The 144,179-nt window shown below is 43.0% G+C and overlaps 2 protein-coding genes across 6 annotated transcripts; one reads left to right on the top strand and one right to left on the bottom strand.

The window, feature by feature from the left end:
* Positions 1–37,967: 37,967 nt before the first annotated feature.
* On the top strand, positions 37,968–51,985 carry pwwp2a (PWWP domain containing 2A). Of its 3 annotated transcripts, none has more exons than XM_038795462.1 (4): positions 37,968–38,231; positions 42,970–44,649; positions 47,896–47,959; positions 51,244–51,365. In XM_038795462.1, exons 1-2 carry the CDS (start codon positions 38,077–38,079, stop codon positions 44,633–44,635), a joined length of 1,821 nt encoding a protein of 606 aa, XP_038651390.1. In that variant the 5' UTR covers positions 37,968–38,076; the 3' UTR covers positions 44,636–44,649; positions 47,896–47,959; positions 51,244–51,365. The 3 variants fall into 3 exon arrangements, with proteins under 3 accessions (XP_038651390.1, XP_038651389.1, XP_038651391.1); XM_038795461.1 differs by having other exon boundaries at positions 47,896–47,979; positions 51,244–51,329; XM_038795463.1 differs by lacking the exon at positions 47,896–47,959 and adding an exon at positions 39,114–39,228 and having other exon boundaries at positions 38,094–38,231; positions 51,244–51,985.
* Positions 51,986–67,772: 15,787 nt separating this feature from the next.
* Positions 67,773–120,205, bottom strand: ttc1 (tetratricopeptide repeat domain 1). Of its 3 annotated transcripts, none has more exons than XM_038795458.1 (8): positions 120,117–120,205; positions 116,928–117,327; positions 110,479–110,539; positions 107,904–108,016; positions 105,771–105,807; positions 105,432–105,580; positions 80,744–80,798; positions 67,773–68,425 (listed from the first exon to the last, which is right to left on the bottom strand). In XM_038795458.1, exons 2-8 carry the CDS (start codon positions 117,312–117,314, stop codon positions 68,289–68,291), a joined length of 939 nt encoding a protein of 312 aa, XP_038651386.1. In that variant the 5' UTR covers positions 117,315–117,327; positions 120,117–120,205; the 3' UTR covers positions 67,773–68,288. The 3 variants fall into 3 exon arrangements, with proteins under 3 accessions (XP_038651386.1, XP_038651388.1, XP_038651387.1); XM_038795460.1 differs by lacking the exon at positions 120,117–120,205 and adding an exon at positions 119,477–120,092; XM_038795459.1 differs by lacking the exon at positions 120,117–120,205 and adding an exon at positions 119,562–120,092.
* Positions 120,206–144,179: the final 23,974 nt, after the last annotated feature.

Here is a 144,179-nt window from a genome sequence, read left to right as displayed (position 1 = left end):
AAGCCTAGGTGGAGTGGACATGGAGAAGATGTAGGAGAGACTAGAACCCGAGGGCACAGCCTCAAACTGAAGGGAGAATCCTTTAAAATTGAGATGAGGAATAAATTATTCAGCCAAAAGTGTTGAATCAGTAGAACTCATTGCCGGAAGGTAGCACAGTGGTTAGGACTTTTGCTTCACAGCACCAGGGTCCCAGGTTTGATTCCTGGCTTAGGTCACTGTCTGTGCGGAGTCTGCACATTCTCCCCTTGTCTGCGTGGGTTTCCTCCTGGTGCTCCGGTTTCCTGCCATAAGACCCAAAAGATGTGCTGATAGGTAGTTTAGATATTCTGAATTTTCCCTCAGTGTGTCCGAACAGGCACCGGAGTGTGGCGACTAGAGGACTGTCACAGTAACTACATTGCAGTGTTGATATAAGCCTAATTGTGACAATAATAAAGATTGTGGAGGTCAAGTCACTGAGTGTCTTTAAGACAGAGATAGATAGGTTCTTGATTAATAAGGGGATCAGGGGTTACAGGAAGAAGGCAGGAAATGGGGATGAGAAACATATCAGACATGATCAAATGGCAGAGTAGACTCGGTGAGCCAAGGCCCGGTCCCGGGCTGAGAGAATTCCGCCCCTGATGACGGCCAGTCTACAATCGCAAATTTAAATCAGCACAGCTTTCTGGATCCTTCTGTTTGAGTTAAAGATACAGGCTGTCTTAAAGACACATGCCCACAAATCTTCCATGGATCAAAGATGTAACGACAAAAATAAAGGGTAAATAATGGTATAAACAGGAACAAACTGAAAGAACCCTTATTGTCCAAGGTCAGACATGATCATGTTAAATAGCAGAGACAATCAGCAGGCCATATGTACTTCTCTTTTCCTTAATTCTTACGTTATATACCATTGAACTATTATAGACTCTTCCACTTGCTCATGACGCTGATACTAAGTATAGAAGAAGCACAGCATGCAAAACAGCTCCAGCAACCAGAGTACTGTGAAGACTGAGTTGTCTCATCCAATTCCAAAGTCCTGCCAAGATTGAACTGTCATACTTTCCTTCTATCTGGAGTGCCACTAACAATTTGTTTGTGAAATACAGATTCAATTACATGTTCTGTTACGCACATTTTCTATTTTTTTATATGTAAGAAAAATCTGGTTTGATAATTTTAGAGTAATTGTTGTCGTGAATATTCCTAATTGCATAAAGATCTTTAAAAAAACAGCAATCTATTATCTTGATTTCCCTCTCTGGTAATTTTCCTGCAGTATTCCTCAGCTGAGACAGCAGTTCTGTAGTTTGGTGACTTACTTCCAGGCCTGTGGGATAGTTGGGAGTTCAGAAATGGGTGGAAGGTTGGGATGGGTAGAAAGTGCAGTGTGGAGGTAATAATGTCCAGTAGGAAAGGTCTACATTACCCTAATTGGGATTCAGAGGAGCACTTATGTTTCGCGTGGTCTGACAGCAGAACGTTTTAAACGTGCCTTACAGGAAAAACTCACTGCCATTAATGTAGCCTTCACTCAAACCTTTTCGTATTTTTGTACAAAAGAATATCTACCACAGTAGGCTGATGAAATCTATTGTATCCTGTACTTTGCTTATCTGCTTAATCTTTGCTCACAAAACAATTTTCTGAGCGAAGACATAAAGCTGGTATCTGTGCCTTGAATCACTGACACACTACATATTCGACAGCAATCAGTAGCCCCAACAAAACAGCCTTATTTTGGCATTTGAGCAATAGGCGTGGAGCAGATCTCCAAAATACTGCAATTTGCTCTTGGAGGTAAAATGTTTTCAAATTAAGATTACAGAGTATTTCTCATTTAACTCAGAATTTTCTCACCTTTGGGTATGTCGACAGATTTTTGTCACAGAGTACGGAATATGGTGCTAGATTATACATTTATACTTTCTGCACAGAACTGTGCCCACAGCAACCATAATAACAGCTGATGTGGGAAATGAGATTCTCATATTAGCACAGTATGGGTTCCCTTCTAGTTCTAGAGCTAGGACACATAAATAATGGAAGAGCAATTGTTAATTCTGCACAGATGGATAAAACTTGATTTGAAAATGCTGGATGCTGACGTTGAACATCTGAAATAATGAAATTACCCCACAACTGATACCAGCCATCTTGGTGATATATGATTACAATGCTGTCAAAAAGTAACAAAACCATGTATAAACAGAAGAAGCCTCTTGGTTCATATTGTTTACTTTGATTGTGGCACAGGAAGTTTGAACATGACCACCTCAGCAATTCATTGGCCACCAATTCTTCCTTTACAAGGACTATCCATTGGAGTAGAATTTGCCTTTGTGCCAAAGTGTAAAATGGGTGATTACGAATCAGCAGCCTATTTTACATCTCTCTCGATCATTGACTTCAATGGGTACATCCATTTTGGTCTCGGCAAAACAATTTTAAGATCGATTATTGTTTGAACCACTTGTTGTTTTCCCCATTGACATCTTTTTTTATAGCAGACAGATTCTGTGAGCAGTACATTTGACAAAAACAAAAAAAAAATGCAAAGTTATACAACTTTAATTACCATTTGCAGAAAGCACATCAGGATGCTGAGAAAATCTCTTTAATTGTAGGACTGCTTGTGAAGTGATTAAAATAGATTCTTGCTTTACGAGGTACCGTGGTATAATGTGTTGTTTGGCACACTCCCAACACTGCGTTATTGTGAAGCCCACCAGTTCTTATTTATCAGTATTTCTTCCACATTCTATTTTCCAAGGTCAGTATAATTTTATTGAGGTCCAGTGCCCAAAACAGAATGGAGGACTCCAAATGAGGGCTATTATATAAGTCTACTTTTTTTCCCCCTGTGACAGCATCCCTTACTTCGATATGCCCACAAATTCACCCAAACCTAAAACAAAGAGTGGCTTCTGTGTGGGAGGTATCTTCAATAGCATGAGTCATTTTTCTCATTTGTGACATGATTAAGAATGTGCTTTCTCGATCACAGTATCCATTTATATGGAAACCAGTGCTCGGTTCAGGTTGAGATCTGGAACTGGATGTGTCTAAACGGAGCAAAGTTTATGCCAGTTGAATAACCAGCAGCAATGATCTATTTGCAGCTTTCTCGGGTTCAGGGCCTTCAAAGCAGTATCCATGTGGTCCAAAACACTAATCTTTGTAGACTGAATGATAATGGTCCAAGAAATCTGCAAATCAGCCCTTTGATCCAAACCACTGAAGCGAGCCTGAGGTCAAAATGCAGAACCAACTCAATGGGAAGAATAATGAAACAAAGTGAATCATCAGATTAAAGTTGTTCCCTGCAGGGCAAGAGATATTTTTTGTGCTATTTTTAAATAACCTGTCTATATGCATTGAAAATGCCCTGATTGGAGTTTCCTAATTCTAATAATGTAAATAGAAGCTAAAACAAAAATCAGCTGATGCTAAATAGTTCAAAATGTAGTATCAGGCTCTGTATCTTCCCCTTTCCCTCCCTCCCTCATAGTCACACAAGGATGAATTTTATGTGGATGCGACATCAACCCGCTGGCTTCCCATAATACAGAAGTTGGGCAAGCGCCGAAATCAGCTGCCTTCCTGCCATTTGTAAAAAAAAATCATTAAAGGGCAATTGAGTTTGTTAACAAGGCAATTGATCCGAATAATACATTGCTCATGGGAAATATGCTGGGTGGGAAAGTGCTGTAGAGGCAGTTAGAAAGGTTGCAAGCAGGACTGTGGATGACTTTACCCGAGCAAGTCAAGTGTACTTCGGTATTGCAGTTAAATTAATTTCTCTTTCAATTTAAAACTCCATCAGGCCTTTCTTGAGGAAATGGGGAACAACCAGGAAATATTGCAGGCAAAAATTGGGGACTGCAACATTTTTGGTGAACATTGCACCACCCAATGGAATAGTCCATTTTGTGGGAGGTTCCTTCTCCAGTGAGGAGAGGAGAGCAGCTGCCCAAGGACAGGTGCACCCTGTGGTCCAGCAAGCTGGCTTACCTGATGCTAAGCAAGGGCCTGCAGAGAGGAGGCCACAGCAGATACCAGGTGGACTGAGGATAAGGCAATATCCAGTCACTAGTCTACCGGCCAAAGTTCATCATGTACTTGCAAATGGCAGGGCTGCAGCACCAAGAAACATCTCACTATCTGTTTTTTCTGAGCTCCGCCGTGAATGCACTAGCCAGGAGGAAAGGCTGCTCGCAGATCCGGGCACCATTTTGCCTAGCAGCCCCAATCTCTCCCCCCCCCCCCCACTTTATTGAGCCTTCCTCACCCCTCCATCCCAATCCCCTTCAACTGGCAATGCCCCCCCCCCTCCCCCGGGCCTGACCCCTGGCAGTACCAACCTGACACCGGTGCACACTAGCACTTCCATCCTGGCTCCCTGGCAATGCCAGACACACGGACAGTGCCAGGGTGACACTGCCAGGGTGCTCTGGTGGTGCTATCAGGGTGCCTGGGTGGCACTGCCAAGGTGCCAGGCTGACAGTGCCAAGTTGCCAGGGGGAGTGCCAGGGTACTACCCAGAGGTCTCCAATGGCCTAGGAGACTCACCCAACGTGCCTTTGCGCCTGGTTCCCGTTTGCGTGGACAAGTACTAAGTGGTGCTCAGTGAGGTCTCCCAGGCGTGGCCGTTGAGTGCCAGGCACTGGGTGAATCTGGCGGCGGGTATTTAAATGAGGCATTAAGCTCTTTTAAATATTCAGATATGGATCATGTCCAGCGAAGTTGAGATCTAGATTGCCCTGGGCACAGCGAGTCGGGCCCTGTGGCTGGCGCGGAGCTTGATTTGGGTTCTCGCGCGATTCACCCATTTCACAGATGCTGCCAGACTCGCTGCGTTTTCCATTAAGAACAATGTCAGCGTGATTCCTCTGCTTCCCTCACCCACTCGAAACTGTCTCCCTTTGAACTTGTTGAACTCTGTTCTCTCACATCCAACCCTGACTTTGTTATCAAATCCGCTGACAAGGATGGTCCTGTTGTTGTCTGAAGTACTGACCTCTACTTCACAGAGACTGAGAGCCATTACCCAGTTACTTCTTCATACCTCCCCCTGGACCATGAACCCACCACCGAACATCAAGCTACCTACTTCCGCCTTAGAAATATTCCGTGATACCACCTCCATTGCCTTTGGAAGCAGTGAGTTCCAGATTCACAAATTCTGGGGAGAAAAAAAATTCTCATCTCTGTCCTATAAGGGTGACCCCTAATTTTAAAACAGTGCCCTTAATTCTGGGCTCACCCATGAGAGGTAACATCTTTACCATGTTTACGTCGTCAATATTGTTCAGGATCTTATACACTTCAATCCCTCACTCTTCTAAACTAATGGAAACAAGCTCAGCCTTTCCAACCTATCCTCATTCCAGGTATCAATCTAGTAAACCTCCTCCGAACCATCTCCAATGAATTTCCACCGTTCTTTAAATAAGGAGACCAAGTTGCACACAGTATTAGAAATGTAGTCTCACCGGTGCCCTCTATAACTGAAGCATAACATCCTTACCTTAATATTACATTCCTCTTGCAATAATGAGTAGGATTACATTGCTATTCTTGATTACATACAGAGTTGGTGGCTTGGGAACGGAGTTTGAGGTGGGGTCAAAAGAGAATGAGGTAATAAAGTATGTGCATGGTTCCATTTCAAAGCATACTCATAGACTTTGTGATTCCCCATGGATGGACACAGTCCATTTACTACACAGTGTTTCTCAGCAATAAAATTGCAGAACCTTAAGTCTGAGTCTGGGCAATTGACGTAGTCGATGCAGGACTATTTTGAAGTAGCACTACCTGATCAAATTTTTAGCCCAATAGCTGCTTTTCCAAACATTTAATTGGAGTACATTTCTGCTTATTTAGGACGGAATGTCAGACAATCAGAGTGGAAGGACCGAGAAAGGTGATGGTGAAGTCGAGACATCAGCATTAGACAATACCCAAATTACAGTGTATTTCGGTGACACTGGGGTTCAGCTGGCATTATGTGCAAACAGTTCATTGGATTCGATTACATTAAAACACGATCAGGGCTATTATTCTTTATAGCAAAAGAAATTTGGAACAAGTGAGGAAAGAAGAATCATTACATTTTCAATTATGGTTGTTTGATTCCTGCCATCTTTCCTGATGGACCGACAGCAAACTGACTATTTGGGCTGAAGTGCTCTTGTTATCATTGTCAGACTAAGGGATATCAACTTACTGTTTTGCTGTGCATACAGCATATCCTGTATATATTGGTAAAATAATAGCTACATTCTTCTGTATAAATTGATCCTATCATCTTGCAACGTGACTACTGGCACTGAGAGATCGATTGTTGGGTTGCATTTACACACAACGGCTAAAAGTTTTTATTAATTATTATTTGTATTGCATTATATTTGGCAGTAAATGTGTGCTAAAATAGGATAGCACAGAATCTTCTTGAATTGTCATGTTAATTGGCATACTATAAATATACTATAGAGCCCAAGGACAATTCCTTAAAATAATTCCAACAATTTACACTGCATTCATTGTACAAGGCACCACACAAACAGAATTAGTACAATTATTAGTTTGACTAATATGAATGCGTGGTTCACTTGACAAATGAATATTAACACACTGATTATTTGGGGCTATTCAACCATTGATTTAAGGGCACTAGTAAGCAGGATCAGAATGATATCCTTTGAACAGGCTATTCAGAGTTCTTGAAGTCACGGACCCAGTACTTTCCATCAATACATTTTCCAGTGTTTTAGATTGATTTTGGAAGAGTGCCTGTTGCACAGTCCTAATATGATCATTATTACGCATTAGAAATAATCAACGGAATTTGAGGATTATATCAGTCACACAGGGAAACAATTTTGTCAGATCAATATCCATAGAAATCCATGGAATCCCAGCAGTGAAGAAGGAGGTCATTTGGCCCATTGAATCCGCACCGACCCTCCAAAACAGCATTCCATCTAGGCCACTTCCCCGTAACCCCACCTAACCTGCACATCTTTGGACTGAGAGGGGAAACCGGGGCACCTGGAGGAAACCCACGCAGACATGGGAAGAATGTGTAAACTCCACACAGTCACCCAAGGCTGGAATTGAAAGCACGCCCCTGGCACTGTGAGACAGCAGTGCTAACCACTGTGCCACCATGCATTTAATTCTTTTTAACCGCTCTTTGCCAAATCAGCTCCAAAAGCTTGGAGTTCCAGCACAATTGGCAGCGCACTCACTCATTGTGTCGTCCAGAAATAATTTTATGTTAATAAAGCCATCTCATAATTTTAACAGGTTATAATCACAGGAAAAGCTTTCCCAACAAGCTTAGCCATTGGTTGTTTTGCTGGAGATGGAAGATCCAGTGAGACAACAACTTTAAAGGCCTACAGCTTTTCATTAAAGAGAGCATTGTGATGATGGCAGGAAAATGGACTAATTGTTCGCAGTGGCACAGTGGATATTGGCCAGTTGCTGCAGGAAATGGACCAACTTAGCACAACTTCACTGTAGTTCCAAATAGTCCAGGCCATAAAAGCAAAGGTGTCAGATGAATGCAGGGAAGTCACCATCGGAGTCAGTGTAGACACCCAGTTGATTTTTTAAAAATTCATCATGGGATGTGGGTGTCACTGGCTAGGCCAAAAATTTTTAAAGAAACGTTTTAATTGGGTTTTTTGCTTTTAAAACAAAAAATGTTTTTCATTGGGTCTTTGCACGGGGCCAGAAATTATTGCCTATCCCTAATTGCTCTTGAACTGAGTGGCCCACGAGAGCAAGGAATGGAGTTTGTAGCAGAGATCAAAGACAATGGCCAGGATTATCCGGCCCCGCCATGGTGGGACCGTTGTAGGGGGATGCGGCGGGACAGCCAAAGGTCCATTGACTTTTGGCGGGTCTGCAAGATCCCAGCAGTGGGTAGGGTTGAAAAATCCCAGCCAATGACTTTGATCTTCCCAATATTATGCTGGAGGAAATTTCTCCAAACGGCAGAAAATCAGCAAGATAAATCAGAGACAACGATGGGGCTGTGAGGTGGTAGTAAGATAGAGCTCTGCGTTGTCAGCATAGGGCAACATCCAGATTACAGTGTGTCTTATTAGTGGCCGTAAATGCAGATGACATGCTGATATCAAAAGCTAAGTTAAGGTTAGTGTGCACATTTCCTGTAAGGGCAACAAGTAAGGTTCAATTGCTAGTTAGCGCTACTGCATTCTCTGCAAGATGGTGGGCTTCATTTTTCCAGGCCCGGAGAGGTGGCTTTGGAGGAGGGATATGAAGAAATTTGGGAAGATGTGAATCAGGTCGGTTCTGTGATGTGTTTTCACCTCCTAGAACTTTTTCCAAAGACGGATTTGTGGGTTGACAGTAACCCACATGGCATGATGGAAATCTAATTAAGGATGGGAATGAGTCGCTTACTTTCAATTTTCCAGGCTGCAAGAAATTTTCCTGATGGTGCCCAGAACCCACACCCCGTGGTGTCAATGGCTCAAAAAAGGATCGAAAGTGCCTTTGGACCAGAAGGCCTCAGCTGTGACTCATTTTAATTTATTTGCCGAGAGCAATTAGAGACTGATGTCTCTGCTAATGCTTGCCTCGGAGGCAGTTTCTACCCTCTCACAGAAGATGCCTTTATGGTGCAGCTACTGCTCCTTGTGATAACCCACACTGCGAAGCAGGCTGGTCTTAAAGGGCACGCTGATTGGACCTCCCAATTCAAGGAACCAGGCCATTGTCTCTAATTTGACTGGGTTCCTGGAGATGGCTTCCTGAACACTGCTACCAGGAACATTATGTCCATCAACTCACCTAGTAACTGCTGGGTTCCCATCCTAGAATTCGCCCTGATGTTAGAATCACAACCCGCCCAGCAAAATTCAGCCCACCATGTTATACATTATGCACAATCTGTGCCCCTTCACAAGGATAGCCTAGCTCTCATAAGATTCATTTTCCCAATACTTTTTTTTCCATCAAATAGTAGAAGCAGCATTGAATGCAGCACAATGGAGGTATCATGGCTACTTCCTTGTTAAGAATCACTGACATTCAATCTTTGGTGAGATAGCGCATACACATTATTTTCACAAGGGTCTTGGGGTTGTTATGAAGTGACCTGATGCCCATATGGACACTATGTTATTCTTTACACTCAGTGGATGGATGCCACCCGATGATAAATATATTTTCCTGCCGGGTTGATGCTACCTTCCCATAGGATAAGCGATTAGAGAGCAAACATGTTGATCTCATTTCCACAATACGTGCATCCATACTGACATGCCAGATATATCCTGGGGATGTGTTCAGTAGCATTGAAGCTTCATGCTATGGTGAATTTACCCCAGTGCAAGACTCCAGTTCCAGTTCCGGATGCTGCGTGCAAATGGCACAATTCTTCTTGTATTTTTGAAGTTGAGGCAGCAAAAACAGAATTCTTCTGATATATGTCCAGTTCCCAGGATTCCACATAAAATCCCAACAGTGCATAAGGAGGCCATTCGAGTCTGCACCGACCCTTCAAATGAACACTCCACCCATGTCCTGCAACCCCATAACGTACCCTACACATCCCTGGACACTAAAGGGCAATTTAGCATGTCCAATCCACCTACCCCATACATAAGAACATAAGAACATAAGAACTAGGAGCAGGAGTAGGCCATCTGGCCCCTTGAGCCTGCTCCGCCATTCAATGAGATCATGGCTGATCTTTTGTGGACTCAGCTCCACTTTCTGGCCCGAACACCATAACCCTTAATCCCTTTATTCTTCAAAAAACTATCTATCGTTATCTTAAAAACATTTAATGAAGGAGCCTCTATTGCTTCACTGGGCAAGGAATTCCATAGATTCACAACCCTTTGGGTGAAGAAGTTCCTTCTAAACTCAGTCCTAAATCTACTTCCCCTTATTTTGAGGCTATGTCCCCTAGTTCTGCTTTCACCCGCCAGTGGAAACAACCTGCCCGCATCTATCCTATCTATTCCCTTCATAATTTTAAATGTTTCTACAAGATCCACCCTCATCCTTCTAAATTCCAATGAGTACAGACCCAGTCTACTCAACCTCTCCTCGTAATCCAATCCCTTCAGCTCTGGCATTAACCTAGTGAATCTCCTCTGCCCACCCTCCAGTGCCAGTACGTCCTTTCTCAAGTAAGGAGACCAAAACTAAACACAATACTCCAGGTGTGGCCTCACTAACACCTTATACAATTGCAGCATAACCTCCCTAGTCTTAAACTTCATCCCTCTAGCAATGAAGGACAAAATTCCATTTGCCTTCTTTGTTTTTTAAATATAATTTTTATTGGAATTTTTTACAGAAAATATAAAACATAACGACAAACAATGAAATGCAACAAAATAACCCATAATAACCGTACCACCCCCAGACCGTATCGACGCATGTATCCCATCCCCCACCCCCCCAACCCCAATGAACAACAAAAGAACTTCAAAATAAATTTAAATTAAATAAACAAACATAGTCATCGTCCGCCCCCCCCACCTTTTCCCTCCCCCTCCCCCCTCCCCCCCCCCCCCCGGGTTGCTGCTGCTACTGTCCCCGTACCCTATCGTTGAGCCAGAAAGTCGAGAAAAGGTTGCCACCGCCTAAAGAACCCTTGTACCGACCCTCTCAGGGCGAATTTGACCTTCTCTAGCGTAATGAAACCCGCCATGTCATTGATCCAGGTCTCCACGCTTGGGGGCCTCGCATCCTTCCATTGTAGCAAGATCCTTCGCCGGGCTACTAGGGACGCAAAGGCCAGCACACCGGCCTCTTTCGCCTCCTGCACTCCCGGCTCCACCCCAACCCCAAAAATCGCGAGTCCCCATCCTGGCTTAACCCTGGATCCCACCACCCTCGACACTGTCCTCGCCACCCCCTTCCAGAACTCCTCCAGCGCAGGGCATGCCCAGAACATATGGGCATGGTTCGCTGGACTCCCCGAACACCTGACACACCTGTCTTCACCCCCAAAGAACCTACTCATCCTTGTCCCAGTCATGTGGGCCCGGTGCAGCACCTTGAATTGGATGAGGCTAAGCCGCGCACACGAGGAGGAAGAATTAACCCTCTCCAGGGCATCAGCGCATATCCCGTCTTCGATCTGTTCCCCCAGTTCCCCCTCCCACTTAGCTTTCAGCTCCTCTACTGACGCCTCCTCCGCCTCCTGCATAACCTTGTAGATATCAGATATCTTCCCCTCTCCGACCCAGACCCCCGAAAGCACCCTGTCGCTCACCCCCCTCGCGGGAAGCAAAGGGAATCCCTCCACCTGCCGCCTAGACAATGCCTTTACCTGCAGATACCTGAACATGTTCCCCGGGGGGAGCCCAAATTTCTCCTCCAACTCCCCCAGGCTCGCAAACCTCCCATCAATAAACAGGTCCCTCAGCTGTCTGATGCCCGCTCTGTACCAACCCTGAAATCCCCCATCAATGTTCCCGGGGACGAACCTATGGTTCCCCCTCAACGGAGCCTCCATCGAGCCCCCCACTTCTCCCCTATGTCGCCTCCACTGCCCCCAAATCTTGAGGGTAGCCGCCACCACCGGACTCGTGGTATACCTCGTAGGAGGTAGCGGCCACGGCGCCGTTACCAGGGCCCCCAGGCTTGTATCTCCACAGGACGCCCTCTCCATCCGTTTCCATGCTGCCCCCTCCCCCTCCATTACCCACTTGCGCACCATCGACACATTGGCCGCCCAATAATACCCCGAGAGATTGGGTAACGCCAGCACCCCCCCATCTCTACCCCGCTCCAAGAAGACCCTCTTCACCCTCGGGGTCCCATGCGCCCAAACAAAGCTCATGATGCTGCTCGTAACCCTTCTAAAAAAGGCCCTAGGGATAAAGATGGGCAAACACTGAAAAAGGAACAAGAACCTCGGGAGAACCGTCATTTTGATGGACTGCACTCTACCCGCCAACGATAGCGGCACCATGTCCCACCTTTTAAATTCCTCTTCCATCTGCTCCACCAGCCTGGTAAAATTAAGCTTATGGACAGTCCCCCAACTCCTGGCCACCTGCACCCCCAGGTATCTGAAACTCTTCACTGCCCTCTTAAATGGGAGTCTCCCAATTCCCTCCTCCTGATCACCCGGGTGTACTACAAATACCTCACTCTTGCCTAAATTTAACTTATAGCCCGAGAAGCCCCCAAATTCCGCTAACAGCTCCATCACCCCCGGCATTCCCCCTTCTGGATCCGCCACATACAACAGCAGGTCGTCCGCATACAGCGATACACGATGTTCCTCCCCACCCCGCACCAGACCCCTCCATCTCCCTGACTCCCTCAACGCCATAGCCAAAGGTTCAATCGCCAGTGCAAAGAGCAAGGGGGACAGGGGGCACCCCTGCCTGGTCCCACGGTAGAGCCTAAAGTACTCCGATCTCCTTCCATTTGTAACTACACTTGCCATCGGAGCCGCGTAGAGCAGCCTCACCCATTTGATGAATCCCTCCCCGAATCCGAACCGCTCCAGCACCTCCCACAGGTACCCCACTCAACTCTATCAAACGCTTTCTCCGCATCCAGCGCCACCACTATCTCCGCCTCCCCCGCCACTGCTGGTATCATAATAACATTTAGCAGTCTCCGCACATTCGTGTTGAGCTGCCGTCCCTTGACAAATCCTGTCTGATCCTCGTGTATCACCCCTGGCACACAGTCCTCTATCCTGGTGGCCAGGATCTTCGCCAGCAACTTAGCGTCAACATTGAGGAGCGAGATAGGCCTGTATGATCCACACTGCAAGGGGTCCTTATCCCGCTTTAGGATCAGAGAGATCAGTGCCCACGACATCATCGGGGGCAAAGCCCCCCCCCTCCCATGCCTCATTGAAAGCTCGCACCAACAGGGGGCCCACCAGATCCGCATACTTTTTATAAAATTCCACCGGGAACCCGTCCGGCCCCGGCGCCTTACCTGACTGCATTTGTCCAATCCCCCTGACTAGCTCCTCCAACTCTATCGGCGCCCCCAGACCCTCTACCAGCTCCTCTTGAACCCTTGGGAACCGTAGCCTGTTCATGAAGCTCTCCATCCCCCCTCTCCCCATCGGAGGTTCTGACCGGTACAGTTCCTCGTAGAAGTCCCTAAAGACCCCATTTACTTCTGTCCCCTTCTGCACTACATTCCCACCCCTATCTGTCACTCCACCAATTTCCCTAGCCGCATCTCGCCTGCGGAGCTGATGCGCCAACATCCTGCTCGCCTTCTCCCCATACTCATATACCGTGCCCTGCGACCTCCTCCACTGTGTCTCCGCCTTTCTGGTGGTCAACAAGTCAAATTTGGCCTGCAAACTGCGCCGTTCCCCCAGCAACCCCTCCTCCGGTGCCTCCGCGTATCTCCTGTCCACATCCAGGAGCTCCCCCACCAGTCTCTCCCTCTCCTTCCTCTCCCTCCTTTCCCTATGGGCCCGGATGGAGATCAGCTCCCCCCGGATCACTGCTTTCAGAGCCTCCCAGACCATCCCCACCCGGACCTCCCCCGTATCATTGGTATCAAGATACCCCTCAATACTTCCCCGGACCCTCCTACACACCTCCTCATCAGCCAGCAGCCCCACATCCAGGCGCCAGAGCGGGCGCTGGTCCCGCGCCTCCCCCATCTCCAGATCAACCCAGTGCGGAGCATGGTCTGAGATCGCTATGGCCGAATACTCTGCATCCTGCACCTTCGGGATCAATCCCCTGCTCAGGATGAAAAAATCTATTCGGGAATAGACCCTATGGACATGGGAGAAAAAGGAATACTCCCGCGCTCTCGGCCTCCCAAACCTCCAGGGATCCACCCCTCCCATCTGGTCCATAAACCCCCTCAGCACTCTGGCCGCCGCCGGTCTCCTACCCGTCCTTGAACTGGACCGGTCCAGTGGGGGATCCAGCACTGTGTTAAAGTCTCCCACCATGATCAGGCCCCCTGCCTCCAGGTCCGGAATGCGCCCCAACAAGCGCCTCATGAAGCCGGCATCATCCCAATTCGGGGCATATACATTAACCAGCACCACCTTCTCTCCCTGCAGCCTACCCTTCACCATAATATATCTGCCCTCCTTGTCCGACACCACCTCAGCCGCCTCGAACGCCACCCTCTTCCCCACCAAGATCGCCACCCCCCAGTTCTTTGCGTCCAATCCTGAGTGAAAAACCTGCCCCACCCACCCCTTCCTCAGACGAACCTGGTCCGCCACCTTCAAGTGGGTCTCCTGGAGCATAGCCACGTCCGCCTTCAGCCCCTTCAGATGAGAAAATACCCTGGTTCTCTTAACCGGCCCATTCAGCCCCCTCACGTTCCAGGTAATCAGCAGAATCAGAGAGCAACCTGCCCCTCTCCCCCGCCGGTTAGCCATAGCTTATCGACTGCTCGCCCCAGGCCAGCTCGCCCCGCCTGACCCGTTCCCCATGGCGATAACGCCTCTCCTCTACCCCCCCGGCCCACGCCAGCTCCTTCCTGGCCATTCCAGCAGCAACCCGGTATCCCCCCCACCCCCCCAGGCTAGGACCCCACCTAGCCGCGACGCACCCTCCATGGTACTTCCGTGAGTCAGCTGACTTCTGCTGACCCGGCAGCTCCTGCCAAAACCCATCTCCTCCCGGCATGGGGTCATCCCCCTCTTGCCACACCTCCTTGGCACCGCTTCAGCGCGGGAAAGAAAACCAGTAGAGGCCACGCCCCCACCTCCTGCTCTGCCCCCCCCCATGCCCCGCAGCGCGGACAACCAGAGGAAAGCCCGCACTTTCACACTGCCACACCCCACCCTTCCGACGCAGCTCCTCAAAATCCAGTTTCACCCCAACCCCCGGCCCCGTACAGAAGAGAACATATAAAGCACATACCCCCAACGTTCCCCACATACCCCACACCCATACCCAACAGACAAACCCACCCGGAAACAGAGCAAAAAGAAAAGCAGCATAAAAAAACACGTGTCAAAATTGAAGAACAGCAACAGCGAAAACAACAACGGCCATAGTGTGTCCCCAGATCCTAGTTCGAGTCCAGTTTCTCCGCCTGTACAAAGGCCCACGCCTCCTCCGGGGACTCGAAGTAGTGGTGCCGGCCCTTATATGTCACCCACAGACGCGCAGGCTGCAGCATTCCAAATCTGACCTGCTTGGCATGCAGCACCGCCTTCGTCCGGTTGAACCCGGCCCTCCGCTTTGCCACCTCCGCACTCCAGTCCTGGTAGATTCGTACTACCGAATTCTCCCACTTGCTGCTCCTCGCTTTCTTGGCCCAGCGCAGCACACACTCCCGGTCACTAAATCGATGGAACCGCACCAGCACCGCCCGCGGGGGTTCATTTGCCTTAGGCCTCCTGGCCAGCACTCTGTGAGCTCCCTCAAGCTCCAGGGGCAAATGGAAGGACTCCGCTCCCATCAACGAGCTCAACATTGTGGTCACGTACCACGGGAGATCCGACCCCTCCAGCCCCTCCGTCATGCCCAGGATCCTCAAATTATTTCGCCTCGTGCGAACGTCCAGCTCCTCCAAGCGGTCTTGCCACTTTTTGTGAAGTGCCTCGTGCAACTCCACTTTCCCCACGAGGACCACGGCCTCCTCCTCCCTCTCAGCGGCCTGCTGCTGCAACTCCCGGATAGACACCTCCTGGGCCGCCTGAGCTCCAAGCAGCTTGTTGGTAGTCGCATTCAGTGAGTCCAGCAACTCAGCCTTCAGCTCTGCAAAACAGCGCAAAAGAGCAGCTTGCTGCTCCTGCGCCCACTTCCACCAGTCCTCGGGTGTTCCGCCAGCCGCCATTTTGTCCTTCTTCCCCCGCTTTACTTGTGGAGCTGCTGCAGCCTTTTCCTTTGCCCCACTCCGGATGTGCACCATAAATTATGGGGAATGCTCTTCTAGACACCTTCCCCCGGGATTCGTCGAGACAGCGCCGTTTGGGGCCCTCAAATCGGCCCAAAAGTCCTTAAGTAGCGGGAGCTGCGGTGCGGCTTAGCTGCAACTGCAAAGCCGGTTTTCTGACCGCTCCACTCCTAGTCCAGGCCATCCACCAGTGGAGAATCTGAGAAGGAGTGTTCCCACACGGGGAAAAGTCCAAACAGCACCACTACGAGCCCTTAAAAGAGCCCCAAAGTCCGAAAATAGTGGGAGCCACTGAACGTGCGGCTTAGCTCCGCATCACCGCTACCGGAAGTCCGTCTCCGCTTCTTCAATGGCCTTGGTGAGATATTTTCACAGTTCTTCCCTCTGCTGCTAGAATTCAGCTTTCATAAAGGCCCTCAGGTCAGCTTGAGACCTATAAGCTGGCCCTTCCCCCGCTAGCATGCTTGCAGAGGCATTTGTTTGTTGCTGCTCAGACAAATCTTGCACTGTTTCTGAGGGTCTGATAACCAAGAAACATCCTATTCCTGGGGGAAAATACTCCTTGAACATTCACCCACGCCTTTTCATCGAAATTCCAACCCGTGCTGCCCAAAAATGAGCTCTTTTCTGCAACCTTAGGCAGGAGCTGCCTTGTGTGCTCACTCACTTCATGATGCACACCGGAAGTCTCTCCATTTGCCTTCTTGATCACCTTTTGCACCTGTAAACCAACTTTTTGCGACTCATGCACTAGCACACCCAGCTCGCTGCACAGCGGCATGTTTTAATATTTTATCATTTAAATAATAATCCCGTTTGCTGATATTCCTACCAAAATGGATAACCTCACATTTGTCAACATTGTATTCCATCTGCCAGACCCTAGCCAATTCACTTAACCTATCCAAATACCTCTGTAGACTTCCAGTATCCTCTGCACTTTTTGCTTTACCACTCATCTTAGTGTCGTCTGCAAACTTGGACACATTGCCCTTGGTCCCCAACTCCAAATCATCTATGTAAATTGTGAGCAATTGTGGGCCCAACACTGATTCCTGAGGGACACCACTAGCTACTGATTGCCAACCAGAGAAACACCCATCCCCACTCTTTGCTTTCTATTAATTAACCAATCCTCCATCTATGCTACTACTTTACCCTTTATGCCATGCATCTTTATCTTATGCAGCAACCTTTTGTGTGGCACCTTGTCAAAGGCTTTCTGGAAATCCAGATATACCACATCCATTGGCTCCCCGTTATCTACTGCACTGGTAATGTCCTCAAAAAATTCCACTAAATTAGTTAGGCACGACCTGCCCTTTATGAACCCATGCTGCGTCTGCCCAATGTGACAATTTATATCCAGATGCCTCGCTATTTCTTCCTTGATGATAGATTCCAGCATCTTCCCTACTACCGAAGTTAAGCTCACTGGCCTATAATTACCCGCGCTCTGCGTACCTCCTTTTTTAAACAGTGTTGTCACGTTTGCTAATTTCCAATTCGCCGGGACCACCCCAGAGTCTAGTGAATTTTGGTAAATTATCATTAGTGCATCTGCAATTTCCTTAGCTATCTCTTTTAACACTCTGGGATGCATTCCATCAGGGCCAGGAGACTTGTCTACCTTTAGCCTCATTAGCTTACCCATCACGACCTCCTTAATGATAACAATCCTCTCAAGGTCGTCACCTGTCATAGCCTCATTTCTATCAGTCACTGGCATGTTATTTGTGTCTTCCACTGTGAAGACCGACCCAAAAAACCTGTTCAGTTCCTCAGCCATTTCCTCATCTCCCATTATTAAAACTCCCTTCTCATCCTCTAAAGGACCAATATTTACCTTAGCCACTCTTTTTTGTTTTATTTATTTGTAGAAACCTTTACTATCTGTTTTTATATTCTGAGCAAGTTTACTATCATACTCTATCTTACTCTTCTTTATAGCTTTTTTAGTAGCTTTCTGTTGCCCCCTAAAATTTCCCAGTCCTCTAGTCTCCCACTAATCTTTGCCACTTTGTATGCTTTTTCCTTCAATTTGATATTCTCCCTTATTTCCTTTGATATCCACGGTCGATTTTCCCTCTTTCTACCCTCCTTCCTATTTGTTGGTATAAACCTTTGCTGAGCACTGTGAAAAATTGCTTGGAAGGTTCTCCGCTGTTCCTCAACTGTTCCACCATAAAGTCTTTGCTCCCAGTTTACCTTAGCTGGTTCTTCTCTCGTCCCATTGTAATCTCCTTTGTTTAAGCACAAAACATGAGTATTTGATTTTACCTTCTCCACCTCCATCTGTATTTTAAATTCCACCATATTGTGATTGCTCCTTCCGAGAGGATCCCTAACTATGAGATCATGAATCAATCCTGTCTCATTACACAGGACAAGATCTAGGACCGCTTGTTCCCTCGTAGGTTCCATTACATGCTGTTCTAGGAAACTATCACGGATACATTCTATAAACTCCTCCTCAAGGCTGTCTTGACCGACCTGGTTAAACCAATCGACATGTAGATTCAAATCCCCCATGATAACTGCTGTACCATTTCTACATGCATCAGTTATTTCTTTGTTTATTGCCTGTCCCACCATAATGTTACTATTGCGTGGCTTACTGACTACTTACTATGTCCACATGCAACATAACCTGGACAATATTCAGCCTTCAGCTAAACAGTGGCAAGTAATATTTGTGCTATATAAATGCAAGATAATGACCATCTCCAACAAGAGAGAAACTAACCACATGCCCTTGACATTCAATGGCATTGCCATCACTGAATCCCCCATCATCAACATTCTGGGAGTTATCATTGACCAGACACCTAACTGGACGAGCCAAATAATTTCTGTGGCAAGTAGAGCAGGTCAGATGTTGGAAAGTCTACAGCAGGTAATTCACCTCCTGGCTCACCAAAATTTGTGTTCCATCTACAAGGCACAAGTGTGATGGAATGTTTCCCAATTGTCTGGATGACTGCAGCTCCAATAACACTCAAGACAGTTGATGACATCCAGGATGAAGCTTGATCAACACTTAATTTTACCACCAATGTACAGTGGCAGCAGTGTGTGCCATCAACAATATGCACTGCAACTATTTGCCAAGCCTCCTTCGTCAACACCTTCCAAACCCACAGCCTCTACTACCTAGAAGGGGAAGAGCAGCAAACATGTGTCAATACCATAACCTGCAAGTTCCCTTCCAAGTCACAGATCACCTTGATTGGAACTATACTGTTTCTTCACTGTCGCTGGATCAAAATCCTGGAACTCATTCTCTAAAGGGACGATGGGTGTACCTTCATTACATGGACCTCAGCGGTTCAAGAACCACCACCAACTTCCCAATGGCAATTAGGAATGTAAGCTGTCTTTGCCAATGATGCTCATATTCAATGAGCATATAAAAAAGCCAGTTAATGAGGTGTAGGACCTCATTAACTGGCTTCTAATTGTGTCTTGTAAAATGAGGTACGTAGTGACTTCAAACTGCAGAATGCAAAACTCCTCCAACAACTAAGGTCCTTGTAAAATCCATGGCAGAGACTTGGCGTGAGATCATCCCATAAGGGAACAAAGTCCCCGAGTGAGCGTGTTTAGCCATGTGTTTCCCGGCACTTGCAGTGCTGAGAAACAAATGGCTATTCAACGCAATGTGCGAGGCTCACAAAAACAAATCCCTGACCTCCCCCCTGCCTGAACACAAGGTAGGAGGGTCCCCCATATGGATTGAATCCCAAAGCCTCAGGTAGCTTGGGAATCTGCACGTTAGAGTACAGCTTACTGCCTCGCTCGAATATGCCGATTTGCAAAAACCCAATCCCGCCCATTGTGGGCGGGATTCTCCTTGCAATGTCTCATGAGATTGTGTTGAATCTCGGGAGGTATTGCAAGCCTGGTGGATCCCGGGAGCGGGATCTCCTGGCTTTCACCAGCCAAGCTGCACCGCAGCGAGCTGCTTTTCCAGCGCAGCAATGCTGGAAGATCGCGCCCTTAGTATTTTGCTTTCTAACGCTGTCACTTGTAAATTTATGTTTTTTAAACTAAAAAGAGCTTTACTGATAAATTCAAAGGTTGAACCATTGGTAAAATATGCTCCAGGTACTTTTGTATTTCTGACACAATGTAGGTATCAACTTCAATGCCGTGGTTACGTGGCAGTTTTTGTTTAGTCTTGCTCCTTAAACCAATCATATTCTCCATGAAATTCAGAGCAAGTACATTAGTGAAACAGGGCAAAGTAAGAATTGCAAAATGAATTTAAAAATTTAGTAAAAGGGAAATTAAGATTAAAATGGTGCAATTATTTGTTCAAGAAGCTTCTACAAAAGGTCGAAAAAGATTAGGGGTGCCAAGAGACATGGAAAGTGACACAAGAGCAGATGCAAAACATCATCAATACTTTTGGTATGGGCAGCACGGTGGTGCAGTGGGTTAGCCCTGTTGCCTCATGGCGCTAAAGTCCCAGGTTCGATCCCGGCTCTGGGTCACTGTCCGTGTGGAGTTTGCACATTCTCTCCATGTTTACGTGGGTTTCGCCCCCACAACCCAAAAGATGTGCAGAGTAGGTGAATTGGCCACGCTAAATAGCCCCTGAATTGGAAAAAATGAATTGGGTACTCTTAATTTAAAAAAAAATACTTTTGGTAATATAATAGCAAGAATATTATCATTGTAGGAAGCTAAAACCTTAAGAGACTTTAAAAGATTGTAAATGAGGATGAACAAGAGACACCAAACAAGCTTCTTGGGAGATTTTTGAGCAACAGAGACATTAATATTCTGGCCAACCTCAAATACATATTGCGTTTGCTCTGAAGCTTTGGCTCAGGTGAAGCAGTGGTTTTAGATTGCTTCAAGAGACTGAAAACAATAAACTTCACTGAATGGATTAACCAAAATCTCAGAGCGTAAAGAGAGAACATTGCACCGTCCAAAAATGTGCAGGTTAGGTGGATTGGCCATGATCAATGCTAAGGTTTACAGGGATAGGGCAGGGGAGTGGGCCTGGGTAGAGTGCTCTTTTGGAAGGTCAGTGCAGATTGATGGACTGAATGGCGTCCTTCTGCACTGTAGGGTTCTATGGATTCAATGACAACCATTTTGGGTGAGCTAATGAGGACTCGTTGGCAGACTGGAAATAGGCACACAGATTGGAATTCTCCGGCCACTGAGATTTCCTGTTCCCGCTGACAGTTCACATCCGCCCATGGGTTTCCCGGTGGCGTGCCGTAGGGTGGCTTCAATGGGAAGTTACATTGACAAGTGATGAAAGTGGAGAATCCCGTCGCTAGCGAACGGTGTACTTCTGTGAAATAAACGGCTGGGGGACCGGAGAATCCCACCCACAGTTTCCATACGCAGGAAGCACATTAAAGCCGTATCTGACAAGAGACCCATTCATTTGATCTTTATCATGATAAAACTAATGAAATCAATAGTCAGAAGCAAACTGGAAGAGTATTTGAATGAATGCAGCAAAATAAATGATAGCCAATATGGTTTCAGAAAGGATGGATCTTAACTCAACAGCTTTGCATGCTTTTTAAGATGACATCTTAAATGACGAAATGGGAAATGCTTTAGGTTTGCGAAATTTGTTCATTACAGTGAATATGGTTCCTTCGTATTGATGCACGATTAATTACACAAAAGACTCAGATTGGTACAACTGTGGCTTTATTACAGTCAGATGCGTGGCCTCCTACTGCAGCTGGCGAAATGGCTGATCAGAAGGAGGACAGGCATATTTATACGGCTCCTTGTGGGCAGAGCTAGCCGGCAGGGGCTACCGGCGAACCTGTAGTGCAGGTCCTACCTTATATCCCCTAATACAGGTGCACACAGTGGTTCACCACACGTATGTTCTAAATTTTCATAACAAGCAACAGTGAAAACCTTCCCTCAATGTGTGTAGGGCGAGGAGCCTGGGGAGAGTGGGTGTGGGGGAAAGAGATGGGTGAAATGGCACAAAGCCATATAATGACTTCCAACATTCTTAAATGAAATACTGCTTTACAAATTAAAATTGATATGTAAAATCTGCATATTGGTCTTAACTGACTATGGAGGTGGGAGGCATAGTTGTATTGTCACTGGAATAGTAATCCAGAGACCCAAGGTAATGCTCCGGGGACCCGGGTTCAAATCCCGCCACTGCAGATGGTGAAAGTTTAATTCAATAAAAATCTGGAATTAAAGGTACAACGATGACCATAAAACCATTGTTGATTGTTATTAAAGTCTATCTGGTTCACTAATGTCCTTTATGGAAGGAAATCTGCAATCCTTACCTGGTTTGGCCTACATGTGAGTCCAGACCCACAGCAATGTGGTTGACTCTTAACTGCCCTCTCAAAGGAAATTAGGGATGGGCAATAAATGCTGGTCCAGCCAGTGGTACCCACATCCCATGAACGAATAAAAAAGAGAAGCAGTGGGTAGTTGGAGCAGATGCCAAGTTGAATTAGTAGACTCTAAATACTGGAACGTCAGGACTGCAACAACTTCAAGAGAAATGCCAGGAGCAACATCAACCACTCTACATGGCTTTCATCGATCCGACTAAGACCTTTGACTCAGTCAATCGGGATGTGCTAAGGAAGACCATGTCAAAGACTCGCTGTCCAGAGAAATTCATCAACATCCTCCGATTCCTCCACTACAAGATGTTGGCGACACTCCTCACCATTGGAAATAGGACACAAACTTTTGAGGTCAAGAGTGGAGTCAAACAGGAAAGTGTCATCGCCACGCTCCTTCTCCACCTTCATCACCACCATACTTCACCTTGTCAAGAACAAGCTTCCAAGTGGAGTGGATATTGTCTAGAGGATGGACAGAAAGCTTTCCAGCCTCAACCAGTTGAAATGCATGAAGAAAACAACACTGCCATAATTCTTTGTACTTATGCAGATGACAACACCATCTCCACTCTCTCAGAAGAGAATCTCCAAGCCATGCTGGACATGATAAGCATACAGAAGAATCAGTCTCAGCCTCAGCCCCAAGAAGACTCAGTCCTTTCCCAACTGGCCCCAACGTTGGTAAGATCAATGGAGAAACCCTCACAAACATAGAGCCTTTCCCCTACCTGGGGAGCCACCTCTCCTCTAGGGCTGACATTGATGCAGAGATCCAACAATGTATCGAATCTGTGAGTGCCATCTTCAGATGCCTGAGGATCAGTGTCTTCGACAACCGCGCTGAGAGCAAGATCCTCATGTACAAGGCAGTCGTCCTCCCAACTCTTCTTTCTGTATCAGAAACTTTGACTACGTACAGACGCCACCTTAAGGCCCTGGAGGTGTACCATCAATGCTGTCTGTGACGGAGTCTCTGCATCAGCTGGGAGGACAGGCATATCAACATCAGTGTCCTTGAAGGAGACAAGAACACCAGCATTGAGGCCATGATCTTCCAAAACCAACTATGTTGAGTCAGCCACATGCTTAGGATGCCAGACTCCTGACTGCCAAAGCAAATTTTCTTCGGCCAGCTCAAAGAAGGCTTCTGAACAAGAAGAGGAAAAGGGAAGCACTTCAGAGACACCCTGATGGCTCACCTCAAGAAATGCAACACAGATGTCAACACCTGGCGAAGAGTAGTATTCAGTTGTTCTGTAAAGGTTAATGAGGGACTAAGCAAACAGTACCACTCAAATCATGATGTAGAGAGTTACATGGGAGTAGTAGCATGTAGGAGAGAATCTGGTAGAAGTCAGCATGAAGTTAGTTCTTAGTCAGGTCTGTAAGGTCTGTACCCTATATATATACATACTTACATGTTATTAATAAACAGTTACTGTTCGACCATACAAGTCTAGCCATCTAAGATGGCCACCTGCAAAGGACCATGGGAATTATGGCCAACCCAGCACTCAGACAGATACACACCCGATGTGTATCCAAAACACAGGTAACCAGACCTGACCGAAACCCCCACTCGTTTACATTTCAGTGGCCCATTTTCCCAGGACAATAGAACTCCAATCTAGCAACCGGTACAGCCACAGACTAATCGGCGCCACTCCCCTTACTCAGAAAGCACAACTGCCAAGGTCAATGATCACTAAGAGCCCGCCCAGCCACCAAGACACCCGCCCATTTATTGGCCAAAATTGAAGAGAGTCATCAGAGTCCTGTCGAACTATTGGGTCCAAGGTTAAGGACGGCCCCAAAGAGCACAAAATCCCAGAATGATAAAAGAGAGCACAGCCATGTGTTCTGTCTCTTTTGGATCCGGCTTGTGCCAATCGAATTGCAGCAGGAACAGCCAGCTAAGTTCAAGACCATCGATCGCTACTTGACGGATGAGCCCAGCAGAGACAGAGCCACTTTCTTCGACCCAGCCAAGTGAAATCCAGATAAAGGCCTTATCCATTTGCACAGTGCCGATCGCCCTGAAGTTAAGTATAGGTTATTGTAGCTGATAATATTATGATTATTATATACCCACAGTATTGGCGACACTGTTGGGACCGAAACAGAGCAACATTATTGCCGACCTCTGATGGGACTCGATTAGTAGTGACTTTGGCACTCCGAGAGAACCCACAAACTTTGAATCCAATTGCGAGAAGGAGAAAGAACCACAAGAGCACGTCCCATATCGACCAAATAACCGAATTTGGGAAGGGTGTACTAACCCGCATGCACACCGAACAGGAAGAGTAAGGTCAACTCGTTAGAATTGTGTACAACTATCGAGGGATTGTGAGCCGGAAAATAGCTTAAGCCATACCCGCTGTTCAAATCGCCGCCTTATTCCCCTCTCCCAAATTAAAAGTAGAGATAAGAGAAGTAATGGCCACTAAAGCAATGGAAAGATTGATGAATCCACAGGAACCCGAGGTCACAACGACCAACAGAGCAGAGCAATGCCCCGTATGGGAGGAAGAGTTAAGGAAATACTTAAAGGGGAAAGGATTTTTGCGCTAATGGTGAGTCAGGTCCAGGAAAAATAGGACAGACTTGGTGGGAGAACCTAAGCGAGGTCCACAAGAAAAATGTAGGGAAAGAACAGAAAGCTGATGGCAATAGTGTCCTGTTTGGCACAGTTGCGAGGCACAGAGGAGGTCGTGAAGACGCTCCTAGGCAGTTAATTGAGAAGGAAGAAAAGAACGAGGGAAACAGTCACGAAAGCGAGAAGATAATTGAGCAACTCCGGGAACAGTTAGCAGCTAAGGATAAGGAAATGGCCGATGTAAAACGCACGCATCAATCTTGTCTAGTTCACCTTAGTAGCTTCCAGACCCAGTACGATTTATGTAGACGGTTCTTCCACAATCGAAAATGGAGTTAGAATTACTGGTTGTGGAATTTACGTGGAAGACACGCAGGGACGCCCACTAGAAGAGATCTCTTTAAAATTGCCCGGCCACCTAGGTTCACAAGCAGCAGAACTCACAGCCATAGCTGATGTAATTCAGAACTCCGACACTTTTCCAACCCCTGTAGACATACATTCCGGCTGCCTGTATGTGTGTTTAACAGAATTCCTGCCCCTCTGGGAATCTCGACGTTTTGTTTCAGCCGATGGAAAACCCCTACCCTCTGCCCCGTTATTAAAGCACATTCTCAAGACAGCCTCAGATCGCACATACTGTATAGTTAAAGTAAGAAGCCATCATCGCTCCTCCCCACCCCGATAATGTAAAGTCAGACGCCTTAGCCAAAGCAGGATCACGCCATGGTCACTTCTGGCAGTCACCTGAAAGCGAACCGATACACTCAGTCCAGGTTTCCCAGACCAATATTGAGGATCTATCTCAATCCCAAAAAGCAGACGACACCCTCAAACAGGTTTTAGACGGCAACTTCCCAGCCACCTATGATAAATGGAACGACGCACTGACTGTACAGGGCAGCATAGTTTTAAAAAACAGAATTTATGTGGTCCCCACCCAGGACAGAAACCAGCTCATTTACCAATTTCATGATGGACATGGACATCAGGGGATAGACAATACCATTGCCCATTTAAGACCTTTGTATCGGTAGCCCAATTTAAAAAGCGATGTAACCCATTATGTTGAGAATCGCCTTATCTGTGCACAGAACAATCCTGAACGTTACTCAAAGAAAGGGCAATTACGTCACACCCGACCTGTGACTGGCCCTTGGACAAATTTGCAAATCGATTACATTGGCCCCCTTCCCCCTTGCAGAAATGGTTTTGTGTACGTGCTGGTTGTAATCGACACCTTTACTAAATGGGCAGAAGCATTTCCCTGATGGACAAACACAGCCAAGGCTACCGCTAAAATTTTGACCCAACAGATATTCACACGCTGGGGTCTGCCCCGTAGCATTGAGTCAGACCAAGGTTCCCACTTCACCGGCAGAGTCATGCAAAATGTTTTAACAAATTTTGGGATCAGGCAGAAATTCCAGATAGCATATCATCCCTAATCCAGTAGCATTGTCAAGAGAATGAATCGAACTTTAAAAGCGACCATTAGGAAGATGGTGCACCAGTACAATACCATGTGGGACACAGTCCTCCCATTTGCTCTCATGTTTATTCGGAACACCGTTTCCAGTTCCACAGGTTTCACCCCCCACACTCTCATGACCGGACGGCCCATGAAGGGTATTGAATATTTATTAGGCCTTGGTCTGGCAAGCCCTATAGTAACCGCCCTCATCCACGAAAAAGCAGTCCAACAGGTTACAGATAACATTAAAGCGGCACAACTCGCTGCAGCCATCCGATTAGGCGCTAGAAAAAAGCAGAGTAAAACCTGCTTTGACAAAACCGTCCACCCTGAGGAGTACACAGTTGGTCAGCAAGCAATGGTTTCACTTTACAACCCTAGTTATTTCCTCTCCCCCAAATTTGTGGGACCCTACTCCATTTCCGACAAAGTGAGCCCCTCCGTGTACAAGATAATGTACCCCAACGGCAAAACTGGTTGGCTCCGCATCAACCAACTCAAAGTCGATGGATCACAATGTAGCCACTCCACCACATCTCGCTGGCAATAGGAGACGATTACACCACGCCCACCGCTAACCCAGTTCACCCCCTACGCCAACCCTCCACCAGCCATGCCGGCATTTATCCCCTGTCTACGCCCACAGACTTGGACTTCTCTCCGCCCACAGGTACGGATTTGCACCTTGAATTTGACTCCGACGATAGCGAGAGCCCCCCGGATTTGATTACTATCCCTGAACACTGGCACGATCTCTCTGCCTCCAGTAACCCCAACCCCCGGAACCACGACTTAGATATCTTTGACCCCCTATATGCCCTCCCCCAGCCACCGCCACATCCACCGCCCGACTACAGTAACTTGCCCTTCAGTCCCACCGATGCTACGCCTCACAATAAACAAGCCCCTCTTTGGCACCGCAACAACTCTTGCAGACTGGTAAGGCACGACGATTCGGACCATCCGGCAGCCCACACGGCCAAGGCACAGAAACGGCAGACACAAGTCTACAACCGGGAGATGGTGATGATTCAGATACTGAGTCTCGTTTTGGTAACGCTTTTACAACACTGTTTGGTGCAGAACCCTGAGGTGTCCAGGTGATGAGAAAGAGACACCGCCTAAGTATTCAGGTGTCCAAAGTTCTATGGAGCCTGCCCGCCTTTTTCCTTCTTCTTCTACCACATGGTTTTAATCCATGTCGCTCGACACAAAATTACTCTTCTGATTCGAAGGTAAGATGCCCAATGTCAGTAAAAGGCACACATTTGTCGGGAAATAGATCACTGTTCTCCCAGTCTTTATGACAGGTTTCCACACGAATACAAACTCTTCCCGTTCACCCAGGACACCCAGGTAGTGAATTACGGCACTTATCCCGCCCTACCTGAGGACCCTAAATTCATCCGGTCAGTTAAGCTCAGGTAGTGGAGTAACGGCACTAATGCCCGCCCTACCCGGGGATTCCACCCATTCTTCTCCCGCAGCGGCCCACACGCACCTCATGTTCCCGTCACTTCATACGCTCTGGAATGGTTCTCTACACTCTGCATTGCCTTTGGCAGGCATTAATTTCACCTTCTCTACTCTCTCTTTGGTTGTGGTATAAAGAATGTATTTTGCCACGTTCCGTACACTCACCCCTTCTTTCCTTTACCTCCTGCAACCCGCTGGTCGTTCCCCACATGCTATTTACTCATATGACACAATTGGTTGCTGCTCACTGCTGCTATATACACTGCTACACGTGAACTACCTCTGAGCCCTGGGACAAAACTCTATAAAACTGACCGCCCTGAAATTCGGCTGGTTAAGGTAAGCCTCAACCACCACTGGTTGCAAGTAAAGAAAAGACTGGTCGAAGAAATTGTTCAACCCCTCCCCGCATTGACCACTAGCTGCGAGAGTCTCTGTACTTTAAAAATTTGCATTTCTTGTCTCTCCAAAATGGTATTTTTAAAAAATGAGGGAGTCACACATGGTGACAATCATAACGGGTAATTAGAATAAGGAGAGAAAGACTAATAAAACGAGATATTAACCAAAGATAATAACAGATACTACGCTTGCACCTCCAGGATTAGACGGAAAAGAGAAGACACAGGATGAAGCAAGGACTGCTGACATGCGTTTGGATCATCGCTGGACTTCTGCAACTGTGCCGCAACGGACTTTTGTAACAACACTACCACACAACAGGCCACCACCAGCCCAGACACTACACCACACATAAAGACAGACATCGAAACCCTTACCTGGTGCGAAAACATGGCCAAATGGAACCCCCTTTCATACATAGGAGAGGCCCTTCTAGTAATTGCCATAATCTGCAGTGCCATTCAGACACTTCGACTCCGTAAATGGCGAGCAAAAGCCTCCTGCTCCCCGATATATACAGTCCGATCCCCCTTCTTTGGAATTCAACAAAATTGAACTCATGTAACAATCGCTGCTAAAAATAAACCATGTACCTCTTTAACTTTATTAGGATTAAATAGAAATGTGATGCTGCTGTTTTAAATTTTGCACTGTATATAAGTTATTTGATATTGACCAGCAACATGAGAATAGCTTAGATAGTGTTAGCTAGAGATCAACTGTGTGGAAAAATTCAATGTTTTATAGTGACCTGAATTAGAGTAACCATTAGAGATGAATTAATTTCTGAATGTGTTAATGGAATATTAGGTAAATTCCCCAAACCATAAGATACAGTAGAGTAGAACCTTGCCTTGACCAAGGGTGACCGGTCCACCAAGGATGAATATGGATCAATAGTGTGATCCACCACGCTTCGCGTCCAGGATCAAACGGACGGAATGTAGCCATCTAAGATGGCCACCTGCTAAAAACCATGGGAATTATGGCCAACCCAGGACTCAGACAGATACACAGCCTATGTGTATCAAAAACACAGGTAACCAAACCTGACCGAAACCCCCGCTCGTTTACATTTCAATGGCCCATTTTCCCAGGACAAAAGAACTCCAATCAAGCAACCAGTACAGCCACATTCTGATCGGCGCCACTCCCCTTACTCAGAAAGCACAACTGCCAAGGTCATTGATCACTAAGGGCCCTCCCAGCTACCAAGACACCCGCCCCTTTATTGGCCGAAATCAAAGAGTGTGATCAGAGCCCTGTCGTACTATTGGGTCCAAGGTTAAGGACCGCCCCAAAGAGCGTGAAATCCCAGAGGGACAAAAGAGAGCACAGCCATGTGTTCTGTCTCTTTTGGATCCGGCCTGTGCCAACCCAGTTGCAGCAGGAACAGCCAGCTAAGTTAAAGACCAACGATCACTACCTGACGGATGAGCCCAGCAGAGACAGAGCCACTTTCTTTGAACCAGCCAAGTGAAATCCAGATAAAAGCTTTATCCATTTGCATAGCGCTGGTTGCCCTGAAGTTATGTATAGGTTATTGTAGCTGATAGGTGTAGTTTAATTCGTAGCAGATATCGTAGTAGATGTTGAGATAACTCTTGTGTATGTAAATAAACCATCTTTTGAACTAACTAACTGGTTGTGTGGTCATTTATCGTGTGATCGATATAAGGGAAGGCTTGTGGTTCACTAAGTTAAATAGAAATACCCACAGTATTGGCAACACTGTTGGGAACGAAACAGAGTAACACATGCCTCGAGACCTCTTCATGAGGTAACATATAACCTTATATCAGTAAGGGTGTCTGATAACATCATTTCTCTTCCTAGCTGTTTTTTGGAGTGAAGTCAAAGCTTTGAAGCCTCAAGAGTAACCAGTCCTGGTGCTGTGTTTAGATGTTTCTTCTGGACCTGTCCTAGTGGCCAATAATCACTAATGAACATTCTCCACTCTAAATCTTCTCCCATAGAGTTGTCTATGGAGTTTCTCACATCTGTACACAACTGCTAAATGTTATTTTTCTATGTTGCTTTGGTTGCAAATGCTGATTTTCCTTCATTTACCAAGACATCTCCCAAACCTTTTGTAGAACTTGCAGAGTGACAAGTTTCTTTTTGTTGTTGTATGACAGACTGGTCTCCTGGCATACTACTTCTTTGTCTTTATTGAAACACCTCTCATGGGATTCTAATCATTGGGATTCACCATTTTCTATCATCAGCTCTCTAGATATGTATTTGTGCTGACATGTGAAGTATACTGGATCAAGCCCAAGAAACTTCTCAACTCTTGACTTTTGGAGCTTTCATTTCAAAGATGGATGTGGCTTTTTTAGTACAGGTCTATTCAGGGTGGATCACCAATGGCAGAGCACACTTCGCTTGATTAGTGATCAGGTTTGTTTCGAATCACTAGCTTTCCGAGAGCAGCTCCTTCCTCGAGTGAGGAAGGAGCTGCGCTCTGAAAGCTAGTGATTTGAAACAAACCTGTTGGACTTTAACCTGGTGTTGTAAGACTTCTTACTGAGTACACTCCAGTTCAATGCCGGCATCTCCACATCTTGATTAGTGATGACATTGTACAACGTTTTGTTGTCCACGTTAAGCAGTGAAATAGGTCACCAATTTCTGATTTCCTCCCCCTTGCACTTGTAGATGAAGACAATAATGTCTTTCCTTGTGGATTCTGGAGTTAGAAGCACACTCTTGCACATATCCAGCATGTCTGGACTGATCCAATCCCTCCGAGATGAATGGAATTCCACTGGTAAGTCGAGCGTCCCAGGGTTTTACTGTTTTTGAAGGACCTGCCAGTCCTTTTTCAGCTTGTTTAGAGTTAGAGATTTGTACAGACTCTCCCACATACTGTTATTGAAGACCTCTATGATAGAGGACAGGAAGTTCAGGGATGCTGTCTGTGAACTTCATGTCATATTGTCCGGCATAGAAAGATTTACTGATCCTTAGTATGTCAAGCTACAGTGATGTTATTGAGCCTTCTTCTCCCTTTAGGCTAATGATTACAGGCCTCTCTGGATGTACCTTTTGGACGGAGAAATGTGGTCATGTAACTTCCCGCTCCAGCGAATTGACTCGAAGTCTAGAATGATCTTGAGGCCTCCATGTCAAAGAGTGATGCTTACTGACACTTCATCTCTTGAGATCCTCCTCTACATTGACCCCTGTCAACTGCAGTAGGTGTAGATTCTGCATGCATTTCTGGATTCAGGACATTTCCCTCAGTCTCTCTTTCATCTTATGAGCACCTTTGAGGATGAGAAACCTTTTGATTTTTGTTTTGAATGCTTCTCATCAGCCATTCAGGGACTCAATGAGGATTTTTCACAGTTCTCTAACCTTTGTAATCCCCTTTGTCATGTTTTCTGGATCAACAATTTCCAGTTCAGTTTTCATGGCTCCTGACCAACCCTATAGTCTTGCTGTAGGTGACAGGCAGCCAGTAAGAGGCAGTGGTCAGAGAAAAGTGCCAGTTTGATGTTAGTGGATCATGAATGCTTGGGACACAAACAGGAAGTGTCTTCAAGAATAGAAGGGCCCACCTGACTTCAACTAGGTGTATCTGTGCAATGATCCATCTGCAGGGTTGCTGAAGATGTCATGCATCTTCAGGTCTTTTACCAGTTTCATTAGGAATCTGGTCATGGTATCCAGTTTGCTTTCTACTCTGCCGATCGTCCAGCTGCATCGATAGTGTGGTTGAAATCACTGGCTGGAATTAACAACCTGGGTGTTACCGGCAGCAGTGGAAGCTGCTGAAGGATGGTCGCTGTTTTGAACCAAGTGCATAGATTAATTAACCAGAACGGAGGGTTTTTATGCATTACATCTGCTGTGAGGAAGTGCCCAACTGCAACCTCCTTGCCTTCAGAGATGGTGATGTTTTCTCCCACAGTAGCACACCAGGGCTGGAGGAATGGGAATAATTTCCCACTAACCAGATTAATAGTCGATGGGAGCAGCATCAGGATTTGTATCTTTCAGAGCTGAGGTGTGATATGCTGCACTCTTGTAGAAACAACAGGTCAGCTTTGATCTTGGCAAGATATCCAAGGCTGAAACACATTGTGCTGTAGTCTTAAGGCTGTGCATGTTAATGGATGCAATTCTTAGACTTAATTTGAAGCTGTTTTTTTGCTTCCCAAACCTATTGTCTTTGATAGTGCTGAACCTTGGGTAAGTTCCTGCAACAAAGGAGGCCGAAACCACCCTAAAACTCAACTAAGAAAGCCCACAAACGTACACTTGGAATCTTCATAATCACGTCTCTCCCCTGTCAGAGAGTAGAATATAGCCGGTGTGAAAAGACTTTGTTAAAGGGTTACTCATGGGCCAACTTTCAGACCAATATCAAAATATCAATACAATCATTCACAACGTGATTAAACATGGTCAGAGGTTTGTTTGCAAGTTTGTGGCAAGCATTCTGGAGGGAAATGTAGAGAGGGTTGGTGATGGTTGATCTGTGGGTACAGTCCAATGTGATGATGGTGTTGGGCAGTGTAAGTGAAACTGATAGAAAATGTGAATATTGCGGCAAGGCGAGACATGGTACCAATGCTTTTCACCTTGCACTTATCAGGACATATGCAAGAATGACAAATCTCAAATGATCATGATAATTTTTGCTTCTGGTGAAAAGGGTGCTGATTGGTTAGCAAATTAACTTTAATTAGGTGAGGTAATGCCATGGGGAAAACAATGGAAAACTGTAGGCTCCCAAAAATTGAAAAAAGTTGCAAGGCTTGAACATATTCCTCTTCTTTGCAGAGAATGAGTCCCTGCATCTGAATGTATGGTGCTTTTAGCAAGTGTAAATGAGCCATATTACGAGCTCGACTGATCATCTTAAATTGGTTATTAGTTTCACTATTAGCACACTCGGGACTGTTCAGCAGGTGCTGCCCAATCACAGAATCAGTTCTAACAGTCGATGGGCTGGATGAGTATAGTCTGTACTTTGCCTATTATGAACAACTGTAGGAACATGCTTTTTAATTTGATCAACCAATTATTGGGACATGCAACCTATGTACCTGGCATTGCACTGGCACTAAAATTCATGCATGACGTTGCTCAGTTATGTGGTAGACAGAGCTACATGAGTGGCATTTTCCACTAACAGGATGATGTTATCAGTCCAGAAATTTAAGGCTGGAGTGCAAAGCCAGAGGAGCTTTCACATCCAAGTTAAAGCAAAGAAATGTGTCTGTAGACAGGAGGGTGGCTGTAGGAGGAGACATGGGTAGTGCTTACATCATAAACAAGAAGATTTTGCAATGGCAGGATACCAGAAGAAGTCAATGGGGACATGTGCAAAAGGTAAGCAGTCAAGTGCAGAATAGGGTTTAGATGGCTGAGTTCTGAATGAATGGGGAGCTTGTGTGGAATACAGCTCAAACTACATAAGTGAGCACAGCAGTCAATTTTCAGGGAGAGACTCATTTTTCCTCGCTGAAAAACACATTTTTTCCTGTGAGTAAGAAGCAATAGCCAAGACTAAAAGCAGGACAAATTCTCCAAAGGTGGGATAGGAAGAGGCCAAGAGGGAATTCAAAAGACTGAAGGTGTTGGTTAATTAAATAATGTGAGATGTCAAGCAACACATGATTAGACTTCCATATTACATCACCCAATGAGTTAAATCCCAAACCTCAGAGATTAAGTTGAGATTATACAGGACTCGGGTCAAGATGTACCTGAAGCCTGTATAGAGTTCTGGACAATGTGATTGATGCGACCATCAATTCACACGAGACGAAGAGTAGAAGTGATCAGTGGTTTTAATACACTAGATCTGCGCCTGCCTGCGACTGCTCTGTACTGAGTGCTGCCTACAGGCGTACAGGTTTATATAACACCCCTGAGGGGGCGGAGCCCACAAGAGCATCAACATAATACAACAGAGTACAGTGGTGAATTGTAATGGCATACGTTCACCACAGTGATCTATATAGTCTATTCAGGGGCTGATTCTATGATTGAGCTATTAAAAAGTGTTAGATAATCTAGGGATGCTCTGTCTCAAAGAAATACACGAGTGAGAACTTTATTATTAAAATTCACAACAAAACAACTTGCATTTGTAGAATGCCTTTAATGTAGTAAAAAATGTTGCAAGAGACACATGAAGACATAGGTGACTATTGGTCTAAGTAGCCAATTTTAAATACTAACGTAAAGGAAATAAGAGCGATGTGGAGATCTATAGAGAGGGAATTGCAGACTTCAGGCCTTAAGCAGGCGGAGTAATAAAAAAAAGAACAAAGAAAGTTACAGCACAGGAACAGGCCCTTCGGCCCTCCCAGCCTGCGCCGATCCAGATCCTTCATCTAAACCTGTTGCCTATTTTCCAAGGATCTATTTCCCTCTGTTCCCTGCCCGTTCATATATCTGCCCAGATGCATCTTAAATGATGCTATCGTGCCCGCCTCTACCACCTCCGCTGGCAAAATGTTCCAGGCACCCACCACGCTCTGCGTAAAACACTTTCCACGCACATCTCCCTTAAACTTTCCCCCTTTCACCTTGAAATCGTGACCCCTTGTAATTGATACCCCCACTCTTGGATAAAGCTTGTTGCTATCCACCCTGTCCATACCTCTCATAATTTTGTAGACCTCAATCAGGTCCCCCTCAACCTCCGTCTTTCCAACAAAAACAATCCTAATCTACTCAACCTTTCTTCATAGCTAGCACCCTCCACACCAGGCAACATCTGGTGAACCTCCTCTGCACCCTCTCTAAAGCATCCACATCCTTCTGGTAATGTGGCGACCAGAACTGCACGCAGTACTTCAAATGTGGCCTAACCAAAGTCCTATACCACTGTAACATGACCTGCCGACTTTTGTTCTCAATACCCCATCCGATGAAGGCAAGCATGCTGTATGCCTTCTTGACCACTCTATTGACCTGCGTTGCCACCTTCAAGGTACAATGGACCTGAACTCCCAGATTTCTCTGCACATCAATTCTCCCCATTGACCGTATATGACCAAAATGCATCACCTCGCAATTTCCTGGATTGAACTCCATCTGCCATTTCTCTGCCCAACTCTCCAATCTATCAATATTTTGCTGTATTCTCTGAGAGTCCCCCTCACTATCTGCATCTCCACCAATCTTAGTATCACCTGCAAACTTGCTAATCAGACCACCTATACCATCGTCCAGATCATTTATGAATATCACAAACAACAGTGGTCAGAGCACGGATCCCTGTGGAATACCACTAGTCACTTCTCCATTTTGAGACACTCCCTTCCACCACTACTCTCTGTCTCCTGTTGCCCAGCCAGTTCTTTATCCATCTAGCTAGTACACCCTGAGCCCCATGCGACTTGACTTTTTCCATCAACCTGGCATGGAAAACTTTATCAAACGCCTTACTGAAGTCCATATATACGACATCTACAGCCCTTCCCTCATCAATTAACTTTGTCACTTCCTCAAAGAATTCTATTAGGTTTGTAAGACATGACCTTCCCTGCACAAAACCATGCTGCCTATCACTATTTTCGTCCAAATGTAAATAGATCCTATCCCTCAGTCTCTTCTCCAACAGTTTGCCTACCACTGACGTCAAGATCACTGGTCTATAATTCCCTGGATTATCCCTGCTACCCTTCTTAAACAAAGGGACAACATTAGCAATTCTCCAGTCTTCCGGGACATCACCTGTGCTCAAGGAAGCTGCAAAGATATCTGTTAAGGCCCCAGCTATTTTGTCCTCGCTTCCCTCAGTAACTTGGGATAGATCCCATCCGGACCTGGGGACTTGTCCATCTTAATGCCTTTTAGAATACCCAAAACGTCCCCATTCCTTATGCCGACTTGACCTAGAGTATTTAAACATCCATCCCTAACCTCAACATCAGTCATGTCCCTCTCCTTGGTGATAATGGTCAATAGTGGTGGAACAATGGAACTTGGGATGTACAACAAGCCAGAATTGGAGTTGGAGAAGGAAAGGAATGTGGCCATGAAAGGATTAGGACACAATGAAAGAGGGAAAAAACACAGAACAATACTATTGAGTTATCATAGTAAGCCTAGAAAGAAGTTTTGGGACTGTGTAGCTTAGTACAGATGTCAGGAAGTATTTATTTTAAAAGAGGGCGATCAACAGGAATAGGTTGCCAGGAATAGGTTGGGTAGCACAGTTGCTTCACAGCTCCAGGGTCCCTGGTTCGATTCCTGGCTTGGGTCACTTTGTGTGTGGAGTCTGCACGCTCTCCCCTTGTCTGCGTGGGTTTCCTCTGGGAGCTCCAGTTTCCTCCCGCAGTCAAAAATGTGCAGTTTCGGTGGATTGGCTATGCTAAATTGCCCTTAGTGTCCAAAAATGTTGGGTGGGGTTACGGGGATGGGGTGGAGGCATGGTTTTAAGTAAGCTCTTTCCATGGGCTGGTGCAGACTTGCTGGGCCAAATGGCTTCCTTCTGCACGGTAAATTCTATGATTCTAGGATGAGGATTGAATTGCAGACACAATTATGAATGTTATATGGGGGGGTGAACCAAATCAAATGGACTGGATTGTTCAATTGAATTTGTCTAACAAAAAATGCAATATCACTGTATGAATATCATCCAAGAAACAAATAGAGTAATTTTAACATCTGGCAACTTTTTAATGGGTGTGGGAAGAATGATTTCTTTACCTGATACCTAATTAGTTCACCGAATGTAATTACTATAATTTAACAGCTCTGACATAGTAAAAGTTTCATAATTTTATTGGGTCAATCTTATGCTGAGTGTTTACGCATATGCAAATGTTAATGAATGGAAACCCAGATCAATCTGCTTAAAGAGAATAGGCATTTGCATTCCTAAATATCTACAGACACCAGAGCCTGGCCTTATTTCCACATTAAATACCAGTTTTAAAGCAGTTGGTACACTCCCCACCCCTGCTCTGAACTGGAAATATTGCTGCTCAGTAAATCACGTGCTCGGATTCCTGATTGCAGCTTAGATGTTTTCTCCCCCTCTCATTTAACCCATGATAACAGTTTCTAAATCAATAATTGAAAGGCGGTAATAAGTTTCCCCCACTGTTTAAAGAAACACAGCAATGCATTGAAACAAGGGGCCGGTTGCAAAGGAGAGAAGAAAAGGATATTCAACAGCCCATCTGACCCTGGATTTTTTGGAGATCAAAGCACCGTATCCTGCGAAACTCAATTTCTCACAAGTATAAACTTTGTATCCTGAAGCTCACGCACTGCGCCATCTATTGCATTTAGCTCAAGACCATTCGAACTTTACTTAAAATAGTTCACATGGGAAAAGAGGTCAAAGCTTTGTTCACACACGTGGGAGTAAGGCAAAGGAGTGCTATTAATAGTTATTGCTTGTAAAACCCTTGGTTTCAGTAATACATTTAATGAATAAATCGCTATAGATTCCAATCAGTTAAACAGCACATATCGCCTTATTTGCAACACGGTGCACGTTAATTGCGAATAGTCTAACGAGTTAGCAGCTGCTGAGTTTCAAGGCTGAGGTTAGTGATTGACAGTCTGTCCACCCATTCACAAATCTTCCGCCGTATCTGAGTGGTGTGGGTTCTCATGGCAACACCACGGGAAATGCATGATAGACAGTTTCCCCAGCCAATCGCCGCCACCCATTCCATCACCAGACTGACAGCCCAACCGACCAATCAGCGTATCGACAGGACAATAGAGGCCCCAGTATGGCTGATTGACAGCTCGAAGAGACGAATAGAAGAAAGCAGATGTCGGGCACCGACCAATAGAGGCGCAACAAAGAGGCGGGTGGTAGGCCGCCGCCCGCCCCGGAGCCAGGCCGGGGAGCAGTGGAGCGGGTGCAGAAGAGAAACGGCGCTCAGGAGCGGGGAGGAAGCAAAATGGCGGCCGCGGGTGTTGGCGTCGCCGCCGTGAAACTCCTGGCGGGTTCCGAAGTGAGGGTAACGGTGGATCACGTCGTCGACGATGCGTTGGTCGTATCCCTGCTCTTCGAGGAGAAGCTCTTCTCAGGGGTTCTAATGGATATTTCTAGAAGGTACAAAGAGGAACCCCCCCAAACCACAATAAATAAATTAAACGCCAGCTCCCTCCCACTCACTCCCGAGAGGCGGGTGAGGCCTGAAGCTGCACCTGGAGAGTGGGTGTGGGCCAGGTGAGGTGGGACCCGAGAAGTGGCCGGCTGTGGGCCTAGTTCGGAGAGGGGGAGGCGCTAGTGGTCCACCCTTTCTCCGCGCTCTGCTGCATCTGGAGCTCTTGTGGCAACGCAGCGGCCGCAGGACGTGCGGTGGGAGAGAGGGGGGCACTGCCCAGCCTTACCCAGCCAAGGCTCCAGCAACCCCTGCAGCACCGAACCCCGCCGAAATTCAAAGCACCCATCCTAACTTTTAATTTAATTCTGGAACTGCGGAGAAAGCACACAAATATTCCCCTTTGGATGACCACCTCCTTTCATTACTTTAAAAAAAATGTAGGGCTCATCACCATCTCTTAAACAAATACTTAAAAAAAAAGCCAAACGTACCAAATGAAAGGTCGCAACATGGTTTTACGGACGAACCAATTTATATCTCCAAATATAAATGGGTTGAATAGTTGACGTAGGTCTAACTGGTCACATTATCATTTGGAATAATTACATGTCAATTTCCAGTGAAGATGAAATTGAGCAACTTTATTTTTGTGTGGCAAGAAAAGTGATACATAAGACATTAGGCAGGATTTGTGTCTACATCAAAATAGTGTATTCCAGATAAATAATTAACCATTCGGATGAACTTGGCAATGTACATCTCTTAAAAACAAACTGTTCTTTTGTAACAAACAACTTTTAAGAGAAATATATTTTAGCTGTAGTGTTTTGAGCTATTCATTCAGGTAAAGGTCTTGAATGTATCTCAAGGTTTTTTCTGGCCCTCAGATTTGCGTTCGAAGCCCACCTTCCTGCGTGCCCTTCTCTCAATCTGGTGAGAGTCCAAGAAGCCCCAACATAGTAATATGTGCAGTGTTTGGATCAAGAATTGGAAATTCTTCTGGTAGGTGGGGCAGCTCAAGCCTCCCATGCAAAGTGAAACCAGTCTATTCCCAGATAAAAGAACACATTTTCATAAGGTTCCTGATGCATTTAATTCACAGGGTATCGTCTTTGTATTTTTTGAGATATGTTTTTAAAATAAATTAGATAATTTACCCAATTTTTTTTTTAATTAAGGGGCAATTTAGTGTTGCCAATTCACCTGCACATCTTTTTGGGTTAGGGTGAGACCTGCGCAGACACGGGAGAATGTGCAAACTCTACACGGACAGTGACCTAGGACTAGGGTAGAACCCGGGTCCTCAGTACCACTCAACACTGTGCTGCCCCCGAGGAGATACATTTTAAAGTGTGCTACCGTACCTTTTTTGGGGGACATTTTGTGCTTATGAACACACAAAATGTAGATGTTAGTTGTTTTTATTCACTATAATATTTAATATTCTTACATCAGATACACCATAGTTTGACAAGACAGTAAGGTCCCAGCCTCAAAAGAATAACCACCTATCTAATTCTACCAATGTGACATTTGTCCATTTGCAACAGCAGCCATCCTGTGGCTTGAGTGAAGTTGATTAATGTAAAATTAAGATATGAGAAAACTAGATTCAGACTGCTCAGATTTAACTGGCATAAAACAGAGGACGGCACAGTGGTTAGCACTGCTGGCTCAACACCAAGGACCTGGGTTCAATTCTGAACTTTGGTGACTCTGGAGATTGCACTTTCTCACCATGTCTGTGTGGGTTACCTCTGGGTGCTCCAGTTTCCTCCCAGTCAAAAGATGTGCAGATTAGGTGGGTTACATGGATAGGGTGGCGGAGTGAGCATAGGTAAGGTGCTCTTTCAGAGGGTCGGTGCAGATTCAATGGGCCGAATGGCCTGCAGTGTAGGAATTCTATGATTATATGGAGACCTTACAACCAGCAGACAGAGCATATCTAGGGTATATTGCAGAGATAGCTGTAAAATGAAGGACCATTTGTCCCTCCCAAGTATATTTTAGTTTTAATAATACATGTTGAAAGGACATAAGTATCTATCTGCTCAAATTATTGAAACTATATATGAAATTTAGAATTTATTTTTGTCACAGCTTAGAAATTGATTTTACTGGCCATGTCACTCCCCATCATTGCCAGGATTGGTATTTTGGGAGTAGAACTAGCTACAATTCTGAGAGCCAGGATGCAGTTGCTGCAGTGTTACAGAAACCTATATTTATTTATAGAAGAAAATTAAATAGCTACAGGTAAGCATTTCACTAACTCCAAGTCAAAAGTCTTTAGATTGCATCTATAGTATACAAAGTTAAGAAATTTACGTAGGTACACCGTAATCTGTACCAGCCCACCCCGTGGCATTGAGGCCACAATCAGATCAGCCATGATCTTATTGAATGGTAGAGCAGAATTGGGGCATACTGCTCCTAATGTGCGTGTTCATAAAACATTAGTTGGTCTAATGTCAAAATATTTACCCTCATAATGGTAATGGCAAAAGTGAAAAATTGCAATTAAAATTCACTGGGAATGGAGAAAGTGAACCAAATTATACATGGTTTTATAAAATAGGTGAATTTGTGCTGTAAATGTTCAAGTGCTTGAGTAACATTTGAACTTACAAGCATATTACAATCTTTCTCTTGGCTTTGGTTTTTCCTTTAATTTTTCTTTTAATTATGTTAGATAATGAAGGCTTGATCTTATGTCAGGCAATGTTTCACACCCAATTTATAGTATTGAGCTCTTTTTTTCATATTAGAGATTGTTCTTTTGACAGAACCTACCCATTTATAGTTGGTGTTTCATCAGCAATAAGATGGAAGTTTTCCCTTCTGCAATTGCCACTGATGGCATTTATCATGTAGGAAAGGTGAATGTTTGAAATACTCAACTTTTGGAAGATTACCTAAAAGATGGGATTCTGAAAAGTAATTTCTTCTGCCATTTCTAATGGTAGATGAGAACTGAAATATTCATTTGGCTTGTACTAAATGGTAAATATATAGTTTCTCTATCATTTATGGAGGAACTTGGAAATTGAAAGAAACTTCAGTGGATGCATTTATTTATTAGCCAACCAATGTAGTTGAGAGTTCCATTAAATAGCGTAGCGTGGGAAATGAAATAAGTTTATTTAACTCATTCCATTCACTATACTGCAACTTTGTACAGCTTTGTCACTGCTGAGATGTGTGATATATAAAAAAGTTTGTGAATGAGAAATGAATTGCAAATACTGTTTTAACGGTATTAGTCCAGAAAAATCATAAGTGAGTGAGTTAAAAGACCATCTTTGAGTGGGAATGAGTTATGTGCTTGGAATTTTCTTCTATTGGTCATTATCAGGAAGGATTCTTTCCATATTATTCACAATGCATTATTGTGTTGCACAAGTTTGAAACATTAATGCAAGGACAGTAAGAGTACTTCTGGGGATAAATGCCAGCAGAAACATTCAAAGCTCTGCTTTACTTTGGATCTGATCATTCTACTCAGCAGTTGGCTACCAGCATTGTAATATTTTACTACTAGTGGTCTCAGTTTCAAACAATCTAACGTGGTATAAATTAATCCTGTCCTCTAATTGTGGACAGATATATGCTGAAATGTAAAAATCAAAAGTAGATGTTTAATAGCCATCACGTGGGAGAGGATGCATGTGAGCTGAAGTATGACATTTTTGTGGGAGTGGGAGGGGCAGACACATCTGTACTCGAGCCTGCAACCACAATGTTGCAATATTCACAATATTTATGAATGATTTTAAGATGGAGAGACTAGAATTCCACGTGCATAACATCCCAAAGTGGGAATAAACAATTTTTTGAATAAAACATCATTTCTAAGAATTTGCAAGGAGGACAATTGGTTCCTTGATGTTCTGAATTAATTCTTCTGATTGCAAGTTATTAATTTATAACTAAAATTGGACTAGGAAGTCCATATTTAAAAATCATTTGATGGATGAGATGCTTAAAGCATTGTACCAACAATCCGTTTATTGCTGCATCTCCATTTTGGACTTTCTAGCGAGGGCTCAAATGAAAGCTGCTTTACTTGATTTTATAAACCAGTGTAAATGACGGTAAACTTGACAGCTGCAGTTCCGCTACAATCACACCTGCTTGTTAAACAGGAGGGTCATTTACCAGGTAAGCAAACACCCAGAAAGGCCATTAACTGCAACTCTCAACAAATGGAAATAAATTGTGCAAATCTTTTTTTCTAGATAATATTGAGAATGAACGGAACTGAACTTTACTTTGATAGACATCTTTTTAGGTCTGTTTGGTATAGGACCTTGAATTAGAATGACCGTTTAATTTTAAAAGCCATATTCTTGAGCTGCAACAGTTTCCTAGGACGTCTGACCATGAAATGTTTTTTTTTGGCGAGTTACATTGTAATCCATCTATACATGGCAAAGAAGATTTGAATCCAGTTAAATTCTGCAGAAAAACTAGTCTTTCCTGTCTTTTAAAAAAAAGTGTAGCTCTAAACTCTTATTTTGAATGTGGGTTGTATATTACTAATAATAGTTTAAGGTCACTTATTACTAGGCAAAAATTTAGTATTTTTAAGCTTATTTGGTAGAGTTGAAAGAGATCCAAATAATTCAGGAATAAAACAGTGTCTTGCTTGGAGATGAGTGCTTTTTATTTTGGCAGTAAGGTTGGGGCAAAATGTGAAAACCTGATTTTGGGACTGAACACATTTGTGCTATACCTTCTCAGGTTTGGGCCCTATGGAATTCCTGTGACTGTGCTTCCAAAAAGGGAATACAAGGATAAAGCTGACTTAATGCAACTTCAGTGTGAACCATTCCAGCAACAGACCCAGCAAAATTCAAAATCTACAGGTACTTGTGAAACAGCATCTTTGGTACCTTCTGCACAACCTAGTGTAACTGAAAACCTATGGACTGCAAAACCTGCACCATTATTTTACGAAGGAGCATCTTATCCTCCTCCATTGTTTATTAGACATACGTATAACCAGTCTATACCTCAACCTCCTCCTAGAAGGATTAAGCGGCCTAAAAGGAAAATGTTTAGAGAAGAGTCTACTTCCATAATGAACTCTATTAAACTCAGACCAAGACAGGTTCTGTGTGATCGATGCAAAAACAGTATTTCTGCAGATAAAAAAGAGTTGAGAAGGGGTGGCAGCACAAATGATCCTTCTCGAAATGAGGACAAGAAACGAAAAAATGATGCTATGCCTGCAATGTCAAAGAGACTGAAAACCGACCACAAAGTGCTAGCGAAAACTCAGTATGACAGTCAGAAGCGAAATACTGTTATTAAAATTTCAAATCTAACTACAGGCAAGGGCAAAGTAGTCAAAATTTCTTCTCAAGTACACAATTCTAAAATGCAGTTAAATCCCAAGAAAGTGCTACAGAACAAGAATGTAGACCACACTAAAGCCAGGGAAGTGTTGAAAATGGCCAAAGAGAAAGTTCAAAAAAAACAGCAGAGGGAAGTTTCATCTTCTGGTAATACCATTCCGAAAGTTCATTTTACACGGCGCTTTCAAACCTCCAACTCTGTCCCTCTCCCTCCACGGATTCGTTTAAAACCACAGCGGTACAGGAATGAAGAAAATGACTCTGCTTACAAAGCTAAACTTGAGAGACTACGCAGCTGCAAGACAGCCTCCAAAGCGCCGCCTCGCTGCACTTCTTCCCGCTCAGCAGGTGAGCAGCCTTCTGAAAAAGATAGTCCCACAAAAGAGTTGGAACAGTCAACTGATGAGAATAAAGACACCAGGGAAATAAAATGGCCTTGTGAACAGGATGAAAAGCAATTGGGGAAAAGGGGCAGAGGAGGCAATATAACTGTTTATATGACCTACAGTCAAAATAAATCTGACTCTTCTGCCTTTTCAGTTTGTAGTAGTGATAGCACAGATGATATAAAATCCTCGAACTCAGAATGTAGTTCTACTGAAACATTTGACTTTCCTCCAGGCAGCATACATGTACCTTGCTCCTCCTCCTCAAAAGAAGAAACGCTCACTAATTCCTTGAAAGTGAAAATCTTTACCAAAAATGTCTCTAAATGTGTGACTCCAGATGGCAAGACCATATGTATAGGGGACATTGTTTGGGCCAAGATTTACGGCTTCCCCTGGTGGCCTGCCCGCATACTTACTATAACTGTAAGCCGGAAAGATAATGGCTTTTTAGTAAGACAGGAGGCCAGAATTTCATGGTTTGGGTCCCCAACAACATCTTTCCTGGCTCTTTCACAAGTTTCCCCGTTTTTAGAAAACTTCCAGTCACGCTTTAACAAGAAGAGAAAGGGCCTTTACCGTAAGGCCATCACAGAGGCAGCCAAGGCTGCAAAGCAGCTGACACCTGAAGTACGAGCCCTGCTGACACAGTTTGAAACATGAAAACATCAAAGAAGGTAGGCAAGTCAAGCGGTTGGGGTTCCACTAAACTGATGCCCAAATTTAAATATGTATGACTATTTGAAAAACATCAAATTAGGCTCATTGGTTTAATGAGTGCAATTCAATAGAAGTTAGTTTTAGAATGAGGATGGCTTACTGACCATTAAAAGTGTTAAGGGAAAAAAAGCGTTAAAATATATTAATTTTCATTAGTCCAGCATCAAGGGCAGGAATTTGGTAGACAGTAAAAATAAATCAAACTTAAATCCAAGAACAACCCCAATTTCTTTAGGCCCAGTTGCATTGGAAATCTTTCCTACATTGGGTGTGTAGGAGCTGTAGCCTTGATGGACTGTAAGCTAACAGTAGAAGTTCCTGCCCTGTTGATGTACAATTTGGATGTTTTAAGATGGAATTTCTGTTTCAAGGTCCACCAGGGAAAAGCATATTTAAATTGGTTCTATAACTGCCAACATGTTGAGATGGCCCTTGTATTTGCTTCTATATAATTTCTAGTGCTAACGATCAAAATAAACCATGGAATTGATTGATAGATATACTTCGGGCACTTATTGTCAAATCCTGTTATTTTGAATAATGGTCCTGTTAAACTGGCGTAAGCATATTGGTTCATGGATAATCTCTATTGTATGGATACTTTATATTAATTTTCCTAATTATGTTTCTTTAAATACAAATCCTACAACTGGTGTGTAAATCAACGATTCATGGTGGGTGGCTTATACCTGAACTGAGCCACTGCCTAAATATAGGTGGGTAGGAAAGACATCTCTAACTATGGACCGTCTATTTTATCCAATCAACGGCTGAGCCATGCAGCACAAATTCAAGGGCTAGGTGATTGGATGAGATAGGTAGGGGGTTTGCCCAAAGTCCAAGTCAACATTTCTGAAGCAACATAAATGAAAATGGTTTGCTGATTGTGGAACTAGAGAGATAAATGTTGCTACCTGAATAATGTTTTGAAGAGAGACATGTTGCTGAAACATTGAAAGCCCTATCAGGACCACTAAGAGTGCTAAATTTCAAACCATCACAACAATTTATATGACATGAGGTGCTGACTGGCAAATTGGATCTAGCTGAGATGTTGCCATGGAGAAAGCAATGGAGAAGTATTGGCTCTCTGAGCTTCTGGCTAATTCAAAAAAGGTGCAATGCTTGGACATCCATTCATACACATGGTATGTCACTTCTAGCAAATGTAAATAAGCTACAGGGTATCTTAAATTGGTTGTTAGTGTAGTTATTATTGCATTCAGGATTGTTTAATTCCTGCCCAATCGCAGAATCTCATCTGATCTTTTATTTTGGGTTTTGCAAGTGAAGTGATCGAGTACAATCTGCGCTCAGCATGTTCCATTGATTTGTTTATTATAGGCAGTTTGATTTAATCAGTCAATTGGGAGGAGTGTCCAATGTATCTGCATTTCACTGGTACTGAAATGCATCTATAACATTGCACATTGTGGGGTAGGTAGCAAGTCTTTTTAGACTGATGGCAAGATACTGTCGGTGGAAAACAATTTGCTTAACCTGTTCAAACTTTTGAGATACTTTGGCTTTCCAGGTTAATTTAAGGTACACTGGGCATTTCTCAGGCTCAGCTCTGAAAATTGTGTCCTTTGGCTTATTTGAAAGCTTGTGCAATATATCATGAATAATAATCTGATTGGGATAGCTTTGCACTCTATTTCTACATCAAGCTTGCAACATGAGCAAATGGATCGGGGCCCTAAATGCAAGAATGCTGGTAAGACCAATCTTAGTGAGTGTATGGAGCTTTATGAATCCCAACATGTATACTGACTGGTAAAATTAAGCATGCAGTAAACAGTGGAGAACATGAGCAGATTTCTCAGCTAGCATGTAGAGCAAAGGGAGCTCCATTTCAAAATCCTGAGTGCACTAATAGCTACACTAGTCAAGCGTGTAACTCCTTGCTTGCTAGATGTACTGTAAATTCACATGCAAGGACCTTGCTCCTTTTTTGAATTACCTGGGTGCTTGGTGAGCCTATAGTTGCCTGTTGTATTCTCTATGACAATACTTTGGCCAACCAGAGTACTCTTATCAATCAACCCTTTTCTCCCATTGTATAAATTGCGATCATTTAAAATTTGGCATTGTATGTTGTTCTGACGAGCACAGGATGGACAGCTTCAGCAACATGCTTCTCATCGGCAAAATTGAAGTCCTGCACTACCAAGCAACTGATTGTGGACCCTTGCTACGTGTGAAATTGATCGACGGATCTGTCTTTCTACCATTGACTGCACTTTACTTCCATTGTCATGTTCTGAAGTCCTAAAGGACACTACATCAATAAAAAATGTTTTACTTCCATTCTGTTCCTGTATAAACAGTGGTTCCAGGTGCAAATCCTCTGGAAATATAACAGGGATATCTGAAGTTTTCAAAAACTGAACCCAAAGTGTTTGTCTTTCGACAGTGGTCACTTTAGAGATGACAATGGAAACAGACAATCAATGCAGTTGTTACCTAAATTCATTTGTGAAAAATTGGGAGCCACCATGGTTCCTGCCACCATCTTTGTTTGCTGGTGTCTCATGCTCATCATGAAACTCTCAAATTCAGGAACCCAATGTCAGAATCAAGCACTTCCAAATATATAATCAGGGTATGGGCAACATTAGTATGGCTATGTTAATTGCCCATTCCTAGTTGTCCTAAACACACAGCACGGTCAGTCATATGTTGAATTAGAAATGTATGTTGATCAGACAGGATTGTGGTGGTAGTTCTTTTCACCTGAAAAGACACTAAGCAGCTGGGAGCTTTACAGCAATCCAGATTAAAGCTCCCATTTATCATAACATATCACAGCCTTAACCTCAGAAAAGCACTTTTACTGTGCCAGCATGATAATTGTCTGTGCCAGCTAGAGGCTTCTGAGGTAAATTGTCAATTAAGGACAACTTTGTGCTCCAGGCCCAAGCTTGCTAGTCACTGGGTTCACACTGTCCAAAACCATTTCACACAGGGCACTTGTCAGCAAACCAAGAATAACTTCGATTTGAGATGAATTTGAACACAACTGTACCATCTAGTTCCCTCACCACACATGTTGTATTTTATCTTGCTACACGTTACATTGTGCAAACCAAGCTTGAAAGTGTGTACAATGAATGGACCAGACCTTCACTTGCAATGTAGAAGAAAATGTTATTTATGTTTCCCATGCAAAATATTGACAATTAACTGATTAAACTTGACAGATCTCATGTGCCGTGAAACAACTACCTTTCTGAATATTTTTTGCACAAAACATGCCTTCCTAAGTTAAGTATCAACATTACCTTGTAAGCAGTTTTATTTTACTTGCATTTTAAAGGTTTTGAATTATAAATAATTTCAATTGTTTTGGAGAGCAATATCTTTCATCTGCCTACTTCTATGCTTTCTTTTCTCTGGGCTGATGGCGAACCTATTCCATCTGCCGCAGTTCCACATGCAGCCAGGAGATTAGGGCTAGGTTGCAGAACATGTAGACTTGCATATATAATCCTAACATGGAAGTGAAGTACTACTTAATTTTCTTCCTCTTGACAAGCTGCAGTATTATGAGCTGCATTTCTAACAAAAAGTGGCAAAATTTGATCTACTTTTAATAGCAAGCATTCTTAATCTGACTATTTTAAGAGTGAAGGAATTTGTTGCATAACAGGGAAACTTGCCATGGGGATTATAGGGTCGATTTTATTGAATCCCCGTTTGTACAACTTTCATGTCAGGAAAAGAAATTGACCAGCAAAAATATTCCTGAAAAATGCTTGTTCAATTGATTATATATTCATAAAGTTATGCCCAAGTAATAAAGGGCAGCATCATAATTGCCCAAGATAAAAAAAATCAATGTTTCCTTTGGCAAGACATGCATTACTTTGGAGGGGAATGCTGAGTTACTCTTACAAATGTTGGATAATCACACTTGCTGATTCATTGATAATTGATTATACCCTGCTGTTTCAATAGCTTTGAATATATTACTACTGCACATGCTTACCAGTTCTAAATCTTGATAGGGAGAGGAATTAATATTTGTACATCAGCACTGTTGTCTTCCAAATGAAAACTAGCTGAACAAGCCATCAAAGCAGCAGTGTTCGAAAGCAGTGCATTGAGACCTAAAGGCTTCCACATCATAGAATGCACAGCTGTAACAATAATAAATGGATAAAAGCAAGATAAGGACTGAAATACATAGGATGTTCAACAAGTAATGGAGAAAGTAGGACAACACTACAGCCTGGACACCAAGATGTCTTTCTTTCCACTTCCTTTAGCTTTATGTACAGTTCCCCACCTCATTTAATATTTAAATATAAAATACATTTTTAATTATACAATTGAATAAGATTATCAAAACACAATCTGAAATTCGGTACTCTTAATCTACCACTGGTTGTTTGGCAAATTACTTTTTCTCGTAGTATGTAGGTATTGTACTATGTGGGTTGTGCAAAGCTTAACACTATTGTGAAAAATAAAATACGCTGCAAAAAAACGTTTCCTTAGATATAACAATTTAGTCACTACAGCAGGATGCTCAACCCAATGAACTGCTGCTATCTAGCTTGCATGGAGCTAAAGACCTGCTTCAATTAGTCTCAAAGATGCAATAATGCATCTCTTGTAGTAAGAATGTATGTCTCCAAGGTCTGAGAAGGTGAGTATATCACAACAGAAATAGAAGAGAAAGTTGTGGCACAGTAATATTGTCACAGGGTGATACTCGAGATCTGGATTCAAATCCCACCGCTGTCGATGGTGACATTTGAATTCAATAAAAATCTGGAATTGATGACCATGAAACCATTGTTGATTGTCCTGAAAGCCCAACTTGGTCCCTGGTCTGACCTACATGTGACCCCAGATCCACAATAATCTTAAATGCCCCCTGAAATGACCTAGCAAGCCACCCAGTTCAAGGGTAATTAGGGATGGTGGCCTGGCCAGCGATGCTCACATCCCATGAATGTATGAAAAAAAAAAGGTTCACTGTTTGATTTGCGATCTATCTGCCAAACTATAAGCAATGGGCTTTTAAGTTTGACTTGTACTATCAAGTGGATAAATGTAGACATTGGAGTTGTGAGAATACTGTACGGTCATCAAATAGCACACCCCTGCATGCATTGTCTGGGTTCACGAATCACATTTGTATTACCAGAACAAGTCACTATCGTCACTTGAAAAATGGAACTTAAAAAGGACAGAAAGTAAACTGATTGTATTTATGGTGTGAAATGCCTGGCAAATCACATTTGTCATCTTGAAAGTTATATAATCTGCTGTAATTTTATATAAAAACATAAGGTTCTGTCTTGTGTGGGGTGGTTATCAGCTCAACCGCAAATTGTATAACTATTCTTGAAACTCTAGTATTCTTTACATTAGGGGACAGATGCTCAGTTTCTTGCATTCCATTCTTTCTGGGTTCCCTTCGCCACCCACTGTCGACAGAATATTTTTTAAAAATAAATTTAGATTACCCAATTATTTTTTCTATTAAGGGGCAATTTAGCGTGGCCAATCCACCTACTCTGCACATTTTTGGGTTGTGGGGGTGAAACCCACACAGACACGGGGAGAATGTGCAAACTCCACACGGACAGTGACCCAGAGCCGGGATCGAACCTGGGACCTCAGCGCCGTGAGGCGGTTGTGCTAACCACTAGGCCACCGTGCTGCCCTCGACAGAATATTTTTACTGAGAGCAGCCAGTGATGCACTTTTACAATGCTTACCGAGCAGGGCACATGGTTTTCATCACTGGTGCTCGAAAACCAATTAGCACTAAGGACAGTTGTACTTATTGTTTAATAATAGTCTTCTGTCCAATACAGCCTGTAAATTTTTTGGCTGGGGGGGGGGGGGGGGAGATTCGGATTTGCATTCTTGGAGCAGCAACTTCTCATGGTTGGTAGGTTACGATGCCTGTATTTGTACTTGCAGTCAGTCATTTTCAACTTCAGCTTGTGACGATGTTATGACCTAATCAATTTAACTATTTGTATACAATTTCTTACAGTGCTGTCAAAACTTCAGTTAAGGTTTCTTTCCAGTTTCCTTCCTTAATGTCAAATGTTGAATAACTTTGGAAGAGACGGTCAACCACTGATTTTTGTCCCCTCAAATCAGAGGTGCAATTTTCAGCTTCTATTGCAACTTTTTCTGTGCCCTAGGTTGGAAATCTTGGAATTTGCTTTGTCAGCTTGTCCTTTGATTAGAGGATGCCTCTTTTGCTATTAAAGTATAAAGTATATATCTCAAAGAAAATTAACCATGGGTTAACATTTACATTATTAGCTACAAAAATACTATTACCATTATCTCAAACTGTCCCTTTTTACTTGTGTGCACAGATTAGGTGACTTCAGTTTCAAGTAGTGATCAAAGGGAAAAGAATCTTAAACATAAACCAAAATAAGTGCTGTGTATTTAAAATGCAGTGTGACAATAATGTAATTTTGTAACATGACATGTATAATCCTGTTTTGCTACTTTACTTGAATTATACTTATTGTGACTCTAATTTGTTTATTTTCCCTTTTACCTTTTAGCCCAACGACACTAAGACTGCTGTTTCCTAAGATGTCCACTACACTGCCATTTGTTGGCTGCGACATGCAGACACCCAATATGCCATCTTATCTGGGGGTAGGGGAGGGGGGTGCTGGAGAAAGAAATTTAAAAACCAGACTGGTTATTCATAATTAAAGTAAACCTGACACTTGTACTTACTGAACATTGCTTTCTCACGTGGAAGATGGAAGATATTTTTTAACAAAGATTTTGCAATTCTTAATGCATGTTGAGATTTTTCTGACATATATATATATATTGAGTATATAATGACCCACTTGAAATGGCGAACTCTTTCTTAGAAATTCTTTTCATGTGATGTGCCCTGTTTAAAATGTGGTCACTGGATGAGTCCACAGTTAATGAATTCAGACATTTCTTAAGTACAGTAGTCCTTTTTTATTTTTTATATAAATCCTGAGAGTTGGATTTTAATTATGAATTCAGTTTTAGAAATTGAACCATTTGTGTCAGGGATTTTTTTTTACATGTAGTACTGTATTTGCTCTCCACTGGTTTTTGCTTAGTTGCTTAATATTTAAGCTATGGTCCACATTTTAGTTTTGTCTTCGTATCAAAAGGAGCCCAGTGTCAATTATTTTGTGGACTTGAATACATTTAATTATGTGATTCAGCTTTAAGGTTTGCATAAAATTGAATGTTTTAAGAATGTGGTGTAAAACAATTATTCAAGAGATTAAAATTTAGATTGTATTATGATTGATGTTGGTCTTTAAATCACTTCATGCCATTGTTTTCATAATATTTCACCGCCATAAATGGGTGTCTGAGATTCACGTGGCCCAAATTACACAAAGAAATATTTCAAAGAACTTGCCTGCAGCTAATGTCTAGATACTGCTGGGATCAGTTAAGTATTACTAGCCTTTACTCTGACCATAGGTTAAGTTTAAATTGTGTAGCATATTAAATTGAGTAGCATGCAGAAGGACTCAAATCTGAGCTTGGGACCACAATGTAGCATTGTAATCTATTTAGTTTTTGATGGTTTGAATTATAGTCCTAATCAGAACTAGAAAATCTGAAAATAAGAATTAGGAGGAGTAGGGCATCTTGTCCCTCGAGCCTGCTCCACCATTCAATAATATGACCGATCGAATTGTAACCTCAATTCCACATTCTGCCTACTTGCCGATAACCTTACACCCCTTGCTTATGTAAAATACTGACACTCTGGAGTTCTCTTCCTCAAAAGGTGGTGGAAGCAGACTCGTACGCCCGAGAGAAAAAAAAAAATCTGTCTTAAATGGGTGACCCCCTTGTTCTAGATTCAAGATTCTAGACACAAGAGAAAACATCCTTTCCGCATAGACCTTGCATGTTTTAATTAAGTCACGTCTTACTGTTCTAAATTCCAGCAGATTCAAGCCCAGCCTGTCCTCAATGGCAAACTGCCCATTCCAGGTATTAATCCAATAAATCTTGAATTGTTTCCAATACATTTACATCCTTCCTTGAATAAGGAGACCAGGACTGTATATAGTGCTCCAAATGTGATCTCACCAATGCCCTGTATTAACTGAAACATAACCTCCCTATTTTTGTATTCACAATAAATGATAATATTCTATTAGCTTTCCTAATTACTTGCTGTACCTGCATACTAGTCTTTTGTGATTAATGCACAAGAACACCGAAATCCCTCTGCATGTCAGAACTCTGCAATCTGACTATTTAGATAAAAACGTTTCATTCTTCCTGCCAAAATAAACAATTTTGCGTTTTCCCACATTATACTCCTAGTGCTAGATCTTTGCCCACTATCAACATCCTTATGCCCTCTTCAAAACTTACTCTGTCCTATCTGTCATTCAAAAATGTAGTCACCATACCTTCTGTCCCTTCATCCAAGTCATCTGAGACCCCAGCACTGATCCCTGCGGTATACATTTGTTGCTTCTTCCCAACCAGAAAGTGATGCATTTTACCTACTGTGTACAGTTGATCCACAATATTCAAGTTTTACTGATTAAAATATCCGTACTCATTTACACATGGTACAATAACTAGGAACTATTGTCGCTCAGAATACCAGTATTGTTACTACCCTCACCTCGACTGCGGGAGAATGGTGTTTTAGTGCCTGCAGCCTATTTGGCTATTCAATTAAATAGTAGCTGTAAAGCAGTCTCACACTATATACATCATGGACCATCACTTAGCTCCTTGCCCACATTGTCAAGGCATATAATTTCTCATGCTCGTTAGTGACCTTGGGCCCATGTTTGCAAGTCATTTATGGGGAAGCTAGCAGATGTTGCTTGTGCTGAGTGACATGCACAATCTAACCTAAAGGAACAGTTACCAGATTGAGAGAACTTTGCAAATGCCTTAACTATAATGTTTCAATGTTCCCACCTACTTCATTTAAATCTCTGGCCTTGGGGATTTGCCACTCTTTCATAGCATCATTTCCTTAATTGCTGTTATTTTGGTGAGTCCTCGACCAAGATTCAATATTAGTTTCTTAGGGATGTCTGGCATGCTGACCACTTCCTCCATTTTAAATACTGTCACAGTAATTAGCATGTCCATTTCCTTACTTTCATTGATAATATTACCATCATCAGTCTAATTTGCCTTCATAACTAAAAATATTTGGTTGATTTTGGTATTCCTTGCATGTTGGGATGGGTGGGTGGAGGGAGTGAGCAGATTGCTGGTGCAGGGCCAAGGACAGGAATAGATGAGAGATACTGGGTGTGGCAGAAGGGTGTGAAGCTAGAGTTGAAAGTAAAATGAAGGAAACATTTAAAATACTTATCTGTTATTGAGCTAAAACCAGACCTCAAGTGCCATGTTTTCAGCTTATGACATAAGAGATGTGGCGTAGCTGGAATTGTGCATTGCCACTAGGCTCACTACTCACTTCACAGACTGTTTCACCCTGCAGCCAGGAGAGCACGCTGCTGTCTATAAAAAGAAAAAATATATAATTTTGTCAGCGTCCTCTGCTTCGCCACAGACCACAAGATCCAGGCCATTGTATGTAACAATAGGAAGGTGAATTAAATATTGCTAATTATTTGATATTTCTTTGATAGTCCAGTATAATTTCTTAAGGCTTTCATAGAATCCCTACAGTGCAGAAGTTGGCCATATGGCCCATCGGGTCTGCACAGACCCTCTGAGAGAGCACCCTACCGTTGGACACCAAGGGGCAATTTAACATGCCCAATCCATCTAACCTGCACATCTTTGGACTTTGTTCTCCTCGTATCTGCCATTGTAGCCTTTGACTGCTGTATCTTAAATGGGATGGAACAACATGATGAATGGACACATGAATTCCATTGATCAGTTACATCAATTGTTCGCGCTGGATTCTGGTTGGTAAAGAAACACACAAGAACAAAAAGAATTGGTAATAACGGGTGTTTTTAAGAATACTCCTCTTAAAGTGAATATTTGAAATAAATTCTAGCTGAAAGGCCGATTTGGAACTCAAACATTATCAGTGTACAGGAAATGAACCAGGGACTGTATCAATAGACAAAGGAAAATGCAATTTTGTACATAAGATAAAGAAATGCCGTGAATTCTAAATTAACATTAAATAAAAGGATAACCATGAATGACCCACAGCAGACATCGAAAATTAACAGCTGGGAGTTAAGTTTGTAGTGTAAAGGTATTTTGGGAAATTGCACGCATTAAACTGAGTTAGGCTGATGAACTAATAAGAGTATGGAATGAAGCATCAGTATGATATATGCCATTCAGAACAGGTAATTCTGAACATGGAAGACATTTTGCCTGGAATTCAACAAATACCACAAAACATTCCTGATTTCCTGAAAGTTCAAATTCAGAATGGGGTTGCCTTTTAGGTACCTTGTTTAATGCTCCACAAAGGACAGGTGTACCATGCAGGCTTGATTTATATATACTTCCTTAATATTAAAATTATGCTGCCCAACTCATTTCCCATAAATGGGCCTTCTAGTTCACAATCATTTAGAACACAGTGATCCAGTTGATGGGCAACCCATCCACCACCTTAAAATATTCCATTCACTCCTCCACCATCAATGCACTGTGGCAGCACTATCCACCATCTACAAGGTGCACTGAAGCAACTCACCAAAGATCCTTTGACCTCCAAGCCCGTGTTGTCTACCACCTAGGACAAAGGCACCAGATTTATTGGAACACCACCTCCTGGAGGTTTCCCCTACAAGTCACACTATCATGAATTGAACTATATTACTGTTCCTTCACTGTAACTGGGTGCAAATCCTGGAACTCCCTCCCTAACAGTACCATGGGGGTACCTATGCGACATGGATTGCAGTGGTTCAAGACATTGGCTCCTTACCTATTTCTCAAGGGGAATTGAGGATAGGCAATAAATGCTGTCATTGCTAACGACATGCAGATCCCTTGAATGACTAAAAAATCTCTATGATCTCAATAAGTTCCTCCAGAAGTGAGAAAATCATAGTGACTTCACAAAACTGATGCCTTCTGAAAATAAAATAAAAAATACAGTAGAATTATGAGTGTTGAAGGAGGCCATTCGGCGCAAATCTGCACTGACCCTCTGAAAGAGCACCCTGACTCTGTCCCCCCATCCTATCTCCACGACCCCACCTAACCTGCACATTTTTAGACATCAAGGGGAAATTGATTAGGGCCAATCCACCCAACCTGCCCATCTTTGGACTGGGAGGGAAACGGAGAGAAAGTGCAAACTCCACACAGTCATTCAAGACTGGAATTGAACCGGGGTCCCAAGTGCTGTGAGGCAGCAGTGCTAATACAAAGAGAACAAAGGTCAATGCCATAAAGTGAATGCACCTACCTGGCTGTCTGCATCCTTCATCGTTCCTCTGCCAGTTCCTCTTGGTTCTTGGTATCTAGTTTCAGTTCCAATTGTTTTGTGGGAAGCATGCTATAATGTTGCTCTTTTAGTTTAGTAGCTTAAGTAAAGGATATTGCAAACAAATCTGGTGTTTTAAAAAAATGCTCTGCAGCTTCAAGTGGGCCTTTTGTGATAACATCAATCCTTGATATTTAACTAGGGAAAAGGCTTAAAAGGCTGCCTCAGCCCATCCACTGATATTATAGCTAATTATGATTCAGAGATTGCAGCATAGTTAACCAGTCTTTCATTTACGGACATGACAAGTCAATATTTATCAATAGCAAGAATGGGTTCAAATTTGTGACTGAGCGTCAACCTAAGAGGGTGAATTTTTAAAAAATTACTGAGGCAACCCACATTATGACATTAACTGCAAATTTTCAGATCACAATGTAAATAATTTAAAATGTCAACTTGTCAAAATTATACCAATGCTTTAGATTATGTCGAATGAGAGATTGGTTTTCCTGAAGAACATATTTTGTTTAAAATACAGGTTATTTTTGGCAAGAAAATCCAATGTTCTCATCCCACAGCAAAATTAAACTTCTTCCACGGACATTTAAAATATATGAAAGGTTAACACCTCAACCTTGTGCGTGGCACTGGGGCTGATACAGCTAAAGGTTGTGCACAGGGTCCACCTGACAAAGTTGAAGTCGAGCCGGTTGTTTGAGGGGCTGGAGGACATTTGTAAGCGGTGTGGGAGGGGTCTGGCTAATCATGTACATATTTTTTCATCCTGCCCGAAGTTGGAGAAATTTGAGGGGTTTTTTTTAAGCATGTCAGCGATCTTGCACGTTGACTTGGAGCCCAGCCCCTGGGGCCATATTTGGGGAGTCGGACTTGCTGGAGCTGCACATGCAAGCGAGGGCAGATGTTTCATCCTTCGCCTTGCTGATTTCTCGCAGGTGGGTCCTGTTGGAGCGGAGGTCAGCTTCTCCGCCCTGTGCCACGGTATGGCTGGGGAATTTGATGGACTTCCTGTATTTGGAGAAGGCCAAGTTTATTTTGAGGGGTTGGAATGAGGGGTTCCACAAGAGATGGGGTTTGTTTATACTACATTTTAAAAAATGGGTTACTGTCAGCTGCTGGATGGGTCTTTTGTAGGGTGTTATCGAGGTGTTGGGGGAGGGTGGGGTCGGGGGGTTTTGTGGTTTGAACATAGAACATAGGGTTTTGCTTTGTTCGGTTTTATGTTGAAAATGTAAAAAATCAAAAAAATACATATTTTTAAATATGAAAGGTTAAATAGTTTCCTTTGATGTTAATTACTATTCACGCAAAATCCTTGCACTTTACTGGCCATTCATCCCATCAATCAGTGCTGCCTCTCCAAAATTTCTACTTCATTCCACTTCTCTGCTCCATTGTCATACACATACTAACACACTTACTTTTAGAAGTGACAATGGATTCTGTCTCCACTATGTTCCACCATTTTCTCTTCTGACTGACAAGGCTCCATGGGAAATTATACTAAAAAGACCAGAATCCATTGTAATGCAATAGTCCCAACATACAATCTGCCAACTGTGTAGTTAGTATCTATGTACACTGGTGCAATACGAAATTTGTGGAAGATGCATAGCTAGATCAACATAAAATATTACGTAGGGATACACAAGATGGTATTATAATTGAGAATGTTTAATCTTTTTGAATAAGTGCTGATTCAGTTAAATTCAAAAGCAGGTACAAATTAAACAAAAGGCCAAAATGGGGCTTTATGCAACTTCGAAGGTTGACAATGAATCTCCAACATTTTTAGATGCAAGCGTCTTGACATCAAAGTGGGGGATGTTGAAATTCTGGAACTTGCTGCTGTAGTCAGTAGTTAGGTCCAATTGTAAAATGATCTTGGATGTTTACTAAATCAGCTTGAGTGATGCATTATATTAAAGCACTATTTTAGCACAAGCAAATCTAATGAAGTTTAGAAAATTACATAATTGTTTTAATGTGGGTTGGAACAGCTGTGGTGATTTTTTAAACAAATGATTCTTTCCAAGGATGTGGGCATTGCTGCCTCAGTCAGCATCTCCTGCTTATCCCTACTTAACATCGAGAAGGTGGCGGTGAGCCTTGTTTTTGAACCGCTGCAGTCCATGTGATGTATTCCACCACAATGCTGGTGGAAGGGAATTCCAGAATTTTGACTCAGTGAGGAAATGACAATATAGTTCCTCGTTAGGATTGTGCGTGGACTTGGAGGGGAACTTGCAGTTGGTGGTTTTCCCATGGATCTACCACCCTTGTCCTAGGTGGTGAGAGGTTGTCGTTGTGGAAAGTGCTGTTGAAGGAACATTGGTGAGTTGCTGCAGTGTATTGTGTAGATGATGCACACTGCTGCCAGTATGCATCAATGGTGAAGAAAGTGAAGGTTTACGATGGTGGGTGGATAGGATGCCAGTCAAGCAGGCTACTTTGTCCTGGATGGTGTCAAGCTTAATAGACTGGTAAGCAAAACACTGCGGATGCTGGAAAAAAACTCAGCAGATCTGGTAGGATCTTACAGATGCTGCCAGACCTGCTGAGATTTTCCAGCATTCTCTGTTCTTGTTAATAAGATTGTAGATTGGCCAAAATTGTAGATAGTTCCTCTGTCAACATAAGCAAGCCCAGTTCCATCTAATGTCAATATGAAAGATTCATAAGCAAAAGTAAAAAATCCTATAATTTATTCAAATAAAATTCCATGACCTACGATAAGAGTACATCCCTTCACATACTTGTTTTCTCTAATTTCCATCCTATTCCCATCCTTATGACCATGCTGAGTTAGGCTGGCAATCAAGTGCCGATATGTGCTAAATTAAAGGTGTTTTGTGTCATAAGCCTCACCAAATAGTCATTGGATTGTGACTGATGTTCATGTTGGGGGGCAGCCTCAGCCAAAGAATGGATGAGACTTTTGTAAAGTCAAACTGAATACAGAAGTGAGGGATGGAAATCACCATTAACACACACAGTATGTTCTTGGACTACCCCTCTCCACATTAAAACAAGGTTTCAATTCATTTTGCCAAAGTAAACCAGCTTTGTAAAGCCTACTTACTCACTCTCAAAGTGAACAATTGATGAATGTGAAGGAGACAAATTCAAATCTTCGGCCAAGTTATTCCTTCTTTGCTCCCAGCCTAATTTCCACATAGAGTTTGGTTCTGAAGTCAAATGCTTGGCTCCACCACACCCACTCCCCTTATTCTTGTTTCTAGAGACTGCCGGACAATTTATTTATAATACTGATTGGCTTGTGAAGTCTTGTTTCCCTTCATGCTTAGTTTGTAAAATTCTGCAGTCCACAAAACCGTGTTTCAGTTGCATTCATATTTTCTAAAGCCTTGATTGGTGGGGAATGCTTTTAGACCCTAGCAAAGCTTAGCATCAGTTAACTGCTTAGAATTACCTAAACAATTTTGTAACCTTTTTACCCCATATCCTATCATTTCAAAGTTAAATGCTGACATATGGCGGCATTGCTCACGTTGAAATCAATGCATTAGATGAAAATAAAGTTGTCAGTAAATTCAAATGAAGTGATATGAATCCAATCTGAAATACAGTGAAGGAACAGGTAGCCCCAATTAGTTAAGATTACAGTACACATAGTTAATGTAATGAAGATTTTTCAGGGACAATAAATATTATTTTCCACCAAATGGCCTCCCTCTTCCCTTGTCTTCAACCCGCATCTTTCTTTAGTCCCTCCCCGACCTTCCATCATGCCTCGTCTCAATTCATCTTTTATGTAAGGCTCTTGCTCCCTGCAGCTTAGTTCCCTCAATTACTGGCAACCGAAATGTCCTTCCTGGCTCCACATCAGCTGATGTTAAGTTCTCCCTCCTCGGGTACTACCCAACTACCAGGGATGAGAAAGGTCAAAGACAAAAAGGTCTGAGCATATCTTGTGACAAAGAATTATGTAATTACAGCACTTTATGCAGTAAAATGCAAATGCTTCTAAGCCACTTCAAATAGGTGGAATTATTAGACTTCAAGTAGGGAAAAACATTAGTTTTCCCTTTTTTTACCATCAATACGGTGGATCAATGATTTGGTATAAAATCACCAGATTTAGTGCATGCAATACAGGATCAAGTCCATACTAACAACAGAACACTATGATGTACACTAAAGCAAAGCAAAGGACTATGGCAGTACTTCAAACTATTTTCCAATGTGATCACACTAACTCAACCACCTGATCATGGGTAATTAGAAATGTTGGCCTCGCCAGCAATGCCCATATCCCATGAACAAATTTTTAAAAATTGAAAACGAACATGGTTCCCAGGCACGAACAAAAACTAAACTGCAAGAGAAGCATAGTACATTGAGTATATTAAAGTACTCACATAAAATACAATTGCACACGCTAAAAAAAATTCAAATGTAATAATGCATTAGTACTTTGTAAAAATTTTATATTTTGTATGCTAATGTAAGCTTTAGCCAAGCTCTCTAAATTCACTGGTGACAGAAGCCCTTCCCATCCTCTTCCTCCCCATGCACATATTGTAATCAGCCCCTCTCCCCTAACACCACAGAAACATCTTCCAACAGTGGTGATGCTGTGTACATTGCTGCTGGCTGCAAAGATCTTTGCTTCCTTTTTCATGCTCTTCCAGCTGGAACTTCCAATCTGGGCTGCAGCAATGATGGATGCAGCCATCAATGTAGAACTCCAGTGTGGTCTCCATTCCCAGCCTGCCAAACCATGCGGCGACTCAGACTTCACTATCAACCCCCACTCTTACCGGGACTCTGAAACCCATTATTCCACCAAGCGCCAGCAGCAGAGCATGCCCTTCTGTTGGGATAAGTGATGTCAGCCGTGACCAGGTTGGTACAAAGCAATGGCTACCCAGGTCTTGGCCCCAGCTTCCTGCTGGCGGAGATTTTCCAGATTGACTCTCTTCTTGGCTTTGGCTGTATTGGAGGCAGCGACGGCGGAGGGCCAGCGGACATTGAGAAAAAAAGTCAGAATTCCATCATCTAAAATTTGGAATTCCACCAAACAACAGACATTTATCATCTCTGACCTATCCTTCAAATTTGCCACAATCACTTCAAAATAAAACTCACCCTTGACCACAACTGCCCCTCCCCGATTTTTGCAAGCTACTTCCCCAACTCGACTCTCCCTTTGCTTTTCAAGTACTGAACTTGCTGCTGTCACCAATTCTGCGCCCATTTTCCCTGCATTTCCATGTTTGAATTACTCAAACCAGGTATTCACAGTACTGAAACAGCTCTCATCAGCCACAAATTACATTCTGTGTGTCTGTAACCCATGGTGAACTGTTCTTCATCCTTTTCCACCTGTCTGCAATGCCTTCAATGGTCGACTACACCATCCTCTTCCAAAACCTCTTTCGGTCATCCAGCTGGATGAAATGCCGTCACCTGGTTTGTAATTGAAAATATGGAAAGATGTGTCATTTGAAACATGGAAGTCTGGCAATATCTGGTCTTGAGAGAAACATGAGAGGATACAGGGAAAGATCCCATGAAGGGTTAACAGCAGCTGCAAAGAGCAGGATTATAAAATGCAGATAGCCTTGGTCAAACAGGCTTTTTGTATGAAGCTAAAAACAATGGCTCACACCTTCATTGAAATTAACCATCTTAGTAAGCATCTGGAAAAGCATGGATGAGGGTTTCAGTTGAGTTAGGTGATAAATGTAAACTTTTCAAGTTATAACCAAGTGGATTTTAGCATACAGATAAAAACAATGTTTTCCACCTTCATTGAAATTAACTATCTTAGTAAGCAGCTGGAAAGGATGAGGTTCAGTTGAATTTGGTAACAATTCTAGGTGTGAAGTTCTGCCGATATCAGGTAAATTAAAGAAAGTTGGAGACGATCAGTCTACGAGAAACATAATTTAAAGCCAAACTCAAAGTCAAAATTATGAGCTAGGGACACAATTGGAAAATAAAACTATAGAAATGACAGGAACCAAAATTCACACCCCTATTGAAACCAAAGCATTTTTGAATATCACAAAGGAACTTTGAACATCACAAAGGAAACAATGTAATCAGAGACCTGAGAGGTGAGGTCATGTCAAAATGAATACTTAGTCTTTTTAGAAAAATTTAGATACCTTTTACATTTTAAATTTAGGTACCTTTTACAATCCAAGTGAAATAAAAGTTACTTTACAATAAAATCATAAAAACTTGACTGTTAGAAAGATATATAAACCCTGAGAAAGGGGACAGGAGATTAGGAAGTCCAGGAGAGAAGGAGAGAAGCAGAGAAGGAACACGCAGCTCAGAGTCAGCTCGGTCATGGGAAAAGGCCAAAGCAAAGTAGCCGAGCTAAAACAGCTAATACATCTAAGGAAGACCAGAATTTAAAGAGGAGGCAGAGTCAGCTGAGACAGCCAGCAGAACCAGCTCTCACAGCTCGGTACATGGGAAAGATAGGACACAGCAACCGAGCTCACCAGCGAATACATCTAAAGAAGACTGATTGTCAAGGTGGGCCTGAAGGTCCCTTCAACCAACCAGAAGGATCCAGAAGCAAGATCTTTTTACTTTTCTGTAAAGACAGTGATTGCATCTTTTAAAAGAAAAAAAATCATAATAAAATAACTTAAAAGTTTTAACCTGAAACAGTGGTTACTTACTTAGCAATGCGGGACCCAGGATCGATGCTACTAAGTGGTAAGTAGATGAAATATTCTGTGAAGGTATGGGTTATACCGGGGGATAACTTGAAAATATAGTTTGACCTGAATAGCACCCACCGAAGCCTGCATTGGAGTCAGGTAGTGAGAATCCCTGTTCACCATTTAGAATGTCGGCCCTTTTTGGTATAGGGGGAATTCTTTGAATAGTGGCGAGTTTTCAAAAACAGGTTACGTTCTTATATATCCAGTCATAACCAGCGAATCACCTGCAATGGGATATATCCTTTCTCCTGCACCGTTACCTCTGCAAATCCCCATGGAACTATCCTTGTTACATCTCATTTCTCATCTATATGCTGCCCTTTGGCAATATAATCTGCACGTCAGGTTCCACATGTATGTTTACGATGTTCAGCTGTACCTCACAACCAGCTATTTTGATATCTCTACTATCTCTGATATGTCAGACTGCTTGTCCAATATCCATTATTGGAGGAGCAGAAATTTTCTTCAATTAAATACTGGGAAGATTGCAGTCATTGCCTTCAGTTCTGCCACAAACTCTGATCTCTTAAGCACTGACCTAATTCCTCTCCCTGGCAGAATCAGACCGATCACAACCTTGTTGATATACTGGACATAGAGATGAGCCTCCAACCACATATCTGCTTACTTCACCTTTGTAACATTGCCAACTCCATACCTGACTTAACTCATAAAACCTTCTCCATGCCTTTGTTATCTTTAGACTTAACTATTTGAATGCTCTCTGCCCATCCTCCAATTGTCCACCTGTCATAAAATGGAGCTCATCCATATCCTAACTGATCACTGACCAACATTGACTCCTGATCTGGCAAAGTCTCAATTTAAAATGTGAATCCATTTTTAAAAATACTCCCAGGGCCCTGACCCTCCCTAGTTCTTGCAACGCTATAATCCTCCCAAGGCACCTGCACTCCTATAGTTCAGGCCTCTTATTCATCCAATTTTAATTCCTCCACCTACACCTGTGCCTCGAGTTGCCTTGGCCCAAACCTCTGGAACTCCCTTCCCAAGCTTTTGGTCATTTGTCCTGATATTTCAGTGTCAACTTTTGATCAATAACACCCACAAACACCTGAGGATATTTTGCTACATTGAAAGCACTACCATAAATGCAAGCTGTCACTGTTGATTAACAATAGGATTCCTTCCAGAGTTAAAAAGACAAGTCTAGAACATAAACATAGAATATACAGTGCAGGAGGCCATTTGGCCCATCGAGTCGGCACCGACCCACTTAAGCCCTTACTTTCACCCTAACCCCATAACCTAATAACCCCTCCTAACTTTTTTGGTCACTAAGGGCAATTTATCATGGCCAATCCACCTAACCTGCACGTCTTTGGACTGTGGGAGGAAACTGGAGCACCCGGAGGAAAGCCCCGCAGACACGGGGAGAACGTGCAGACTCCGCACAGACAGTGACCCAGCGGGGAATCGAACCTGGGACCCTGGCGCTGTGAAGCAACAGTGCTATCCACTTGTGCTACCGTGCTGCCCCAACCAGTCTTCATTAATTGTACAGCATTATTCTTGCCTTAATACCATTTCTGCTATTGTGAGCGTCAGTTTTAAATGGCTGCAATATTACATTGTTAGCTAGAATTAAGTACATTATGAAATAAGAGGGCAGAAATCAATAAAACTGCTTTATTTTGGATAAAATGTCATACAATAATATTCTAAAATAAAATACTAAATATTTTTAAAAGCTTTAGAAAGAGAAATCTGGCTTAAATAGTTTTGAAAAGGCTCTCACCCCTTGTGGACGTCCAATACATTGTAAGATATGAAAAAGGTTCAGCACAACAGACTCAAACATCACTTAACAGTGCTGCTTAACTCGACTTGGGAATGGAAGAGGCTGCAGATTTCCACACTACTTATATACCAACACAGTGGGTCCGGTCCACTTTACCAGTAAGCAGTGCTCTTATGATTTTTGCTTAACTTTATTATTGGCTTCATATTAACTATTTACCTCAGATTTGTATACTTTTAAATACCTGTAGATGCAACACAACTTCTGCAGCCCTTCAATCCCTTTAATAGCAATGTCAAAATACAAGCAGTAAAAATGGAAGGCAAGCTCTCCAAAATGGTTTTAAAGAGATGTTTTTTTAAATGCGCTGCAAATATTTGCTCCTGCTTTTAACAGAAACTTACTTCGATTAATGTGTTTTTATATTTTATAATTGTTTTAGTAAGAAGCAATGCCATGCTGCTTTAAAAATGTTCAGCAACCTCTGAAACGGAAAGAACATTAAGGTGTTTTATAATGTTCCCTCTCTCCCTCCCACCCCCCCACACAATTTCCAAATATCACAACAATCATATTTTCCACTTTTACTTCACTCTGTGGAACAACATCTGGCCCCTGTTTAGTACTTTCCCGATAGATGGGTACACAATGGATCCTAGGCTTGCACCAAACCTTGCTGTTTCACACACCACAGAATTTTGCAAGAGTGCATGATGACAGACATGAGTGAAGTCTAGAGTTGTTGGAAAGGATCTTTGGTATTTGCATGCATGAACTGGTATTGCACCTATGGTTGTATGGCAGAATTCAGTAAGTATCAATCAACTGAGAAACAACTCAAGCTAACACTGATGAAAACAACATTAAAAAATGCAAAACTAAGTGACAATCTTACAATTTAATTGACTTCAACTAAGTTTCTTTCTAATATGAGTTCATGAGGGGACTAAAATTTTATACAAAAAAGGCAACTTCCATAGAAACCCTACAGTGCAGAAGGAGGCCATTCAGCCCATCAAGTATGCACTGACCTCCAAAAGTTGCTTCTACCTAGGCCCATTCCCGCACTCTACCTCGCAAACCCATGCATTGATCATGGCATTGATCATGGCCAATTCACCCATTCTGTGCATCTTTGGACACTATGGGACAATTTGGTGTGGCCAATCCACCTAACATGCGCATCTTTGGACTGTGGGAGGAAACCGGAGCACCCGGAGGAAATCCATGCAGACACGGGAAGTGTGGGCAAATTCCACACGTCATCCAAGGTTGAAATCGAACCCGGGTCCCTAGCGCTGTGAGGCAGTGGTGTTCCACACACTCGGTGAGTAATACAAGAAACTTCTGTTGAAAGACAGGAAAGGGAATTGGTTGGAAAAAAAGATGCTGAGAGTTTGACCTCATACTGTTGAGCAGGAATAAGTTTAAAACACAATTTTCTTAAATAAGAAATGTCCAGTACTGATCTGTGATTAGTAAATGCTAATGAGGTTTGGAAAAGAAATCAGAGCTAAATTTCTTAGAAAAGGAACAGTGCCATAGGATTGGCAGACAGTAAATATGATTCCTATCTGATATGAAGACAGAATAGGCCCAAGGAACTATAGACTAAATAGATTACCATTGGTCTTAGCAAAGATAAATAAATCCTTACTCAAATATGTAACTCAAAACATCTGGAAACAAAATATAAAAAAAGCATGGGTTACAAAAGGAGGTTATGTTTGATTAACCTTAGTGGCGGCACGGTGGTAGGCACAGCGCTTTCACAGCACAGAGTTGATCTCAGCCCCGGGTCACTGTTCGTGTGGAGTTTGCACATTCCCCCAGTGTCTACAGGGTGGGTGGATTGGCCACGCTAAATTGCCTCTTGATTGTAAAAAAAATAACTGGGTACTCTAAATTAAAAAAAACAATGTTTGATTAACCTTAATGAATGTTTGAAGTAGTAACAGAAGGAGTAGATAAAGGTACTATAGCGGATGTAATCTATTTAGACTTCCAAAAGTCCTTTGATAAAGTATTGTATAGTAAACACATGAATGAGGTCAGAGCATGTGGAGTGAGCAGCAGAATGAATAGTAAGCTGGCTATAAAACTGAAAACAGATTAAAGATATTATTCAGATAGCAATCAGCAAGAAGTAGTGTTCCTCAAGGATTGGAGCCGAGACCAAAATTTACAGAAACAATTTGGGATAAGAATTAGGATTTCGAAATTTGTGAACAATACGGAATTGGAGTATTCAGTAAACACAGGAGGACTGAAACAAAATACAGGAAAACATTAATAAACGTACAGATTGGACATGAAATTGGTAAATGAACTACCATATAGAAAAGCGTGAGGTGGTGTATTTCGAGTAGTAAGAATAAGGTGGTCATATATTCCTGGGTTATTAAGTATTTAAGGGTGGAGTAACAGAGAGATCTGGAGATACAGATACACTAATCATGCAGGTCAATAAAACTATAAAAAGGGGGAAAAATACTGGGATCCATTTCGAGAGGGTTAGAATTGAAAAGCAGAGAAGTTAGTTAAACTTGTATATAACCGTGCTTCGATCATTCTTGATCACAGCAACCAGTTCTACTCTTCATATTATACATATTATTGAAAAAGAATTAAAAAAGGTTTACTATATTAATACCAAAACTGGAAACCAAACCTATCAGTTAAGATTGAACATGCTGGAGCTCTTTTCTCCAGAAAAAAAGACTAAGGGATGACCTAATGAGGCAGATGTAGAGAAGATCCTTCACCATTCAGTGAAGCCAGAACTATGGGCCATGAACATAAGATAATTATTAATTCCAATGGGGTATTCAGAAGAAACCTTCATCTAGAGTGGTTAGAATCTTGACCTTGCTACCTCAAAGAGCAAATAGCATAGGTGCATTTAAGAGAACTCTAAATAAACTAAAGAGGGAGAAAGCAATAGAAGCATATCTTTGAAAAGGATTGGAGGAGGCTTGTGATGAGTATAATGTCAGTATGTATCTGTTTGGCAGAATGGCAAGTTTCTGACTTGTGAACATTATGTAAGACACACTTTCAAAATCCATCTGGATGTTTCAATTTCATGCAGTTCTGTCAAAACTCCTGTTTTTATCTCGCCAAGTTAATTCCAATTACATATTGGAGCAATATATGTATCATAGAGTATAATTTTGATATTTTTATTTTCAGAAAGTTCTTAGCAATGCCGATTCATTTTCTAACTTTATTTTTTTTTAAATCCACAGAAAATAAGGCAATGGGTATTAATGATATTTTCAGCATGATCAACAGTACACAACTAGATATCAAGCATCAGTAGTTTGCAGATTTCAAATGTTCATGGTAAACAAAATGTCTCCCCAGTGGTTACCTGCAATTAGTGAAACTGATGAAGTATTTCACTTTCCAAACACTATCATACTTGGGTTAACACTTATCCAGATGTCATGACAAAATAAAGCTTACAGTTTAACTCCTGACCTTTTTTACCTTCAACAAGCAGCTCAAACCAAATGTCTTAAAACGTGTGCAGACTCTAATTGTAAACAAATATCTGCTGTAGTATAGCAAAGGTTGGAACAGATCAGTTTCTTGAGTGACGAGAAAAGCAATACTTTATAATTATATAACTAACTTTACTACAGCGATTCCTTGGGCTGAGCTGTTACCAGAAAAAAAACATTATCTGTTATTGTTATTTGGATTCTGCACAAAATTGATGGAGTATGAGCCGGAGTTTGGATCCTTGTTTAACAGGAAGTTTTCAGTGGACAGGCCAAAGGGTCGCAGAACCATGTTGCCAAGATCTTTCAGCTTGCCTACAACAAAAAAGAAAATAGACTGTAGGGCAACATTTCAAGTTAACATCAAAGGGCATGAGCTACAGTCAATTTAAAAAGGACAAGATCAGCAAGATTATTTTTTTTTTTAAATAGACAAATCCTTGCCCCAAAACATTCCGCTGACAATATTCAAATGTTAAATCGCTCTACTACAAAATCATGTTGCAACAGATACATTATTACCTCAAGATGATGCAGCACAGTTCATAAGCCAGTTCATAAGAAACCCAACAAATTGAATGAGTTTGCTGTAAAAGAATCATGACCTGCCACGGTTTAGTACAATCAATTTTCTTCACTTCACACTTGAGGGAAGACAGGCAAGAGAGAGAACTTGGATCATGAAAGATTTTGCACATAAAACCAGCAAGTTAGGTAAATGGCATTTATCATGAAATTGTATCTGTTATTTCAGTATCTTTTGGAGCAGAAGGGATTAAAAGTAAAAAGCGGAATCCATCAATACTAACAGCTGAGTAAGAGAGAGACTAGAACAAATAGGAATACAGTAATATTAAATGTCAACATCACAGCTAACAAGGAAAGGGCGACTGGAAGGAAGTGGTTAAACAAAAAAAAAATTGAGAGATTTCTACTTCTCCTTGCCCCAATCCCTCAACTCACATCGCTTCCACTAACCTACCTTTCTTTAACTCCCCGACATTTCTTCTATCCTTTCTTTCAGAGTTGACTCCTTGGTAGGATATGATCCCAAAGTATAGCGGCAGTCAGGGCTTAACTAATTCTGTGCAGAGGGCAGGAATTAAAAGTCCTGAATGCTTCGGGAATTTCTGCAAATGTTGTGTGGCTACGTGGGGAAAGGTGGTGTGAAAACCCAATTATGGTACCCAAGAGTGGGTTATATAATAGAGAGGAGCCCAGGACAGTGGGCAGGGAGATGTCCAGGGAGAGATCCAAAAGAAGGAACTCAGAAAAAGGAGACATGGAGAAGTCCCAAAGAGAGAGAACCCAGGAATGAGCCAGTAAGGAAACAAAAACTGGGTATGTGGCAGTGATGCTCCCTCTCCATTGCAGATAAGAACCTGGTTATCAGATGTGAGGCACTTGCGGCGTTGCTGTACAACAGGTCTGACCCATTCCACATTCCTGCACTGTGGCCATCACCCAAGCCATTTTCCGGTTCATCTGGGAGTCAGAAATGGACCCAGCATGAAGGGACGCAATGTACAAACCTCCAGATAAAGGAGAAAAACATGCCCAACATTGTGCTAATCCTGTTGAGCAGTGGTGTTCTGCTCGATTTGGCTGAAGAGCTGATTCTGGATTGCAGACTGCAGAATCCAGGGGAGCAAAATGCTGTAGCCCTGGGAGGTGAGCAGTCATTGAGGCAGTCGAAGTTCCAGTGACCTCTGGAGGGCACTTAGATCTTTGAGAGTGAAGACTGGAACCTTCGTGAAAGAAACAGAGTTTAAATGAGATTGGTTGATTCACAGTGTTTAACCATTTATGGGTGGGTTGCTAAGAAATCCGTGGTTGTGTCTTGGTCGAATTTGCCATTAATTGTGTGGTGCACTGTGCTCGTGCACAATTTGCCTATTAATTCACGTGTACCTCATGTTAATTCTCAATGCTAAATTACAAGATAGATATTGTGCATGCTTTTACTTTACTAACTTTGTACAGTAAAGTTTATTTTGTCTGATCAGAACTGATGGAATCTTGTGGTTTTATTCTCTTATTAAGTAACATGGATCTAAGGGCAGCACGGTGGCACAGTGGTTAGCATTGCTGCCTACGGCGCTGAGGACCCGGGTTTGAATCCCGGCCCTGGGTCACTGTCCGTGTGGAGTTTGCACGTTCTCCCCGTGTCTGCGTGGGTTTCGCCCCCACAACCCAAAGATGTGCAGGTTAGGTGAATTGGCCACGCTAAATTGCCCCTTAATTGGAAAAGATAATTAGGTACTCTAAATTATTTTTTAAAAAGTATCTTGGATCTCAAACATTGCCTGATTTAAACAAAAATTACTTGTCCCTAACTGGTTCGTATTGGAAATTTGGGATGGGTCCTGGTCTAGGATCATAACAAAGATAAAGATCCTTTACTGTCACAAGTAGGCTTACATTAGCATTACAATGAAGTTACTGTGAAAAGCCCCTAGTCGCCACATTCCGGCACATGTTCCGGTACACAGAAGGAGAATTCAGAATTCTCAGCTGGTACGGGAATTGAACCCGCGCTGCTGGCCTTGTTCTGCATCACAAACCAGCTGTCTAGTCTATTGAGCTAAATCAGCCCCTATGGTAACTCCCCAGTACAATAGCAATAAAAAATTCATGATGCTAGAAATTAGTATTAGCCAGCTCAAAAGAGAAAACCCTCATATGAGTAAACTATTTAAATTTTATTTATCAAATTGTGTTTGTTTCAATCATAATCGTAATATGTTCCCCTGCTGGCCACATTAAAAACTGTGGTGCAACAGTTGAAATTGTTTATTTCATTCTGTCATTGGACGTCTGCTTTGCTGACTATGCCTGCATTTTATTGCCTATTCCCAATTGCACTTGAGAAGGTGCTGGTGAGCCATCTTCTTGAACCTCAGCAGTCCATGTGGTGCAGGCACACCCACAGTGATGTTAGGGAGGGATTCATTTTTGTTTTAAATTCATGGATTAAAAAGTAGAATGAATATTGAATAAAAACAACTCAGAATTACATGAGGATAATTCACATGACAATTTTACTCTAGACATTTGAAGCTGGAGGCCAAAATCAGCTGACATTGATCATCTTGACTAACACATTTGACTAGGATGCTACAGTACTGCCAGCATTAATGGAACAATATTCCAGTACGCATTGGAGTGTTGGAAGATCAAAAATGGAAGACATTGGAGGAGGAACAGGAAGAAAACTGCTCTTCAGAAGCTTATCTAAATTGAGTTTAGCAGAAGATATGGTTCATGGCACTTAGTTGAAAATCTGGTTCAGCAAGTTAAAAGAATGGCTGGTGTGGAGGAGAGAACAGCATGGAAATTGCAGTCATCATTTGCTCTATTGGCTCTTTTGAAGAGTAATCCAGTTGGTCCCACTCTTCCCTCGCACCCCCCCCCCCCCCAACCCACCCATATTTTTACTATTTTTATTCTCCTTCAAGTCCTTATCCAATTATCAGTTGAAGGCTACTATTGAATCTGCATTCATCATGCTGTCAGTCAATGCATTCCAAATCCTAACCACTTGTTACACAAAACAAGTTTTCCTCATGTCAACCCTGCTTCTTTTGTCAATCACTTTAAACATGTATCCATCAATGCCACCGCTCCGCCCCCATTAAATCTCCACATGGCATTCTTTACTGAAAACAACTCCAACTTCAGTTTATCTACGCAAGCATTCCCTCTCTTACCCACGTTCTCTAAAACCTTCACATTCACCTCGAAATGTGGTGCCCAGAATTAGATACAGTGTTCCAGCCGAGATTTAACTAGTGCTTTATATACAGGTTTAACATTGCTTCCTGGCCGTTATACTATATAATAATAATCTTTATTGTCACAAGTAGGCTTACATGAACACTGCAATGAAGTTACTATGAAAAGCCCCTAGCCGCCACATTCCGGCGTCTGTTCGGGTACATGGAGGGAGAATGTCCGAATGATCTAACAGCACGTCTTTCGGGACTTGTGGGAGGAAACCGGAGCACCCGGAGGAAACCCACGCAGACACAGGGAGAACATGCAGGCTCCGCACAGACAGTGGCCCAAGTCGAGAATCAAACCTGGGACCCTGGCACTGTGAAGCAACAATGCTAGCCACTGAGTACCGTGCTGCCTCTATTTGTAAAGCCCAGGATCCCATATACTTCACTAACTACTTCCTTTATCTGTCTTGACAATTTCAAAGATTGTTGCACAAACTCGTTCCCCAGGTCCTTCGCTTTTTGCAGCCCCTTTAAAGTTGCATAATTGAGCTAGCACGGTCTCTCATCAAATATCCTACCATAAATATCCCGCAGCACGGTAGCATGGTGGTTAGCATAAATGCTTCACAGCTCCAGGGTCCCAGGTTCGGTTCCCGGCTGGGTCACTGTCTGTGTGGAGTCTGCACGTCCTCCCCGTGTGTGCGTGGGTTTCCTCCGGGTGCTCCGGTTTCCTCCCACAGTCCAAAGATGTGCGGGTTAGGTGGATTGGCCATGCTAAATTGCCCGTAGTGTCCTTAAAAAGTAAGGTTAGGGGTGGGGGTGTTGTTGGGTTACGGGTATAGGGTGGATACGTGGGTTTGAGTGGGGTGATCATTGCTCGGCACAACATCGAGGGCCGAAGGGCCTGTTCTGTGCTGTACTGTTCTATGTAATCTATAAATGCATCATCTTCCACTTTTTCACATTGAAATTCATCTAATAACAACCTTTTATTGTCACAAGTATGAAGTTACTGTGAAAAGCCTCTAGTCGCCACATTCAGGAGCCTGTTCGGGTAAGCTGGTACGGGAATTGAACCCGCTATTCAAAACCACCTGTCTAGCGCACTGAGCTAAACCAGCCCTAATAATAATCTTTTTATTGTTACAAGTAGACTTACATTAAAACTGCAATGAAGTTACTGTGAAAAGCCCCTAGTCACCACATTCCGGCGCCTGTTTGGGTACACAGAGGGAATTCAGAATTCTCAGCTGGTACGGGAATTGAACCCGTGCTGCTGGCCCACTGAGCTAAACCAGCCCTACATCTATCATGTGACCCCCATTTTACCAAACTGTCCATGTCTTCTTGAAATCTATTACTATCTCCCTCACTTACAAATTTTATGTCATCTGCAAATTTCTAAATTGTGCTCTGCATTTTAAAATCCAAGTCATTAATGTATATAAAAAGCAGCAGCAGTCCTAGTACTGAACCACAGGGAATTCTATTGTATACCTCCAAAACAATGCCAGATTTCCTATCAATGTTTTTTTTAAATTTAGAGTACCCAATTCATTTTTTCCAATTAAGGGGCAATTTAGCGTGTTCAATCCACCTACCTTGCACATCTTTGGGTTGTGGGGGCGAAACCCACGCAAACAGGGGGAGAATGTGCAAACTCCACACGGACATTGACCCAGAGCCAGGATCGAACCTGGGACCTCGGCGCCATGAGAATGCAGTGCTACAACTGCGCCACCTTGCTGCCCCTGATTTCCTATCAATTAACCAACTTTGTATCCATGTTGCCACTTTTATCAGGAGCATCAATTCTGCTGATAATCTTATCAAATGCTTTCTTAAAATTCTGTCAATATCAACTACTCTGCCTTCATCCATCTAAAAGAAATTAAATCAAATTTGTCAAACATGATTTGCTCGAAATAAACTTGCGCAGACTCTCCCTTTTTAACCCATTCTTGTCCAGGTGGCTGTTAATTATTCACGAGAAAATTCCAAAAAAATTCCTATGCAGTACGAAACTAATTGCTAGGTTTATCCTTGCCCTGTTTTATAAACAAGGGTGCAACATTTGCAATCTTCCACTCTTCTGGTGTCACCCATGTATCCTTGAAGAATTAGAAGATTATGGTCAGCAATTACACCTTTAGTTCCCTCAGTGATCTGAGATGCATTCCATTCAGACCAGATAACTTCTCATCTTTCTCTAATTCGTGGTTAGCACTGTTGCTTCACAGCACCAGGGACCCAGTTCGATACCCGACTTGGGTCACTGTCTGTGTGAAGTCTGCACGTTCTCCCCGTGTCTGCCTGAGTTTCCTCCGTGTGCTCCGGTTTTCTCAGTCCAAAGCTGTGCAGGTTAGGTGGATTGACCATGCTTAATTGCCCGTTAGTGTCCAAAAAGCTAGGTGGGGATACTGGGTTGCGGGGATAGGGTAAAGGTATGGGCTTAGGTAGGGGGTTCTTTCAGGGGCCGGTGTATACTCGACAGGTCAAATGGCCTCCTTCTGCACTGTAAATTCTATGATTCTATTCTATGAATATCCTGACAACCTCCTCATGTACCATTGCTTTGGCAAAATCCTCTTCCTTTTAAACACTGATGGCAAGTACTCATTTAGTACCTCAGCAATGCCTGATGCCTTCGCCAACAGGTCACCCCTTTTGTTGCTAATCCACACCACCACTCGTCTGACAACCCTTAGTGCAGGTGTGGGAAACCTTTAGAAATAGATTTCTTGTGGACACCTGGACAAGCATGAATTAATAAAGGAGTCTCTGCAGTTTTTTATTTTAAAAGGCAAATCATGTTTGGCAAACGGGATTTACTTTCTTGCAAATGGAGGATAACCCTTTCATTGTTAATAGACCTAAAGAGCAGCTTTGACTAGCTGTCAATCCACTTTCATTTTGTCTGTTTGCCTCTCTATTTCCTTGTCCATTTCTCCTATGTATTCCTCGAGCTGGATTCTCCGCAGCCCCGCGGCGAAATCGCGTTTGAAGCGGGGGCAGAGGATTGGGCCGGCGCTGCTCCCGCGCAATTTACGTGTCGCGGCTGTTGGGCAATTACCAGAGGCCCTCCTGGCGATGCTCTGGTCTCTACCGGCTGAATTCCCTACGGCGTGGTTCTAACCACGTCTGGCTGGTCGGGACACTTGTGCGGCAGCTGCGGACTCAGTCTACGGTCGCCCTGGTGGGGAGCGGGGGGAATCAAGTACGGAGGGGGGGGAGACTTATGGGCGGCTGGGGCGACGATCGGGCGTGTGAGATGTAGCGACGGGGGCCGATCGTTGGGACCTTCTTTCGTCGTCTAGGTCCACCAGCTGAGTCCGCCATAGTGTTCAGCCACCGCCGTGTGCATGCACGGACTTCCAACCGGACGTGCGGGGGTCTGTATCTGCAGCTGAAGCTGCGGGAAGCACTCCGGGGCCCTGCCAGTCCCTTGCAGGTAAGTGAATAGGTGCTAATATTTTTAAGAAATCTCCGGAGTAAAGCTCCACGTCTTTACGCTGGCGTGGCGAGATAGGCCCATTTTTGGAGAATCCGGCCCCTTTTATTCAGCCTGAGGCTTACTTGTATTAATCAAGCTTACATCTGCCACACACCCCCTTTTGCTACTTCATTATACCTGCAACTCCTTTCTCATCTAGGGGCTCTCGCTTCGGCTTCTCTCCCCTTCTGCAGTTTGGGGATGTACCTCAACAGTACCCAAACCATCACCTTTTTAAAGGCTGGCCATTGTACCATTATATTTCCTCCTATCAATCATTGACTCCAAACTTTTGCAGGATATGTCCCTCCTCAATCCGTTGAAATTAACCCTCCTCCAGTTTTGTACTTTTATCCTCAAAATGCTGCAGATGCTAAAAATCTGAAATAAAAATGTTGGAAAAACTCAGCAGGTCTGGCAGCATCTGTGGAGAGAAACATAATTAACATTTTGAGTCTGTATGACTCTTCTTCAAACAGATATTGCTATGATCACTATTCCAGAAATACTTCTTCATTGTGGCATTCTCCACTTGACCAAGAACTCAAGAACTAGATCCAGCAATATTTCCTCCAACATTAAGAGTTAAGAACACAGGGCAGTACCGTGGCACAGTGGTTAGCATTGTTGCCTCACGGAACCGAGGTCCCAGGTTCGATCCCAGCTGGGGGTCACTGCCCGTATGGAGTTTGCACATTCTCCCCGTGTTTGTGTGGGTTTCACCTCCACAACCAAAAGATGTGCATGGTAGGTTAACTGGCCACTTTAAATTGCCCCTTAATTGGAAAAAAAAGAATTGGGTATTCTAAATTTTTTTTTTTAAAGTTAAAAACACGTGAATTATGAAAAATCTGCTGAAAATATTTCAGAAATTCCTTCTCTCATTCACCCATAACATAATAACTGCTCCATTAATATTCAGGTAGTTGAAGTCTCTCATTATCACAACTCTAGTTCTTGCACTTCCCAGTAATTTCCAGCTCCTCTTTCTCCTTCCCACTATTTTGTGCCCTTTGAAATATACCAAGTTGCATAATAACTTGCTTATTGCTTCTCAACCCCAACCTATTAGATTTGGCTGTTGACCCCTCAAGGACATTCTTTCTTTCCAACACAGTGGATAGTAAAAGAAGGATGTACAGATATCCCTCACTTTGACCAGCACAATTTGAAAATGAAAATCGCTTATTGTCACAAGTAGGCTTCAAATGAAGTTACTGTGGAAAGCCCCTAGCCGCCACATTCCGGCGCCTGCTCGGGGAGGCTGGTATGGCAATTGAACCGTGCTGCTGGCCTGCCTTGGTCTGCTTTAAAAGCCAGCGATTTAGCCCAGTGTGCTAAACCAGCCCGTTTAAAAATATAAAATTATAAAATATATGTTCATAGTTGTGAAACTATGAAATTATCTACTCACATAATGAAAGAGGAAAAATCATGGCAGTAAAACTACTGGTTAAAAAACTGAACTAATTTTAGCCAATGCTGCAGAAAATCTCCCAAAGGCGTTCCCCTAGTAACCACACTGCCAAAGAACAGACCTAAACAAAGCAATTAAAACCGTCCCTGTATTCACAGCCATGACAACCAAAGAACCATTTTTTTCTTCTTTAAAAAGATATCACATCTTTTATAACATCACATGACTATATATATCACCTTGATGCACAACACGTTTGGATCAGTCTCATGTGCACTTAATTGAACCAATATAAACTATAATACCTGTCATATACATGGAAAGAGAACTATTCCAGTAAGAATAGTAAAGCGATGCAATTTTAAAAATAACTGCCACTTAGCAACAGAAGACGAAATGTTTCCCTGTTAACTGAAGCAATTACTTCTCTTTTCACAGAAAGTCAATGTATTTATGCATGGATTCAATGGCAAAACACATCACTTTATTACCAAGACATAATTTTAGTTAGTCAATATAATACTTAACCATCGGTAGACCTAAATCTCTGCATCCTTCATAAAACTTTGGAATAAATTCTCATTCATTTGTTCTTTCCCCCTAACTCATCTTCATAGGCTTGTCAAATGAGATGAACCCAAAGTTTCTGCCGTTGCTGTAAAATGGCTGCCAGAGAATTACAAGATCAAAGTAAAACAATTGTTTTTGGACTGTGCCAATTCAGATAGGAAAGCATTGCTTTGTTCATAATCCAGTGACTCTTCTGAGATAGGGTGCTCAAACTACCTACAGCTTTGGCTGCAAACATTTCACACATCCTTCTGCACTGTAAATTCTATGAATTCTATGTCATAACATAGTAAATATACTTGTGCTACCAAAGTCCAACTCCCAATACATATTTTCTAGCTGTTCCTCCCTCCATAGATGCTACCTGGCCTAGTGAATATTTCCAGCATTTACTGTTTATAGTTCAGACTTCCAAAATGTACAGTATTGTGCCATTACAAATTTTCTAGCAATGATCATGAGATATTGCTTAGCATTAGGAGTTTTGCTTCTCCAACTCAGGACACTGACACCGAATGCAGTGTTCCAAGACTGCCTTAGCTGCAATCAGCTCAGTCCATCCTGACCAAGGATCAAATCCAAGATGGTCTTCTTCTTATGTTTGCTTATCATCATTGTCAGTGTGTTTATCAGGGAGTCACCCAGCTCAGCCACCCTGACCAAGGGTCAAGTCCAAGATGGTCTTCTTCTTATATTTGCTTATCATCATTGTTAGTGTATTTATCAGGGAGTCAGTTAATAAAAAGCCAAGATATAAGAAATGGGAACACACTAGGCACAGAAACCTGGTGCAAAATGTGATATGGGCAGTAGTTTTCTTTTGAGCTTGAGTTGGGAGACCAACCAGGAAAGCACTGGAACGGACCAATCTTGAGCTAACAAAATCATGGATGAAGGTTTCTACAGCAGATAGGCAGAGGCATGGACAAAGGCAAGTTACAGTGATAGTGTATAAAGGGTTAGAGGGACAGCTCAGAGTCAAATAGAACACTTAAGTTGCCAATTCGTTCACCCAGACACTGACCAAGGAAGGGATTGGAATTGGTGGTGTGGGAACTGAGTTTCTGTTGGGGCCCCCAACACAATGGCTTCAGTCTTCCCAATGTTTAATTAGAGAAAATTGAGAGTCATCAAAGATTGAATTTTAAATAACAAGCCTGACACCCCAGAGGAAGTAAAGGAGTTGAAAGATGGCAAAGTAGAGCTGGATACCATTAGCATACATACTGAGCTCTTGTTCATGTCTATGGGTGATGGTACTGAGGAACAGCATACATACAAATTAGAAGGGGACCAAACGTAGACACTTGGACAATTCTACAAGCAATAGTGTAGGTAAGTAAGATAAACCACAGCAGGAGATACAAGACCAAGTAAAAGCAAGAGAGGACAGTCCCACTTAACTGGCTGGGGAAAGATATGCATTAGATAAGATGTAGACGAGCACAAAAAAGAACAGGTTCTTCGGTGGAGAACTGTGGAGATGCTGTCAACCTCAAACTAAGGAAGTTCTTTTACAAGGTCAAGATTAAAAAATTATTTCCGGTTACAAGTATGTTTTTAGCACTAGATTACAAGTATTGTAGATGAGCTCTACAGGCATACCTTGTGCATAGTCTACATGGTCAATAAACGTAAAGTGAAATACATGTTCCATTTCCCACCACTCACTCCATGACTTGAACACGTACATACTGTGATGGCCCATGTGCTTTTAGGCGAAGAAAACCCAATATTTTTATGTTGGGTGATGGTCCTTTTAAAGAATTGGGTTTTTCTGAGAGAAGAGTTTATGTAAAATCACCTTGCTTCCAGTGAATGATCTTGTGACCAAGTTACATTGGCGATAAATAATTTTAAAAACAGGTCAACATAAGGTTAATTATAAAGGTGAGTAGATTGTGTGAATGGTTCTGTTTTCAAACAGGGTTTTTTGACTTTAGAGTAATCTGGTTACAGAGTAAGGAACATGTCTTTCCAGGAGAATTAAGGTGAAATTCTGTGTATTGGTTCTAAGTATTGAAAATAGTTTAAATGAAGAACTCATAACAGTGAGTTGAAAATTTAGGTACAGCCAAGTCGAGGAAAGAGAGCGCGAGTACTTGATAAGAGTTCAGAATGAAAAAGAGTTCAGAATTAAAGAACATTAGAACCAGGAGAGTTCTGACCGGAGGTCCTTACTTAAGGTGTGAGCAACACCTGTTTTGAACCAAAGTATACACTGTGGGACAGTTGGAGATTTGCAGGGACAACCTTACTGGAAGTTAGCGCAAAGCCCAAGAAATCTCATACCGTATACAAATATTTGAACTAGTACTCAGACTAAGTGGTTAACATTCCAATTTCAGGTAAGTATCGGATTTGAGATTTTAGGGTGCAAGTCAAAAGATATAGAAGGAAATTTCAGTTAAGAAGTTTGGTTTAGTGAATAAGTAACTGTGTTCAATCGAATTTTAATATCTTTAATGGAATCACTATTAAGATAAGAGTGTAGTTAGTAATATCCATGTTTTCTGATGTAGAAAAATTATTTTGTTTTAAACCTTGAACCATGTGGCTTCATTCTTTTAGTAAATACCTGGGGCGGAATTCTCCGCAGGGGGCGAATTCGTGAAGGCCGTCGTGAACTCGGCCGAGGTTCACGACGGCCTCGGAGTCCGCTCCCCGCACCTAATTCACCCCCACCCGGGGGGCTAGGAGTGGGCCTCCGTCTTTCTCGGCAGCGACCTTGTCGCGCAGAGAATGTGAAGTCACCCGCGCATGCGCGGGTTGCCAGTTCCAACCCGCGCATGTGCGGATGACCATCGCGCAGGCGGCACGAACCCGCGCATGCGCGGTGGCCGTCTTTCTCCTCAGCTGCCCGGCAAGACGTGGCGGCTTGATCTTGCCGGGTGGCGGAGGGGAAAGAGTGCGTCCGTTTTGGACGCTGGCCTGATGAACGGTGGGCACCGATCGCGGGCCTGTCCCCTCCCGAGCACAGTCGTGGAGCTCCCGTCCCAATTGGGCCCCTAGATGCCCCAAACGGGCATCTGGCGCCCGTTTCACGAATGCAGCGACCAGGTGTGGTTGCTGCCGTGGTGAAACGAGCGTGAAGGGCCGGCCGCTCGGCCCATCGGGCTTGGAGAATCGCCGTGAAAAACGGCGAGCGGTGATTTTTCCGAGCCCGGGGGGGGGGGGGGGGGGGGGAAGAATCGCGGGGGGTGCCAGGGGGGCATAAAAAATGTCAGGAGGCCCTCCCACGATTCTCCCACGCCGCATGGGGAGCGGAGAATTCTGCCCCTGGGTTTTCAGATTTTCAAACCAAAATATAATAAAATGTTACTGGTTTCTGCCAAGATCATAATACAAAGCAAAATAGTGGCGTGCATAACACTGGCTCTTACTGAAGATGTACTTTAGGGGTATTGTGCCATTGTAAAAGTACTTACCTAGCATTTCTTCCTTCATTTTCTCATTTCTTTCTTCAATCTGTTGTGGTAATCGCTATAAAGGAAAAGAGCAAGAGTTAGTGAATTATAACGGAACGTTCTTGCCTTCCCCAATTGTCATTCAAACAGCCGCATATTTACTATCATCGTGTGGAGGAACACAAAGGAACAAAGGATCAAACTTACCTAGTCTGTAGGTTATGGAGTCACAAAATAATGGATCAAACTATTTTTATTTGTTCAAATTAAGATTTGGAGTCTGATAGAGGTCATAGCAAAACACATTACAGACTTTGCATCACAGTTGTTTTACAATCTCTGCTTAGCCTGTTCTCTGCATTTGGTTCCATTTCAAAACTCTATTTTTAACTAAAAATCTGATTTCAAAAAGTCTATTTTTCATGCCCCAGTTCCAGACTAGTTGTAAAAGGCTGTTTTTCTTCCAATTCTTTTAATTACTTAAACAAAAGCTGTAAAACGGCTGAACAAAATGCTTCACTGCTGACTCTAAACTCCATTTCTGTTTGAAGTGGTATCATTATTTATCTCGTTCAGTGCATTTCATAATTAAAATTAAATTGATTTTGCTATTTGGAGACTTTTAAGTTTGGAATATTGGTATTACAACTACTACAGTTGCAATGTTACCTCAAAACAAGCTGTCAAGTATATGGTCAGTAATTTGAGACTCATCCCATGCCACCACAATAAAGAGTAGCAATCAGCACGAACAAAAATGCATTACATTGGTCCAATTTTAAACAGTTAACAATGTTTTTACAATGAAGTAAAAAAGCAAAATACTGCAGATGCTGAAAATCTGAAAACTGAAAAAATGCTGCAAACATTATTCCCAAGCAGTACTCCCATTGCCAATTCGGGGGATTCACTTCCAATGGTATCTATTACAAGACCACAATTATCTTGATTATACCTCTTCCCTCCCAATTAACTCCCTGTAAGTATTCCATTCCTATCTTCGCACCTGCACAGACACCACCACTGTCTCTACTGGAGCTTCTGAAATGTCCTCCTTTTCCCTCAGCTGAAAATTCCCTTCTACCATTGTAAATAGTACCAATGTTTCCAGGAATTGAAGTTGTGAGCTGTACTTCTGATGGGAGTTATCCTATCGGTAGACAGCGGATGTAGTAACCTGCACTACTGGTATCACCTGCCTTTTCTGCCATTAACATTTTCCACCGAGCTTGATTTTCTATACTTTCACGGTGCTCCACTATTCTGCCATCAGTATTTATACGTCCTCTCGGTCTCAAATACATTTTGTCACGCCATCATCACTTGCATCATTCAATCATTTTTGCCCTCCAGCTATCAGTCTTTTTTGTTTTGCCTCCTTTTCACTGACTCAAATTCTTCTTCTAAGTTGCTCATTTGTGACATTTTTCGCAGTTCTGATAAAAGGTCATTAACCTGAAACGTTAACCCCAATTCCTCGCTCCGTAGATGTGGACCAAGTAGAGTGCTTCTAGCATTTTTGCTTGCATTCAATGCTGCTGCAGTAAGAGCTAAATTCATCATCACAATTCCCCATCCAGTTTTTCATCTCAACCAGGTCAAATTGTGTTAATTTTAGAATGAAAGTGAGATTGTGTTCCATAGAAAGGAGTGATGCTTCACCAACACAATTTGACCTGGTTGAGATGAAAACTGCTTTTAGTGAGACAGATGAGTTAGATTACATGAACACACTATGAAGGGCCAGAAGAAAGCTAGACACGGGATAGTAGTTGATGAAGATGCTCCAAGGATGGGCTTTATAAGTTTGGTGGGGAGAGGTTGGTTGCTGAAAAAGCTGTGTGTGTCTTTAAGGGGTTGGGGGGAGGGGCGAGAATGGTACAACATAAATTGTTACAATGTTGACAATGTGAGTTGAGAGGTAACAGAATTTGCTAAATAATTAAAATGAAAGAGTGGAGTTATGGAAGAAAAATTAGAGTGACAGGGCTAGGTTAAATAAGAGGCTTATTGGGAGCTGTGGTGGAGAAGAGGATGGAGAGATAATGTTGAGGCAGCATAAATGGCATCAGCCTTACAAAACAAAATTGTGGCTCCTTGCACTTGGGTGCTAAGAGATGAGTTGGGGAGACAGGAGAAATTGGGGAAATCCTTCCATAATAACTAAAAAGGGCTGTCCGTTGACTCTGCATTCAGGGGGATTTAGCCGAGGAGAGTGAAACACAATGGAGCTTGATTTGGTCAAGTTCATTGTGTGTCATGTGCATTCAGGTTTGTGGCCAACAAATTTAAGGGAGCAGTGGAATGCATTTCACTGGGTTATCAGGAGTGGCAGGTTAAGAACCGATAATATATTGCAACAGAGAAGGCATTAGCGAAGTCTCTGATATAAATTGCTCTTGAGAATACCGGTCGTGACTGGCTTTTAAAATCGAAACGACCGGCCATGAAATCAAGAATGCCGGCCGCAACCAACCTTTAAATGGAACGATGTTGCCTTCCGGCCAGAAGCGACAGCAGAGAACACGTCACATGCCATGTACACTCATGCTTTAGGCGCAAAATCATGGAGGAGAGATTCAATTTTCCAGCTGCAAGCAAGGCAACAGGACTGTGAAGAACTGAAGATGAATTGTTTTGTTACAAGGCAGGGAGGGTAAGAGTCACGAACAGGCCAGGATCTCACTGGGGAGAGCTGCCCAGGAGAATCCACGGCAGCACAAAGCAGTGCTAGTGTTAGCCGGAATGGGAACAAAGCAGTATAAAGATGGTTTCCCGAGGTATGGCTTTAGTTAATTGTGCCAATGCAAATCAGGATGCAAAGCCCATGTATGTTATGTGCAGGCAAGTACGGAAAATTAGAGTTTAAAAGCCGTAAAACTTCAAATCACTTGAAAACTAAGTATGTTGAGTTCGAGGACAAACCTCTTGATTTTCAATCGGGTGGTAAGCCTTATTCAATCACATCTGGCTGCGCTGATGACAAGCTTTTGTCGCTACTTCCCAGAGGAGACGTTTCAGATTTCGAAAGAGAACTGATGGGTGAAAGATCCTTTTGAGTTTGAGACCCAGAATTAATTAACTTATAGCTGACTCCAAATGATGAGACTGATCTTCAGGGCCTCCCCTGTGACAGCACATTGAAAACACACCGCAAGTCCATGAGGCGGTCAGCATTCTGGAGTGGCGTTGCTGAGGAGTAGCCAGTGCAGAGCAAAACAAGCATTTTGTTGCTAATGCTCTTCACAATGACCCACATGTGCAAGGTTGGATTTTCCATCCTCACAAAGATGAAGACAGCATAAATTAACCGGTTGAAGTCTGCACCGGATATGTGCATTGCCCTCTCCTCTTGTGAGCCTGATTGCAGTGAGATCATGAAGGCCAAGCAGGCTCACTGGTCACATTAAAGGTAAGTGAAAATTGTGTCGCCAAGGTCGGCCAATATGGGTTGCGCAGTTCGACCAGCGTTGGTCGGTCGGTTGGTAAAAATGGATCCAGGAAAAAAGGTTTGATAAACACAGTCATACTACTGTCTTGCCAAGCTCTACTTGAACATTTTTCCACTATTTACATGTTTGAAACATTTCTTTGTGTGTATCACTTGAAAAATTACAACTTCAGAATCTGATGGAACACTGAATTGCAACTGAAGAACATCATCCATACATTTTTCACCACCTCACCATCATTCACTGTAAATCATAAAATAGGCATGCTGTTCTCGTGGGAACAGTTGAAACATTTCTCTCGTAACATTACTTCTAGTTAGCTGCTCCCATCTACATCTAATGTATGAATGCTGCATCAAGCACTCTCCTTCAAATCCATACAGTCTAGATAACATATCATAACCCCAATTGACATTGAAACTAGGTTCTTTCCTAAATATGACATTTACAATTAATATCCAAGAAAATCTATTTGCCCCCCCCCCCACCCAAAGATACAGAGAGTGATGCAAGTCTGTAGTAATTTTTCCATGGTTCAAATTACTGATGTGACTGGCCAAGAGAAAAACTACCCCATGAAATTGTTAACCAATACTAGTGAAACAATGGCATGAGACACTGGCATTGGTGCATTTCTTAAACAAGAAATAGAAAAAAAAAACTAAAATTCATTAAACGAGTTGCATTACGCAAATATTTCACAAATTCAGAGTAATCAATGTTTCGTGTGAGTAAACCTTGCACCATTCACCCTATGACTTGCCACATTTCTAGGCAAACAAGACCCCACTTAACCTTTGATCACAACAGATATCCTTTGCACAATCTATTGAAAGGAATCAAGTACCACTACTTGATTCTTCTTTATTCAACAAGCCACACGGTGGCAGTGGTTAGCACTGCTGCCTCTCAGCTCCAGGGTCCCGGGTTCAATTCTGGGTGACTGTGTGGAGTTTTCACTTTCTCTCGGTGTCGACGTGGGTTTCCTCCGGGTGCTCCGGTTTCCTTCCACAGTCCAAAGATGTGCAGGTTAGGTGGATTGGCCATGCTAAACTGCCCTTGGTGTCCAAAAGGTTAAGTGGGGTTACTGGGTTATGGGGGTTTAGTGGAGGTGTGGACTTAAGCCAGGTGCTCTTTCCAAGGGTTGGTGCAGACTCGATGGGCCGAATGGCCTCCTTCTGCACTGTAAATTCTATGATTCTATAATAAACAAATGTATAAAAATATAAATACATATATATATATATTGCAGTGGTTAGCATTGCTGCCTAATGCCGCTGAGGAACCAGGTGTGATTACAGCACCGGGCCACTGTCCATATGGAGTTTGCACATTCTCCCCTGGTTTGCATGGGTCTCACCCCATAACCCAAAGATGTGCAGGGTAATAATAATAATAGCTTATTGTCACAAGTAGGCTTCAATGAAGTTACTGTGAAAAGCCCCTAGTCGTCACATCCAGCGCCTGTTCAGGGAGGCCGGTACCTGCATTGCAAACAGCTGTTTAGCCCACTGTGCTAAACCAGGCCCTGGTAGGTGAATTGGTCATGCTAAATTGCCCCTAAATTGGACAGTGTGAGAATTGTACTCTAAATTTATAAAATAAAATATACATACACACACTGTATATACATCATACTGACACAGAGAAGAGTTAGAAGTAGCCAACATGCACTTCAAAAGGCACCACTCTGCTTAACAAACCTCATAATAATTATGAGGTAAGAGTTATAGAAGAAATGGAAATTCAGAGCAAGTGGACTTTAGGAAAATCTTTGAAGGGGGTCTTTATTAGGGAAGATTAAAGGGTCTGGAATTAGGACAAGCTAGAAAACGGAGTTGAAAACTGGCCAAGAGGAAGCAATTTAGGAATAAAGACAATTCCTCCCCAGAGTGATTGGAAGATCGTATATGTGTGGAAGCTGTGTTCAACATTCGCTTGGTAGTATAGAACTTTTGATGAAAAAGGGAGATGCTGTTAAGCTTTTTTCTTGCACTCATCGGGACAGATTTGCAAGAACACCAAATCTCAAAGTGACCAACAATTTTAATGCACGAGAAGAGGCTGTTGATTGGTTGGCAAGTGGACTCTGATTGGTAGGGCCATTGTCATGGAGAATGCACCAGACAATAGTTTTTTTTTTTTAAATTTAGAATATCCAATTCATTTTTTCCAATTAAGGGGCAATTTAACGTGGCCAATCCACCTAACCTGCACATCTTTGGGTTGTGGGGGTGAAACCCACGCAGACACGGGGAGAATGTGTAAACTCCTCACAGACAGTGACCCAGGGCCGGGATTCGAACCCGGGTCCTCAGCGCCGTAGGCAGCAATGCTAACCACTGTGCCACCGTGCCGCCCTACCAGACAATAGTTAACTGCCAAGCCTTTGCTTAAATTCATATCAACTGATTGGTCAAGTCATTGGAACATTTGAGGACTATGGGTCTGTACTCGTTGGGAGTTTAGAAGGATGAGAGGGGATCTTATGGAAACTTTCAAGATACTGCGAGGCCTGGATAGAGTGGATGTGGAGAGGATGTTTCCACTTGTAGGAAAAACTAGAACCAGAGGACACCATCTCAGACTAAAACAAAGATGAGGAGGAATTTCTTAAGCCAGAGGGTGGTGAATCTGTGGAACTCTTTACCGCAGAAGGCGGTGGAGGCCAATTCACTGAGTGTCTTTAAGACAGAGATAGACAGGTTCTTGATTAATAAGGGGATCAGAGGTTATGGGGAGAAGGCAGGAGAATGGGGATGAGAAAATACCAGCCATGATTGAATGGCGGAGCAGACTCGATGGGCCAAGTGGCCTAATTCTGCTCCTACGTCTTATGGTCTTATTGCCATGGGGAATAAATCAGGGAATGCCTGTTACTTAAGCTTTTGTTTTGTTGAAAAAGTTGCAATGCAAGGATATATTCTGAATATATCCTTGTTCTTTGCAAAGAACGTATATGAACAATATATGTTGCTTCAAGAACACAATTGAGTCACACCACAAGCCTGACGGATAATTTTAAATTGGTTGTTAGTGTAATTCTTTGCACAATCAGGATTGTTTAGTAGGTATTACTCGATTGTGGAATCACATCTAACCTTGTACACTATATCATGAGTTTTGCAAGTACAGACTGGTTGGGTTCCGTTATGCCACCCTGGGCAGGTCAATTCCAGCCCCATGTACCCGGAGCCACAACACAAATGAATTAACCAATAATTCTTATTAAAATTCCTGATGCCATTGGCTACCCAAGAATTACAATCACCGAGTTTGTAAGTTAAAGCACAATTACTGTTTATCTATACCATGAACTATCATGAAATATGCAGTAAATACAACTGGATAACAAGCTAATACCTACAATCCCCTTTAATTGCCCACTCTCTACCCACACACAAGACAAACACGGGCCGGGGGGGGGGGGGTGGAAGAAAATCAAAGATGAAAGTCAAAAGACAGAGGGCTGGATTCTCTCCAGTTTCGCGCCAAAATCGCATTTGGCACGGGGGCAAAGAATCAACTTTTCCAGCGATTTTCCGGGCCCCGAATATCCGTGCATCCTCAAATTACGCCACGCTCCTGACCGGCCGAGTTCCCGACGGCGTGGAACTAACATGGTATGGCCTGTCAGTACTCTCGCGTGGCAGCTGCAGACTCAGTCCGCGCCCACCCTGGTGGGGGATGGGGGGGGAAATTCGGGAACAATGGGGAGGGCCTTGTGGATGGCTGGGGCACAGACTGGGCTGGTCCGATGCAGGGGCGCGGCCGATCGGGGGGGTCTAGTTTCTTTGTGTGGGTTCGTGGTCCGAGTCTCTGTGAAGCCACTTCTGCTACCCTTCACCAGTTGTTCAAATCTTTGAGACAGCTTACCCTTTCAGGAGAATCTGAGATAGATTGGGACCAAAAGTGGCAGCCTTAAGTATATTTGTGAGTTTGCACGATATACACAAGGCAATGATCTGAAAAAGGGTAGCCATTATCCCATAGGGTAACTGTGATACATCCTATTTTGATTCCAAATGAACACGGTGAACAAATGGCTCCAGTCTAATTCTGGGTGGCACGGCAACACAGTGGTTAGCACTGCTGCCTCAGTGCCAGGTTCAATTCCAGCCTTGGGTAACTGTCTGTGTGGAGTTTGCACTTTCTCCCCGTGTCTGCGTGAGTTTCCTCCAGCTGCTCCGGTTTCCTCCCACAGTCCAAAGATGTGCAGGTTAGGTGGATTGGCCATGATAAATTGCCCTTTGTGTACAAAAAGGTTAGATGGGGTAACTGGGATGGGGTGGAGGGACGGGCTTAGGTAGGGTGCTCTTTCCAAGGACCAGTGCCGACTCGATGGGCCGAATGGCCTCCCTCTGCGCTGTAAATTCTATGATTCTATGAGGTTAGGTGGATTGGCCATGCTAAATTGCCCCATAGTGTCCAAAGATGTGCAGGTTAGGTTAAAGGGTTATTGGGCTAGGCCTGGAGAGCAGGCTTGGGTAGAATGCTCTTTCAAAGGGCTGGTGCATGCTTGATGGGCCAAATGGCCTACCTCTGCACTGTAGAATCTATGATTCATATACTAGGTTATTGATAAGGGCATTCTTCGAGCACTTGGAACTGTAGGAATCCTAATCTACATTCTGACCAATGAAGATGATCTTGCAATAGATAGTAGTAGCAAACTAGCACGTCGAGGAAAGGGAACTTATTTGATTGCATCATTTCAAAGGTGAATTTGGTCGCAGGATCTCTAAGAAAATTCTTGCAAGCTACTGCAGATTCAATTATAGCAAACCTTGTCATCTATGTCTCAGAAACATGCAAGGGTTAGGAACCTTCCATTAAAGACATGTGTATTTTTAATTTTTCCCATTAAGGGTCAATTTAATGTAGCCAATCCACCTATCCTGCACATCTTTGGGTTGTGGGGGTTGGACCCATGCAGCCACGGGAGAATGTGCAAACTCTCCATGGACAGTGACTTGGGCTGGGATCAAACCCGGGTCCTCGGCGTCTTGAGGCAGCAGTGCTAACCACTGCGCCACCATGCTGCCCTTTAAGACATGTTTCTCGTGGAAATGAACTAGATGTTGCAGAGGGCTGGGCTTGGAGAGTGATCCATGGCAACCCCAAATATTTTGGCATACATGGTGTTGTTAGAACTAAACTCAAGTTGCTGAGTCCACAAGTTCAACAAAAACGGATTCAAATAATGTCTAGATTGCCATGATATAGTGACATGATGCAAATATCTATGGCTTGGGCAGTAAATTAGTCAATAGGCTAATAATGTTGAAATGGCAAATGGACATGCCATTGCTATTGATATGCAAGTCCTGTGTGGTTTCCCCAAGTCAAGGAATCCTACACCGTGTGTGGAAAATCTGCTCAGAACTGGCTGTAGCAACTACTCAACCATTTAGCCAATTCATGTTGTGCAGAACCAGTAACAGATAAGGCATAAAGGGACAGCATTTTGTGTCTTGTGCAGCCCATACATATATAGATACAGTGAGCCACGAGAACAAATTTTACTATATGTACACCATCAGGCAGCTCAGTACTTTACACAAGTCCAATTTGCTTTCAAGTAGGGCTGTGTAGTCATACTTAGCTGCAGTTACAATGACTGAATTTGGACTCATCATTAAGAACGGTGCACATTTTTGATATCGTCACGCTTGTTAAAGATGACTACACTAGTCCCTATTGTTGGCCTCAACGATACGTATATCTGTGTTGACTTACGGTTTGCCAGCGCTACCAGATTTCTGCGCTACTTGTGAAAAATCAGTCAAGTCATTGGGTATCGCACAATACACATGCGCTAGATTAGCTAGGCATGCTTTCAACGATTCAGCATCTTTATTGGATACTGGTTTATGGCGGGATAGGTAGGAATAGAGGAGTTTGAACTCAGCAAATACCTCTTCCAGTTTGATGTGGAACTGAAGCCATGCGTGAGAAGAAACTCCTCGCTTTCAAAGAGTACATCGTCAGGGAGATGTACCACGTGATGCCAGGTACGTAGGCTGTATGTCTGTGACTGGTGGGCCAAATAAAACAGCATGTCACACAGACAAAGTTCTGAAGATACTCAACCAGCTCATGCTTGCAAAACTCTGAACATAGTGTCCAATATTAGATGGTTCATTCACCATGGCAATGCCTTGCCCAGAGTTGACCTTAAACAAAAGCTTGGTAGTTAACCTGTTCCCTGCTGCATTCTTCATGGTAATAGCTCTACCAATCAGAGTTCTCATCCAATCTAAATTGTTGCTCTCATTGAAATTTGATATTCTTGTGAATCTCTCTCGATGGGTACGAGACAAAAAGCTTTGGCTGCATGTCTCTTTTTTCACCGTACTCTGTTCACAACATACATCAACGATTTGGGCCGGGTCCTCAGCACCATGAGGCAGCAGTGCTAACCACTGCACCATCATGCCATCCCTAAATCGAAGAAGTTGCAAAGATGGTATCAGTATTGATGGGATGATAGAATGGGCTAAAAGTTGACTAATAGTGTCCAACATCATTAAGTACGCGGTGACATTTTGTTTAAAACAAATAACAGTAGTAATTATATGCCATGCTAAGTGGAAGCAGAATCAGAGGGACCCTGAGGTACAGGTTATCATGAAATTAAAAACAGCACCTCAGATTGATCAGGCTGTAAATAATGTCAATAGAATTCTAAATTTGGTCTTGAGGGATGACATAAAAAACACATGATAATAACAAGCCTAAAAAGAACCTTAATAAACGTATTTCTGAAGCTTCATTTGTTCCTCAGAAGAATTAACTGCCCTCTTTGGTGTGAAAGACAAATTTTAATGAACTCACTTTTGGCCAAATAATTGATATACACAGTGAACAAAAACCACCAGGAACTGAACCCTGCGTACAGTATTGAAGTTTTAGAAAGGGTATAATAAAAATTCATTAGGTTGTAGAATTCACTTCCAGGGTGAGTGAATATTAGTAGAACGATTTACGATACTGGAAGGGAAATGTCAAGATGGATTGATTGTGCTAAATGGTCTGCATCCATATTGTATTTCTATGCATTACCATTGTTGGTAACTACCTAAAAAGCAGGGAAATAAACAGCGAATTGTGCCTTCCATTAAATAACAGACACCACTGACTCGCTAAATACTTCTAGAAGCATCTTTTTCTTAAAACACTGATGTCTCAAATCTAATTAGTCTGCCAATCTGCATAACCGTAAACACAAACTTAGTACAGCTGAAACAGTGTCATTGGGTGAACAACATAAACATAACTGTAATTCCTCACAACTGAACGAGAATAGCCACACGCATTTCATTAGTTATTGGGAATGATTGCTTGCTACAAATGCCAAGTGTAAAGAACAGAAACCTTTTTTCAGCCTGAATCCTTACAACCAGAGTATCCAGCTGAGCAAATTGAACAGAATAACAAGGCAACAAGATGCCACCCACTGCTCAAGAACAATACATCTCAAGTGACACCACTTGCATGACAACAATATGAATTGCCCACATCGCGTAGAAAATAAGACGTGTCTGGTTTTGAACCCAAGAGACCGATTTAAAAAAAATACCTTGCGCTGTTTCTTTCTGCAAATAAAATCTTAATGAAAAATGACATTTTCGTCACATGCTGTCATAGGACTGAAAATCAGCTGGTATATGCAATCATATTGTACATTACAAATTCCCAATATCTTCCAAGACAAAGAAACCTGAACAATTCCCAGGTGTCAAGTTTGAAAGAAAATGTACTGATTGATCGGAGGAGCACCTTCCTCTTTAAACAAAACCCAGCCCCTACAATCCTTTCATCTGTTGAGAGTGTTTTTGTGGTCGGTTTCATAAATGCACATCATTTGAGATCTCATCTATGACTTTCTCTGGTGATGTAACATACAAATGCCCAAGTTTCATGAGTTTCCATGGGAGCTTCTGATCAGTCAGGGTGTCCAAATTCTCGATGCACTAAACAGCAACGTTTCCTGGCTCAAGCAACTCTCATGGCAATTTTGAAGCATCTTTGAGAATTCAGTGAAGACATACTACATCACAGCTCTTCCTAAGTGACTTGAGTAGAACATCTCTAACATATGCCAATCTGAACTGGCAACATACACAGTGCACAAGGATATCTGGGCCTATTGCCTGGCAATATTTTCCTGCAGTACAAAAGTGACTGTACTTCAACATTTCTTCATTGACTGCCAAACATTTCAGATGTCCAGTGGTTGTGAAAGGTGCTATTATAAATGCAAGTTTTTTCTTTTCAAAATATTTATCCAAGTCTACCATATTGCATACCATATGGATTAGTTCTGGAGGTATATAGGCAAAAGTTTCAGAATATAAGGAAACAGTCAGAATGGATGCATTCCGAATTTGAAATGGTCAAGGAGAACAATTTTAATATGTGGGCTACAAGCATTGGGAGTTGGAACTACCAATGAGACTCTAACATAAACCATTCTCTTGGAAGAATAAGAATTCACTACCCTCTGTGTTAAGAACCCATGTTGAAGACCAAAGCGTTACAACCACTAAACAAGCAGCAACAATGGCTGATGATTAGGAGCTGATCTATGAATTTAAACCTTATTTCTGTCCCCCATAATTCTGAAAAGGATAGGAAGAGGGAGAGTGAAAGTAAGACAGGTAGCCCAGGTAAGGAATGGAGAGTTGGGAATACTCTGAGATCTCCTTCTCAGACCAGGATGGAAAGTACTGAGGGTGGAGGTAAGATTCGAAGATCTACGTGTTACCATTGCAACAAAGTGAGACATTCGTTCAGCATGTTGGAAGTTGCAAGGAAGGCCTATGGGATGTTTCTAGAGTTCATAAGTAGGATTCTGTAAAGGGAATGCAAGGTGGAGAATACTACAAGGCAGACTGTAGCTCTAGCGAAAACTAGGTGACACGAGGTAAACACTGCTGTGGGAGCAGGCGTTGCAAATGAGATAGATGGGAAATATAATGGATTTTTGTCTAAAGCGAAGAACACCCCATTTTCATCCAATGATATAGCCAAACCCGTAACTATTTTAAGGGACTCGGGTGCTACAGAAACTCTCTTACTGGTGTCGGATTGGGTCTACCCTCCTGATAGTTCAATGAAAGCTAAGGTGTTAGTGAATGGGGTAAGTGAAGATTAAGTAGGATGGCAGTGAACTGGGGGTGGGGCAATGTTACTATAGGATGACGAGTCAGAAATAGAGGGGCCAATGGGATACTTTTCAAAATAACTAAATCTGTGCCAAAGAAAGTACTCCACCATTGAGAAAGAAGCTTTAGCATTACTACTAGCCCTTCAGCATTTTGAAGTTTATGTCTGTTTATGTTTATTACAATAATAAGCAAAGCCTGGTCTGTACTAACCATAATCTGCTTTTATTTGTGAACGTAAAATTGTTCTGTTGGAGTTTATTGTTGCAATCTTTCAACATAAAAATTGTGCACATTCCTGGTAATTACTATATTAATGCAGATGCATTGTCGCGGGCTGAAGTGCTGATAAGTAACAGGTGCAAGATTAGGGGAACTTAAGTGGTGGGAAAGGAAGGATGAATGGATATTTGTTTTGTGGTTGTGTCACATACCTTCTGAGAAATGTCCTTGCAAAGACTTTTCATCCTTCGGGGGCAGGGCATAATAGAGAGAGATGAGTGAAGGTATACAAGAGTCCTTCCTGTTTATTTCCTTTGATTCCATGCCTTATTTTATTTTTATTATTTTGATCTGTGGACTCATAAATCGGGATGTGCCTTTTTAAAAAAATGTTTTTATTCTCCTCCTTTTTCACATTTTCTCCCAATTTACACAAAACAATAAACAATAATCAGTAACGAATGTAATGTCAATCCCCACATCGATAATAACGATCCCACCCTCCCACCAATCCCCCAAACATTAGCCCACAAATTAACATAAACAAATGACAAAGAGGAATCAGGAATCACCCATAGTCACCATTAACACATACAGTCCTTCTCACCTCCAACCCTCCCAGCCCCTTAACCCCCTAATGTTCGATGTGATCCAATTCTCGAAAGTGCATAATAACACCCATGAATTGTAGAACCCCTCCATCCTTCCCCTCAGTTCAAATTTGACCTTTTCCAGCGTCAAGAATTCCGGCAGGTCCGCCCGCCAGGGCACAGGGTGGAGAGGTTGATCTCCACCCTAACAGGCTTCGTCTTTGGGCGATCAAGAGGCAAAGGCTACAGCATCTGCCTCCGCGCCCGTTTCCAAACCGGCTGGTCTGACACCCCGAATATGGCCTCCCGAAGGTCAGGGTCCAGTTTCACTTGCATCACTTTAAAGATTACCCTAAAAACATCCTTCCAGTAATCCTCTAGCTTTGGACAGGACCAAAACATATGAATGTGGTTTGTGGTTTGCAGGCTCCCCCCCTCCAACGTTCACATACATCTTCTACCCCCTCAAAGAGCCGGCTCATCCTCGCCCTTGTAAGGTGCGCTCTATATACCACCTTCAGTTTTTTCAGCCCCAACATCGCACATGAGGTGGAGGAGTTCACCCTCCGGAGCACCTCACACCAGAACCCCTCCTCCATACCCTCTCCCAACTCTTCCTCCCACTTTGCCTTGATCCCTTCTAGCGGCACCTTCTCCTCCTCCAAAATAGCTCCGTAAACCACCGATACTACCCCTTTCTCCAGTCCCCCTGTCATCAGCATCTCCTCCAGCAATGTGGAAGCTGGCTCTACTGGGAAGCACTATCTCCTTTCTGGCAAAGTCTCGAACCTGCATGTATCTAAACATTTCCCCCTGCTCCAGCCCACACTTCGCTCCCAGCTCCTTCAATCCCGCAAAACGACCCTCAAGAAACAAATCTTTTAGTGTCCTTAATTCCTTTCTCCTCCCATCTCCGAAAATTTCCATCCCATTTCCCTGGCTCAAATCTATCAGCATTTCCCTTGACCCTGACTCCAACCTGAAGTGCTGTCAAAACTGCCTCCAAATTCTCAACGAAGCTATTACCACCGGACTCCCTGAGTATCTCCCGGGGCCATCGGGAGCGGCGCTATCGCTGGCGCCTTCAATCTCGACCCCCTACTGAAACGCTCCTCCATTCTGACCCATTGGGAGTCAACCCCTCTGACCCAGCTCCGTACCTTCTAAAAATTCGCTGCCCAATAATAATACATCAGATTTGGAAGACCCAAACCCCCTGCCTGCCTTCTTCTCTGTAGTAGCACCTTTTTAATTCTAGCCACCATCCCTCCCCATATGAACGAGGTAATCATCCCTTCAATCTCTCTAAAAAAAATGCCTTGGCAGGAAAATCGTCAGGTATTGAAAAATAAACAGGAATGGCGGCGGTATGTTTATTTTAACCACCTGTACCCGACCCGCCAGTGACAGAGGGAGACCATCCCACCTTGCCAGATCAGCTTTCACCCGCCCCACCAAACTAGAAATGTTGTACCTACAGAGCCCCCTCCAATCTTGAGCAACCTGCACCCCCAAGTATCTAAAGTGAGTCCCTACCTTATGGAATGGCAACCCCCCCATCCCTGCCCTCACCTCTGGCCGAGACACCACAAAATATTCACTCTTGTCTAGATTTAATTTGTATCCTGAGAAAGACCCAAACACCTGAAGCATCTCCAGTATTGCCCCTATTGACAAACTTGGTTCCGACATGTATAATAAGTTATCGGCATACAGGGACATCCTATGCTCTATCTCTCCTCCTCCCCCGCCCGCCCGCTATCCCTTTCCATAACCCCAAACTTCTTAATGCGATGGCCAATGATTCCACCGTGAGTGCAAACAGCAGGGGGAACATAGGACATCCCTGCCTAGTCCCATGGGGAGAGGAAAGTATTCTGACCTGATGTTATTTGTGCGGACACTGGCCCTTGGCTCCTTATGCAAGAGCTTTACCCAGTCCACAAATTTGGGTCCAATTCCAAACCGCTCTAGGACTGCCATCAAGTACCCCTATTCTACCCGGTCAAACGCTTTCTCGGCATCCAATGCCACAACCACCTCTGTTTTCTTGCCCGGGGATGTGCCTTTAAACAGAAGATTCAAAGTTGAAGCAGCCTACTTGCCAGGACACAAGTGTTCCCAGGTTTTGTATTTTGGAAGGGAGAGGCCAGACACTTCGCACCGAGCAGATCTTAGGAACCAGTTTTGGAGAGACCTAGTTCAATTGGCAAACTGACAAGCGATAGGTTGGCCAGGGCAGTGTTTTGCTCAACAGTGATGGGTTCTTGCGTGATGCTTTAAGAGAACTGGGCAGATGTGTTTAGACCTTGGAACTGAAAGGAATGTTCTCTCTCTCTCCAGCTTTCTGAAGTGAAATAACAGCTCTACTGCTCGGAAAGTAGTGAATACCTGACATACCCTTTGCCGTGAACCTAAAATGATGCTGAGTCTGCAGAGAAAATAGACAACCTTGCCGGAGAAAACCATCTCAATCCTAGGAGGAAGTACCATCAAAACCAAACCCTAAACTTCAGAAATACATTAACTGAAAGCCATCCCAGTGCTTCAAGGATCCTTATCTGTTTATTTATATATATTTTTTCCCCCTTTCCCTTCTATTGTTGTCGGTGTATGTGACATATTTAAGATGGACGAGTTAGAAACAGGGGGTTGGGAAAGTGGTAGTAGGTTGTCAGTTATATTTTCCATCCTTTTAATTATAATACTGTACATAATAAAAGGTTACTTGTGTTTTAAAGTTACAAACCAGGTAACTACAGTTTATTGGGCTTAATCAAGGACCTCAGGTATTTTAAATAAAATCTAATTTCACCTGTGTTATGACTCGGGTCATGTGGGGCTGGAATTGGCCACACTCTAGCCCAGGGTGTCATGACGTTCATCACCCTCACCGTAGTTCAATAACTAGTCCTGTTTCTTGCTCTTTCAGCTAACTTTAGAACTCCTTTATCCTTCCAGCCACCTAACTCAACCAACTTAAACTTAGCTCTCTATCTCCTCGGCACATTGGACATTTTCCTTGCCATATCTTGCATCCACTAATTGCTATTCTCCCTTTTATTCATTTTCTCCAAGAGGCTTTAGCTGCTTTTGAAATATAATTTTTATTTTAAAAAATAAAATTAGAATGTATAAGCAATTTGAGTATTTACCTTTTATAATTGTCAATAAAACAGCAGAGATGATCAATTGGTCTCAAAATTCAACCATTTGAAAAAATTAAGATTACCATGAGGATAATACAGCTAAATGTGATGTCTGAATACAGAATGCACAAGTTATAACAGGTGAGTAATGTGTAATTTTATTCTCAAAGACTTGAAGCTAAAAAAAAGTTTCCAGAATAAAACTGTCAAAATTGTTCTCAAGCTTTTCTTCAAATCACTTTGAAAAACTTAGCAGGAACCGCTAGACATTAGAAGTAAATTCTAAAACAATGCATGGTCTGATGCATCTTGGAAAACAGCTTTCATGTGATCAGATTGCGTGATCTAAATCCATTTTACAATGTCATAGCTCTAGGCAAAATCATTGGCCTGGATTTTGCCATCAGCAGTGCAGCACCAGCGCTCAACGTTTCCTTTCACAACATTAATCTGAATCCGGTGTCATGGCAGGGGGAATCTCTGAGCATCTCGCAGTGATATTATAAATCAGGGTAGTCAGTCAGTGAAAATTTCTCACAGCGAACAAATCAGGAAGCAAAATACACTGCTTACCATTTGCTTTTTATATAAATTTCCACATAGAAATAAATACACACTAACATAAATATTCAACAAATTTAAAAAACAATTACATTTAAACTGAAATTTCTTTCATAATGGAAAAGAGTTGTCATAACATACAAATTTAAAATTCGTTTCCAGGGCAAAGTGGTGATTCAGGTTAGTACATTGTCAAAAATCCGGATAGACCTTATTGACAAAGCATAACTTTATCAGAGCTTTAATAGTGTTACACAGTGTAAAAGGTGCAGTTCTCATTAGTTCAGGGATTTCTAAAAGATTGCCATCTGTGGGGACTTCATCAGCATGCACTGTGGAGGAGCAGAGAATCACTCACCGCAACCTCTGGATTTGCAAATGCAAATATCAGAAGTTGCTGTCAGGTTCACAAAGTAATGACGGCAACTGCTGACAGTCTTAAATAAAAACTTAACTGAAGGAATCACAAGACAATAATAAATTAAATCAAGTTGTAAACAATGTCATTTTATCTTGTTAAATCCTTGTTTTGGACATGTGAAATTTCAATTATGGAGGACAAATTTTGTGATTCAAAATATTTCTCGCAAAGCAATTGGAGGTGAATGCGCAGTGCCACCCAGAGGCCAAAGCTTCTAACTATAGAAGTCAGAGCATTCTTACTCGAATGCTTCACAACCAAAGATGGAGGGCACTTTTCAAATGAAAACGTGGGCAGATATACTAATTATATTGCTAACGGTTGGAACTTGTTTGTGGAAGCAAATTTTTCTTGTTCTAACATTTGAGTCCTTTATTGCAAATAACACTTCTATGGCATAGGATGACAGCTGAAATATCTTATAATAATGGGCAGCATAGTAGCACAGTAGTTAGCACAGTTGCTTCACAGCTCCAGGGTCCCAGGTTCAATTCCCGACTTGGTCACTGTCTGTGCAGAATCTGCACGTTCTCCCTGTGTCTGCACTGGTTTCCTCCGGGTGCTCAGGTTTCCTTCCACAGTCCAAATATGCGGAGGTTAGGTGGATTGGGCATGCTAAATTGGCCTCAAGTCTCCAAAAGGTTACATGGGGTTACTGGGATAGGGTAGAGGTGTGGGGTTCGGTCGGGTGATCTTTCTATGGGCCGGTGCAGACTCGAAGGGCTGAATGGCCTCCTTCTGCATTGTAAATTCTATGATCTAATCTTTATTATGATATAATCTTTATTATATTATTGTCACAAGTAGGCTTACATTAACACTGCAATGAAGTTACTGTGAAAATCCCCTAGTCGCCACACTCTGGCACCAGTTTGGTTACACAAGAGGGAGAATTCAGAATGTCCAATTCACCTAACAGCACGTCCTTCGGGACTTGTGGGAGGGAACCGGAGCATCTGGAGGAAACCCACGTAGACACGGGGGGGGGAACGTGCAGACTCCGCACAGACGTAACCCAAGGATTGAACCTGGGACCATGGTGCTGTGAAGCAACAGTGCTAACCACTGTGTTACATCTCTGGAAATCTATACAAGATTTGCATAGGACAGACATAAATTTATTTTCAGTGCACACGTTGCCGGTGCATTTTTCCTCACTTGCATAATGCTACATGCAGAACATTTATTCCTGCTACAGACATGCATATTTCTCTGTGAAGTCCTCCATGTAATGCTGAAGTAGAAACAGGAAATGCTGGAAATGCTCAAGGAGCTCTGGCAGCATCTATGGAGAGATTCCCATTTGTTAAACTGCGTTTCCAGCCTGAAATGGTGACTGTTTCTCTCCTCAGATGCTGCCAGACCTGAACCTTTCCAGCACTTTCTGCTTTATTTCAGATTTCCAGCAGCCGCAATATTTTGCTTCTGTGTACGTGAGACTTTAGCATATTTTAACATTTACTTAGTATAATGAACAGACTGGTAAATTTAAAATAAAAACAGGTTTGTTGCTGGTCCCAAGGGTTATCCATTCGCTCCGCCGGCATCCCCATTAGCTCTACCACTTCTTACTTGATCATTAGGGGCCTCACGGTAGCATGGTGGTTAGCATCAATGCTTCACAGCTCCAGGGTCCCAGGTTCGATTCCCGGCTGGGTCACTGTCTGTGCGGAGTCTGCATGTCCTCCCCGTGTGCGCGTGGGTTTCCTCCGGGTGCTCCGGTTTCCTCCCACAGTCCAAAGATGTGCGGGTTAGGTGGATTGGCCAGGCTAAATTGCCCATAGTGTAAGGTTAATGGGGGGATTGTTGGGTTACGGGTATACCGGTTACGTGGGTTAAGTAGGGTGATCATTGCTCGGCACAACATCGAGGGCCGAAGGGCCTGTTCTGTGCTGTACTGTTCTATGTTCTATGTTCTATGTTCTATCATAAATAAAATATACAGAAAACGATACTGAAGAGGTAGGACTCAGTCACACCTACAATTTTCAACCAAACAGCAAATTGCCCACATCGGTCATATAATTAGGCAAAAATTATAAATTAAGAGAAATTTGAGAACAAAAAAAAGTCATGGCAGGTTGAAATGAACAAACAATGCATTCTCAAATATCAGGACTCTGACATACGAACACAATCTCTAGTGAAAAGTTTGAAACAAAAAAGAAAACCACTCAGCCCAGAAACATTTCTGAATGGGAACTTGACAAACCCAATATTCATGTTAGATTTTAAAACTACTCTGCTTTTTAACACTTCCACTATAAGCACAATATTCAGCGCACCATGTTTGGGTTCACTCCAAATGCAGACACTTTTTCAAATACTCCAAAGTAGTTTTCTTTATTTAAAAAAAAATACAACTGAAAATTAAACCACCATGGCATTCAAATCAGCTTCACTGTCATCATCTTCGATGCACGTCTCAGTTCAATTTAATCAGTACTTAAGAGTTCTTCATCCTCTAGAAGTAACTCCAGACAGTTAGCAGGGGACTTCAATGTGCATCACCAAGAGTGGCTTGGCAGTACCACCACAAACCGAGCTGGTGGGATCCTAAGGGACATAGCTGTTAGAGTGGGACTACAGCAATTGGTGAGGGAACCACAAGAGGGAAAAACATACTTGACCTCGTCCTCACCAATCTGCCTGCCGGAGATGCATCTGTCCATGACAGTAGCTGCAGAAGTGACCATTCCATAGTCTTTGTGGAGACAAAGTCCTGTCTTCACATTGAGGACACACCCCATCGTGTTGTGTGGTATTACCACCATGCTAAACAGGATAGACTTCGAACTGATCTAGCAACTCAAAACTGGGCATTTATGAGGCACGGTGCACCATTATCAGCAGCAGAATTGTATTCAACCACAATCTGCAACCTCATGGTCAGGCATATCCGCCACTCTACCATTACCACCAAGCCATAAGGTCAATCCTGGTTCAATGAAGAGTGCAGGAAAGTATGCCAGGAGCAACATCAGGCAGACTAAAAAATGAGATGTCAACCTGATGAAGCTACAGCACAGGACTATATGTGTGCCAAATTACACAAGCAGTAAGTAATAGAGAGATAAGCAATTCCACAACGAACGCATCCAATCCAACCTCTGCAGTCTTACCACATCCAGTCATGAATGGGGGTGGACAATTAAGCAACTCATTGGAGGAGAAGGCTCAAAAACATTCCCATCCTCAATGATGGAGGAGCCCAGCACATATGTGCAAAAGACTTTCGCAACAATCTTCAGCCAGAAGTGCCGAGTGGATAATCCGTCTTGGGTCTCCTCTAGAGGTCCCTAGCATCACAGATATCAGTTTTCAGCCAACACAATTCACTGCACGTGATATCAAGAAACGGCTGAAGGCACTGGATATTGCAAAGGTTATGGGCGCTGACAATATTCTGACAATAGTATTGAAGACTTGTGATCCAGAACTTGCTGCCGCACTCCTAGCCAAGCTGTTCCAGTAGTTACAGTACTGGCATCGACCCATGGAAAATTGCCCAGTGTGTCCTGTACACAAACAGGACAAATCCAACCCAGCCAATTACCGCCCTATCAGTCTAACCTCCATCATCAGCAAAGTGATGGAAGGGGTCATTAACAGTGCTACCAAGCAGCACTTACTCAGCAATAACCTGCTCACGGAAACTCAGTTTGGGTTCTGCAAGGGTCACTCAACTCCTGATCTCATTACAGCCTTGGTTCAAACATGAACACAATAACTGAATGCCAGAGGTGAGGTGAGAGTGACTGCACTTGACATCAAGGCAGCATTTGACCAAGTATGACATCAAAGAGCCCTAGCTAAGTTGGAGTCAATGGGAATCAGGGGGAAAACTCTCCACTGGTTGGAGTCATACCTGGCACAAAGGAAGATGGTTGTGGTTGGAGGTCAATTATCTCAGCTCCAGGACATCACTGCAGGTGTTCCTCAGGGTTGTATCTTAGCCACACCCATCTTCAGCTGCTTCAACCATGACCTCCCTTTCATAAGATCAAGTGGGGGTGTTTGTGGACTGCACTATGTTGAGCACCATTCGCAACGCCTCAGATAATGAAGGTCCATGTCCAAATGCAGCAAGACCTGGACAAGATCCAGGCTTGGGCTGTCAAGTTACATTCATGCCATAAAATTACAATTTCCTACAAGAGAGGATCTAACCACCCCCATGACATTCAATGGCATTACCACCGCTGGATCCTCCACAAACAACATCTTGAGGGTTAACATCCATTAGAAACTGAACTAGCCGTATTAATACGGTGGCTACCAGGGTAGGTCAAAGGCTAGGAATCCTATGACGAGTAACTCACCTCCTGAGCCCCCCCAAAGCCTGTCCACCATCGACAGGGCACAAGACAGTAGTGTAATGGCCTACTCTCCACTTGTCTGGATGAGTGCAGCTCCAACAACACTCAAGAAGCTCTACACCATCTAGGACAAATTAGCCTACTTGATTGCTCCCCCTTCCACAAACATTCAAACCCTCCACCACCGACGAATAGTGGCAGCCAAGTGGACCTACAAGATGTACTGCAGTAACTCACCAAGGTTCCTTGGACAGCACCTTCCAAACCCACAACCACTTTCATCTAGAAGGTCAAGGGCAGCAGACACCAGGGAACCCCACCATCTGGAGGTTCCCCTCCAAGTCACTCACCACCCCGACGTGGAAATATATCGCTGCTCCTTCACTGTCGCTGGGGCAACATCCTGGAACTTCCTCCCTAATAGCAGAGTGGGTGTACCTACACCTCAGGGACTGCAGCAGTTCAAGAAGGCAACTCACTACCACCTTCTGAAGTGCAACTAGGGATGGGCATTAAATGCTGGCCTAAACAGCGACACCCACATATCTTAAATTAATTTTTAAAAATTTATTGCCACATGTATCTCTCGATAACCTACAGATATAAAGCCTTGATATTAACCCCCAAATAAGTGGGGTTAAACCGCCAAATGTAACAATCCATTCTGCCACGCACATTGCGCTTTTATGCTCGCTGATAGTGTGGTGTCCTAAAGTCCACTGCGGAGAAGCACAATCTATTTTACATAATTAAATTGAACCACCACAGGGCAATTAGAAACCGGATTTAAAACTCTGCTGCTCTGCATGTTTTTTAGAAGCCACAAAACCCAGCTGTGAAAGGGAGGCAGGTACTGCAGATTCCACAGGACAAATATTTAGTCCGCCTTGTGGGCCAGGGATATTGCTTCCCCTAGTCAGTCAAGAGCTTTTGGTCTCCCCTGTGCCATTCTGGCCTCATTTTCCACTCCATAGCTCATCTCCATGCTTTCTCCCCACACAACCCGCAAACTGCAGTCACTGACTTTATCCTTTCCTAGCCATGACTGCTGGTGTTCCTCCTTCGACTGCCCTCCCAAGTACTCCAGAGAGAGAAAATGCTGGAAAATCTCAGCAAGTCAGGCAGCATCTGTAGGGAGAGAAAAGAGCTAACGTTTTGAGTCCGATGACTCTTTGTCAAAGCTTTGATAAAGAGTCTTCGTAGTCAAAATGTTAGCTCATTTCTCTCCCTACAGATGCTGCCAGACTTGCTGAGATTTTCCAGAATTTTCTCTTTTGTATCAGATTTCAGCATCCACAGTAATTTGCTTTTATCTCAAGTACTCTACCCAGTTTCAGCCTTCTTCTCTTGGTTCCCTCTCCCATTTTGGCAGGTTGTCAATTTGACCATCTACCAGGCACAAAATGATAGTCAGGTCCTGCCTGGCAGGGCTCTTTGGTATCCCTGCATTGATGTCAATGATAGGTGCAAAGGATCTTGGGCACAATGAGAATACATTTCGGGGTTGAAGCAAGAATATCTATAGAATGGCGAGTTACGAAAGGTGCTGTATATCTGGATCAAATTAATGAAATTATATTTAGCATCAAATAAAAGCTTATTATGGCGAGGAATTAAACAAAACAAAATTACAGAAAATTTATGCAAAAACCTTCCTTCAAGCAAGAACCAAGAATTACTGAAGCTTAAATTTATAAACTCCCAATCATAATTACCATGCTGACTACAGAATAAGGATTCAACAAAAATCTTGAAATCAACAATCACTGAATAGGGCATCAGTTAAAACCAGTCCAAAAATATTCCAACCTTTCTAAAATCTTATTGGAAGATTCTAGTTCCACGTCCAGGACAAAATGCATTTCTGATGCCTGAAACGCCTCAGACAAATGTAGAATGGCAAGAACACCATGTCGTTAACACAGTGCAGTCATTTTTACAGAAATTTGAAACTCCGGAGCTTAATTCCTTACATTAAATCTAAGCATCTTCTGTCAAGATCCAAGTGCTCAGACTTCAGTACCAATGCATGTGAAACAGATTACCAATCTTTGGATCCTTTGTGTAGAATAAAAATAAATCAAGGGTGGCCTGAAGCAATGGTGCTATACTGTACATTGCAACAAAAGGATACAGATTCACAACTGCATTCCTTCAAATTGCAAGACAGGATAGATGCTGAGAGGATGCTTCCTCTTGTGGGAGAGCCTAGGAGCAGAGCGCATAATCAAAGAGTAAAGGGTCACCTTTTTAAGACAGATGAGGAGGAATTTCTTTTCTCTGATGGCAGTGAATTTGTGGACTTCTTTACCGCAGAGAACTGTAGAGGCTGGGTCGTTAAGTTATGTTCAAGGCGTAGTTAGACAGATTTTTAATCAATAAGGGAATTGAGGGTTATGGGGATAAGGCAGGTAAGTGGAGATGAGGATTATATCAAATCAGCCATGACCTCATTGAACGGCAGAGTAGACTCGATAGGCTGAGTGGTCTACTTCTACGTCTTATGGTTTCCTAATTTTCATTCAAACTATTATACAAACACACAAAGCTGCTCTATCCCATGCATTTCCCCACACTCAGGAGGAGCATAATAGCAAATTATTTGCCCTGTTTCTTGGTAAAGGAAGTGTTCTAAGGTTAAAAAAATTAAAAATACAAAATTTTTAGGTGCCAAATCCAGTAGTCACTGTGTGCGACAGCTGTGAATTGGCAAACAAATCGATATTTGCTTGGTTATTCTATGATACAATGAAAGGTCTGATTACTGATGGCAACTGATTATTTCACTTCTTGTTTGCACGCAAATTCATTTATATCATACTTACCATACAGGCGTCCCTGGCTTGTCCGACTGATGGATCTTTTTCGAGAATAGTTTTGTAGTCTTGTAGGGCTTCATCAAGTTTTTCAGATTTCTCATACAGCTCTGCCCTTCTCAGTATAGCACGGATATAATTGGGATTTAACTCAATTGCTATAAATTGAAAAAAGAATACACCTCAACATTGGATAAAACTACAATTCAACATATTTCGTTTCAGGGAAATTAGTATAAAAATGAAACCGGAAAGCTGTACATTTTCAGAAGGCTCCAAAATCTAATATGCTAATCTTTTTGTAACAACTTGTGTGATTTGAGGAAACAACTTGAGCGTAAAGTTTACCTTTGGTACAATCAGATATGGCTTCTTCCTTATTATCCTGAAATAGAAAGAATACCAGGAGTAAAAATCTGAGAATATTGGTTTAATTAAACAATGCTTTAAAAGAAACTATCTGTGAATTTTAAAAAGATTTCCACATACTTTCTTTCTACCAAATCTATCTAAACTATAGAGTACACAAAAATAATAAAAACTTCAAATTGGAGATTACAGGACCAAGTTCAGCTGGTTATCAGAATAACCAGTCCACCATTTGCTGTATTGTATTGCCCTGCAATTAGATTATGTTTGTCTTTCATTAGCTAACATATTTACTTTAATGTAGAAAGAGAAGAAAGCATTGCATGGAACTTATTTTTCAAATCCACTATTTCCTCATATCTAAAACTGATCTTCCCTGAAGAGTAAAACCAACCAATTGTATTACAAAAGATTCACGTTACATTCTAGCAGGTCTGTGCCAATTTCTCAGATAAATGACCAATTCACATAAACACCAACATTTTAATATTACATGTACAAACAAATTAAGTATTCCATTTTCATCTGTGTGCTCCATGTATCATAGACAGATTTTCAAAATGCGTAAACATTATGCATTCCCCCAAGTAAAGGGAGATGAATTCGCCTTGAAGCCAGGTGCATAAAATGCTGGAATGTAGTTGATGCCAATGAAAACCATGATCCAATAAGAGGTTAGATAGGTTAAACATTATAACTACTTTAAATTTCCCACATTTACGATACAGCAGAATAAAGAGTTCACTTCTCGGAATAAAATCCAATTTGTACATCAAATGTTGCCACAATTCTTATTTTTCCCTATAGTAGTTTTCCAGTACCTCATTAACATTAACATTTTCTGAACTTTGGGGAGAAAGTCAGTTTTGCAGATCGAAAGGCACTGCAGTGACTACCGATTTCACCGTCAGGTCAGTGTTGCCAAGTAAAATTATTTTATCTCATAATCCACTCTTATGTTTTCATTTTGAGAACAGTGAAACAGCTAAAGCATTTGTGCCAGAATATTTGCAAAATGAAACAAAATCAGGAAAGACTATTGATCTTATAAACATTTTTGAACAGATCACTGTTTGGAGGAACTGGTATATTATCATCCAGTTCACATACCTAGACACCATTAAACAGTGGATTTTTCATCCTCGTGTTCACACACAAATTCCATCCAAATTCTTGGGGGAAATCCACAGAATCACTAGTGAAGGATGCCATTCAACTCATCTAGTCTGCACCGACACTCTGAAAGAGCATCAAACTTGGATCCACTCCTCACCCTATCCCTGTGCATTGATCATGGCTAATCTATTTAACCTGCATTTGGGCGGCAATTAGTTATCATGGGGCTGATTTAGCACAGTGGGTTAAACAGCTGGCTTGTAAAGCAGAAGACGACCAGCAGCGCGGGTTCAATTCCCGTACCAGCCTCTCCGAACAGGCACCGGAATGTGGCGACTAGGGGCTTTTCACAGTAACTTCATTGAAGCCTACTTGTGACAATAAGCGATTTTCTTTTATTTTAATTTAGCATGGCCAATCCACCTAACCTGCACATTTTATGATGGAGGAGGAAGCCGGAGCACCCAGTTGAAATCCACACAGACACGGGGAGAACATGCAGTCTCCCAAGGCTGGAATCGAATCCGGATCCTTGGCGCTGAGACAGCAGGGCCAATCACTGTGCCATCGTGCCAGAAGATTGTTAATTTTGTTATATTTATGGAACAGACATCAATAACTGCCATTCATGGATTTAAAAAAAAATGGAATTTCAATACAGGATTAAGCAAATGACCAGGTCCATAATCAGGTGCCTGTCAGGAAGGGGTAAGTAAAGGTTGAAGCAAAACTGTGTCAACAGGTATCTATGCAAATGATAGTAATCACACGCTTGGCCTCTCACAGCCCTCAAATTCAATTTGCAAACACCATGTCAAAAGTTCCCCTAGATCATTATTCTTGGTGGCATATCAAAAAAATAAGAAAGCTGCTTAACAAGTCAATTTGCTACAAATATCAGTCCTTCCTCAGTAACAGATCACCTGTGTTCACCTGCATGTTTACAAATCTAACCTGCAGAACACTGTGTAGATATGACCAATTAGAAGTGCTTACCAGTTTCATTCTTGCAGCAGCCCGATTGGAATAAAGGATAGACCTGTCCTTCTGGTAATAAGCTGGACAAACACCAAGAGCCTCTGTGTACGAGTTTTCAGCCTCTGTATACTCTACAAGAAAGAGATAGTATGGTAGTTTATGGTTGTTCTCCGGTAAATATGTAAAACATTAAACGAAGAGAATGTAAGGAAAAGTTGGCTTTGTAGAATGGATCCAACTTGCATCAAGTTTTCTTTTGTTGGCCAGTAACACTGGATGTGGCAACAAGATGTTATTTCCACAATACCCAATTATTTTTTTTTCCAACTAAGGGGCAATTTAGCATGGCCAATCCACCTAACCAGCACATCTTTGGGTTGTGGGGGTGAAACCCACACAGACACGGGGAGAATGTGCAAACTCCACACGGACAGCGACCTGGGGCCGGTTCTCAGCACCATAGGCAGCAATGCTAACCATTGTGCCACGTGCTGCCCTTTTATTTTCACAATAAAGAAAAAAAATTGCTTCCCCTTACAGGGGCATATTCACCAATAAAAAGTAATTTTCAAAGCACTTTAATTTGCATTGCTTAATGAGCGCAACTTCAATATCCCTAATGTCTGAATTGTTAACCATGTTTTAAGCTAAAAAATTGGGAGCTACGAGCTACGACGTCAAATGACAACATTGTGCCTGCTTAACATACTCATGGATATGTAGGAGCCAACTGGGAGTTGAATTCAGGAAGCAATACATTTGCATGGAAAATAAAACTTTACAAATCCCTTTACAGAGGTCAAAAAATAATCGGAACTGAAGTGGAGGGAGTGGAATTTTGGATGGTGTCTAAAAGGGTTGCTTTTAGGAAGCTTTGAAAGAGTCACATGAGAAAGCAGAGGATTCTGAAGTGAGCTTTCCAGAGTGTCAGAATCAAACAATTGAAAGATCAACAGGTAGAATGCAGGGAGGGGGGGATCTAGAGGTCAGAAAGAGCTGAACATAGGGCTGAATAAAGTTCCAGAGGGTATGAGCGACAAATTTCAAGAATGGCTTTGCCAATGACAAGGACTTTGTTAGTACTATTAATTCAGGGGATGCGAGGGTCATTGGCAAGGCCAGCAATTAATGCCCATCCCTAACTGCACTTGATGCAGACGAGGCAGGGAGCCACTTAGAACTGCTACATTGCAGGAGGAGGCCATTCAGCACCTCAAGTCCGACCCCCTAAAAGAACACCCTACCTAGGCCCACCCCCACCCTATTCACGTAACCCCCCCCACTAACGTGGACACCAAGGGGCAATTTAGCATGGCCAATCCACCCAACTCGCACGTCTTTGGACTGCGGGAGGAAACCGGAGCACCCGGAGGAAACCCACACAGACACAGGAAGAAAGTGCAAACTCCTCACAGGCAGTCACCAAGGCCGAAATTGAACCAGGGTCAGGGGTGCTGTGAGGCAGCAATGCTAACCACTGGGCCATCCTTGTTGAATTGCTGCAGTTCAAGTGGTGCAGGTACACCCACGGTAATCTGCGGGAATGAGCACAAGGATTTTGATACAGCATTAGTGAAGGAGCAGCAATATATTTCCAAGTCCGGATGTTATGCAACTTGGAGAGGTATTTGCAGGAGGTGTTGTTGCCACACATCTGCTGCCCTTGCTCTTCTATGGGATTAGTTTGGAATGTACTGTTCGGCAGTACGGTGCTAAGTTACTTGCCACAGACTTCCCAGCCTCTAACATGTTCTTCTAGTCACAGTATTTATATGGCTAGTCCAGTTACATTTCTGGTCAATTGTGAGGGTTTCGATTATGGTAATGCTGTTGAATCTCAATAGGAAATGGCTGTGCACCACACTAATGCCAAGCAATGTTACTTGCCACTTTATCAATGCCTTCACTCTATCCTAAGGTCAGAAGTAAGGATGCTCGCAGATGACTGCACAAATGTTGAGCACCATTTGTGACTCAGATAATGAAGCAGTCGATGTTCATTTGTCTCAAGATCGGGACAACATTCAGGGTTGGGCTCGTAAGTGGCAAGAAACAGGGCATCCTATCTGAGCCACAATCAGGGCAACACGGTATAGCAGTGGTTTAGCACTGTTGCTTCACAGCACCAGGGTCCGGGTTTGATTTGCGGCTTGGGTCACTGTCTGTGCGGAGTCTGCACGTTCTCCCTGCGTCTGCGTGGGTTTCCTCTGGGTGCTCCGATTTCATCCCACAAGTCCCGAAAGACGTGCTGTTATGTAATTTGGACATGAATTCTCCCTGTGTGCCCAAACAGGCGCCGGAATGTGACAACTAGGGTCTTTTCACAACAATTTCACTGCAGTGTTCATGTCAGCCTACTTGCAACAATAAAAGGTTTTTTTTTTTTTAAATCAGGAAATTATGAAATATATAGTGTTTTATTCTCAGTATTAACATTTTTAGTCTAATATTAATAACTATCAACATGAACAAATGAATAAACAATTGACAAAACTATTTCAAAACTACTCTGAATCGTGATCATGTTTAGTTAAATGACTATTTAGCTAATCTCAATACACTTGGACTAAAACATGCTGGGATAAAAACCTACCTCCTTTTTTAAATTGCCCATTTCCAACTTCTTTCAAAGTTAGACTCTCACCTTGCCTTCGCTGTAAGACAGAATGTTTATCAAAGTCTAAGAACTTAGTGCATGAATATGAAGTGCAGCATTTCCAAGTACAGCGTCATAACAAATGAAAATTATATGCAATTAGATACATACCCACACATGCACCTTCATAGCTTAGCTCACCATCCTTTCAATAGCCTTCCCTTTCAATACAGGAATTAAAGCTTTTAAATTCTAGTGTCATATGTTTCTATTACAACAGTAGCTACTGTATAAATTAACAGAAAACTCAAGAGTTCCCCAATACTGTGCTTCATTTCCCAGAACCTCCCTAAAAAGGGTGTTCAAAATTTCTACTATAGCCACTGGAGAGCTGTTACATAAGAACTAGGAGTAGGCAATTCAGCCCCTCCAGGCCACTCCGTCATTCAATACAATCACAGCTGATCTCACCCCAGCCTCATCTTCACCTTCCTGCCCGTTCCTCATAATCCTGTATCCCTCTACTAATTAAAAATCTATCCATCTCCTCCTTGAATTTGTTTTAGTGTTCCGCCATCCATTGTACTCTGGGGTAGGGAATTGCACAGATTCACGAACCTTTGAGTGAAGTGATACCTCCTCATTTCTGTTTTAAATCTGCCATGGCTTAGCCTAAAATTATGGCCTATCATTCAAGAACATTCGCCAATGAGAAGCATCGGCTCCATGTCTATCTTGTTGATCCTCTATAGCAGCTTAAATACCTCAATTAGATATCCTCTCATGCTTCTAAACTCCAACAAGCAGGGGCCTAAACTGCTTAGTCTCTCTTCATCCCTGGAAGCAATCTAGTGAACCTTCTCTGGAACAGCCTCTAATGCATTTACATCCTTCCTCAAGGGGACCAAAACTGTACGCAATACTCCAGATGCAGTCTCACCAATGTCCTACACAGTTGTAACAGCACTTCCCTAGTAGTCCATTCTATTAGCAATGAATGCCAAAATTCTATTTGCCTTCCTTATTATCAGGTGCACCTCCATATTAACTTTCTGCGATTCATTCACGAGGACGTCTAGATCCCTCCACACTGAAGAATTTTGAAGTTTCTCTCCATTTAGATAAATTGTCTTTTGTTCCCCTGACCAAAATGGATAACCTCACACATCACATTATATTCCATCTGTAAAATTTTGGCCCACTCAATATTCATTTGCTTTCCCACCAAATCAGTATCATCTGCAAATTTGGTTAGCACATTCTATCCCTGCATCCAAGTCATTAATATAGATGGTAAATAGTTGAGGCTTGAAGTCCAAACCCTATGGCACACCACCAGTTAGTTGTTGAGCATAAACTGACAACTAACTATTAGATCCGAAATACAGGACTACTTTTCAGGTTCCTTTGATCCTGCAAACCCAGTGAAATGCAAGGGAACATTTAGTGATCTGATTAAAGGTTAAATCTTGTGCATTTCCTAGTAGTAGCCTCAAGAGCTGTTTAGCACAGGGCTAAAGCGCTGTCTTTGAAAGCAGACCAAGGCAGGCCAGCAGCACGGTTCAATTCCCGTACCAGCCACCCCAAACAGGCGCCGGAATGTGGTGACTAGGGGCTTTTCGCAGTAACTTCATTTGAAGCCTACTTGTGACAATAAGTGGTTTGCATTTCATTTCAAGAGCAGTAGGCTGGGAACAAGTCATCTGTTTATCTTCTGAGTAGTGGATGAGGTACAAAGAAAAAAAAAAGAAAATTACATTACAAATGCTTTCCAAGTTTTAATTGTCACACCACAATGTATGTTGCTGTTTTTTCTTATTAATAAATTTAAATTCTTAAGATTTTACTAGTTTTTCTTTGTGTAACACGTACCAAATAATTTGAGTAGTGGTATAATTTCTCTTTATTTTTTTTTTTTAAATTTAGAGTACCCAATTATTTTTTCTATTAAGGGGCAATTTAGTGTGGCCAATCCACCTACCCTGCACATTTTTGGGTTGTGGGGGCGAAACCCACGCAGACACGGGGAGAATGTGCAAACTCCACACGGACAGTGACCCAGAGCCGGGATCGAACCTGGGACCTCAGCGCCGTGAGGCGGTTATGCTAACCACTAGGCCACCGTGCTGCCCTAATTTCTCTTTATAACATGCTCCATTTTAGAACAAGGATGGGTTTGGTGTGGTAAAAACTGAAATCTGCTGGAATTAACGCTGACTTACCAAGATGAGCTTCCGATCACGTTCCCTACCATCACTCTGATGGCCTATTTCCACCTCCATACCAGTGCTCAACTCTGCCCTCATCCATGCCTTTGTTACCTCTAGACTTACACTTTTCCAATGCACTTCCAACTCAAGACTATCCAAAATTCTACTGCCCACCTCCTGACACTCATCAAATCCTGTTTACCAATCACTGCACAGGGTTTACTGACCTACACTGACTCCCAATTAAACAATACAAATTTTAAAATTCTCCTTTTTGTCAAATACCTCATTAGTCTCACCTCTCCCTATCTCTCCTCCAGTCATACTTATTTCGGAGATATTTGTGAACTCTAATTCTGGTCTCTTGAGCATCACCTATTTTAATCACTCTACCATTGAAGGCCTTTGGTTGCCCAAATCCTAAACTCTGGAATTCTCTCAAACCTCTCCTCCACTTTGCTTTCCTCTTTTAAGACACCGTTAAAAACTTACCTCTTATCAAGCGTTTGTTCATCTGCCTCAATATTGTGGTAAGTGGCAGAGTGTAATATTTGATTATTGTTACAAAAGCCAGACTTACCTATGCAGAGAGCCAGCACTGGTAAAGCCAAGTCCCGACAGTCCTCGGGGGTTTGGGCACACATGTGGACCAGGAGTCAACTGCACATGGGCAGTACAGCATCTGAAGTTCTTTGGGTCAAAGACATAGGCCACGTGCGCATGCCCAAAAAGAAAATGGTGCGAAAATTTTAGCTGTGTGACTTGGAGCAGGACACCATTTTCAGAGATGAGGTTAGGTGGGTGTTCCTTCGGAGAGTCGGTGCAGACTCAGTGATTCGAATGGCCTCCTTCTGCAATGTAGGGATTCAATGGATTCTTTTTTTTAAGAATGCCAATTTGGGGACAGGGGAAGGTCCCAGTTAAGACGAAAGAGGTGTAGAGAAAGAGGGTCATACAAGAAGGGCTGTAGCTGGCAGACTAAGTGGCGAGGGTTCAAGAGAAGCCCCAATGACCAAAGGCAGCAGAAGGTTGGTAACTCTGTGCTGTGGGCATTGAAGTAAAGATACCTCTTCTAGAGCAGCAGTGTTCTGCTTGACGCGGTCAAAGACCTGAAGCTGTTCTTGTCGGTTAGTGTTGGGAGTGTAGACTCAGGAATCCAGGGGAACGGAATTTCGGGAGACAAGATGAAAACCCTGCAAGATCGGCCGTTATTGAGGCTGTCCATGTTGGGGCAACTTTTGGAGAGAATTCCAAGGTCAGGTATTTATATATTTTTTCTATTTTAAAAAGGTACCAATTATTTTTTCCAATTAAGGGGCAATTTAGCGAGGTCAATCCACCTAACCTGCACATCGTTAGGTTGTGAGGGTGAAATCCACGCAGACATGGGGAAAAGGTTAGATATTCAAATGGGAAGACTGGAATCCCTTGCAAGAGAAAGTTTCAATGAGACTGGTTGACGCAGTGTTCACTGATGTCTGGTGGGTTATTGAGAAATCGGTCTTCATCGCACCTGCCATTTATTGTGTAGTGTGGCATGTTTGACCACCATTAGCCTGTTATTTCACATGCACCTCATCTTAACTGAATATCAGAGTAGTAACAAGGTAGATATTTCAAATTGTTCAATTTCTCTGACCTTTTATAATAGTTTATTTTTGTTCAAAACCCGTGGAATCTTGTGGCTTTAACCTCTTAGCAAGTGTCTTGAATCTCAAACTATGTCTACTTTAAACAGAAGGTTATTGGCCCCGGACCAGAACTTAGCAGAAACTGGAGATCATAACAGTTTTAGAATGTATCTGTGAAGTTCCTTGATATGTTTATGCTAAAGTGCAAGTTGTTGTTAGCATTTCAATTTTTGCAGCCATCCTCTCTCTTCCTCTTACTCAATATTTCACCATTTAACTTTGGAGAGTATGCCCTTTTCTGTCTTTGCTATCTGCAAATTCTATTTTGTGTTATTACAACTATTAAATATGAGAATTTTATTTGATCCGATGTGCTCCTGATTTTGTTAAACTACCCCAATCCCAATTTGTAACTGCAGTACATTTTCTAGTGCATCCTTCCTCTCCACACCCCTTTCTTCCGATTCTATTAAAATGATTGGCCACCTTGGTCTTCAGTTGTGAAAGACAATTATTAAGTTGTCATTTTTTTCTCTTTACAGCAGCTAATTGATCTTATGTGCTTCTAATATTTTCTGTTTTTTGTTCATAATCCATTTGTCTCCCCCTCCATTTTTGGAAATGCATGGATGTAATGTATTTTAATGACTTGGAAAATATTAAGTATGCACAAAATGAGCTAATTGGCAAAAGGGAGACATGTAATTAAAAGAGTACAGATGAAAAATAAATAATTCCAGATGCAAAATTGATAATAAGAATGGGAAAAGCTGATTTAGAGGAAGTGGTACAAAGCATGCAGACAACTAAAAACGGCAATAAAAATGATTTGTAGGAACTGGATCAGTCAAGCAAGTGAATCTTAAGATAGGTTTATGTATGCTGAATTGGGAAGCACAACTTGTGTCAAGATAAAGGAAAAAATATTAGTAATAGTGAAAAAGGATAACCACTGAAAGTGTCAAGTGAACGTGGCATTATCAGTTAGACAAAGTAACAAGTATAAGATGCAAATTAAAATGCAACTGTTAGCCAAATCACTGCCAGTCCACATTTCTCATAATGTGGGCAATCTTAGGAACACAGCCTTCAAAAATGGGCATAGATGCACAAGAGTGAATTTAAAAGACAGTGAAGAAGATGATTCCAACATTATAGCTCTAAACCAAGAAGAACTCAGAACTATTTTTTTTTAGAGAAACTATCATGGCTTTAAAATACATAGATAATACATGTTTTAACTCGCACAAAATTCAAACTGAAATTCACAAAAAGCAATTAAAACTTGATAGTATGGGTACTTTATTTTCTTCTATAGGGTTTTGTGGAACAGATCCCATAATTAACAACTTAAATGAAGGTTCAAAATACAAGTTCAGATGGAAGATTGAAGCTTGTTGCTTCCTGAAATACTGGCACTATAGAAGTGTCAGCATGCCCACAGATATGCAACATAGGATAGGTACATTAGAGTTTTGTTGCCTACAATTTTGGAAAGGGGCAGGAAGAAACTTACAATGGGTTTTAGTGCAAATTTTGTGGATGTAACGAGTCAAATGAATAATACCACGGTTTTAAATTAAATAGACATACTAGTCCAGATTTTGCAGAGTGTGTTTGACAGCAACTGTCTGTGCTTGCCATTATTATACCTCTGTATCCGACTGCAACTTCAGGTGTTAGCGAAAGCAGATTAATATGGAGGTCCTGAAGTTGCAGTCCATCACTTAATGCACTGCCACAAGCTACACCGTGCCCAAGCCAACATCCAGTGAAATCAATTGATGTGGCAAAAACATCCCCTCTTCAGCTCTCACATTGTTGATAAGACACTCCATTAAAAAGATTACACCATGTTTAGTCAGGTATAACTGCATTTTAACAACCATGAATATAAACATTGCTGTACAACAGATCTGGTCCTTAAAAAAACTATTTGTGGAATGTTGTTAAATATTAACATTCTGATTAGTCACCTTATTTTTCAACTGAAAATTAAATAAATGTTGAAAAAAAACCTTTCACATTATTTCAGCTTCCACCATGTGTATTGCCCAATTGTTATTTTACTCTCTTGTCATTTTTTTAAAAAAATGATTTGATTTTAATGCTCTATCTGGTTGGTGCTGGTGAGCATTCTTTCATGTGACTGGCAGCTACATGACATTGAGAATCCTTATTGAAGGTTGCTACATGCAAAACAAGGTGGTAAATTTTCACCACAATGCTTATGAGATCTCTGTCTGGCTCTAAAGGTCAGCAGCAAGGGCCTATGATTTAGCTCTGACCCCAAAATCCAGACTATTGTCACAGAAGACAGCATGATGTACCGAGATATAATATGACTGTTGTTATGGGCACATGGCAACTTTGCATCTGCATTTTAGAGCAAGAGCAAAATAGATATCAAAACATTTTATTTGAAGTCCTAGACTGAAAGCCTTGCTTATATTTAGATTTCCTAATTTGAAACACTAGCACACAAATAGCAGCAATGTCAGTTAAATGACAAAACAAACATATCCTGGTTTATGGTCCACAAAACAAATTCAGTACTTGGTTCAAAGTTAAACCACATCCCACCACCTGAAGACATATGGATTACCTTTTTCTCTTCTTCAGGCAGATCTTTTTCCAGTTCTCGTAAATATTCTTCATCAAACTCCAGCTTTTTGGCTTCCGTTGTTTCAGAATCGTCCTCCAACTCTAAATTCACTACATCATCTTCCATGCCCACAAACCCATCAGTTCCCAGTGATTCTCGACATTCAAAGAAGTGGTCTTCTGCTGTCTCACCATCAGCAATACATGGCTTCTCAGCATTGCCACTGGCTCCTGAAGGATCAACCTTCACAGGTGATAATTCACCTGAATCTGACTCACAATTTAAATGTTCAGTTGGCACTGTCTGCTTCTCTCTCTCACCAGCTGACACATTCAGAACAGTCCCCAATTTTTCAGAAAGCTCTGCATCTTCGGACTCTCGATCCATTTACAGGTCTGATCTATTGAATAAGAAAAAAAAAGAAGCTTACTACAACCAAGTGCATAACTTAATATTCTTATTTGTGAGAAGAAATAAGACTATAAATACAACAGCATGCAAAGCTTTTTAGTGGAGACATGGTCAAAAATTTCTATTGCCCGAAGAGGAGCTCTTAACTTGATGGGCAGTGTAATTTAAAATGTAACTACACACTAAATTAGTTTTCATTGAATTATAGAATCTCTACACAGCAGAAGGAGGCTATTCGGCCCATTGAGTCTGCACCATCCCTTGGAAAGAGTACCCTACCTAGACCCATGCTGTGACCCTATCCCCGTAAGCCATTAACCCCATCTAATCTTTTGGACACTAAGGGGCAATATTTATCATGGCCAATCCACCTAACCTGCACATCTTTGGGCTATGGGAGGAAACCGGAGCACCCAGAGGAAACCCACGCAGACATGGGGAGAAAGTGCAAACTCTACAGTCACCCGAGGTTTGAGAAAGGTGTCCTGACAAAGGTGCCACCTTTCAAGTGAGGCGTTCAGCATAGATCTCAACTGTTCTGAATGCATGGAAACTTTCCCACTGTCACGCCCAACATTGGTGGTGGAGTCTTAATGCATTATTTCCAACAGACAGGATTTGGAATGTTATAGCCCTTTGCAACCTTAAAATTGAGTGATTACTTCAAAGAAAAACTGCTGAGCGTTTATCCACAGAAGATCAGGGTTAGAGTTTAAAGACAAATAACTGTACAGTGCAGCAACAGGTCCCTTGGCCCTCCAAGCCTGCACTGATCATGTTGCCGGTCTAAACTAAAACCTTCTGTACTTCAGGGTCCTATTACCATCCTATTCATGTATTTGTTAAGATGTCCCTTAAACGTCACTATCATATCTGCTTCCACCATCTCCTCCAGCAGCGCGTTCCAGGCATTCATCAACTTCTGTGTAAAAAAATCTTGCCGCGCACATCTCCTTTAAAATGTTCCCTTGCATCTTAAACCTACATCCCCTAGTAATTGACTTTTCTACCCTGGGAAAAAACATCTGACTAAGAACTCTGTCCATGCCACATAATTTTGTAAATCTCTATCAGGTCAACCCTCAACCTCCGTCGTTACAGTAAAAACAATCAGTTTATTCAACCCCTCCGTCATTACAGTAAAAACAATCAGTTTATTCAACCTCTCCTTCTAGCTAATACACCCTCCAGACCAAGCAACATCCTGGCAAACCTCTGCTAAACCCTTGCCAAAGCATCCACATCCTTCTGGTTGTGCGGCAACCAGAATTGGATGCAATATTCCAAATGTGGTCTAACCAAGGTTCTGCACAGTTGCAGCATTTGTATTGCATATATTTGCCAAGTTTTCAATGCAGGCTTGGTGATATGTTAAAGAAAATATTGGCCTATCTATATACAGGTGACAAGAACCTTTTGGGACCTAGGCCTTCTTTGCAGCCATGTACTGTTGATTAAAAGTAGTATTCATAGACAACATGGATTTGCTTGCTGCTGCTTTCATATTTTCTTCCTCAATGTGAGTTAGCCGACAACTACTAAAAGTCGACAACTACTAGAACAAAACCATGAGGAGCGAAGTGAAGCTGGGACTAAGTCTCCAGCAGTCCAGTGGTCTGTTTTGGGCTAAGTTCTATTTCAGGATATAAGTTTACAAATTCACACCAGCACCAAATCAATGCTAAACTGTTTCATTTTAACAAGAAAAAACAAACTTCAAAAACAATGATTACCCACACTATAAAACAATGAAACCAATGAATCTATCTTTTTTAACATTAGCACAATTTTCTGCTTAAAATTTGATCTAGGTGCACATTATGCCCCTTTTATTTGATGCACCCTTGAAAAATGAAATGAAATGAAAATCGCTTATTGTCACGAGTAGGATTCAATTAAGTTACTGTGAAAAGCCCCCAGTCGCCACATTCCGGCGCCTGTCCGGGGAGGCTGGAATCGAACCGTGCTGCTGGCCTGCTTTAAAAGCCTGCGATTTAGCTCAGTGAGCTAAACCAGCCCCTTCCCAGTGAATTAACAACCACCATCTATAACTGAATTGTTACAAGTTCATTAGCAAATATATTTAAAACTGCCATTATTCAATTTCATGGCAGTTATCGGCGTAATCGATTTCTTACCGAATTTTGCAATATTAGTTTCAGAGATTAATAGTCTCAACAGGTGCAAGAATGTAAATAAATGTGGATCAGATGGCCTTTGTACCGTTGGTAGATGAAATTGTCAGGCCACTCTGCAAATAGCCTGGGCGATTCCAGATTTGATCCACATCAGGGTGCGCGTTTACTTTCATTCCGGATTTTGGGGTGAAACCTCCTACATAAAGATAAAGTACCGCGGGAGTGCTGCAAGAACTCAGCAGGTCTGACAGCTCATGTGAAGGGAGGGACAGAGCGGACGTTTTGAGTAGGATATCCCTCCTCTGGAAAACATTTCCAGCCCAGGAAGAACCGAGGGTTCTGCCGCTATCGGGAGGAGGCCGGTTAGGGTCGAAGATTGTAGAAGGAATGTGGGCCGCGACCTCACCCCACCGGCCTCCTGAGGCGGGGGGGCCTGTCGCCTCGATTCTTAGGAAAGGCAACAGCTAAATATGTCAACGCAGTGGAACTCGACATCCAAGAGCTTAATGCACCTCCAGATGGTGGTGGTGGCAGGCTCCCCTTGATGGACAAACCGAAGTCAGGGCCCTGAACCGACTTCAGAGTCGGCCCATACCCCGGGCTCGCGCGCATTAAAGCTACCAAGTGCCCCAAAACTCACCGGCTTCAAACCCTTCCGATAACTGCGCATGTACCGGCCGTACGGAAGGACTGGCTCCTTCACTTCCGGTCCCATTATCCAATCAAAGCGGGAAGGGGTCGGTTGCAAGCACGCCGGGAATTGCCGTGCCAAGGTTTGATAAATCGCATTGAACTACAGATCCCGGCGTGCCTTGCAGTTACGCGGCACGCTCCCTTTCGGACACCCGCCCACCCGGACGCCCTCTGTTGACGAGCACCGATTTCACCTTTCTCCCAATTTTTTTCAGATTAACCTGGATTATGCACAGTTTTCTTGAAACCTTCTGAAATGTGAATCAATTTCTGGTTAACCTTTCTATTTGCATCAACAGCTTATGATATTGGCGCGTTAATAATTTTGTTTTAATGGATTTACCAGGCATAGTAACAAACGTGGAAAAGTTATCAAACACTATTTTACCTGTGATGTGAAGATGCCGGCGTTGGACTGGGGTGAGCACAGTAAGAAGTCTTACAACACCAGGTTAAAGTCCAACAGGTTTGATTCAAACACGAGCTTTCGGATTACCAACAAATGTACACCGAGGGGTTGGTAACAGTGTAAAACCCCTCGGGTCTTCAATACCACAATGTATGAAAGAAGCAAAACAATGTAAATATTTAAGAAAGAACTGTAACTCATTGTAGGATACGTGTGTCACGTTATCCCAATTGAATTGAAGAAAGACAAATGAATGTAACTCGGATGGAAATGCACAGTCAAGACAATTTGAAATGTTCTGTAAAGTTTATGATAAATTTTATGAATAAAGTATATATTTTTTTAAAAAATCAAAAAAAAACTAGCTTTCGGAGCGCAGCTCCTTCCTCAGGTGAATCCTGAGGAAGGAGCTGCGCTCCGAAAGCTCGTGTTTGAATCAAACCTGTTGGACTTTAACCTGATGTTGTAAGACTTCTTACTATTTTACCTGACATTGTTGCACTTGCATGTTGTTAACAAGATGTGCACGTGCAAATTTGATGTGTCAAGTGACAATGCTGTATGCAGCCTGTTATATTACGATATTGTAATATAAATATTACTCTTTTTTTTGTCTTGCTGAGTTGTGATGAATTCTGAAGAGAAATAGTCGAAGTCTTCCAGATGATGACAAAATGTTTATTGAGTTATATATAATAAACGAATAAGTTCTTTCACTTTAATACTAAACTAGTAAAACAAATAAGTAATTTTATATTACTGCACTCTGATCTGATCACGTCTTCACTCGAGCTGTTCTCCACACACACACCCCAACAAAGAAAGAACGGGAAACTCCTTTTATAGGTCCGGTTAGTGTTGCCATCTAGTGATCATCTGTCTACTGACTTTACATTAACTGAACATGCATTAACACATAGAGATCACTACATCCTCTTTTTTTGTTACACTTTTCTATTTACATAAAAAGTATGAAAATTGTACATGAGAAATGCAGTATTCTGGTATGCGTAGTACAGCAAATTATGAATCATTTATATTTTAATCCTCCAGATAAAAAGGCCAGCATAGCATTACCTTTTTGATTATTTTCTGCACCTATCTGGGTATTTTAATGATGTGTATCTGGACCACAATTCCCTATGAATCTCCATTTTTCTAGCTTTTCACCCCGGCAGACTACCCTGTTATTTGCTTTTTAGCTCCAAATTGGTTGACCTCTCATTTGCCTACTTTGAAATTAATTTGCCAAGGTTTTGTCCATTTGCTTCATCTATTAATATCCCTTTCCAATGTTATTCTTTCAACTGCACTGCTTGGAATGTCATTTATCTTTGCATCATCAGGAAAATGTAAATATGTGGTTCTCCAGCCCATCATCTAATTCATTATTAAATACAGGAAATGGTTAAGGCCTGAACACGGTTTGATGTAGGACAGCAGTTCCCATATCTGATGTGTTGGGCAGGCTGGGTCGATGTGGACTGCACTTGATGCAGTGTAGCGAGAGGCAGACTTCCAACACATGATGAGATGCAACACGTAAACACATGATGAGATGCAACACGATTTTATTTAATTCCAAACTATTATACATGTTCAACTGTGGGGTGACACTATGCTGACTTGAATGGAGACCTGATACTAGCCTGATCAGACTTACTAGCTACCACATGGTGTTTGCACTGGCTAGCTCATGTACTCTGACTGTCTCAGAGGCTGGGAATTGAGAGAGCGGGAAAACTGGTGCCCTCTGGATGTATAGTGGTCGTGTCCTGACTGGTGATTGGCTGCTCTGTTCTGTGTGCTTACTAGTCATCCTGTGTGTCAATCATAATTATACATAGATGTATATTATGACATCCCTTTTTTTTACATTGTTTGTGTTCAGATAATAAATAGTAAGGTGCATGTGCGTGTTGACGTGTATATGTGTGTGACTATATACAGAATGTGCTAAAATGAACTTGTATACATAGGAAGGTGTCACTAGTGCAGATATAGGGCAGATGAAGTAGTAAAAACGATATCTACAGAGGTCAAAACGATGAGGTAACAAAGTTGTGCAAAAGTTCAGTCTATAAGTTTAGTCGTTGTGGCGGACGACGAATTCTGGTTGACCGCCTCAAGGGTGGATCAGGGCCCGCCTGCACTTGGATAGGCGGGACTGCCGCCAATGCGGTGGTCGCAGAGATCGGCAGGATTGCTGGTAGATCGGTGGCCTCGTGGTAGGGCACGTCCGGAGGAAGCATTGCAGGAGGTGGGTCATCACGGTTGGGTGGAGGGCGTGGAACTCTGCGCAGCGCCCGTCTGTTGCGTCGTAGGAAGGCGCCATCAGCCATGCGGACGAGGAACGATCTTGGGGCCACTTGCTTTGCCACCACAGCTGTGGCGGACCAGCCGTCGTCAGGCAACTGCACACGAACACGATCAGTTGGGACCAGCTTGGGGAGATCCGTGGCATGAGCGTCGTATGCTAATTTCTGTTGGGTCTGAGACTGCTGCATCTTTTGTATGACCGTGAGGTGGTCAAGGTCTGGATCATGGATGGCTGGAACTGTGGTTCACAGAGTGCGATTCATGAGCATCTGCGCTGGAGACAACCCAGTGGACAGCGAGGTTGTTCTGTATGCCAGCAGCGCCAGGTTGAAGTCGGAGCCTGAGTCTGCAGCCTTGAATAGTAATCTCTTGACGATATGGACCCCTTTCTTGGCCTTCCCGTTTGACTGCGGGTAGTGGGAGCTGGAGGTGACGTGACAAAAGTTGTATAGCGGGGCAAACTCAGACCACTCATGGCTGTACAAACAGGGACTGTTATCACTCAGCACCGTGAGCGGTATCCCATGCATGACAAATGTTTCTTTACATGCTTTAATCACTGCCTTCGACTTGAGGTCGGACAGTTTCACCACTTCAGGGTAATTGGAGAAGTAGTCGACCAGGAGGACATAGACACGCCCCTTGGTGTGGAAAAGGCCAACACCGACTTTGGACCTTGGGGAGGGCACTATCTCATGTTGCTGCAGTTTCTTTGGGTTGAGCTGGCTGAAATTTCAGACATGTGGGGCAGTTGAGGACCGTGTTGGCAATGTCCTGGCTGATGCCCGGCCAGTAAACTGCCTCCCGAGCTCTGCGTCGACATTTCTCGACCCCCAAGTGACCCTCATGGATTTGGTCGAGCACCATAGCTAGCATGATCTGCGGAATCACAATTCTATCGAGCTTCATGAGGATGCCGTCCACCACGGTCAGGTCATCCTTGACGTTGTAAAACTGCTGCTGCATCACACGCTGTAGCAGGGGAACCTTGGACGTTTCCTCATGAATTTGAATGACCCTTTCATCAGAGGCCGGAAGGTTGGAGGCACACAATTGCACCTGCGTGCCGATTTGGCAAACAAAGTCAGTTTGCTCACACGATGTGGTGATAGATCTGGAAAGGGCATCTGCAACAATGAGTTCTTTGCCTGGTGTGTAGACAAGTTCAAAGTCGTAGCGGCGTAGCTTGAGAAGGATTCGTTGTAACTGGGGCGTCAGGTCATTTAAATCCTTCTGGATTATGTGGACTAATGGCCTGTGGTCTGTCTCAACCGTGAATTTTGGGAGGCCATACACATAGTCGTGAAACTTGTCGATTCCCGTTGGGAGGCCCAGGCATTCCTTCTCCATCTGAGCGTACAGTTGTTGGTGGGCATATTGGCTCTGGAGGCATACGCAACTAGGGCCCAGGAGGAAGAGTCATCCCCTTGGAGGAGCACCGCCCCAATACCATCCTGGCTCGCGTCAGTGGATATTTTGGTCTCCTTGGTAGGATCGAAAAATTCCAGAACCAGGGCCGTGGTGAGCTTTGCCCTCAGCTCACGCCACTCTTTCTCATGAGCGGGCAGCCACTGAAATTCCGTCGATTTGTGACGAGATGGCGGAGGGCCGTGGTGTGGGACGCCATGTTGGCAATGAACTTCCCGAGGACGTTGACCATCCCTAGAAAGCGGAGGACCGCCTTCTTGTCCCCTGGGGTCTTCATAGCATTGATCGCCGAAACCTTGTCAGCATGTGGCTGCACGCCTTGCAGCGAGATGTGGTTACCAAGGAATTTGATTTCTGATTGACCGAACGAGCACTTGGCCCCATTGAGTCAGAGGTCATGCTCGTAGATTCTGTGGAATACCTGCTTGAGGCGATCGATGTGTTCTTGAGGAGTTGTGGACCAGATTATGACACCGTCAACATAAACGCGCACCCCCTCGATACCCTCCATCATCTGTTCCATGATGCGGTGAAATACCTCTGAGGCAGAGATGATGCCAAAAGGCATCCTGTTGTAGCAGTAGCAACCAAAAGGGGTATTGAATGTGCACAGCTTGCGATTGGGTGCATCCGGTGGTATTTGCCAGAACCCCTTGGAGGCGTCCAGCTTCGTAAAGAATTTGGCATGAGCCATCTTGCTGGTCGACTCTACTCGTTTTGGTGTCGGGTAATGTTCCCTCATGATGTTGCGGTCTAGATCCTTGGGGTCGATGCAGATTCGAAGCTCTCCTGATGGCTTCTTGACACAGACCATGTAGCTGACCCAGTCCGTGGGTTCTGTGACCTTTGATAATGATGCCCTGGTCCTGGAGGTCTTGCAACTGTTGCTTGAGGCGGTCCTTGAGGGGCGCCGGCACCCGACGTGGTGCGTGAACCACAGGGGTGGCGTTTGGTTTGAGCAGGATTTTGTATAAGTATGGGAGTGTGCCCATTCCGTCGAGCACGCTGTGGTACTGCGTGATGATGTCATCAATTTCAGCCTGGAAGTTTTCATCGGATGAGGCCGTTGCCTGCGAGGATGACATGGTGTGGACTCGCTGAACCAGGTTCAGGAGTTTGCAGGCCCGAGCACTGAGCAGGGATGCTCTGTCAGGTCCTATGATCTCAAATCGCAGTGTCGTGTTATATGATTTATTGGAAACTCCGAGTTCGCATGAGCCACTGGCAGCTATGTCATTGCCATTGTAAGAAGTCTTACAACACCAGGTTAAAGTCCAACAGGTTTGTTTCAAACACGAGCTTTCGGAGCGCAGCTCCTTCCTCACCTGGTGTTGTAAGACTTCTTACTGTGCTCACCCCACTCCAACGCCGGCATCTCCACATCATTGCCATTGTAGTCAAGGAGCTGGCAGGCCGGTGGAAGAATGCTTGGTTTGACGCGGTTGGTGTCGAGATCGGATTTCGAGATGAGGTTCGCCAATGCGCCGGTGTCCAGTTTGAACCGGATGCGAGCATTGTTGACTGTGTGGACAGCACACCACTCATCGTCGGGATCCATGCTGAGGTTTGGGAGGTGCTTCACTATCTTGGAGAGAGGCAGTGCATGCTTCATAATGATGCCCACCCAGTATGGGGATTTGAGGCACTCAGCCTCAGGATCTGTTGGGCTGTCGGGGTCGGAGTCTGGCATGGCCTGCTGTATTGAACGAATGCTTCTGCGCCATGGCCGGGATCGCTGGATGCTGGGCAGTGGAGCAGATCTGCAAAGGGCTGCGTAGTGGCCAAGCTTGCTACACTGTATACACCGTCGTGATTTTGCCAGACATTGCCGCTTTAAAAGGGTGGAGCCACAATTCGGACACGTCATGATGCCAACGTCAGCGTGTTCCGTGCGCCAACGTGCATGCACAGTGCGGTCGAACGACGTACGCACCTGTGCAGGCTGGTCGTCGGTCTCGCCGCCCCCTCAGTCATGGCGCGCATGCACAGGGGCCGGAAAAAGCGCGCAAAATGGCCACTCTCGTCGATACTTAGGCCCTGCATTTGTGCGATGGCCTGCACCCGTTTTGCCTCGTGGGAGGTTAGCTTTGCCGTTTCTGCCACCCTGATGTGGGAGTACCAATTGTTAGCATGTTGGAGAAACGTGGAGAATGCACGTTTCGATGGTGAGGGTGAGCTGCTTGACTTTCAGGAGCTGCTGGTGAAGGGAATAGGAGTGGACCCCGAAAACGATCCGATCCAGGATCATGGAATCAGTTGTCGAGTCATAGTTACATGACTGCACGAGAATGCAGAGATGGGTCAAAAAGGATTGAAAAAGTTCATCCTTACCCTGAAGCGTCTGTTGGAAAACTACTGTTCAAAGCTCTCATTCACCTCAATGTTGCAGTTGCTGTCGAACCTCAGCAGGACTGTTCTAATTTCGTCTTGTCTTCGCCTTCAGTGAATGTAAGGGAGTTATAGATGTGGATGGCGTGGTCCTAGGCTGTGGAGAGGAATAGTGCGATCTTCCTGGCGTCCGATGCGGCCTCGAGGTCGGTGGCTTTGAGATGGAGTTGGAACTTTTGTTTGAAGATCTTCCAATTTGCACCGAGGTTGCCGGCGATGCGGAGCTGCGGAGGAGGGCGGACGTTTTCCATGTCACCGGATGGCTGTTTGCTGGTCAACGCTGATTCACTCAAGGTAGGTCCGTCAATTTTCAGCATCACTACCTGGTACCATGATGTGTTGGGCAGGCTGGGTCAATGTGGACTGCACTTGATGCAGTGTAGCAAGAGACAGACCTCCAACACTTGATGAAATGCAACACAATTTTATTTAACATCTAACTATTATACATGTTCAACTGTGGGTTGACACTATGCTGACTTGACTGGAGACCTGATACTAGCCTGACCAGACTCAATAGCTACCGCATGGTGTTTGTACTGGCTAGCTCACAAACTCTGACTGTCTCAGATGCTGGGTCCCGAGAGAGCGGGAAACCTGGTGCCCTCTGACTTTATAGTGGTCGTGTCCTGTCTGGTGATTGGCTGCTCTGTTCTGTGTGCCTACTGGTCATTCTGTGTGTCAATCACTGCCTATCTGCACTCCATTATATACATAGATGTATATTATGACAATATCCTGCTAATTCAAGCACTTGACCTTTGTTCTCAATCTCTGGGCTGAATTTGCAGGTCACCGGTGGGAGGGAAAGCAGGCATGTGGGCCCATAAATTGTCCCCACTCCTCACTCCACCACAATTTCAAAGGCTTAAGAGGAAGGAACAGATGGGCTACTCACCTGTGGCCCAATTGCAATGAATACGCCTCCAAACCCAACCTCAGGAAGATTTCGGACTACCTAGGTTCTCGGGCAGCTATGGTTGTTTTTCTCATGGGCCTCCTCCAATACTGGCTGTGGCCACTACGTCTGTTGGCGATGCTTGTACTGCAGAGCTTCTGGCCTCCAATTAGCTGACAGCTCTATAAGGCGGGATGTCCTGCCAAGACAGACAGAAGTCATACTAATTAATGGGCTATTACCTGAAAAGTTAAAGGAGTGGGCCGGCTAAGTGGAGGTGGGCTCACCTGACATTTCACTGGGGTGCAGCATGCCTGCCCTCATTTTATATTCCAGCCCACTGTCTCCTCCCACTCAAAAAATGAAAAAATACACGCTACAAAAAAGACTACTATACACCATGACACTTAAGTTTCTGAATAATTTAAACACAGTTTTATCTGAAGTTACTGCTTGTTCCCAAAATATGCCCACATTTCATGAACTCACTGAGACACCCCTTTTCCCAACCAACATCCAATTTTAGTAACTATATATAGGTCAAATCCTGTTCATAAGTTCATAAGATATAGGAGCAGAATTAGGCCATTTGGCCCATCGAGTCTGCTCCGCCATTCTCTCATGGCTGATATGTTCCTCCTCTGCTACCGACAATGTTGCAGAGCAAGAACTGGATTGCAAAATCAGCCAGAGCATCTCCTCCTTAGAAAACATGACCAAGGAGAGGGAGTAGGCAATTTAGCCTCCTGAACCGAACACCCTCAATGTGATCACAGCTGATCCAATCCTGGCCTCCACTCCATCGTGCTGCCCGTTCTCCATAACCTTTCAACCCATTACCAGTTAAAAATCTGTCTAATTCCTCCTTAAATTTACTCACTGTCCCTGCATCCACCGCACTCTGGGGTAGCGAATTCCTCAGATTTACAACCCTTTGGGAGAAGTAGTTTTTTTCTCAAATCTGTTTTAAATTTGCTATCTCTTATTCTAAGATTATGACCTCTCGTTTTTGAATGCCCCACAAGAGGAAGCATCAGCTCCATATCTACTTTATCCATACATTTTAGCATCTTGTGTACCTCAATTAGGTCTCCCCTCATCCTTCTAAACTCTAGAAAGTATTGGCCTAAACTGTTCAATCTCTCCTCATACGACAAACCCCTCAAATCTGGAATCAATCCAATGAACCTCCTCTGAACTGCCTCCAATGCCACTACATCTTTCCCTAAATAAGGGGACCTAAACTGTGCAAAATACTCCAGGTGTGGTCTTACCAATGGCTTGCATAGTTGGAGCAACACTTCCTTACCTTTATGCTCAATTCCTTTTGCTATAAATGCCAGCATTCCGATGCTTTCCTTATTATCTGCTGCACCTTCATGCTAGTTTTCTGTGACTCATGCACAAGGGCACCCAGATCCCTCTGCATTGGAGCACCCTGAAGTCTCTCTTCACTTAGATAACAAGTTGCCTTTCCATTTTTTTGATCAAATGCACGGTCTTATCCATGTTAAACTCCATCAGCCACATTTGGCCCACTATCCTAACCTATCTATATCCATTTGTAAGTTTCTTATTTTCTCATTGCAACTTACTGTTCCACCTATTTTTGTGTCATCTGCAAATCTGGCTATAGAACCTTCTATCCCTGTATCCAAGTCATTAATAGAGATTGTAAATAGCTGACGCCAAAGGACCGAACCCTGCGGCACCCCACTAGTTAGACCTTGCCATCCAGAAAAGGATCCATTTATCCCGACTCTCTGTCTTCTGTCCGTCAGTCAGTCTTCTATCCAAGGTAATAAATTACCCCTAATCCCATGTGACCTCACCTTGTGAATCAACATTCTGTGTGGCACCTTATCAAACGCCTTCCGGAAGTCCAGATATATTACATCTACAGGATCCCCATTATCCACTTTGCTTGTTACATCCGCAAACAACTCAATCAAACGTGATTTGCCCTTCATAAAACCATGCTAACTCTGATGGATAGCAATGGCACACAACACCGCTTAGGTGACCAAGTCTGGGAAAACATTTCTTCCTGGTTCAGAGAAGGCACAAAACTGCGTCTTTTGGAACAAGGTTTTTCAAAATTTTCCGGTGACCTGCTCTTACCAAATGGCCGTCCCTTGTGACCCACACAAGGTTCTCTTACTACTTAGGTGAGCCTGTCTGCACTTTTATGCATTTAAAATTAATATAATTGATCTTCCTCACTCATGACGGTAAATTGCATTCAGTTCTGCATACTTAAAGACAAGATGTTGCATGGCAACAAAATCATTTCATCTTGTATATTCCAAGTTTCACTTACCAAAAAACAGTTTCACATCTCTGACATTGAAATCGTTGGTTTTACCCAACTGGACGTTTCCAACTTAAACGCGAGATTTAACTCTGGGGTCGAAAGTAGCAAAGGTTTAATTAATTTGAGGATTTGTCATCCATATGCCATCCCACCTACTTTAACACATTGGCCGATTTGGTAGCGCTGTATCAACATAGATATGTGAATTCAGCTTTAAAGAAATACAATAAATCTGATTCTTCTCATCAACATATAAATTCAAAATAAATATCTGAAATCATATAATACACTCATATACTGTGCATCTGCCATCCACGTTTTTCAGACATTCATCTCATTTTAAAATTGATTCTATAGCTAAATATTTCAATGCACACGGGGAATAATGAGTTGGATTGTGAGATAATGACGGTCTGGCTGTTGGATGGAGAACTCCCAGGTTCTAGCAGTTACATTGTTCAACCTCTTCAATGTTCCCCTCTGTGGATATTGCTATCGGTCTCATTCAAATTCCTTCAGTCGTATAGCCTCACTGATTCTGGCAAACAATTTTCTGATGTGGCCATTTGCAGCTCATGGACCATTTCTAAGTTTGGACATGAGCACCCAAGTGCTCAGCCCAGTGATGTCGGCAACGCTATTCAATGTTAATTGGTCCACTTAACGAGGCCCCACGAGCTTCTCGCTGAAAATGAAATCGCGCCAGCCAATTCTCTGGGACCACGCTCACCAGCCCCCCCGCTAATAAGGTTCAGCAGCATTTAAAACAGCTCTTGTATAGCCAACGCCAGTCAGCTTGCAACCATGATGCTGAGAAGACGGGCCCCAAGATTTGGTTATGCAGACCTGGCCAGGCTCCGAGACGCCATGGAGGCCAGGAGGGATGTCCTGTTCCCCAGAAGGGTCACCACAGGACAGCCAGTGTTGCCTGAGATGAGGTGGTGTCGGCTGTATGCTCTGGAAGTGTGACCAGGAAGTCTGGCCTCCAGTGCCATATGACGGTGTCATGTGAGAGTACCTTAAAGAAATGAGTGTTTAAGAAATGTACTTTAAGAAATGGGTGTTTATCAGTGATCTCAGAGTGTGGGTGGAGCTGGGCTGTCTGTCAGCTTTTTACTTTCGTTTTAGGCTGTTTGATTCAGCGTAGGTTTTAGTTTTGTTTTCAAAGCTAGATAGCTGCAGTCACAACCAGAAGGGGTATTAGTCTCTCTCTGTAATCTAAAGACTGTAAATCAGTCCTTTGGTGATTTAAAACTAATAACTGCTCTCAGTAGTGACTTCAACCTGAAGTGCTTCTGTTTAAAGTTTTTTTTAAGTCTTATCGATGTTACTAAGTGTTGTATACTTTGGAGGATGTATTTGAATTAATGATTGCTAACATGTTCACTGTATGTTTTAAAAAGATTAACTGGAGTTCATAGAATAAACATTGTTTTGCTTCAAAAAATACTTTTCCATTTCTGCTGTATCACACCTATAGAGACGGTCGTGTGCTCCCCATACCACTATCTATTAACAGTTGTGGGTCAGGTGAACTCCATGATACACTTTGGGGTTCTCTAAACCCTGGCCCATAACAAATTGGGGACTCGAGGGGGATAAAAGTCTATATTGAATTGGCTTAGTGAACTTAAAGACAGTGAGGGGTGAGCATATTGTGGTTGCTTTTCAGGTGTGGTATTTCAGTTTAAGTAGGGATTGTGTTGTGGACAATGGCTCTTTCAGAGGCTCTGAAGTTTTTGGGGGTGGAGACAGTCACACGCAGTACCTTACGGACAGAGACTAAAAGCAGACTGTTAGATTTGGCAAAAACATTGCAGTTAACATTACCTGACAAAATGCGAAAAGATAAGGTAATTATGGCGGTGACTAAGCATTTAAAGTTGCCTGAGATACAGTTTGATTCATTGGAAATGGCAAAAATTCAGTTACAAATTAAACAAATGGAACATGAGAAAGAATTAAAGCAGCTTGAATATGAAAGAGCGGAATAAGAAAGGGAGAGAGAGCGGCAAGAGAAAGAGAGAGAGAGAAGAAAGGAGAAAATAAAGAATAGTCCTAGCAGAACAAAAAGAATGAGAAAGGGAGATACAGATCAGGGAAAAAGAGAGAGAGTTTGAACTTTAGAAAATGGCCATGAAACATCACAGTCAGTTAAAATTGGCAGACGTAAAGGGAAACGTACAGTTGGATGATAGTGATGAGGATAGTGAGAAAGAGCGTCAAAGTCGAAGGCTAGGTGAGAATCTATTTATATATGTCCAAGCATTGCCAAAGTTTGATGAGAAGGAGGTTGAAGCCTTTTTCATTTCATTTGAGAAGGAAGCTAAACAAATGAATTGGCCACAGTACATGTGGGTATTACTGATTCAAACAAAGCTGGTAGGTAGGGCTAGTGAAGTGTTTGCATCACTACCGGAGGAGGTATCTGAGACCTATGAGGAGGTGAAAAAATCCATCTTGGGAGCATATGAACTAATGCCTGAACCTTACAGACAAAGGTTTAGAAATTTAAGGAAAGAATTTGGTCAAACATACATGGAGTTTGAAAGGATCAAACAGAGTAATTTTGATAGGTGGATAAGGGCTTTGAAAATAGACCAAACGTATGAAGCGCTCAGAGAAATTATACTTTTGGAGGAGTTTAAAAATTCAATTCCTGATGTTGTGAGAACTCATGTGGAAGCAGAGGGTTAAAACTGTGAGATGTAGCCACCTGAGTTGGCCACTTCCCCACACAAAATGGAGAAACACAAAGACAGCAGGGAAAATTGGACAATCCTAGAGAAACAAGCAGTTTGCAGACTTTCCCTGTGTATTCTGCCTGCAAAGAAAGCAGACAGCACTGAAACCAGCAGTTATGCATATTGATGAGCAATCCCGGGAACAATAGCTACAACAATTAGCTACATTTAAGACATTCAATAGCAAGTCAGACTCCTCGGCGCCAACGGGAGTCCGAAACAAAGGAGACAAACAAGCCAGAAAGAACCGCCCAGCGATCGAGAAACAGCCCCAGTATTGGGAAATTCAAACCGATCGATTGGTATGGGATCCAATCGATTGGAAGTAAGCTCGGGGTCCGCCCAAAAGGGCGCAAAGCCCCTGGGACCTATAAAAGACAGGTCCCAAGTTCAGTTCACTCTCTTAGCCGGCCCTCCCAGCAGAACATCTTAACAGCTCTCGAAGAACTTGACCGTAAGAAGGAGAGGCCTGGCCAACTGCTGCACCATCAAGTAAGTGTCCAGTCAACGCACGCTAAGAGATAGATGCTCCTGACCGCTTAGTCCATACCAGCTGGAAGCCTGCAGACTCAGGATCGAGCAAGAGGTCATTGTTACCTGACCCAGTGGGTTCCCTTATCCAGATAGGTATTGGCCTGTTAGTGGTAGGAATAGCCTAGTCTTTTAGTATTATATGCCTGAGTAGCGATTAACTGTGTATTAATAAAGGTGTCTTGATTTGAACCTTACTAATTGGTGTATTGAGTCATTGATTTGAACTTGAACCTCGTGGTGGTATCATAAGGATACCTGGCGACTCTAGAGCTAAGTAATAAAACAGAGCCAATTGAATGTAAAGCGCACTCACCAGAATGAGCAACAGAGATTACCAGCAGAAATGGCAGATGATTATGAATTAGCTTGGTTTCCGACATCAGTTTCAGCCTGTGAGGAATAGAAACTGGGGACATGAGAAATACTCAAGTGGTAAAGGTAAAGATGATCTGATGGGAGATAATAAGGAGAGTGTACCTCAGACTAAAAAAGAAATCCAGGAGGGTGGAAAAGAAATGAAAAGTTTCAAATGTTTTCACTGTAATAAACTAGGCCATGTAAAGTCACAGTGTTGGTGGTTGAAGAAAAGCACTGGGAAGGCGGATGTGGTAAAACAGGATAAGACAGTGGGGTTGTTAAAGTGGTAAAGGAAGGCCCAAGTGAAGCAAAGGAGGTGCAAAAGATTGTACAGCCTGATCAAGTGGTGATTGAAAAGAAGGTGCTAGATCTCTTAAAGAATTTACTTGTGTGGGTAAATTTTACTCATTTGTATCAGGAGGAGTAGGTAAAGAAGTCACAATTTTAAGAGATACGGAAGCTAGTCAATCTTTAATGGTAAGAGATGAGGAGTTATGTAGTTTGGGAAGAATATTGCCAGAAAAAGTGTAATATGTGACATTCAGGGTGAGAGGAGTAGTGTTCCATTATATAAGGTAAGGTTGGAAAGTCCAGTGAAGAGTGGTGAAGTGGTCGTAGGAGTAATAGAGAAACTATCTTGTCCAGGAATACAGTTTACCTTGGGTAATGATATAATGAGTGATGCCTACTGTGGTTGATAAGCCAGTGGAAAATCAGACAACTGAAGTGTTGAAGGATGAATATCCTGGGACCTTTCCCGATTGTGTAGTAATAAGGTCACAACGTCACAGGTTAAGACAAGAAGAGAAATCAAAGAGTGAAGATGACGTTGAAGTGCAATTATCAGAAATGATTTTTGATCAGATGGTTGAAAAACATCAAGAACAGGCGGAGGATTTGGCTGATATATTAGTTCAGGAAAATTGGCGGAGTTACAACAGAAAGATAAAGAAATAAAACGGATGAATCAGAAAGCATATACGGAAAAGGAATCTGAGTGTATACCAGAGTGTTATTACTGTAAAAGTTTTGTCTTGATGAGAAAATGGAGACCCTTACATATACAGGCGGATGAAAAGTGGGCAGACGTTCATCAAGTAGTATTGACGGTAGGGTATAGAAAGGAGGTGTTGCGAGTTGCACATGAGGTACCAGTGGGAGGTCATTTGGGAATAAGGAAAACTCAAGCTAAATTCCAGAAACATTTTTATTGGCCTGGACTACATAAAGATGTAGTTAAATTTTGTCAATCACGTCACATATGTCAAGTGATAGGGAAACCTTAAGCAGTGATAAAACCAGCACCCTTAATACCCATTCCAGCATTTGAGGAACCTTTTACAAGGGACCTAATTGATTACGTAGGACTGCTTCCTAAAACGAAAAGTGGGAATCAAAATCTTTTGACGATAATGGATGTGTCCACTAGGTTTCCAGAGGCCATTCCAGTACGTAATATTACAGCTAAAAAGATTGTGGAGGAGTTACTTAAATTCTTTACCCATAGAAATACAATCAGATCAAGGATCAAATTTTAAATCAAGGTTATTTGAAGAAGTTATGGATAGCTTAGGAAGAAAACAATTTAAATCAACTGCGTACCATCCAGAATCGCAGGGAGCGTTAGAAAGGTGGTATCAGACATTAAAGACAATGTTGAGGGCTTATTGTCAAGATTATCCAGAGGATTGGGATAAAGGAATTCCATTCGTACTGTTTGCAATTAGGGATGCACCAAATGAAGCAACCAAATTTAGTCCTTTTGAACTAATTTTTGGTTGGGCCACTTTAATTGATTAAGTAAAAATTGGTCAGTGAGAAATTGGAAATGAGATTATTGGATTACGTGTCAAATTTTAGGGAACAATTACGTAGAGCAGGTGAAATGGCTAGACAACATTTAAAAGTTCCACAAAATGTGATGAAATGGGTAGCGGACAGGAAACCCAAAGTTCGTAGTTTTGCCTGTGGAGATAAAGTTTTAGTATTGTTACCAGTGGTAGGTCAACCTTTAAAAGCAAGGTTTTCTGGACCTTATTAAATTGAAAGGAAATTAAGTGAGGTGAGTAATGTGGTAAAAATACCAGATAGAAGGAAGATTCACCGAGTGTGTGTCATGTGAATATGCTTAAAAGGTACTTTGAAACGGAAGGAGAGAAAAAGGAGGAGCTTTTAATGATTCTATCTCAAACTGACGAACCAAATCCAGATGACTGTGAATTTGACATACCTCAAATTAAATTGGAAAACGAGGATGTTCTTAAAAATTGGGATAAATTGTTGCGTTACGGAAAAAACGGACTGACCTGAAAGAGTTATTGATACCATGTGGGCAAGTGTGTAGAGATAAATTGGGATCCATACATGATATAGATGTGGGAAATGCTGTTCCAATCAACAACATCCATACAGACTTAACCCTTTAAAATTGGCACAGGTTAACAAAGAGATTGAGAGTATTCTTAAAAATGGCATAATTGAAGTGGGTTGCAGCCAATGGAGCTCACCCATGGTGATCGTACCAAAACCAGACGGTACCCAACGGTTGTGTATGAAATATAGAAAGGTTAATGCAGTTACAAGAACGGACTCTTATCCTATCCCACATTTGGAGGATTGCATTGAGAAAGTGGGACAATCAGTTTTTATTTCCAAACTGGATTTATTTGAAGGTTACTGGCAGGTACGTTTATCCGAAAGGGCAAAGGAGATTTCAGCTTTTGTGACTCCAGATGGTATATACCAATTCAAAGTTATGCCATTTAGCATGAAAAACACCCCAGTCACATTTCAACAGTTAACCAACAAAGTTGTTTCAGGAATACCCAATTGTGCGGTATACATCGACGATCTGGTCATTTTCAGCCAGACATGGAAAGAACATTTAAAACATCTGATGGAGTTACTCGATCAGCTTCAGGATGCGGGTTTGGTGATAAAACCTAGCCAAAAGTGAATTTGGAAAAGCCCAAGTCACTTTCCTTGGCCATACAATTGGACAGGGTCGAATGGTCACACGGGATGTGAAACCAACAGTTATTGAGGAGTTTCCCTCAGACGAAGTGTAATAATGTGATTTCTTGGCATGAGTGGATTTAATCAAACATTTGTGCAAAGGTTTTGTTGCATGATTGCTCAACTGAAGGACTTGCTGAAGAAACGATAAAAATTTCGACGGATAGCGGAGTTTCAACAGGCATTTGACTGCCTGAAAGCTGTGATAACCAATGCTCCTGGGTTGGAAAATTACACAGGACTCTGTGATCAGATTGAACTAAAGTCTCTGACTTCAAAGAGAAATGCCAAGTCGTAGAGAACTGGACGGATCATGCAGAGACCTTCCTGTTCAAAGAGACTGTCAATCGAGAAGGATTTCATTTGAAGGAAGAAAAATTAAAGAAAAATGGACTGTTATTGTACCTGTTTCCGTGTGTTGTTTTTGAAACGATAAAGTATATTTACTGTGTGCATTTCTTAAAGGATGGCGAAAAATGAAACCATCTTGAAGTTGATGGTTTGTTTTTTTTGAGGGGGAGGTGTCATGTGAGAGTATATTTAAGAAATGTGTGTTTATAAATGGGTGTTTTCAAGTATCTGTAATGAGAGTAACTTTACGAAATAGGTGTTTATTACTGCAGGGATGTCAGAGAGTTGGTGCAGCTGGGCTGTCTGTCAGCTTTTTACTTTTGTTTTAGGCTTTTTTCTGCAGGGTGTGTTTTAGTTTAGTTTTCCGCTTTTATTTCCAAACTGGATTTATTTAAAGGTTACTGGCAGGTACCTTTTATTGTCACAAGTAGGCGTACATTAACACTGCAATAAAGTTACTGTGGAAAGCCCCTAGTCGGCACATCCCGGCGCCTGTTCGGGTACACGGAGGGGAGAATTCAGAATGTCCAAATGACCTAACAGCACTTCTTCCAGGATTTGTGGGAGGGAAACTGGTGGAAACAAAAGCAGACACAGGGAGAACGTGCAGAACCCACAAAGACGACAACAGGAACCGCAGAAGAGAGGAGTGGAGCACAATAATACGACACCCAGGGCAAAAGGTGGTGCCAAAAAAGAGCCAGACTACCAACTGGGGGGGGGGGGGGGGGGGGGGGCACAAGGGGGGAGGGCAGACGGGAGAAGGTATGTAAAATTTGTAAATAAGAAACATCATACCGTAATTATCAGGTCCACTATATGTTAAACTGTTACACTGTAAAAATTGGAAAATGCCAACAAAAATATATTTTTTTAAGTTAAGATCATGCAAGCTATTTTCAAATGTGGAATTCAATTATATTATGATAGCCTTTCCCCAGAGGATTTTTTTACTGTAAGATTACTAATTAAATTTGCCTCATTGTACAATATTAGATCTAAAATAGATGTGTTGTCAGCTGATTCCACAATGTGTCATTTCGGGTAACTGGCAAAATAATTTATTTGTCCAATCTATTTGACGATAACGTCCCCTATCATTCTTTACATTGCTGTTGTTTCAAGCTCCAATTATTTCTTGCTTAACTCTCTGTCCAATGATGTAACTATTGTCAGGCAGCCTATAAACTACTCCTGTCAGCATTTTCTAAACCTTTTCTACTGGTATTCCTGATCTCCACCAAGAGTGATACTGTACTACTTCATGATCTTATAGGATTTTGTCTTATCTCACTACTAATGTTATTATCTTATGTCACCCTTTACTATCAGGACTACTCCTGTTTCTTTTGCATCCTCTCTGTCTTTTAGAAAGGTTTCTAAACTGTGGAATACTTATTTCCCAACTTTCTCACCATGTATCCTTGCAATGCTGATTAGATATTATTTTGTGCTGTTAGCCCATTTAACTTGAGCGTTCAAATAAAGAGCTTTTAATTGATTTTACTTCTATTTTTTGCATGGACTTTATTCACTAATGCATTAAGCTCTTTGTCCTTTCCTGTCCCACTCTGCTTCCCTTTATCCAAATCGCTACACAGCTCGATTTGTATCGATCTTTCTCTTTAGATTTCTAAAGTTTCCTTCACTTGACCCCAACTCTCTTCACCCACTTATTTTGGCTTCAAGCCCCATCCAAAATCATAGTTATGTGATTTGCCAAAACACTGACCCAGTCCAGTTTAAATGGCATCCATTTCAATGGGACAATTCCCTCATAGCCCACCACTGGTACCTGCACATCATGAATCAAAATCCTTTCTTCGAGCATGTGTTTAATTCTCTAATATGCTTGACCGAGTACCAAATGACACATGACTCCGGTAATAATCCAGACACAATTACCTTTGAGGTTCTAAGCTTTAATTTGGATTCCAGCTCACCAAGCCCTTTCAGCAGAACACCATTCCTATTTTAACCTATGTCTTTGGTTTCTATATGGATCCTTCCTTTCCACTTCAAGTTCATCTCCAGTTGACTTTAACCCTGGCACCATGCAGCCAACACAACCTTTGGAACCCCCATTCATAGTTAGAAAGAACAGTTTCATACACTTTTCCCTTTCAATGCCACATCCTTTTCACTTCCCCACCCCCTCCTGAATGGCTTCGTACACCACTGGTTTGTCCAACCGCAAGTATCTTGTACTTGTTGGGCAAAAGCCAAGGCTCCTCCATCACGACATCCTGGATCTTCATCGCAGCCATAACCTCCTGTCCCTATAAAATGATCAACTCTAAAGTTTTATATAATAATCTTTATTGTCACAAGTAGGCTAACACTGCAATGAAGTTACTGTGAAAAGCCCCTAATCGTCACATTCCGGCGCCTGTTCGGGTACACAGAGGGAGAATTCAGAATGTCCAAATTACCTACAAGATGTCTTTCGGGACTTATGTGAGGAAACTGGAGCACCCGGAGGAGACCCACGCAGACAAAAGTGGAGTGTTCAGACACCACACAGACAGTGACCCAGGCCGGGAATCCAACCTGGGACCCTGAAGCTGTGAAGCAACATTGCTCACCACTGTGCTACCGTTACTTAACCCAACAGGTTTGACTGCCTCTTGGTAGTGTCCGGGAAACTCTTCCTTCCTCTCCCTGACGCCCACAGTGTCTGTAGTTCGGACACCAGTTCAAAAACTATGAGCCAAAATTGTTCATTATAATGCAGATATGACTGTCTGGGATCACAATGAAACTCCCATATGTTGTCGTTATGGCCTGCCCTGTCATGCATGTCTAACCTTATTTATTTATTTGACAGTTAACGAGTTTAGAGACAAAAGATAAAAAATGTAAAAGGAAAATAATAAAAATCAGAACCTACCTTCACATCTGATTCCATCTTCTACTTGATTCACAACGTCAGCACTCAGTTAATGAAGCACCCTGTTCCCCAGTGCCGGGATTGTGGGAAGTTAACGAGATCAACAATGAACTTGTGATTAAAATAAAACAACAGACAAGTAACAAGAAGCAGGCACATAGAGGAATATTGAGATGCTATTTTCCCAGGAACAAAATCAGCAGGAGTCTAGAGACTTTGAGCCCGAATCTCCGGCCTCGTTGAGCTCTCACTCGAGTGAGGGCAGGCCGAAAACGTGAACCATGGCAGGCGCCAAACAGTTTGCAATGCAACCGGCCCGCTTCCATAGGCAAAATTGTGTGGCGAGAAAGCAATTATCACCACTTAAGCCCCATTTCCATACAATTAATAGGAGTGACCCCCCTATCCAATGGCCTCTCACATTCATTGGCTTCCCAACAAGTGGTCACACTGGCGCCTATTAGTACTCCTTTTGAAAAACAGGAACTTGATGGAAGGGGAGCCGAGGAGGCGAGTAGCCATCTTTACTCACAGGCAAAGAACCCCGGGGCTGTTGCGTTTGCCACCTCAGTGCTCGGCAGGGAGTGGGGGGACCCTCAGCTGGGCAGGGGGCGCCCTCTGAAGGGATGGGCTGGCATGGGAGGGGGGAGGCGCGGGGGGTCAAACATGCGCGGCACCAGCATGCCGACACCTGGATCGTGTGTACCCATTCCGGGGTCAAACCTAGCCCCTGCCTGTCTCCTCACCGACCTCCCATGACCCCCATAGACGGCTGAGCCCTCTGGCCATGCGGCTGAAGACTATTCCTGTTGGAGAATTGGTAATCGTGTTTAAGTGAGCACATCATGCAACTCAAGTGCATTCCCGTGGGTGGACGGGCCATGACACATATGAGAGTCAATGCCTAGTATCCCACCTTGATGCATGGACACTGTGCTTGAACACTGCAGGAGGTAACACCACACACTTAGCAGCCAACATCCAAACACCCAAGGGATGGGACACAGCTCCAGGGACATGTCTACAGCCAGAGGGTGGGTGAGTGGGTGGGGAGGGGGAGATGCCTTGGGAGATGGACGAAAGTGACAGCGGCATTATACTGGTTGGGCTCAAAGGTTTTTAATGTGCCACACGTGTCATACAGTTCCCCACTCTCCTCCTCCCCCCCCCCCCCCCCCCCATCTCCCCCACCTTCTCCGCCCTCCGTCGATGCCCTCAGTGATTCTAAATGTGCTTGGTCCTCCTAGCTCTACTGGTCCATCCAGGTGTCTCCCCAGGATGCACATTTAGGGTGGAGGCAGCCAGCTCCTTACCTCGTCCCATGGCCTTCGATGCCCATGGCAGGCGTGCTCTGGAGACTCTCTTGCCGGAGGACACCGGCGCACTTATCAACGGCACATGCACAGCCGAGCCCCCCTGTCCTGTGAGCTGACATCGTTACATGGCCTCATCAAAGGGGTGGAACTCGGGGGGAGCTGGTGGCGACCGTCGCCACTCCATGGAATGGGTCCGGGTTGACACCCAGCGCCCCCTCCGTCCGCTAGGTGCCCAGAGGGCCTTGGGGTCCATCTTGGGATGGAGGGACAACGGGTTCGAGCCCCAACTCCCTCTGCATCATCTGGCTCTGCCAGCCCTCACGACTCTCCGATGTATGCACCAAGGTGTCAACGCCCTCAGTGATGCTCCTCAGTGATTGGGCCACGCTCTGCAGTGACTCGACAATGCTCACCTGCGACTGGATCAAACTCCGTAGCACCTTGTCCATGACCATTTGAGTGTGGGACATGTCCCACAGCACCTCATGAAGGTCAGCCTGGTACTGGGTAACATCCCCAGTGAGTCTGTGAGTCACACATTCTGCCAAGATCCTCAGCCATGGCCTTCACTGACTGTGGGAGGGGGTTGTGGGCCAGATGGAGAGTTTGGCAGGGTGGGAATGCTCGTGAGGGGGGGGGGGGAAGGTCTTGGGGTGGGGTGGGGGGCATTGGTATCTACTCACCCATGCTGCTGGTATAGGTCATTGACCGTTGTTATGGGCCAGGGTTTAGAGAACCCCAAAGTGTATCATGAGTTAAACTGACCCACAAGTTTTAATAGATTGTGGAATGGGGCGCACACGGCCCACTCTACAGGTGTGGTACAGCAGAAATGGAAAAATGTTTTGCTTTGAAAATAATGTTTATTCTATGAACTCAAGTTAATCTTTTTAAAACATACAGTGAACATTTTAGCAACCATTAATTCAAATACAACGCCCAAAGAATACAACACTAAGTAATCCTTAAGCTGTCCTTTTAACATCCATAAGACTTTAAAAAAAAACTTTAAACAGAAGCACATCAGGTTAAAGTCACTACTGAGCAGTTATTAGTTTTGAATCACCAAAGGATCGATTTACAGTCTTTAGATTACAGAGAGAGAGACTAATAACCCTTATGGCTGTGACTGCAGCTATTCAGCTCTGAAAATGAAACTAAAACACACCCTGCAGCAAGCAGCCTAAAACAAAAGTAAAAAGCTGACAGACAGCCCAGCTCCACCCACACTCTGACATCACTGATAAACACCCATTTCTTAAAGGTACATTTCTTAAACACCCATTTCTGGTACTCTCACGTTTCACCTCCCCCCGAGAAAAAAAAAATAAACCATCAACTTCAAGATGGTTTCATTTTTCACCTTTTCGCTATCCTTTAAGAAATGCACACAGTAAATATACATTTTTGTTTTAAAAAAAACAACACGCGCAAACAGGTATAATAATATAGTCCTTTTTTTTTTCGTTTTTCTTGCTCCAACTGAAATCCTTCTCGATTGACAGTCTCTTTGAACAAGGAGGTCCCTGCATGATCCGTCCATTTCTCTATGCCTCGGCATTTCTCTTTAAAGTCAGATACTTTTGTTCAATCTGATCACAGAGTCCCTTGCAATTCTCCAACACAGGACCATTGGTTACCACAGCTTTCAGGCAGTCAAATACCTGTTGAAAGTCCACTGTCCACTGAAATATTTGACGTTTCTTCAGCAAGTCTATCAGTGGCGCATTCAGCAACCACGCTACAAATTTTTTTTCACCAATGTTCGATCAAATCCACTCATGCCAAGAAATCGCATTACTTCCCTTTGTCTTGAGGCTATCGGAAACTCCTCAGTAACTGTTGGTTTCACATCCCGTGTGATGATTCCACCCTATCCGATTGTATGGCCAAGGAAAGTGACTTGGGCTTTTCCAAATTCACTTTTGGCTAGGTTTATCACCAAACCCGCCTCCTGAAGTTGATCGAATAACTCCATTAGATGTTTTAAATGTTCTTTCCATGTCTGGCTGAAAATTACCAGATCGTCGATGCATACTGGACAATTGGGTAATCCTGAAACGATTTTGTTAGTTAATCGTTGAAATGTGGCTGGGGCGTTTTTCATGCCAAGTGGCATAACTTTGAATTGGTATATACCAGCTGGAGTCACAAAAGCTGAAATCTCCTTTGCCCTTTGCCAGTAACCTTTAAGTAAATTCAGTTTTGAAATAAAAGCTGATTGTTCCACTTTATCAATGCAATCCTCCAAATGTGGGATAGGATAAGAGTCCGTTCTTGTAACTGCATTAATCTTTCTATAGTCCACACGCAACCGTTGGGTACCATCTGGCTTTGGTACCATCACCATGGGTGAGCTCCATTGGCTGAAACCCACTTCAATTATGCCATTTTTAAGCATACTCTCAATCTCTTTGTTAACCTGTGCCAATTTTATGGGGTTATGTCTATATGGATGTTGTTTGATTGGAACAGCATTTCCCACATCTATATCATGTATAGATCCCAATTTATCTCTACAAACTTGGCCACATGATATCAATAACTCTTTCAGGTCAGTCCGTTTTTTCCGTAACGCAACAATTTATCCCAATTTTTAAGAACATCCTCGTTTTCCAATTTAATTTGAAGTATGTCAAATTCACAGTCACCTGGATTTGGTTCGTCAGTTTGAGATAGAATCATTAAAAGCTCCTCCTTTTTCTCTCCTTCCGTTTCAAAGTACCTTTTAAGCATATTCACCTGAAACACTCAGTGAGTTTTCCTTAATTTGGTGTTTTTACCACATAATTCACCTCACTTAATTTCCTTTCAATCTAATAAGGTCCACAAAACTTTGCTTTTAAAAAAGGTTCACCTACCACAGGTGACAACACTAAAACTTTATCTCCACTGGCAAAACTACGAACTTTGGTCCATTACCCGTTTCATCACATTTTGTACAACTTTTAAATGTTGTCTAGCCAATTCATCGGCTCTAATTAATTGTTCCCTAAAATTTGACATGCAATCCAATATGTAAGTTCCGATTTCTCACTCACCAATTT

The sequence above is a fragment of the Scyliorhinus canicula genome, chromosome 4 (genome assembly GCF_902713615.1).
Source record: "Scyliorhinus canicula chromosome 4, sScyCan1.1, whole genome shotgun sequence".
NCBI lineage: Eukaryota > Metazoa > Chordata > Chondrichthyes > Carcharhiniformes > Scyliorhinidae > Scyliorhinus > Scyliorhinus canicula.
Note: the sequence above shows the minus strand (reverse complement) of the source record. Positions and strands in the feature narration are given on the sequence as shown.

Coding starts and splice junctions, on each gene's coding strand:
- ttc1 (XM_038795458.1), bottom strand. CDS start 117,314: ATGGATCGAGAGTCCGAAGATGCAGAGCTTTCTGAAAAATTGGGGACT. Junction 110,540..116,927: donor TGCCTGAAGAAGAGAAAAAG/GTAATCCATATG, acceptor TCTGTCTTACAG/CGAAGGCAAGGTGAGAGTCT. Junction 68,426..80,743: donor AATGAAGGAAGAAATGCTAG/GTAAGTACTTTT, acceptor TTTTTGTTGTAG/GCAAGCTGAAAGATCTTGGC.
- pwwp2a (XM_038795462.1), top strand. CDS start 38,077: ATGGCGGCCGCGGGTGTTGGCGTCGCCGCCGTGAAACTCCTGGCGGGT. Junction 38,232..42,969: donor CTAATGGATATTTCTAGAAG/GTACAAAGAGGA, acceptor ATACCTTCTCAG/GTTTGGGCCCTATGGAATTC.